General features: G+C 36.9%; 13 protein-coding genes and 2 long non-coding RNA genes across 20 annotated transcripts; 7 read left to right on the top strand and 8 right to left on the bottom strand.

The window, feature by feature from the left end:
* The first annotated feature begins 14,267 nt into the window (after window positions 1-14,267).
* Window positions 14,268-16,841, top strand: LOC103449508 (protein SPEAR1). Its single transcript, XM_008388834.4, has 5 exons — window positions 14,268-14,799; window positions 14,915-15,025; window positions 15,855-15,934; window positions 16,060-16,138; window positions 16,473-16,841. Exons 1-5 carry the CDS (start codon window positions 14,575-14,577, stop codon window positions 16,587-16,589), a joined length of 612 nt encoding a protein of 203 aa, XP_008387056.2. The 5' UTR covers window positions 14,268-14,574; the 3' UTR covers window positions 16,590-16,841.
* Window positions 16,842-20,299: 3,458 nt separating this feature from the next.
* On the top strand, window positions 20,300-23,457 carry LOC103426643 (aldehyde oxidase GLOX1-like). The gene is made up of 4 exons (XM_008364725.4): window positions 20,300-21,025; window positions 21,281-21,441; window positions 21,598-22,169; window positions 22,750-23,457. The coding sequence occupies exons 1-4, from the start codon at window positions 20,387-20,389 to the stop codon at window positions 23,343-23,345; spliced, it is 1,968 nt and encodes a 655-aa protein (XP_008362947.2). The 5' UTR covers window positions 20,300-20,386; the 3' UTR covers window positions 23,346-23,457.
* A 1,865-nt stretch (window positions 23,458-25,322) lies between these two features.
* On the top strand, window positions 25,323-26,921 carry LOC103406778 (probable xyloglucan endotransglucosylase/hydrolase protein 26). Its single transcript, XM_008345769.4, has 4 exons — window positions 25,323-25,568; window positions 25,700-25,800; window positions 25,961-26,154; window positions 26,281-26,921. Exons 1-4 carry the CDS (start codon window positions 25,409-25,411, stop codon window positions 26,687-26,689), a joined length of 864 nt encoding a protein of 287 aa, XP_008343991.2. The 5' UTR covers window positions 25,323-25,408; the 3' UTR covers window positions 26,690-26,921.
* Window positions 26,922-27,083: 162 nt separating this feature from the next.
* Window positions 27,084-27,833, bottom strand: LOC103406779 (uncharacterized). The gene has a single exon (XM_008345770.4). The coding sequence runs from the start codon at window positions 27,710-27,712 to the stop codon at window positions 27,296-27,298; it is 417 nt and encodes a 138-aa protein (XP_008343992.2). The 5' UTR covers window positions 27,713-27,833; the 3' UTR covers window positions 27,084-27,295.
* Window positions 27,834-28,998: 1,165 nt separating this feature from the next.
* LOC103406780 (casein kinase 1-like protein 3) lies at window positions 28,999-32,787 on the top strand. Of its 3 annotated transcripts, none has more exons than XM_008345771.4 (15): window positions 28,999-29,237; window positions 29,318-29,358; window positions 29,565-29,634; window positions 29,760-29,908; window positions 30,183-30,278; window positions 30,364-30,434; window positions 30,577-30,638; window positions 30,716-30,779; window positions 30,933-31,017; window positions 31,091-31,217; window positions 31,425-31,492; window positions 31,595-31,652; window positions 31,856-32,001; window positions 32,144-32,328; window positions 32,451-32,787. In XM_008345771.4, exons 1-14 carry the CDS (start codon window positions 29,162-29,164, stop codon window positions 32,318-32,320), a joined length of 1,290 nt encoding a protein of 429 aa, XP_008343993.2. In that variant the 5' UTR covers window positions 28,999-29,161; the 3' UTR covers window positions 32,321-32,328; window positions 32,451-32,787. The 3 variants fall into 3 exon arrangements, with proteins under 3 accessions (XP_008343993.2, XP_070662607.1, XP_028966047.1); XM_070806506.1 differs by having other exon boundaries at window positions 29,012-29,237; window positions 32,457-32,787; XM_029110214.2 differs by having other exon boundaries at window positions 29,014-29,237; window positions 31,862-32,001.
* A 1,051-nt stretch (window positions 32,788-33,838) lies between these two features.
* Window positions 33,839-36,378, bottom strand: LOC103449535 (probable RNA methyltransferase At5g51130). Its single transcript, XM_070810384.1, has 7 exons — window positions 36,143-36,378; window positions 35,331-35,459; window positions 34,956-35,020; window positions 34,633-34,720; window positions 34,327-34,392; window positions 34,186-34,254; window positions 33,839-34,089 (listed from the first exon to the last, which is right to left on the bottom strand). The coding sequence occupies exons 1-7, from the start codon at window positions 36,266-36,268 to the stop codon at window positions 34,000-34,002; spliced, it is 633 nt and encodes a 210-aa protein (XP_070666485.1). The 5' UTR covers window positions 36,269-36,378; the 3' UTR covers window positions 33,839-33,999.
* A 159-nt stretch (window positions 36,379-36,537) lies between these two features.
* On the top strand, window positions 36,538-39,669 carry LOC108174603 (uncharacterized). The gene is made up of 2 exons (XR_003777012.2): window positions 36,538-36,721; window positions 39,414-39,669. It is a non-coding gene; the product is annotated as an uncharacterized lncRNA (long non-coding RNA).
* A 1,510-nt stretch (window positions 39,670-41,179) lies between these two features.
* On the bottom strand, window positions 41,180-44,067 carry LOC103449527 (probable lactoylglutathione lyase, chloroplastic). Its single transcript, XM_008388856.4, has 9 exons — window positions 43,727-44,067; window positions 43,216-43,420; window positions 42,972-43,096; window positions 42,807-42,871; window positions 42,429-42,641; window positions 42,259-42,306; window positions 41,911-42,018; window positions 41,572-41,712; window positions 41,180-41,458 (listed from the first exon to the last, which is right to left on the bottom strand). The coding sequence occupies exons 1-9, from the start codon at window positions 43,863-43,865 to the stop codon at window positions 41,417-41,419; spliced, it is 1,086 nt and encodes a 361-aa protein (XP_008387078.1). The 5' UTR covers window positions 43,866-44,067; the 3' UTR covers window positions 41,180-41,416.
* A 4,463-nt stretch (window positions 44,068-48,530) lies between these two features.
* On the top strand, window positions 48,531-55,703 carry LOC103449519 (protein phosphatase 2C and cyclic nucleotide-binding/kinase domain-containing protein-like). The gene is made up of 15 exons (XM_008388846.4): window positions 48,531-50,284; window positions 50,502-50,633; window positions 50,737-50,967; window positions 51,067-51,192; window positions 51,708-51,770; window positions 51,864-51,946; window positions 52,095-52,326; window positions 52,401-52,717; window positions 52,900-52,987; window positions 53,096-53,162; window positions 53,417-53,694; window positions 53,819-53,884; window positions 54,008-54,129; window positions 54,699-54,855; window positions 54,946-55,703. Exons 1-15 carry the CDS (start codon window positions 49,250-49,252, stop codon window positions 55,189-55,191), a joined length of 3,243 nt encoding a protein of 1,080 aa, XP_008387068.2. The 5' UTR covers window positions 48,531-49,249; the 3' UTR covers window positions 55,192-55,703.
* A 4,140-nt stretch (window positions 55,704-59,843) lies between these two features.
* LOC103452818 (E3 ubiquitin-protein ligase ATL42-like) lies at window positions 59,844-61,576 on the bottom strand. Its single transcript, XM_008392358.4, has one exon. It carries the CDS (start codon window positions 61,347-61,349, stop codon window positions 60,000-60,002), a length of 1,350 nt encoding a protein of 449 aa, XP_008390580.3. The 5' UTR covers window positions 61,350-61,576; the 3' UTR covers window positions 59,844-59,999.
* Window positions 61,577-61,983: 407 nt separating this feature from the next.
* LOC103449544 (E3 ubiquitin-protein ligase ATL42) lies at window positions 61,984-63,616 on the bottom strand. Its single transcript, XM_070814121.1, has one exon. The coding sequence runs from the start codon at window positions 63,416-63,418 to the stop codon at window positions 62,120-62,122; it is 1,299 nt and encodes a 432-aa protein (XP_070670222.1). The 5' UTR covers window positions 63,419-63,616; the 3' UTR covers window positions 61,984-62,119.
* A 1,877-nt stretch (window positions 63,617-65,493) lies between these two features.
* On the bottom strand, window positions 65,494-68,914 carry LOC103452826 (ninja-family protein mc410-like). The gene is made up of 3 exons (XM_029110229.2): window positions 68,746-68,914; window positions 66,572-67,717; window positions 65,494-66,226 (listed from the first exon to the last, which is right to left on the bottom strand). Exons 1-3 carry the CDS (start codon window positions 68,870-68,872, stop codon window positions 65,727-65,729), a joined length of 1,773 nt encoding a protein of 590 aa, XP_028966062.1. The 5' UTR covers window positions 68,873-68,914; the 3' UTR covers window positions 65,494-65,726.
* A 10,303-nt stretch (window positions 68,915-79,217) lies between these two features.
* On the bottom strand, window positions 79,218-80,700 carry LOC114822623 (KRR1 small subunit processome component-like). Its single transcript, XM_070810388.1, has 5 exons — window positions 80,605-80,700; window positions 80,312-80,401; window positions 79,909-79,965; window positions 79,767-79,805; window positions 79,218-79,673 (listed from the first exon to the last, which is right to left on the bottom strand). Exons 1-5 carry the CDS (start codon window positions 80,698-80,700, stop codon window positions 79,524-79,526), a joined length of 432 nt encoding a protein of 143 aa, XP_070666489.1. The 3' UTR covers window positions 79,218-79,523.
* An 8,779-nt stretch (window positions 80,701-89,479) lies between these two features.
* LOC103426723 (uncharacterized) lies at window positions 89,480-92,896 on the bottom strand. 3 transcript variants are annotated; one of them, XM_070810496.1, is made up of 14 exons: window positions 92,557-92,896; window positions 92,382-92,452; window positions 92,157-92,300; window positions 91,943-92,032; window positions 91,771-91,827; window positions 91,576-91,614; window positions 91,270-91,417; window positions 91,006-91,149; window positions 90,780-90,856; window positions 90,420-90,539; window positions 90,162-90,251; window positions 90,023-90,079; window positions 89,857-89,895; window positions 89,480-89,767 (listed from the first exon to the last, which is right to left on the bottom strand). In XM_070810496.1, the coding sequence occupies exons 1-14, from the start codon at window positions 92,621-92,623 to the stop codon at window positions 89,579-89,581; spliced, it is 1,332 nt and encodes a 443-aa protein (XP_070666597.1). In that variant the 5' UTR covers window positions 92,624-92,896; the 3' UTR covers window positions 89,480-89,578. The 3 variants fall into 3 exon arrangements, with proteins under 3 accessions (XP_070666597.1, XP_070666606.1, XP_070666595.1); XM_070810505.1 differs by having other exon boundaries at window positions 90,420-90,527; window positions 91,006-91,152; XM_070810494.1 differs by having other exon boundaries at window positions 91,006-91,152.
* Window positions 92,897-101,659: 8,763 nt separating this feature from the next.
* On the top strand, window positions 101,660-114,772 carry LOC103406783 (uncharacterized). Of its 2 annotated transcripts, XR_011576322.1 has the most exons (6): window positions 101,660-101,796; window positions 101,880-101,941; window positions 102,063-102,102; window positions 111,517-111,597; window positions 114,384-114,466; window positions 114,563-114,772. It is a non-coding gene; the product is annotated as an uncharacterized lncRNA (long non-coding RNA). The 2 variants fall into 2 exon arrangements; XR_003777026.2 differs by lacking the exon at window positions 101,660-101,796 and having other exon boundaries at window positions 101,801-101,941.
* The last annotated feature ends 1,813 nt before the right edge of the window (window positions 114,773-116,585 follow it).

A 116,585-nucleotide genomic window follows, 5' to 3' on the forward strand; every position in this document is an offset into this window, starting at 1 on the left:
TAAAAAGGTTTCCACAAGTGTATAAGGGGAAAATATATATGGTACAATATCATGGGGTTTAGGCTTGTCTATATTTATATGCAACTTTCCTTGTTTATCAGTGGGTTGGATCGGGTTTAGATTCGAGTTTCAACTTAATTTGAAATTTCAGTATCATGTAATAATTTTTCACCATACGAGAAAACATTAGTGCATTTTTTTAGCATAAGTTGATTGTTTTTAACTTGAACACATTTAAAATCAAATCATTTGAGAAATATAAATAGATTGGACCGCGTTTATATTCGAGTTTTCATACAGAAGCTTAATGCTAGGCTCAATAAATTTGAAATATATGATAGGTTGGATCCGGTTTATATTTGAGTTTAAGTTTGAGTTTTCATGAGTGTATTCTAGAATGGCCCAATAACTTTTTGTGATAAGGGAGAATATTTCTTGCATGTTTTGAGCATATATACTGATTATATAGATTGATTGTTTCGAACTTGAAGATGTTTAATCCCAAATCATATTGGAAGATACAGGAAGGGAAAGAATTCCAATTATAATGAGAAATTCCCTCCAAATATAAACACAATCAAAGCACACCAAACAATGATCATATTGTACAGTGAATTATTAGAATTTAAATTATTGAAGATTAGGGTAATCACGATTCACAATTATCTATTATTAAATGAAAACAAGATCATAATTCAGAAATGATATCCAAGATAGATCATAAGGCCATCTCCAACCGATGGCTGGCCAGAGGGCTCGTTTTAGCCCTCTGGCCCTCCAAGATTCTCCAAGATATTAATATTTTAATGAACAGTACAGGGCCATATTTGCCTCCGTCTCCAACCGAGGGCCAGAGGGCCAGAGGGCTCGTTTTAGCCCTGTCACAAAAAACCGTCTTCAACCGAGAGCCAAAGGGCCATAGGGCCAAACATAATTTATTATTTAAAAGCTACAACTTAATTTTATTTAAAAATCATGTTGGTTAATGTTATTTAATGTTGTTTCATATTGTTTAATGTTGTTTCATGTTACTTAATTTAATTTAATGTTGTATAATGGCTTAGGAAGTTATAGGAAAAAAATAGAATTTAAAAAAAATATGAAACAAATTTTGTGAATAGAAGTTATAGGAAAAAAATGGAATTTAAAAAAAAATATGAAACAAATTTTGTAAAATAGAAGTTATATGAAAAAAATATGAACCAAATTTTGTAAAATATAAGTTATAGGAAAAAAATAGAATTAAAAAAATTGAAACAAATTTTGTAAAATAGAAGTTATAGGAAGTTATAGAAAAAAAAAAGAAAAAAAAAGGTTTAAATTCATAAAAAAAAAAAAGGTTTACAACGGCTAGTGGCGCTAGCCGTTGGAAGTTTAAATTCAAATTGTTATTTCTGTCGGTTATAACCAACATAAATGAGAAACATTAAAAAAAAAATAGCCAGCCCGGGGCTGGCTGGCTGGCCGAAAGCAGCCAGCCTTCTAGCCCTCCAGCCCTCTCCGATCCCGTGGGGCCCTCCCAGATTCCCGAGCCCTCTGGCCTAGCCTTCGGTTGGAGACGGTTTTAGGGCTATTTTCGGTCCTCTGGCCCTCTGGACCCTTCGGTTGGAAATGGCCTAAGAGCACTGAGTATGTTGGTTTTGTGATTATGGAGGAGACAATGAGGACAATTGCATTAATATTATGTTTCATTTCCAAGTCATGAGTAGGACCTTTATAGGATTTCCTACAAGACTTGCATATTTATAAGAGATTCTTCAATGTACCGAGAATACGGTTATGTATATTAAATATTATAATATAATTGATTGAATTTTTTTTTCTTTCAAATTTCTAGCCAAATGTATTATGACACTTGATGTACCAAATCGTGTTCTCGGCACCCTGAAATAATTCTTCATATCTAAAAAGAGGTGAGAGGCCAAGTGTTGAATTCTCTAGCATCTCCACGTGGGTTGGGAGCTCTTTGTAGTTCCCAAGGTCCCCATGTCCCGGCTGTGCCCTATAAATTTATAATTAACCCTAATTATACAAGTACTTTAGACCCTTCTTGTACTTTTGTGTTGCATAAAAAATATAAGAGGATCTCCGGCCCAAGTTTAAACATTGATTCATGGGGTATTTTATAAGGACAAGGATTGTCTGCTATTTTACTTCTGGTGTCTTTCCGTGTTAATTTATTTTATGTGGTCACAGTTAAGTCACATTAATATTTTATATTATTTTTTTATATAGATAATAAGACAAAAATAAATAGTAATATAAAATATTGACATAGTTTAACCGTAATCACACAAACAGGAGGACATGAGAGGGCAGACAATCCTTGTCCATTTTATAATTCAATTAGCTCACCATTTGGCTACAAAATTATTGCTAGCCTATATAAGAGATCTAGGTATCTACAAGGTTTTCTTTAACTACTCAATCATGCATCTCCATACAAAAATTGGGTCACCAGCAAATCAAAGCAATATATAAAAGTACACCCCCTTCATAATCCACCAAAACCATAAGTTGTTACAATGGCATATATATAAGTAATTTTCGATCCATACATGCAATATCTTGGACCTATTCATGTTTAATTTATTTAGAAGTATGATTAGGGTTTTGTTTACTTTCTGTTTTTTCTTTGCGGTGTAACAATAGCGATTTATTACAATAACAAGAAAATGTATAAATTTCAAAGAGAATATATAAGTCTCTCTAAACCAAAAGGACTTGAAAACCAAAAAAAAAGTCTAAAGGGGTGATAAACACGAGAAGTAGCAGATAAACCCAGCCGAAAAGGAACACAACTAATCATTAGGAGGAGACTAAAATATCTTTATAAATTTTTCTAGTCTGTAAAAAAATATGTTATCGCAGTAAAATCACCAACTAATTCCTTTTATGGCGGAGAAAAAAAAAACAAAAGGAGCACAACTAAACTCTATTGATGAGATCATTTGTTCTTTTCAGAAAATAAAAAGTGATTTCATATATTAAAATATTTTACAAGAGTTGTTATTTTGCTTTGAAAATCTTTATTATGGTCAACGGCTAAATACTTATAAAAGATTAAGTATGGCATGAGAGTAGTAGCAGCAAAGCTAGTGTGACATTGGATCAAACTTTTATCAAGATCATTGATGATTCTTTTCAATTTTTAACTGATCCAACAAAAGTTTATGTAGAGACAGAGAGTTTAATTTTGTATAGAATATTATCAATCCCACACATACACACGTACGCGCACCAACCCGACCCATAATCCCTTGTCACTTACTTTTCTCGAGTAATGCTAAGGATGTTATTTATTAAATTAAATTTATAAATTCTATGATGTATTATTAATAATTAAATTATTATTTAAATTTTAATTAACGTATTTATTTTTTATTAATAAAATATCACATATTTTACCAATTTAAATTGATTAACATACTTAATTTTCCTAACATTGTCCTTCCCAACATCCTTAACCAGTTGAGAAGTTATGGTGCAAACTCCCCATGTGCTGTATTGGAATACTATTTAATTCTGGGAAACCTATGAATGAATATAGGAATGGTGGATGGTGGACTTGGCGAGATTTTACAACGTACTGTAACATATTTTTACTTTAAAAATAAAATATATCAATTCAGTCGTTTATTTATTATTTTAAGTACACGTAAAATCTCTCGTAGAATTGACATTTCAATTTTCAATCCCTAAAGATACAAAGAGAAATGCTAATGAAATTTTCTCATAATATGATTCTCTATAATTCTATATATTTCATAATTTAACGTTAATTTTCATGCTAACATCATAATACAATGTGCTAAAAATATAAAATAATAAAAAATCTATAAAAAAAATTAACTTTTAAAATAATCTTCTTAGCATTCTCATACACAAAACAAACACAGCGTTTTCCAAAGATCGTTTCACCTCTCCTTTTCTTTCTTTTTCTTTTGCTTTGCAAATCGTGCGGAGTAATCCACTATGTAAGTTTGCATGTGCCTTCAAATCTACAGTAGATATCATATATTCCCTTCATCTCTCTCCACTTACCTTTGTCTTTCTTTTTTTTTCTTACTATTATATTACTGTACTAACTCCATCACTCATCAAATCAAATCCAATTAACATATATATTCCCCCATTTACCCTTACTACTATTAAAATCCTTTTATTCTCCTGGTAAAAAGTTGTTTATGCCTTTTCTTTTTGGGTTTTCTAACCCAAATTAGGTTAAAAGCACTTTGAAAAAAAAATAGGTTAAAAGCACCGCAAAATTATAGCCAATTTAGGGTTTTTTTTTTTTTTCATTCATTACAACCAGAGTTATTCCTTTTGTTTTATCATATAAATTTTATAATGTGTTTTTATCATATAAATTTTACTTTTTGCGAATAATGTGTTTTATCATATAAATTGATAGTGTCGTCCTCCATTAGCTCTCGCCCTTCTCATAGCATGTTGATATCATATAAATTTTATATTAATTTTTTATAAAAATAATAAGACAAAATGTAATAGGAATATAAAATGTTGACATGGCTTAACCGTGACCACACAAACAGGAGGAGGGGATGTGGATAGTATGGAAATGGGAGGGCAGAGAACCCACCTCCAAGTAAGAATTGTGGACGTCAGTGCCTGATGACAACGTTACACATTAATAGGGCCCTCGGAAATCACACCATCTTCAAATTGATGATAAATTTTTAGTTGTGAGGGAACACAAGTGGTACACCATGTGTTTTTATGTAAGTGGTAAGAAATTTTATTTTCTAAGTTATTAACTTTGTAACACACATATCCCATCATTTATATAGCGACACGTGGTGTACCACCCCGTGTGATGGTCACATTGAAAAATCTCTCCAAATTGATATAGGAAAATACCAAATAAATTTAATTGTGTAATACTAGAGAGATAAAATTTGTAGATAAAATTAAAAAAAAACTAAAGTACATGGAAGTTGATGATTGGTTTACTACTTATACGTTGATAAACATGATTATTCTTATCGGTGACACATTATTTAATTTGCAAATTTAGTTTTCAAATTTGATCTCCCTAGTATTACCCAATTAAATTATGTGACCTTTGTAGATATAATTGTTTTTAATCATATGATTCACGACATGTATAATTTACTCATGCAGTTGACTGTCATAATGTAGATTGCAGGCAGTCTACTTAGTAATGCTCATGTGTTTATTATAATAATGTTTCTAATTAGAGATGCATTTTGTACCGAAAATGATTTTCACACCTCCAAATCTCCTCGTCTTCAAATTAATATTATAATAATATTAACATAACTTAACTATAACCGTTCAAATAATAAGAGATTGGAAGAAAAAGAGATTTGGAAGGAAAATAATCCTGCTTCATTTTACACAGTTGGTAGCTTCAAGCATCGGTTAACGAATATAATTTAAAGAGTAATGCTAGAGAGACTCAATTTGTAGATTAAATTTTATAAATTAAATGACATGAAAGTTAGTGATTAAATTATTACTTAAATCGTTGATAAACGTACTTATTTTTTATTTGTGACACCTCATTTAGTTTGTTAATTTAGTTTACAAATTTAGTCACCCTAGCATTCCTCTAATTTAAATAAATGGATATGGTGTGAAATCGTTGCATGCACACCACAAAAATGACGTTTTGGATTTCAACGTGTTCTTAATTTTTTTTCATTTATCTTTCGGTCTCAAGGGAAAATTTTATAGGACGGCAATAAGGCCGGCAATGCTGTATGGCACAGAATGTTGGGCGGTGAAACATCAACACGTACACAAAATGGGTGTAGCGGAGATGAGGATGCTTCGTTGGATGTGTGGGCACACGAGAAAGGATAAGATTAGGAATGAGGATATCCGGGGTAAAGTAGGAGTAGCCGAAATTGAAGGAAAGATGAGAGAAAATCGGTTACGGTGGTTTGGACATGTGCAAAGAAGGCCTACTGACGCTCCGATTAGAAGATGCGACTATGGGACAGAGGTTCAGGGCCGAAGGGGTAGATGAAGACCTAGGAAAACTTTGGAAGAGACTCTAAGAAAAGACTTAGAGTACTTGGATCTAACGAAGGACATGACACAGGATCGAGCACAATGGCGTTCTAAGATTCATATAGCCGATCCCACTCAGTGACTTGGATTTTCCAAGTCTCCAACCAAGAAGTTTTCCTCACTCGGGAAATTAAGGGAACACTACCCCAACCTACATGCTCCACTCAGAAAGCTTCAACATACAAGCTTCAACAAAAGAAAATTCAAAGAACTTAGCGAAGAAGGCTTTGGTGTATTTAACACAATACGTTGAAATGAAGGAAAGCTTATTTATTGATATCCCCGATAAGCTACAAATATGTACATATACATGAGTCAAAATAAACACACAAGAGGGAGCCTTCACAAAGGTTGCTTAGGAGAAGTCTCAGCAGTCGGTAGAGCCCCAGAAAGAGAAGGCACCGGAGGGGGATCATTTGGAGCCTCAGTACTGGACAGAACCCTAGAAGGAGGAGGCATCAGAGGTTGATCATTTGGAGCTTCATTACGCGGTACAGCCCCAGAAGACGAAGGCAATAAATGCCTTTGGAACAAACCCACAAATCTCTGATGATCAAGTAAAACCTGACCATCAGTTTCCTTCATCTGGTCAAGCTTCCTCTTCATGTTTGTAGCATAGTCATGTGCGAGCCGGTGCAACTGTTTATTCTCATGCTTGAGCCCTCTAATATCCTGTTTGAGACTCATCACTTCAGCCGCCAATGATTCAACTTGGCGGGTTCGAGCAAATAGGCGTTGTGCCATATTAGACACAGAACCTGCACACTGAACACTGAGAGCCAGCGAATCCTTAACAGCTAACTCATCAGACCGTTTGGACAGTAGTCTGTTATCTTTGGGAGTGAGAAGGTTCCTGGCCACCACCGCAGCGGTCATATCATTCTTCATCACGGAATCCCCAACGGTAAGAGGACCAGTTGGGGAGACGAAGGATGGGCGCCATATGTTGTCTGGAGAAGGCGGGGCTGCCTCTTCAACAAGGTTCAAGTCAAAACGACGGTCGGAGGGGCCAGACATTTTCAAAGGTGTTGAAGAGAGAAGAGGTCGGACAAATCAAGATCTTAGAAGTGCAAGAATGAAGCTTCTACTGGTGGAGATTCAAGTGTGCTTTGGAACTTAATGCCAGCCCCTATAAAAATCTGCACTCGACGGAGCTTCAGAAATCAAAGAGGCGCCTGCTCAGAAATCGAAGAGGCGTTTGCTTTCTCAAAAGTTGGGCTGCTTAGAGATCACGAGGGTTGATCTCAGAAATCGAAGAGCCGTTTGCTTTCTCAAAAGTTGGGCTGCTCAAAGACCACGAAGGCCGATCTCAGAAATCGAAGAGGCGCTCGCTTTCTCAAAAGCTGGGCTCCCTAGAGACCACGAGGGCCGATCTCAGAAATCGAAGAGGCACCTACTTTTCCAGCCTTGTCAGCACCTGTCACACGCACACTCAGCTTTGCGGAAATTATGGGCATTCTGTCAAAGACTTCTGGGGAAGTAGAAAACACATGAATCTTACTGTTCAATCACCCACTTCCCACACGCAACAATAGCTCATGGGTACCACAGATAACTTTGCCAAAGTTCTCTGCCAAAGTTGAGCACGTGAAGCTTGCAGCTCCCACTACATCGCTCTGACCAAGAAGGGTAAAAGAATAGCAAAGAAACAGCACTAACAAAGTTTAGACCCATAAATTTTGAAGGTCTAGCTACCATATTATTACCCACAAGGGTAAAGGAACAGTACCACTGCTGGATAATTGGAAAGTCCATGTATGTCAACCTCTGTGCTTCGTGGCAAGGTAGACTAGCAAACATGCCCAACCTTTACTCACATTCGAGAAAACACTCCCAATAAGATTGCTTGCTCCAAAATCGAAGAGGCACCGTCCTCCGAATCTAAAGAGCCAGACTCCCAACATGACTACTTTCTTAAAAATCGAAGAGAGGGTAAAGGAACAGTACCATTGCTGGATAATTGGAAAGTCCCTGTGTGTCAACCTCTGTGCTTCGTGGCAAGGTAGACTAGCAAACATGCCCAACCTTTACTCACATTCGAGAAAACACTCCCAACAAGATTGCTTGCTCCAAAATCGAAGAGGCACCGCCCTTCGAATCTCGAGAGCCACTCTCCCAACATGATTACTTTCTCAAAAATCGAAGAGACACTGCTCCCCGAATCTCGAGAGCCAGACCCCCAGCATGATTGCTTTCTCAAAAATCGGTGAGGCACCGTTCTCCGAATCAATCGAAGAGGCGCTCGCTTTCTCAAAAGCTGGGCTGCTCAGAGACCACGAGGGCCGATCTCAGAAATCAAAGAGGCACCTACTTTTCTAGCCTTGTCAGCACCTGTCACACGCACACTCAGCTTTGCAGAAATTATGGGCATTCTGTCGAAGACTTCTGGTGAAGTAGAAAGCACATGAATCTTACTGTTCAATCACCCACTTCCCACACGCAACAATAACTCATGGGTACCACAGATCACTTTGCCAAAGTTCTCTGCCAAAGTTGAGCACGTGAAGCTTGCAGCTCCCACTACATCGCTCTGACCAAGAAAGGTAAAAGAATAGCAAAGAAACAGCACTAACAAAGTTTAGACACATAAATTTTGAAGGTCTAGCTACCATATTATTACCCACAAGGGTAAAGGAACAGTACCACTGCTGGATAATTGGAAAGTCCCTGTGTGTCAACCTCTGTGCTTCGTGGCAAGGTAGACTAGCAAACATGCCCAACCTTTACTCACATTCGAGAAAACAGTCCCAACAAGATTGCTTGCTCCAAAATCGAAGAGGCACCGTCCTCCGAATCTCGAGAGCCAGACTCCCAACATGACTACTTTCTCAAAATCGAAGAGAGGGTAAAGGAACAGTACCATTGCTGGATAATTGGAAAGTCCCTATGTGTCAACCTTTGTGCTTCGTGGCAAGGTAGACTAGCAAACATGTCCAACCTTTACTCACATTCGAGACAACACTCCCAACAAGATTGCTTGCTCCAAAATCGAAGAGGCACCGCCCTCCGAATCTCGAGAGCCAGACTCCCAACATGATTACTTCCTCAAAAATCGAAGAGACACTGCTCTCCGAATCTCGAGAGTCAGACCCCCAACATGATTGCTTTCTCAAAAATCGAAGAGGCATCGTTCTCCGAATCTCGAGAGCCAGATACCACAGACCACTTTTTCAAAGTGCTCTGACAGAGTTAAAACATGTGAAACTGGCAGCTCCCACTACCGTGCTATGACCAAGCAGGGTAAAGGAATAGCATTACTACTTGTTGTTAGGGAGACTCCTATATATGTCGACCTCCATCCCCAACGGACAGGCAGACCTGCAAAAATGCTCAACCCTTCATCATATCTGAGAGGGCACTCCCAACAAAGCCTTTCGAAATATTCAGCTTTCTTTCCCCCCGATAATACCTCTGCAAACAAGCTATACTAGAGCAAGAATATCTCATATCATCAGGGTTAAAAGCAAGAGTATCCCATATCATGCTTTTTCCCTGTTTTTTCTTTTGGCCTTGTTTTTACCTGCAAGACAAGGAGAAAGAGAGCAATCAGTCAGCACTTGGAATCAAGCTTCCAGCCAGGAACTGACTGCCTGGAACCCCTTACTTGATTACTTACCTGGCATTGCTCTCGAGTACTCATCTTCAACATCTTATGTTTCCAGGGAAGATTCCGCATCTGCTTGAGGAACAGATAGGGCAAGTGCGAAGGATACAAGGAAGCATGTGGAGACAAGCGTAACAGCACACGTGCCGATACATCCATTACTCTGTCAAAAGCAAAAGTATCCCATATCAGCAGGGTGGAACGTACTCTAGATTTGATGGACTTGTTTTGACCCTCAAATTCTTCAGTCGGCCTTATACTCTGGAGGAAACCAGAAAACCCTCCAGCTCAGTTCAAGAATAAGCCTGTGGAAAGTTACTTCTTCAAAAGCAAAAGTATCTCATATCATCTCTTCTCATTTTTCTTCTCTTTATCCTTCATGCTGCTGCAAGATGGGGAGAAGGTGAACAATCAGTCGGAGCTCTGATTGCTTACCTTGTCTGTCACCTCTTTCAGCAGACCCCCTAGCTCGGCGACTTGGGGGACTCCTACTACATGGTTTGTATCGCGCTTGACCAAGCCTGAAACTACAAGTAAGCTTCAAGTGAAATTGATACATTACCTTGTGCATCTCCACCAGTTAAAGATACCACCCCTGGATGGAGGAAGAGTACTTCCAGAGAAGATGCCACATCTACCTATGAGACAGATAAAGCAAGTCAAGACGACACCACACTCCGATACTTAGAAGTTTCGTGATTACGAGATCATTCTCCCACAATATTTCCTAATGTCATTTGTACTAAATCATTCACTCGTACTCACTAAAGGAGAGCTTGAACCTATGTACTTGTGTAAACCCTTCACAATTAATGAGAACTCTTCTATTCCGTGGACGTAGCCAATCTGGGTGAACCACGTACATCTTGTGTTTGATTTCCTATCTCTATCCATTTATATACTTATCCACACTAATGACCGGAGCAATCTAGCGAAGATCACAAAAAGCGACCGTTTTCGTTACCTATGATCTATCTTGCAAGAGAACGGAGAATTAGATGGAGATCTCAACCATAGAATACGAGCTGGATGGAAAGAGTGCATCCGGCGTGTTGTGTGACCGTCGTAGGCCACTGAAGCTCAAGGGAAAATTTTATAAGACGGCAATAAGGCCAGCGATGTTGTATGGCAGAGAATGTTGGGTGGTGAAGCATCAACACGTAAACAAAATGGGTGTAGCGGAGATGAGGATGCTTCGTGGGATGTGTGGGCACACGAGAAAGGATTAAGATTGGGAATGAGGAAATCCGAGGTACAGTAGGAGTAGCCGAAATTGTAGGAAAGATGAGAGAAAATCGGCTCTGGTGATTTGGACATGTGCAAAGAAGGCCGACTGACGCTCCGGTTCGAAGATGTGACTACGGGACAGAGGTTCAGGGCCGAAGGGGTAGAGGAAGACCTAGGAAAACTTTGGAAGAGACTCTAAGAAAAGACTTAGAGTACTTGGATCTAACGGAGGACATGACACAAAACCGAGCGCAATGGCGTTCTAGGATTCATATAGCCGACCCCACTTAGTGGGAAAAGGCTTTGTTGTTGTTGTTGTATCTTTCGGTCTCGATTAAGTATCGGCTTCTTTGTTTCAAAACCAAATATGAACGCTTTCCATAATTCCACTCCAGCATGTTTTGGGCTCCATTATTTGACACATGGATAAAGCTTGACTTAGATTGCCGTCACAAAGCCATCCGCTGATCCTAAAAAAAAAAAAAAAAAAAAAAAAGAAATTGAACTTCTCCCCAACTTAAATCAATACCACTTGTTAAAAATTCAAAATTCTCTACAATCTCATAATTCTTAAATACAAACTCAATTATTTTGTTCTTTTTCATAAGAAAGTATTTATAATAGTACGGTGGAGCAATAATAGAAAATAGATCAAACAAACCTTAGTCGAGAAGGACTAGGGGAAACCTAGACCTTTAATAAAAAAAAACATAAAACAAAACCTCTAAGTAAATATAACCTTTAATTTTTTTTTATTTTCCAACACCCGTCTCAAACTCAAGATCATGGATTTAGAGGAGGAGTTTTTAGCCAAATTAACTCCAATCATGCTCTCTATCTACATTCTAAGATAGATTCATCTGGGAGTATGATTGGAAAACAATCTAGCTAAATATTGACTCATAGCCATTACTACTCTCTAAAGTCGGGAGTATGATTGGAAAACAATTTTTTAAAGAGCCCATAGAATAACGTCTTAGCTAATTTTTTTCTATATAATACAGAGCATTATTAGAAATAATTTTATGTCTTCAACGAGTCAAAGCCGTAATGATCCAATTATGATTAATGACATACATGTTTTTCTTATATACAATATTATATAATTACACTAAAAGTGAGGATCAAATTATATAAAACTCACTGTTGATAAAATTTGAACCTAAAACTTCTAACTTATAAGTTGCATGATATGGGTTTTTTTTTTTTTTTTTTAACAAACGATATTATCTTCATTAAAAGAGAGAGGTAGGCTTAATTTCACAATAGGTTAACGATAATGTGGTTCAAATTCGCCTAGCGAAAATCGAACCTAAAACCTCTTACTTACAAGTGAAAGGGAATACTACTAAACCGTTATACTAAGTAGTAGCTGCATAACATGTTTAATTAATGAGGTTTTTGGTAATTGCATGAGTTCACACGTCTGTTTAAGAAAATGGAGCGGACTAGGATTATTTCCCCTCTTCTTTTCATCCTCTTCCATCATCTCCTCTCACATTCTCTATTTTGTCTTTCTTTTTCTATAAAAAATTAATATAAGATGTTAACGTGATTTAACCGTGACCTTTCAAATAAAAGGGGAAGAAAGGGGAGAGAAAAAAAGAGGATATAGAATCATACTCCAAATGGAGTAGCCTCTCTTTCTCCCACACAACAACACATAAAATGTGACCCACAGATCATGCGTGGAACAGCTCAATTAGATTTGGTCCCTTAAACCATTCACATATATATATGTTTCCTAAAAAAAAAAAAACATATATATATATATATATATATATATATATCTAATGGAAATTCTCACTGGTCAATTCTCCATATTTAACCATTCTTTTTGAGAAACTACTTAAATTTGAGAATTTTAACAATATATATATATATATTATTTTTTTTACATTGATCTCTCTTAATTATCTTATATGGAAAAGATTAAGGTGAAATTTAATTAATTAAATACATAAGATCGATCCACAGGTACAGCAAGTTAGCTGCTTGAGAAGCCAATATTTTTTATTATTATTTAATCCTCATCACTAATAGACAATCCCTATGAAGCTGCAAAAAAGATTTCTAGAATCTAAAATTAAATGTGATTTTTTTTTTTTGGAAGACAAATTAAATGTGATTTGGTCTAGCTTCCATAATGTGTCATATAATATATATTTAAAATCCTTCTCCTTTCTTAATAAGTTGCTTAAAGAAATCTTAAGTTGTTAACAGCTGGGGCTTTTAGGGCACCCGTAAGCTGACATACAATTTTATCATGGAACTGGAAACCACAAGCAAATGTGGAACCCACCCTATGTTTAAACCTGCACAATCAGCAGAAATGATATGCTAATGGCGGATTGTTTGATGAATAAATTCAAATGATGAGTTGAAAATTTTACTTAAAATTATTCGTTGTCGATTTTTAGGATTTTGTGTTTATGGTCAGAATTGATTCATATTATAAATCATTACGTAAAATCACTTATGTTAAAAAATCAATTAAAACTAAAGTTGTTTAGTCATCGAACTATATAAAAATAGATGAACGAGATTGATAAAAGTATTACCAATTGTATTGGTATTTGCTATAATAAATTTACTAAATAACTTTAGTTTTAATTTATTTTTGCAGAGATGGTCTTTATAGAGGACTCATAAATCATAAACACAAAACGTTGTAATTCAAACACGAATAATTTAAAATAGGATTTTCTACTCATATTTAAGTAGCCAATTATTGTTATAATGGTTTGATTGATAGAATCCTCGTTTTTAACTCATTGCGTTATGAATATCCATAACCTTTTATTTTCAATACATTTCAAAATAATAATATCTCTTGTAATAAAATCAGAAAAGATATCCAAAAAAAATCAGAAGAAGTAATATTTCTTTTTTGCATTCATTTGATCAAATAAAAGAATTTTTTTTGAATTTCCACTATCTTTTATTACCAATTACATATACCGCATTTCCACATATCCTAAAGATGTTACTGTAAAAAATTATCTAATAAATATGACAGCCACCATAAATAACTGTAGGATAATTATTATAAATTGTTCGGGAAGCAAAATGTTCATTGTTAATTAACTTAATTTATCATAAAAAAACTAAATGTTTATAATAAAATTTGCAGACAGCATAAACTAGTGCCATATGCAACTCATTTGCAGCGCGTGGTGGGGTAGTTTCTTGTTTGATTGATGCACAATATTTTAACACTTCAAATCATATAGACAATCGCTTTCAAGTAGTAGTCTATAAAGTCCACATCTAAAGGAAAAGAAAATATTTGATAAATGGAATACAATATTGTAGGACAATTATATAAAAAATATGGAAAATATTAAAGTAATGAAATTATATGAGTTATGAAATTACTGGAAAAAAGAGAAGAAGCATAAAATCTAAGTATATAAACATAAGAATCTACACATAATCTGATCCAGCGATGCAATAATTACTGGCTTTGCAAGCCAGCTTAAGGGTCACTGGAGATCTCTGATTTTTCAGAGTAGCTTGCCACAAAGTTTGGGATTTGCAAAACCAATCTTCTCTTTCTCTCTCTACTTGCTATATATATCTCTCTCTCTGTCTGAAATTGATAGTCTGATACATTCGCACATACATAGCAACAACAACATACATAGCGCGAGGAAGAAATCGAAATTAAGAAGATCGATCAGATGGGGAGCACTTATTTTGGGGAGCCAAACATGGGAGGAGGTGGTGGTGGTTCTTCTTCTTCTTCTTCTTCAAGGAAAGGAAAGAAGAGTAATTCAGACAAGCCAAAACAACCCCAGAGAGGCCTTGGAGTGGCTCAATTGGAGAAGATCAGATTACACGGTCAAATGGGTTCCACTACTTATCACCCTTCCCTCCACTCTCCATACTACACTAGTTTCAACAACGTACGTACGCATATACTTTCTCTCCATCTTTGAGTAATTCGTAATTGGGTTCATTTGCAGAGACAGAATTTTAAGTCTCATGGGGTTTTAATGTAAATTCATTATAATCTTGCAGGAGGACACCAGAGTGCAAACAGCTTATTCGTCCCTACCATCATCATCTTTCTCTTCTTCACCATCCTCCACATCTTCCCCACTCTCTTATGGCTTCCACCCCAACATCATGGTGCGTTTTGTGTAAATTCCCACAATTTTCGTTAATCGTAATTTCGTTTCCAGTTAATTTGTTGATGGGTCACCATGCACATACATTTATGTTGATCAATGATTGTGAAATCATGTCCAACTTCATCTATGTCATGATCATCACCACCCACAACAAATGCTTACAATTCAAACAGTTTTACCCAATTGGAGCAATTGTTTTCTTCCCCCTTTTCGGAGGTGAACGATAACGGTTTATTAGAAACGATAGTGGTTTTATTAGAACAATAGTGGTTTTCCCTCTTAAAATGATAGACTTTTCTTACATATAGGAAGTTACTTAATTTTATTCGTTATTTGGCTCCAAACCCTAGTTAGTCGCAGGGCATATGTTGCAATTAATCCAGTTTCTATAGTCAAACCTCATTACCTCTGAAAAACCACACTCTTGATTAGCCTTGATCAGAAGCTTCTGAGAGGCACTTCCTGCAAAAACAAAAACAAGTCTGGACTTCATTGGAGCCAACTTCTGAGTTTCAATTGCCGATGTGTGAATTTCCACGTGTGAACCACTAAATGAGGTTACATGTAAGGGGGCGTGTTGGCAGTCCCACATCGGTGGGGGAAGTCAACAAGGGTGGCTTTAAATATGATTACCCTATTCTAAGTAATACCGAAGTTTTTGTGGTAAAACCTCACACCTGATAGATTGGGTAAAGTTGTGAATAGTATTAGTGTCGTTAGAGTGAGGCTCTCTTCGATCTAAAAAAAATTTCAACAAGTAGTACTTCTGATAAATCTTATGGAGTTTCTAATTAATTAAATTCCTTAAAATTTCCCTGGTATTGCAGATGGGCGGTCTTGTTGAATATGAAAGAGCAAACATGATATATGGTGGTGATCATAATTCCCAACTTAGTACAACAGCAGGGTGCGTATGCTTAGTCTCTCTCTCTCTCTCTCTCATTCTTTGTGACTTCTGTGAACTGTTTTTTCTTTTCCTGAATTTTTTTTTGTTTCTAACCCTTACGTGAAATTTCAAGTTCTTAAAACCAGATGGGACGTCATCTTAGACACCAAACATTTTGTGCAACCGAGCATGACCGGAGACCTTCTAAATCCACCTCCAGTAGAGGTACTTATAATTACATGCTTTCTCACCTATCAAATGTGGATCTACTTTGACACATTAATTCCGATAATATGAAACAAAATTAATAGGTGATAGATCTGCACACCCATTTTTTTAACATGCACAATTGCACATCCCTGTCGATTTAGCATTTTGCTTGATTAAATCAAAAGAGAATCAATGAACAAAAATAAATAGAGCTGTGCAAAAAGAGAAAAATTAGATGCGAAAATCATTTCTCAATTGGTAAACTATCATTATATTTATTTCACATTTCTATATATATGCACTGGTGATCCAAGTTTGAATTGATTTGGTGATCTTATTATATCTGTAGGACTCTCAGCACAGGAAGAGCGGAAAACATAGAAGTAGCTCCATGGGCTCAAGCAGTCACAACTCTGAATCAAGTGACACCCAAGATCTAGATTTGGAGCTCAGACTCTCACTTTAGTTTGCTCGAGTCTGTATGGGTTCATAACTACATACGTACGTACGTATTACTCGCAATTTCAAGCTGATCATCAAAACATGTGGCGCTTCAAATTGAGCATAGGCAACAAATTAATTAGTATTCATTGTCATGTGGAAGAACTCATGTAATGCAAGTTTATTGACTATGTCTGTATAATACAGTGATGAATTTTTCTTCTTGAACCGTTGAATTAATATTGCCTAAGAAAAGAAGGAACAACATTAGTACTAATTTTTTCCTTGATACATGGTACAACTTTCTTGATTTCTTGGTTTGGTTTCTATTCTCTCCAAGTCCAATTGATCAATAGTAACTAGTAAGTTTTTGTACGAAGGTTAAAAAGCGAATCAATTAAGAAAGAAAACGTGTTAAGGATAAGATTAACTGCTATTGAGTCAACGAATTCTAAATTTGTTCAGTAAAAGTGAGATCTAGTAATTAGTTTGACATCCGAATATAATCATTTTTTAGAAAGAAAAAAAACACTATTTTTCTTCCACATATTATGCTTATTCATGTCCATTGATTTCAAAAGCCAGAAATAAACATGATGCAATAGTGTGAAAAACACTTTCCATTATTTACACATATGCAGTGAAAAAAAAAAGAGAGCATGACGTATGTTATTTCAGAAAATATGAGTAGAGAATCTTGTATACTCGACATAGATCATACAATTATTTTCATAATACTCAATGGTTTCTTTATTATGATTGTCGATTCACATTAAGAAAAGTGTGATCAACCCATTACATATATATTCCATTTGCTTATGGAAAGTAAATAAAACTGTTGCCTTCTTAGCTTTCTTCAGATCATGTACCAAAATATAGAAATCAACTCGATGATTACAGATGCAATGTCGGAAGTAAGTTGCAGAATCTTGATTTGGTTTCGAATTCATGCAAAACATGCATATAAGGCGAACAGCTGGCAGCAATTAAGATCAAGATCTAGCTGTTTATGGATGAATAATAACATGCATCAAGTCTTCATATTGTTCGTTTTCAACCAAAAAATGAAAAAACATTTGGATTCCCATGGCTCACAGGTTGAGAGTGTTTTTCTCATGAAAAAACTTGAAAAGTACCGTTTAAGGTTCCGGAGTCCGGTCTTGCTTTTAAATTTAGGGTCCTCCCTGCAAAGCTGGAAAGGATATAGCAGAAGTGCAGGTCAAAACAATACCTAATCGAATGTCTAACTTGCCAATCGACGCCCTTTTTCAACAGTGTGTATTGTTCAGTATTCTTAGTTTTGAATGGATAATCTGTCAGAGGTTTATTTGTCGGCAAACTTGACGCGTTGCCCTGATTTCGTACAAAAGCAATAATTGAATAACAAAGTGGGATCTGGATTAGATAACGTTGTCTACTTTTATGCGGTTCCGGTTTGAGCTTAGGTGTCAAAGACTCAATCGTTCGATCAGTTAAGGGTAAAGAATGAAGAGCCAAGATTGTGCCAGATGTCAGCAGATTATACAACTGGTTTTGTAAGTCAGTTAAGAGTTAGTTAAAGAAGGAAAATAGAGGCCTAAGGATGTAGAGTTTGCTAGAAGGTGTTTGTTGAACAGGATCCTCTCTCTGGATTTTTTTTATAATAATTAAGAAGGTTGGTGAATTATATTCGTTTATCGTATATCTTGCGATCATTTTTTGTCAAATATTATTTATATTTATTTTTAAATAAAAATATTTAAAATGATTTCTGACCGTACGATGTATGATGAACAGATACAATTCACGAATCTTCAAAATCCTCGCAAAGAGGATCCATTGAGATTGAGGATACGGACTCTTTGCTGTGTGAGATATACATCAGTAACGATCTTAATAATTCATTATTCTCTTTCCAATAAAACTAGCAATCAGCACATATCCTCTGCGCGTGCAACTAAGTAGTCATTTTATTTTGCTACGACTTGTTGTGATTAGGGATTGTCATTGAAAAAAAACAAAAGGAAAAGAACAAAAGGAAAAGACAAAAAAAAAAAGAGAGCAATGAATTGATCCTTGCTTCTCCCTCTTTTCCGAACTAGTTCTTTCCCCTTTTCTTTTTATCTCCTTCTATCTTCTCTTCACATTTTTTTATTTTGTCTTTCTCTTGTTATAACAGATTAATATAAGATGTTAATGTAACTTAATTATAATCGTTCAAATAGAAATGAAGGAGAGAAAAGGAAAAAAAAAAAGGAGAGAATCCCCCTCCCTCTTCTCCGTCTTCCCACGTCCATTCGCACTGTATCAAACAACCGCTCCACCTTACTCTTCTTTCCGTAAGCCTATTATTCTATTTTTTGTCTGATTGGAGGTTGTTTGCTTCTGGTTTTTTAATTTAATTTTGAATTTTAAATAGGGTATGTTACTATTACTTGGCTATAATAAAAATAATAAAATTTGTGTTTGTGTAATTACTAAATTGCTCATAATTTTTATTTATGTTCAGTTTTAATTAGAAAATTATAATGATAATTTCCTAAAATTTTGGTTGACAACCAGATTCTATTAATATGTAGTTTAGATTCAATTCTCTTCCTATGACATGTTTAACATGGTGTCAAAATAGGTTAACTCACCTATATAGTTCAATGTACACATGTACTTTGCGTTATTCTTGGTTTGTGGTTTTTTTTTTTTTTGGGTTTTCTCCCCTTTTCATTTTGTGGAACTTTTTTTAGAAAAATATTTTAGTCTGACATATTATTCGATGCACAGATTAATTCGACACATCACTAAATACTCGATTAATTTAGTCAGTATTATTCGATGACTATTTATCCTATTCGACTGAAATAGTTAATATAGTCTGAATTGCTAAACGAGGCTTAAACAAAAATATGATACACGAAGTCAAGAAACAAAGTTCATCATTAATTTATAATGTTCGAGGAAATGTGTATGTATATAAATATGTGCAACATTCATTGCCAAATTTATCATTTGTGGAGGGGTCTCCGGTTAAACGTCACTGTTTTCGATTAAAAAAAAAAGAAAAAGAAAATTGCTGTCAACTTATTTGGATACTATATATTTTAAATCCAGCTACTAATTAAGTGTGGCATCGTTTTCTATAAAAAAAATTAAAAAAAAAAAAACCATTTTTTGTTGTACGGTTGAAATTTATATAATGAATATCGTTATTTAAAAAAAAGTTTGTACATAACATCAAAGGCAACTAATATGATTCGAAAATTTTCACTCAGTACTACGGTCTGGTGATATTTCTTTTCACTTGAAAATTAGAGGTCTTAGGTTCGAATCTCATAAATGACGAATTTGATACCAAATTAAGTTGCCCATTGTGTGGCTTAGCCAAACATCCCCCTCCCCTCCTTAATGTAAAAATATATAGATGTACTAAAAAAAAAAAATTCGGAAATTAATTTACGATGGGATTAAGGGGTAATTACCAAAATTTAATTGTCACCACAAAAATAGCAATTGCTTCTCTTGATCGATGGAACTGCAATAAATGGCCATTAGTTTACTTTACACCCCTACAACGAACTGGTGCCTTTGAATTAACATTCAAAATTAAGGGACGATACAAATTGAGGAAATGGTGATAACCGATAAAAATGATTAGTAGCCACGATTAGGGGTGCCTGCAAACAAGGATTAACAACCACATTGCTATTTTTGCAAAAGGTCTTAACCGATTGGTGGCGATATATACTTACAAATTATAAAAGGAGAGATGGAAGGTTAAGCTGGGAATGAAAACAGAGAAGCACAAAGCAAGGAAATTGAAGAGCTATTGGAGAAATTTTGAGTTCTTCAATGGCTGCCTTGCATTACAAGCTTCTCATTTTTCTCCCTCTCCTCTTTGTAATTAATGGGATTGACGCAGAACCTCATTTTACTCATTTGCCTCATTTCCCTCAATTCCCTTCCTTCCACCCCTTGGGTTTCGATGAACGAGATGGCAATGGCCGCATAATTGAGGGCGCGGATTTTACTTCAGCTGAAGGCTTTGATCCAAGGCCTGATAGGCCAGAGCCCCATCATGGTCCTACTGCCGGTAGGGCAGAGCCCGCTGTTGATCTTAAACACAGCAGGCTAGACTTCCACAGTAATAAGAAGCGTGCCGTGCGTCCCAAGCTTGACCTGCCGGGATTTCCCGGTGTTCCTCAGCCTGGCAAGCCAGCAGCAGATGTACCTTCACATGACTTCCCAACCCTATTCACTGGGGCGTGGCAAGTTGTTCAATTGGACTCAGGCGTATCGGCCATGCATTTGAATTTGCTCCCCAACAACAAGATCCTGATGTACGATGCCACTGCCTTCCGTATTTCCAACCTCAAATTGCCTAACGGACAATGCATACCCTTCACGAATGACAAGGGCGAGCAGTTAACAGATTGTTGGTCTCATGCAGTTGAATATGATGTTCAAACCAATGCAGTCAGGCCGCTAAAGGTTCGGATCACATGCACATTGCACTCGTTCAAGTTATGCATATATTACAACATGAATAAAGTTTTTTTTATCAGACTTATATTGGTGTCGTATAAAGGCTTACGTTTTGTTGATTGTGAATCTCGACCATACATAAGCATTTATGTTGCTATACAGTCCATGCTCGTAACGCTCAAAAATAAGGTTTTGAGTTTTTCATTTTTACGAATCTATTTCCAAGTACGGGCTACAATGACGGTGGTGATATATAAACAGGTCCTTACAGACCCATGGTGTTCATCAGGAGGGCTGACCGCCGATGGTAGGTTTATAAGCACCGGTGGTTGGTTGGATGGAACTAGAAGTGTTAGATACTTCGATGCATGCCCCACATGTGACTTTAGGGATCTCCCCGACGCCTTGGCAGAACCAAGATGGTAGTATACATTATTGGACAATCCTATTAGTTTCTCGCGCACCAAGAATGGGTTTAGGGTTTCCACTAAAACACCTCGAAACATTAGTTTAAGTTAAATACTTTCAAACAAACGATTGTTTAGTGTTAATTAAGATTTTTGTTGTTTAAATCATAGGTATTCAACACAAGTTACCCTGCCTGACGGTAGATTCATTATAGTCGGTGGCCGCAAGGCATACAGCTTTGAGTACGTTCCACGGGAAGGACAAGTCAACAAGCAAGCCATCTTCTTTCCAATGCTCGACGAAACCACCGACCTAGACGAAAACAACCTCTATCCTTTCGTCCACCTTTCGACAGATGGCAACCTTTTCATCCTCGCCAACCGCCGCTCTGTCCTGCTCAACCCTCAGACCAACAAAGTAATCAAAGAGTTCCGTGTGTTGGGTGGTGGATCGCGAAACTACCCGGCATCAGGGATGTCAGCCCTGCTGCCGATAGACCTGAGTGTCCCCAACCCTCAGCTCGTCCCTGCCGAGGTCATTGTTTGCGGTGGTGCTAAGCCCGAGGCTTATGCCCTTGCAGGCAAGCAGAAGTTCATTCCCGCGTTGCAAGATTGTGCCAGGCTTCGGATTACAGACGCTAACCCTAAGTGGGTTAAGGAAAAAATGCCCTCTCGCCGTGTCATGGGAGATCTACTTATCCTCCCAACCGGAGACCTCTTGCTTATTAACGGTGCCCAACTAGGTATGCTTGCCTCAATCTCGTAAAGGTTTTTCTGAACTTTATTTTCCCTGGGGTTTTTAGATTTTCATCTTTTGGTAATTAAAAAGGTTTTCTTGATTAAGTTCGGATGTTAAATTAGAGTTTGATTTACGTCATTTGATTAGCGGTAAGTTATTATGATAATGATGGCTTGCTTGGAATTACTTCGGTAGAAAACATTTACGCTGATTGTCTTGGTGCTCCAAACGAAAAGAGGAAAACACTCATCTATAAGCACTTTTGTTAAAAATATTTTTGTTAGAATCACTTTTAAACTAAAGCTTAAGTGTTTCTAATGCAATTGGGGGAGTGCTTCTCTGACGTAAAGGTCCTTTCATTTTTCCAGAAGTAGTTTCATAACTTAAAAAAAACCCTAAACATACATGCAATCCTTATAACAATTTACTTGTACCCTACGAACCGTAATGAAAATCTAATCTAAAACTAAGGACCAAATTCTAAATTTCTAATATATCAAGTAACATAAGTCTGTCAAAAGAACAATAACAATAAGTGGTGCAAAATAAACACAGCAATTTGTAAACCTAATTTATTCCAACAGGTGTGTCAGCTTGGACTATGGCAGAGCAACCCAACTTCACTCCTGTGCTTTACAGTCCCAACAAGAAACCAGGAAACCGATTCAAGAACCTGCAACCGACTCTGATTGCAAGAATGTACCACTCAACCTCCGCACTCCTCCCTAATGGCAAAATCCTTGTAGCAGGCAGCAACACCAACCCAGGGTACCAGTTCCAGGCCAAGTACCCAACTGAGATGAGAGTCGAGCACTTCTCGCCGCCTTACCTGGACCCGGCATTGGCTATCCACCGCCCGGCCATCATGGACAAGAACTCCGACATCAAGTTGAAGTACGGCAAGCCATTCAACGTCCAGTTTCAGCTCCAAGACAACCCCGTGGCCATTGCAGACATCAAGGTGACAATGTACGCGCCGCCTTTCACGACTCACGGGTTCTCGATGAACCAGAGGTTGGTTATTTTGGGAAAGAATGACTTGAAGAACGTGGCACGGGGTGTTTACAAGCTTCAAGTGGTGGCGCCACGTTCGAGCGTGTTCGCTCCGCCAGGGTACTACCTGCTTTTTGTGGCCTATCGCGGTGTGCCTAGCGTGGGAATTTGGGTGCAGATTCTGTAATTAATTAGGGCTGGCTTAATTTCCTAGCTTCATGATCGCCTGCTTCACTCATGTTTAAATCAAAATTATTTAATTATTTTGATTATACCATGATATCTTTCTCTTTTCTTAATTTGCTTTGTCATATTAACTTTGATCGATGTACGTCAAAAACAAAACATCAAACCTTGAAGTACATAAAGAAATTACCAAACACTATTTATCAAAGTTAAAGTCCAAGTTTATTAAGTTTGCTAAGCAAATATTGATGCTGTGATTGGTGTTCAAATTTATAACGAAATTACCAAACACTATTTATCAAAGTTAAAGTCCAAAGTCTATTAAGCTTGTGGGCTAACTTTTGGATGACTCTTCAACCACAAAAAAAAAAAAACTTTCGGATGACTCGATACCATTATGCTTATCCAAACAAAAATTTTAGTTAACTAGAATCGAGTTGTTGATTAGTGTAACATTCTCACCATTTTGAAATTTCATTCGAGTTCAAATCACAATTTTCATTAAATATTACCTTTCCAAAGAGAAAAATATTCAAAGAAAAATGAAAAACAAAAAGTGATTTCAAATATTTTCTCAAATTTCTTCGTACCCTTTTGATCACCAAAACAAAAATGGTAAGTTTTATTTGCTCGCAGCCCGTGGTTACTCGTGAATATTACTTGTGACTGTCTGTTTATATATTAAGGTTAAACGGGTACATATAACCCCAATCTATTATTAGGATACTCTTAATCATTAATTTTAAAGGGTCGGTTACCGCAAACACTAGTATTTATGATTATTTTGCTCATGATTAATAACTAAAATATAGATTATCTTTAATTTATAACCGAAAAGAAAAAGCAGTTGATGCTTGACAAAATATGTTTGAGAGGATGAACATGACAATTAAAATGCTAGAAGAAGTTTCACGCGAATCATCTTTCTTCTGTCGCTCACAGCAGGCGCCAAGCCGTGCAGGCTCAACCAGGCAAAAGGGAACTATTTGATCGAATTCTTTGAACAAACCTTAGAAGCACCAAATATATAAATAGTTGAGAACTTTGTATGAAACCTCTCTGCAGGGCTGCACGTCCGGCCAAGCAAATTATGAACTCGTCATTTCCCAGCTGGCCAGCCCAGCAGTCCCCACTACTAGCATTAGTCCCACGCACGATTTTCTCCTAAATTCCTAATCGCACTGCGTCCCAGCTAATGACACCCATTCTCTCCTACTCTTACAACATCTATGACATTTGCACCGTGACCCCACGAAAACATTGGAAATGAACAAATAATTAGAAGTCAAACGTATTAATCAATAATTTTAGTGTTTATCGTCATTTCGTTTTTAGTTTTATGTTTATTTTTTGCATTATAGATATATGAGAAATATATGAGAGAAACGAAATCGACGTTGGAAAATTATGTCGTGTGGTCACAAAATGAAAATGAAAAATGCCAACGAGGGTTGGCTCGGTTATATTCCTGCCTTGTGTGTCGCTCCACCTAGGTTCGAGTCTCACTGCCAACAGTTTTTGTTAGTGCGCAATCTGTAAATTCTTACGTAAATTTAATTCATACCCTTGGCAGCTGGTAGTTGGGTGCCAAGCGTGAGTTTTTCGTGCTTGAGCTTATGGGTATGCTATGACGTTGGTATTGAGAATAACCAATCTCCCACTTAACTTTTTGTTGCCCAAAAAAAAAAGAAAACTCACTTTTAAGATTTTGTTTTTCAGTTATTCATCTTTGTTTCTTCCCCTCCTCTATATTCAAGTTTGGATCCCCCTCCCCTAGTTTAAATTTATTAGAATATCGCTTGAATAGAAATAAATTAAAAATGTATTTGCAATATAATTGGTAAGTTTTGACTTATGAGGAGCATGCTTCAACGTTTTCTTCTACAATTAGAATGTCAAGAACTATGACGTAGTCGTAGGAGGGCATATTTTGCACACTGCAAAACAAAAAGTTATATAAAGGCATCTAGAATCCAAAGCAAGACGCATCGATCGACCCCAATTTCAACAAGTAAATTGGTGTCCTAGAAAAAAGAGGCAAATCTAGTTGGGACTGAAGTTGAAATGGCAGTTTTGCAAGCATTCCTGGTAGCTCTATGCATCACCGTGTTCCATCAAAATGTAGCTGATGCAACTGCTGCAAAGAGCATGTACCTCACCTGGGGTACCCAACACGCTGCGATTCAAGGCGAGAATCTTAACCTCGTGCTTGATCAAACTTCAGGTTAGAACAACTTACTCCTTAGATTTCTCGTGCTCTACGTGCTTAGATCAAAGAAAACGAAGCAAATAAATGCGTAACGATCAAGTTATCTCCTCTAACCAGACTACATTAATACTGCCTTTGCTTTGCAGGGTCTGCTGCTATGTCAAAGAGAAATTTCTTATTCGGAAGCATCGAGATGCTGATAAAGTTGGTACCTGGGAATTCCGCCGGGACAGTAACAGCCTACTATGTAAGTTAATTACTAACTGAAGCAAGATAGATAGCTCATAAAAACACCGAAAAAAAACCAGAGCGAGATAATCTCTTTTCGTTGACAATGAATCCCCAATTCCAGGGACCTACAGAATAAACTAACGTGTGCTAATTTGTTCATACTCGAATTTGTGCAGCTATCGTCAACAGGAACCAAACACGATGAGATAGATTTTGAATTCCTAGGGAACGTTTCTGGACAACCTTACATTGTCCACACAAACATTTATACACAAGGAAATGGAAGCAAAGAGCAGCAATTTTACCTCTGGTTTGACCCGACCGCTGATTTCCACAACTACACCATACATTGGAACCCTACTGAAGTTGTGTAAGTTAACTAACGACCGAGGCGCCTTTGCTTTCAATCTCAACAGGGTGAAAAGAAATCATCCTTGGTTCTATGAGTCATGGAACCAAACAATTTCTAAACTTCAATTCACTTTTATGATTTCAGGTGGTATGTCGATAGTTTGCCCATTCGTGTTTTCCGAAACTACGAGAACCAGGGGATTGCTTACCCCAATAAGCAAGGGATGAGGGTTTACTCCAGCTTATGGAATGCTGATAACTGGGCAACTAGAGGTGGGCTAGAGAAGATAAATTGGACCGGTGCGCCCTTCACAGCCGGATTCAAACACTTCAGGGCAAGAGCCTGCAAGTGGAATGGAGCTGCCAGCATTAGTGTATGTGCCGCCACTTCCCGGGCTAACTGGTGGACTTCCCCTATATACAGCCAGCTGAGCAACAGTAAGCTCGGCCAGCTGCAATGGGTCAGGAATAACTACATGATCTATGACTACTGCAAAGACAATAAACGATTCAATGGAAACATGCCACCTGAATGTTCTAAACAACAATTCTGATTTGAGGCTAGGCAATCAAGCTACAGAAAGAAACCCGAATCCGGTTTCAACCAGACGACTGATTCTGCAGCCTTAATTGGCTTTCCTCTTCCAGTTCACAAATGACAAATAAAATTTCCTCGCGGTTTTTATCTGTTTCGATTTTTCAATTATGTTGTATTCTGCTGTTTTGTATCATTCTTTTACTTGTATTCCAGTTACATGGATCTATAAAGTTACAAACTTTCAGAGAAAAAAAAGTATCAATTAAACGACAAAGTTCCTGTTGATTTTCCATTCTTTTCTCAGCAGCCAAACACTCAAACATCAATAACCAAACAAATCAAGCTAACTATGCCCCTTGGAACTCGATTTTAATCAAACAAATCAAGCTTGCTATGCAACACAAGTAATCTAACGGATATTTAACAGAATAAATTTCACATTCTCTTACTTTTCAGTTCCTCAGATCAATAAATTTCAGAGAAAAGACAAGTATTAATAAAATGACAAAAATTTCCACTTGATTTTCCCTCATTTTCTCAGCAGCCAAACACTCAAACATTCTGTAATCGAACAAAACAAGCTAATCTATGCATAAAGTTTATGCAAAATTTGAAAATCCAATTAATTGATACAAAGCCAAATGCCTAAAACAATCAAAGCCGTACCGAACATAGCGAGGCCGAGGTGGGTCTGCTCCCCCAAGAGCAAGCCAAACACGGCGGTGGCGGCAAACGTTGTCGCATTAGTGACGGGGACGGCGAGGGAGATCGGAGTGTGGCTGAGTATGGCGAAGAAAGTAGCGGAGGCGGAGAGGTTGACGAAGAAGGGGACTGTGTACTGCCAAATTGCGAGGAGCTTGAGCCAGCTCGTGAGGGAGGCGAGAAGCTTGTGGTGGATTGGGCCGGGCTGGGCACGGGCCTGGGCTGAGGAGGAGGATTTGAGGGCTTGGTCCCAGAGGAGGGCGCCGCGGCGCATTAGGGCGTTGGTGGCCCCCCAAACGAGGCCCACTCCGATCATCTTCTCGACGTCTCCGATCATCGGCGTTGATCTGATCTCTCTGTGAGTCTCTGCTCTGTGTTGCAGCTACTTGAGTCGACCCGTATGGTCCGGTGGTGGGAAATCAACAAAAACTACAACTAAATGCAACAAAACGATGCCGCATTGGACGATTCGTTATTTCGGTTGTGTAATAACTTATACGGGTGACTGTTTTGGGTGGTGCCGTTCACCCAATTTTTTTTAGGTCCCACAAACTCTTAATAGGTTTTTTTTTCTTTCAATTTATTCGATTCGAAAATCAGAGAATAAAAAGATGAGTAAGAAGTAAAAATGAATGAGTGAATAGCACCACTCTCTTTATTTTCGAAAATGTGAATTAGACTACTGATCAAAACAATTTATTACCTGATTGCCTCAAACTTCAGGTGTATTTTTTTGTTCACCACTTTTTAATAGTGATAGTATTTGTAGGGTTATTACTTTTAAATTAATTTAAATTTTAAAATTTGTATTTATCCAATACATAAATTTTAAAATTTAAATTCGTACAACCAGATAAATACGATTGGAGACATTGCCGTCAATTGAAATTCGTCGCCAAAAATATTCCCTCAAACATCGAATCCCCAAACCTAAATTGAAGGGTAGCATTGTAAACCAGCATGTTGTGGTCCACGTGACCAAATCTAGTTGGCAATAAAACAAGACCGCGACGGCGGCAAATCAAGATCCTCTGCAAACGCTTCCATATTTTTCCTACAACACCAACGCTTCTTCCCCAATCAGAAAAAAGGTACAACCTATCAGAGCGCGCATCTAGAAAGGAATCTACAAACGACGGCAGAGGAATTTACCTGCCCGGGAATCACGTGGCCACACTCCCAGATTTACCCGCCATCTACCAATTTATTTACCGAACTGACACGGACGCATTTCGCAGTAAAACTACGAGTTGACGACAATACCCTTAGTCAAAAACCAAAATCTCCAAAACTCTCTGTCCGAAGGGTTAGGTTTGTGTTTGTCAAGTTGAATGAAATTACGTTGTTTATACTGTAACCTCGTATATTACTTACTTCGCATAAAAGTGTTTTCCGTTGAAATACTTTTAGTTTGAAAATTTTATTTCATATTTTCGGCTCTAAAAATATAAATGTTTCTATTAGATTTTAATAAAAGTTATCATTTGAAAAAAAAGAGAAAAAAAAGAAAACATCTCTGTCCAATTCCGACACAAATCTCTACAAAGTCAACAAGTCAACGGCCCTCCACCAACCCAAAGTTCCGAAACTACCCTTCTACTTTCGTTCTTTATCCATGCCATAACAAGTCAACAACTCGCCTGTGTGGCTTCAGTTGTTCAGTTCCAACGTATAAAAATCCAAATTTCGAAAACTAAATTTTTTTCTTCTCGATTTCTCGGGTTTCCGATTCGGATTCAAAATCCGAAAGTCTATGAGTTGAGTGACCCGATCCGGGAATTCGGACATGGAGCGGGTCATCGGCGGCAAGTACAAGCTCGGCCGCAAGATCGGCAGCGGATCGTTCGGCGAAATCTTCCTAGGTGAGTGTCGTGTTGAATCTGAGCCGTTGATCGTAGAAACAGTGGCTGAATCCTTTGAATTGTTTGAATTTCGTTTGCAGCTACTCACACCGAGACGTTCGAGATCGTCGCCGTTAAGATTGTAAGCTCCTAATTATCTCTCTCCGTTTTTTTTTCTCTCGATTTTCAGTTGAAATTACTGATTTTTTAATTTAATTTATGTTTATGCACTTCAATTGTCATCAAATTTGAAGTCTTTGCCTACTTAATTAGCGAAGAAGCATTTTTTTTAGCTTAATTACTAGTTAATTCAAGTAATTAAGTTGATTTAATCTCTGGTCAATGCAGGAGAACAGCCAAACGAAGCATCCACAGCTGCTTTACGAGGCGAAATTATATAAAATCCTTCAAGGAGGAAGTACGTGCTGTATACGTATACGTATACGAATACGTATATTTTATATTAGTACTTATTGGTTTAGTGTTTCTGTGAGCAACCGAGCGTTACTGTTTTGATTAATTTGAGTGTATGTAATTGTTCAGGCGGTATTCCGAACATAAAATGGTCGGGAATCAACGGCGAGGACAATGTGCTGGTTCTCGATTTGCTGGGACCGAGTCTTGAGGATTTGTTTGTGTATTGTGGGAGAAAGTTTTCGCTCAAGACCGTCTTAATGCTTGCTGATCAAATGGTAATACATTGTGACGGGGTTTAACTGAAGCTTACGCAGCGCAGCTCATGCGTTATATTACATGTTCGCGTATAGTTAATCTACTTTACTACCTTACTCTTTTCAGATCATTTTCGTTATGAAAGTTACAATTTTTCGTGATGAATTTTCTTCCCTTTGTGAAAGTTGAAAATTTTTCGAAGAAAAAGTTCATTACTTTTATTGAGTTTCACTATTGTAATTTGCATTCTTCATGTCACTGAATGATACAATGTTTATGTGCGCTCGTATCAAGATTACGAGGATAGAGTTTGTGCACTCGAAAGGTTTTCTGCACAGAGATATAAAACCTGATAATTTCCTCATGGGTCTTGGTCGAAAAGCAAATCAGGTGATGCATCTTCGTTGTCTTTATATCATTTAAGATGTATTTCGAGTTTATATTGCCATCAATCTGTTTTCACTTATCTTATTAGGTTTACATAATTGATTTTGGTCTTGCGAAAAGATATCGAGAAGCGACAACCAATCGTCACATCCCATACAGGTATTTCCAGTTTCATATCAAGACGATCTCTCATTTTCTTCTCTGTGTGCTGAGACGCTCGAGGAACAATTGAAATATAACATGCAACCTTTTTAGTATTATATTGCTTTATATTACTATTTTTAACACTTGCCTAATACAGGGAGAATAAGAACTTAACAGGAACCGCACGTTATGCAAGCTGCAATACTCATCTTGGAATTGGTAAGCTGCTCGGTGTTAAAATCTTGTAATCTGTTGGCATAAATACTCATTAACCTTATTTATTGTTTTGTTCTTAGAGCAGAGTCGGCGGGATGATTTGGAGTCTCTTGGATATGTTCTTCTGTATTTTCTCAGAGGGAGGTACTTATTCTGTTTCCACCCATTTTTTGCTTTTAATTTGTAGAAAGGAATTGAAAAACTTATACAGTAGGAGAACCCAATGATATATTGTTCATGCCATATTATGTTTCGACCCCCCTTGTCCCCTGACGATTTTACTTTTCCTGCTTATAGCCTTCCGTGGCAGGGTTTAAAAGCTGCCACAAAAAAGCAAAAATATGATAAAATTTGTGAGAAGAAGTTATCAACCCCTATTGAGGTTTGTGTCAACTACTCTGTGCACTTTGAAATTTTTATCTGGTGTCAACTGGTCTGACTGCTGTTTTCTAAAGGTTCTATGCAAATCTCACCCGGTGGAGTTCGCGTCATATTTCCATTACTGCCATTCACTGACATTTGATCAGCGACCTGATTATGGTTTCTTGAAACGCCTATTCCGTGATTTGTTTTCTCGTGAAGGTATTGGTGTTCAAACTTTCCTGTTTTTTTCATCTGTTGTAAATTAAGTTCTTCACGTTGCATAGGTCCTCTTAGCTTGAAGTCAATGTGCTTTCATATGTTTGATTTCCCAAATTTTCCCTTACCTAAAATTCCCATATGATAAATTATGTCATATACTATTTTGATGCGGATTCGGTATTCTGGATGTTTGTCTCCAAATGGCAGGGTATGAATTTGATTACGTATTTGATTGGACCATCATTAAGTACCAGCAAACACAAAAGAATGATTCTGTAAGTGCAATTGCTGTTCAGTATTTTCAGATTTTTTATTTGTATGACTCTGAGAACATTGGATTACTGCTGTGCTTCTAATTTGAAGTCCCACATGTTCAGCCGGTTCCTGGAGGAAGCAACAGTCATGCAATGCCAGTGCGTGTAGATAATCATCAAGGTTAGATCTTCGTGATGGACTTTTGCATATCTTAAATAACTGACTTTTCTAGTACAGCAGAGCGAGCATTTTCCTTGAGTGAAAACTTTTGCATATCTTAAATAACTGACTTCTCTAGTCACAATATATGGGAGATATCAGGTTAAATTACTTTACGATATCAGTTGCTTTAAAGAAATTACATTTTCCTTGTTGATTGTCAGTGGCAGGAGGTGCTAGTGCTCCATATCCAGCTGAGGTCACAGATCGAATTAGATCAAGCAATCCCACTGGTTCTGGTGTCCGCATGCAATTTAAATCTCCAACAACGGGCAGGAATTTAAGTTATGACAACCCTCTTGAAAAGAATGTAAGTCATATTACTGTCCAATAACTACTGAGATAAAAAGATACTTTGTCTTCTCACTCCTTTTATGAAGTATCATTACTCTGTTACATTGTTCAAAATTTAGTTTCGAATATAACTCACAGATAAAAATTTCCCTTTTTAGATTGCGAATGAAGCAAACCCTCCTCCGTCTACTTCATTTTCCGGCACCTCAAGAAGGAACCACACAAAACGTCTTTTGCCCGCTGAAGCTACAAACACTGGTCATGGACATGGCAATAAAGTAGGTCCTTCGAGTAGCTGGATTCAATCACTGCAGCGCATCTCTTCAGCCAAATGACCTTTATGGTAATTCATTTTATTCATACATGGGGTCATCATTTGGTTGGCTGCTTTTGTAATTGCGGCTAATGCTCTCATCTATCTTCTTAAGCATTATTGTTGACCGGGTGCTTTCCGCTGTGTTTTAGCAACAGGTTTGCTCTATAACATTCGAGCACATCTTTGAAGCTGCAGATGGACGGTGATTTAATTGTCAAATATGCAATGTGTCTATTCAGGAAGATATTACGGACGCATCTTCGTAGACATTGAGTTAGTTCCTTGGTTTGTGCTAGTTTTTTCCATAAGGCGACTAAAAATGCGTTGGTTACAAGATACAGAAAACCCAAAGCTTGGATTCTGTGCTGTACATAGTTCTCATAAGTGACACAGCCGTGTCTTGTATTTAAGTTTTTATCGTAACACAAATGATGTGTGATGCTATTTTTTTTCATTGTTGTTATATAATACGTAGTCTCCATGCCATTTGATGTTTATTTACAGTGTTTCTTTATTTTAAGATTCCTAAAATTCGTCTGCAATAAATTTGCTTTTCGAATGAAGCAGCTTCAGGAGCTGATTGGTTTATGATAGACCTGTTTTTTACTTTTTGTGTGTGTAACTAAGTTATTGGAACCAAACATTTCTATTTGACATTTTCACATGTTTTCGGCTATATTTTTGAAACTTTGTGAGAAGTTGAAAAAATGCAGAAAACAGGTGAGAGGCACTTATGTTATATAAAGGTCTTTTGGCAGGTATGACAGATTTCTTCCCCAAATTACTCGAATTCCTATTCCGCTTCTTGGATGTCCATGGTAAGGTACGCATCTCTCTCTCTCTCTCTCTCTCTCTCTCTCTCTCTCTCTCTGCTAATCATTTAATTGATCTCAGTCACACACAGACATACAACGTTTTAAACGATCATACATGTGCTTGAACTATAGATCGTATTGGACTGCCCAGGATTGTTCAATATTTTCGTCTTTAAACAAAATCGTTGATCTTTGCAATTTAACTTTCCCTTGCTTGAGTATAAACTAATGGCCGTTGTGTGACATTGGAGTGGAGTCTGTTTTTCTTTTATATATTTACTTAAGGCAATGGAGGCTTATTTGTTAAAGTGGTATTCGTTTGTTGGGTTTCAGGGACATCCGTTGAACTAGAAGAGTGCATATATGGCGATGTTGGTGCTGGTGGTCAAGTACCTCATCTACGGGGGATTCTAGCGTACACCCGAGGACATATCTCCCCTTTCCTATACAAATTATGTATAGGAAGCGGGAGGTCCATGACAGCCAAGAATCGCCTATCATACACCATGGATCTCCTCATCATTCGTTTCTAACGGGTACTATGATTGTTTGCTCCTTATTCAACCATTCCCAGTCTCAGTTTCCTTATAAACTTCAAATTTAAGCTGTAAATCTGGTTCTGTAATGCATTTCGACATCAAAAGTTCACGCGTGGGAGTGGTTGACGAACCTTTCCGCCATCGTGAAACAGTACGTAAAGAGGAGTAAAACATAAAATTTTCTTCAAAATTGGTAACCCGCTTATGCATTATAATGTATATGTACAAAATATTGGAAGCAGATGCAAAATTGGGACAGAACATGTTCCATCTATTGGCACATAAACAACGGCTTCTCAGACGGAACAACCAGCCCTACTTCCGGAGCTGCATTACCGGGTACGTCATTTGTGGAACACTAAAATTGGTCTGTTGAATCCGGTTTTGCTGCCCGACACGCTTGAAGCGATGTCCTCCACCTTTCTGAATCCTATCTGTGATCATATTGAGTATCAGATATTCCCAGATCTTAACCGATTGTTAGCAAAAATATCATCTGGATTCGAACTATATAAGACGATTGAACATACTTTATCCAGAAGCAAGTCTTGAAAATCTTTCGGATAGAACATAAGATTTCTATAATTTTCTTTAGTTGTCTGCACAACGGAACAAGTAAAGCAATGAAACCTAAAACTCGAAAAGTCACAAATGCCATAAAAGACGATTACCTCAGAAACTCGATAATTCTTTTCGTAGGACGTCCAAGGTTGAGGTTCCAACACAAAAATTCCGCCCTGCTCACACGAAGAAAAATTCGTCATGCTTTTCTCCGCAAGGTTATCATGTTACTAGGGGACGTTATAAATCAAGATTATCTTAAAACTAAAATTCCATGTTTAGTTGACAGAAGGCGAGAATTACTAGGGGACGTTATAAATCAAGATTATCTTAAACTAAAATTCCATGTTTAGTTGACAGAAGGCGAGAAAAGAAAAACGAAACAAGCATGGCATATCAATGGTTATGAGAATTACCAGACGAAGTAGACTCCAAACCCTTGTAAATAATGTAATCAATCCATCGTCACCCCAATTCAGATGAATCCATTTCGACACGCTCAAACTGTATTCAAGAACAACACATTAAGGAATGTAATGTTATACTAGCAAATGCGACGTTATGACTGCGTATAGAAAAGCACGCGTCAAGACGCAAATTTTGCATAAAATAAAAGGAAAACTAATGAAAATGACTTGAAAACTATGAGTTTTAACGACAAGGACAAAATAAAGGTTAAAATGAATAATACCAGAATTGACTTTTTAGTGTAAAAATATGGTTTTTTGTTAAAATGAACAGTATCGGAAGATTTTCGTTAAAGTTCCCTAAAATAAACAGATAGAAACCCAATGCTAATGTGAGCTATCAGATATGGGAATCACATTCACTAGAGCTCAATGTTACAGGCATAAACAAAAAACCGGGGTGACCAGGGGAATCACATCCACCAGTTGTCTCATGAGAGGTACTTGTTCTGGGAGTACTACTCTTCAATGGTCGATGGATAGACAATACCTCGTTACTTCTTAGATGTAGAAAAATCTGAAATTTCAGAACTCCATGGCGATCTATACTCTACGTTATTCTTATTTGGTCAACCCGTTTGGTAAACAGAGACGATACAGTATAATCAACAAACTCGTAAAACATAAATTTCAAATACGATTTAAACTGAGAGAAAAGTACCAATTTGAATGGTCATGATTCCAGAATTGCAGCCAATGTCAAGACAATCCTTTCCTTCGAACCATTCCTTCTTGAAAACCTTCAATCTAGCATCTTCCTCCATTTCTTGACCAATCTAAAACACAATATAAAGGCACTAAGATTCCACATTCTTATCGAGAAAACAAATATCCATTGTCATTCAAAAGTGCACAAGTCACAAACAAGTTTATCTCACAAACATACAAAAAAAAAGAAATCATTCATCCAAATTCTCTTCATCTAAATCAAAGGTAATACCATCTTCTTCATTGCCAAGTCTCCATTAAAAAAAAGGCCCAGTCGGACCATGTCCAGGCGAGTTTAAGCCAACTTCCGCTGGGCAAAGGTGTTTTCATCATCGCCTCGCCTCCAAAGCCGCCTAGCCGCGTTTTTTAAAACACTATTCATGGGTGAAATTTAGCTTAAGAAATTTTCAAACCATAAATCCAAACAGTATCCATAATATCAATCCGACTACTTAGAAGCTTCACAAATGCACTGCATTGATAATCCAGAACACCAATTCCCACATAAACTCGAACGAAATACCAAAATTTTAATCAAATTTGACAAAACACCTTAAACTCAATTATACATAAACCCCACTTCAATATCCGCTTCAAACAACCAAATAAACAAAAAACCCAGAAAATCCCAAACAAAAAATCGAACCTTTAGTTGTCTTTAAACTTGTTTAAGTTTTCCCTGACAACCCATCAGAGCAATAACAACATTCAAAAGTTAAAAATTGTGGGGGAAGGAGGGGATTCGACTTACCCGATAGCCGTAGTAGCTTTTGTAGTTTCCGTAGGGGAAAATCTCTTTCCGTTTCTTATTACTGATCTGCCCATGTTGCTGTTCGCGCTCCTCTGCGCACTTCTTCTCTTTCTGTGAGCTGGACATGGCCAAAAAAGGAATTTCTTAGCAGAAGCGGAGTAAAGTTAGAGTCTTTCAGAGGTTCTTAGGTCGAAGGAAGGAGGGAGGGTGAGAGAGAGGGAATGGGGAATTTTAATTGGTTTTATATGAAGGTTTAGGGCCCGTTTGTTTGACAGGATTAGGGAGGACTGGACTGGACTAGACTACAGTCCCTTGTTTGGTCTGCACCAGGATTAGGTTTAATGGGATTAGGTCTGACTCGCTAGGATTAAACCCCTCACTAGGAGTTCTAAGCGAAGCACCCCGATCACCCTCGGACTTGTAAGACCTCCTGCGCTCCTGCGCTCCTGCGAGAGAGAACCTCGCTCAACCTCGATCCTCAACGTGCTCCCTCCTTGCCCTGCTCCCTCATCGTCGTCCTCCTCATCATCATCTCTGCGTCTTACTCGCCCTCAACTCCATCCTGCTCGCCCTCATCTGGTAAACTTCGAATCCGACATTATATTTTTTTTTGCAGATCGTGATATTACTGGGCTTTATTTGATTTAGGTGTTTTGAGTTTGAGAAATTTTGAATTATAGACCTCTGCACTTGAACAAATTAGGTTTTTGATTTTTAGGGTCAAATTGAGATTAGAATTTGGGGTTTTCACATTTTATGCCATTTTGAGTACCAAAATGATGATAATCATCACGAAATTGCTGCTGTAAACTTTGAACGCCACTGTTACTTTTTGGGTATGTTTCTGTCCTACTTTTACCCAGTTTGAATATGTATTCATAGTTGTCAGATTAAAACGTATATGTGGTTTTTGGGAAGTGATGAGTAAAATGGCTAGAATTTTAGGAAGCTTTGCGCTTCTGGTTTTCATCGGATAGAGGGAACACGAAGAGGGAGAGGAAAAGAGAAAATATTAAGTTTAATTGTAATTTTAAATTTGTTTTTATAGTGTTAGTGGAGGAACCCATCTGTAGTATTTTAAGAGAAGATGATAAGATGTAAACTGCTGGACATCCTTAGCATTTCCCATGTTCTTTATTAATTTGAGAGTGATCCTGTGAATAATTTTGGCTTTTAGATTTGTTTGAATCTTTTTCTGATTCAACTTGCAGGTTTAGTATCATTTTACAGCTTTCTACAACTCTTTGTTCTTTCTCTCTTCCTTTATGGTTAGACAGCATCGAATATCTATCAGTAATCATGTCCAGACTGACTGCGTTCATACAACTTGTGCTGTTTAACTAATGAATATAATTTCGGAACTAATATGCCATGCCTAGATGATTGATGTGAGTATCTTAGATGAATCATCCATGATTGATGTGAGTATCTTAGATGAATCTATCCACCTTGGGAACTTGCAAGAGTTGAGTTCAAGATGTCCGGATGCTTTTTCGTATATAACCAAGGTCTAAAACACAGCCTTAACCTTATTCTTAAGAGGAGGTTTGTTTTTTGTATGTCACTAAGTTAACTGCATAAATCCAAATCTCAAGACCAAAACAAATCATAGGGTTACAGGATTTCTTCCAAATTAATGCCAACATATTGTTCAGCAACGGGGAGATTCTGGGGCCTTGCTTGACCAGCCACATTAGATAAATCTCAATACAATCTATGCATGCATGCTTAGTTGTAACCAGATTCTTACCAGGCCACTGATGGCGTAATTTCATTTGAAGATTACAATAAATGATATAAGATTTAAGGAATTCACAAAAGTCATGTGAAAATAAAAGGTGCTGGATTTCCCTTTGAAGGATATGAAATTACTTGATGTTAGAATTGAGGTTTTACAGTTAGTCAGAGGTTTACGATCAGATCTGTATAATGTGTTTTAGCATCCTTTTGTTGTTTGGCAAGCAATTCACGTGCGTAGTTTCCGGTGTTTGTTTCATATTTAGAAGCTTGTTTGAGTTCGATGTCTCTATTTTTTTGTCAAAGAGTTCGATGTCTGTATATCATGTAGAAAAGTGATTCCTTTTTTCTTTTGGATGTCTGACCTTGTAAACTTCCGAATCTATTTTTCCGTATTCTTCTTATTGTTCTTCTATCCCTATCTAAAGCTTTATCCCCAAACTGTTTCTTCATTTGGACAGACCTATGTAACTGTTGGTAATAGATTTCTAATTTGTCTTTAGAATTGCATCCTAAGCGGTGGTTACAAGTTACGACTTCCCTGATTGACTTCATATGAACAAAGTCATGCGGAGTTTAACAATTTTTCGTATTGTATAATGCTTCACGTGGATGTATTAGTATACCGTCATGCTTTGGTATCATTCTCTAGTGTCATATTCTAACTAAAAGTAAATGATGTGGCCAATTGCATACTAGACATACCTCGGAATTGCTGGAATGACCTCCTTGCAGCTTACAGGGGATGTGGAGGGAGAGTCCATGTTAGATACGTTGTTAGTGATATGCATGCAGACTTCATCCAGACTGAATGTGACTGCTTAACCTCGGTTGCTTCCACCCTTCCACTTACACTTAGGTCAATGTGATTTCTCCCACTTACCATCGAATCGAATTGAAATTTTAATGCTTTATGCATGGATACTAGACAAAGGCATAAACAGTGGCACTGATGGATTTGCTATGCTCTTCACTTGAAATTGGTGTGCGTGATCTTCTAGCAATAACTTATGAACAATTGGTATTTGTGAATAATTTTTGAATTGCAGATGCTTGTCATTTACTGATAGATAATCAAAAGAAGGGTGACATTTGACAGTCTATTTCCAATTTGGATGTCTAATTATCCATCACGTAACTGTCAAGGGGCACTTGGCTGATAACTTTCACAGTCCAAAGATGGTCTGCGCTGAAATGTCAGCTGCTTAGCCTCTCTCTCCATCTGCTTCATTATGTTGTCCTCTTTGCCTGCATGTTTAACGTACAAGCAGAGTACAAACAAGGGACTTTTAGAAAAGTTAACCCTTTCTTTAGCACATTAAGGCCTTGTTTAATTTGGTGGCATATTGGTTTGATGTCCGTGTGTGTGTGTCTATTCTGCACATTTGTTTGATGTCCGTGTGTGTGTATTCTGCACATTTGGTTAAACAGAGGTTTACGGTTATCTACTTGGTTTATAACCATGATATTACATTGTGAATGTTTTGTACTGTGTGGGGTTGATGCTGAAATATTCTGTGATTGTTGGTTGCAGAGAAGAGGAGCATAAACGGAAGGCTAAGGCTACTGGATTTTGTAAATTATGGAGATCTACTTTGGAATGCTATACTATAGTTCACTGGCATTTTGTAAAATATCCTGGATGAAAGTTTAGTGAATGATGTTTTAAGAGTCAATCAATGGCAAAGATTGACTTGTCACAATTATCTTCTTATGTACTTGTATTTGTTGAAGTTGCATGTATTGGGCACTATTCTTTTTCTTATTTTGGGTGATAGAGTTTAAATCAAGTTACATTTGCAAATTAAACTCAACTATTTATAAATAGTATGTCCCAACTATAGTATGTCCCAATTCTATTAGCAGGTAATAGAAACAAAACAATTGTCCTCTTTTTTTAAGATTCATAATATACATGGCAAAAATATGCTCCAATTAACCCATATCATGAGATTTGTAGCATTACTCTATTACACAATGGCAAAAATTTGTAGTCCTACTCTAAGCAAACACAAATCTGGTGAACAATACTGTTTTTATTATCCTGTTTCTTAGTCCGACACTACACCAAACGCTTCACTAAGTTAGTCCAGCTTAGTCTAGTCTAAGCCAGTCCAGCTTAGTCCCTGCAGCTAGTCCAGTCCGAGACAATCCGGCGCAACAAACGCACCCTTAGGGTTTTATATGAACACCTTGATTTAATTTTAGATTTTTATCGGGAAACAAACGGAAAATAATAACGGTAATTTAAAATCCCCACGCAACGCTACTTCTTCTATTTGGGTATTATACGCGCCAAACTTTGGCTGTAGTGTATGGAAAGGATGATCTTCATATCCCTTCCATCTAATCCCCTTGTCAAATAATCCCGGCTTTTGAAATTTGATTCAACGATTAAAAACAGAAGCTCATTCTAAAAGTTATAATAATTTCAGCCGATGGATCAAATTTCAATAACCTGTATTGTTTGACGAAGATGATTAGGTGGAAGGGATCTAGAGATGAACTCTTTCCCTCAAAATTGACCTCTTTCTAAACTATTTGTCAACTTATATTTTTTTGCAGAATTCATGTGCTAACAATATATAACATTGTGCAAATATTATAAAATATTATGTAAAAAAAGTGAGATGGCAGAGAGTCAAACTTTTGAGAGAATCTCCTTAGCATTTCTCTATTTTAAGTTGGACCAGCTTATTTTTACGTGCAAGGAATATGAATTTGAATTATTTTGATTCAGTTCACCTTTTTAACTATTCCCTTCTTTTACTTACGAGTAATGAATAAGAAAACTGTAAGCTTTCTTTCTTTTAAAATCCGTAATCAAATACCTCAAAATCAAGAATTAGATCGGCAAAGAAAAACTAACTGACCTGACTTCCTTTCCTTACGTCTCCTATTTTTAAGCTCTCCAATTCCTTTCTCTTCCTTTTTCTGTGATCCATGATTGCAACAAATTTCACACCAAAAGAAATACACGCCCTACTCACTTCCCACCAACCCAAATTCCAACAAAATTAGGGTTTATGTTGTCACTACTCACTTCTCACCAACCCGGGTCCAAGGAAAGACCGAAAGTGGCCATACCATACACAGCCATATTCATCTCCTAGTAAATATGCTTAATCTCAGACCGCCGGGAAAGGTCTCCGGCGAGCAAAAACCAAGAGGAACATTATGCATATAAGCCTGTGAAACTAAAACAACTGCTTGAGCAGAATCTGAATCGACCAGAAGTTTTGAGAGGATAACTTCCCACAGCAACGGTGACAGGTGAATTACCAAAAAATAATAACGATATCTCAAACCAACAATACCACTGCAAAACTAATTGTTGTTTTCCTTTTTCTTACAATGTCTGCAACCCTAATCGTGAGATCAATATTTGTTACAAAGGTTATTCAAAGCTAATTATAATTTTATCTACAAAACGGGATTCAATACGTACGTTCAGGAGAACCAGCTTCATAGAATCATCTTGGCCCGAGATTTCAGTTTCAGTATCACAAGCATGGGTACGTGTAAGCCACCTTTAACTCACTCCAATTCCTTGAGGAAATCAACATTATCCACGAAAACCTGCAAGATGAAGATGAGAGATGAGACCTTGTAATCATGGGGTAATAAGCCGCCAACCAACTTTCGGTTGTCAGGGTGCATTTATACGTAAAGCTTAAGGGTATGAGCCATACCGACTTCCATCCGTCAGGATCCAAGCAAGCAGTGATCTTTGTGTTGAGACCAGGTAATGGCCCAGGTTCCCGGGTAATCTTGCCCCCACAGAGTTTAATTGCTTCGGCAGTTTTATAGACATCATCTGTGCCTATTGCTATCTGTTGAGAGAAAAAAGAAACCATTCCCACAAAATTAGTCAGAAGAAAAGTTGGCAGAAAATACATCATTTTCATGTGGTATTCTCACAGTAACACAATAAATCGCGAGAAATTATGCATGCGTGCATAAGAAAACCATTTTACAACAGAAGAAGGGATGTTAGCAAAAGAAGAGGTGGGGAGAGGTCCGGTGTCTACCTGAGCATAAGCATTTCCTTTATCATATTCGGTGACCCCATAATTGTATGTCAACTCCAGAATGGCACTTTTGTCTTCGGGGCCATAACCCATAATTGCTATAGTATACTGGAAGTAATGAGCACAATTATGTCAATACGGTATAGTGACGTAGAAGACAAAAGCTATAGCATTTTTGTGTTATTAGAGTATACTTGAAGTAATAAGTATGGGAGAAATGAGCACAAGGTTATGTTATTCCTGGAAGTAGTGACAATTGTGACAACATGAGAAGCAAAAATCTCTGAAAAAAGCACAAATCTCTAAAAATACTGAAAAACCACAAATCTCTGAAAAAAGCAAAGCTACCTTGTATTCCGGATTATCTCTTTTGCGAAGGAGCTCCATGCCAAAAGCCTAGATGAATGGAAAGGAAACAAGAATTGAGAACCAAAAGCAAATGAGTTCGAAAACAAATTAGCAATGAACAGTAAACACATGAAAGGCAAACAGCATATTTCTGTCCAAACAACTCTTACCTTCTCATAAAAAGTTACAGATCGGTCAAGATCACCCACACGAAGCATAACTTGACACAAGGGCTCTGGGGTAGGCCCTCTTTCCAAAAGTTCAAACTTATAACCATCAGGATCTTCAACAAATGCGATTACTGTTTTGCCCCCTTTGACTGGACCAGGTTCGCGAGTTACCTTGCCACCCTTAGCTTTTACAAGCTCCACAGTCTTGGCAACCTAACCACAAAAACATACGTAAGGTCGAAGAAGATGTCCTTTAAGAACAGACAATCCCCAACAGTCAACAAAACTAGTAACAACAGGAATATAACAAATTGCCATAAAATTTTGCCGCATCAGGCATGCTTAAAGAACAAAATTTAACAAAAAATAATGACTTACATCCTCAACAGCAATACCAAAATGACCAAATGCAGTTCCAATATCATACTTGTCAACTCCATAATCTGGAAGTGCCATCAAGTGAAAAGTGCTTATGGAAGTAGTTCAAAGCACGTAATGCTTTCATTTGGAAAAAAATTGATGAAAACTAGTTGGATGCCTTACTGTAAGTGAGTTCAATAACAAAGTGGGAATCCTCTGGCCCGTACCCAAGAAAAGCATTGGTATATCTTTCCTCGGGTATGTCACGTTTTCGCAACAATTTCATTCCCAAGCACTCTGTGTAGAATCTGCGGGGCACAACACAATTCTATGTGTGAACTCTGCGCTGTCTCATTATAATCATAGGAAAACAGGACATAATATATCAAATCAACAGGATGGTTCAAGTTGCATTGAGCAGACATACTTTATGGTCCTGTCCAAATCTCCAACGCGGTAAACAACATGGAGCATCCTCCGCTTGTCCTGTTTGACCCACTCAAGGACATTTTCGGGGGAAGCTGTCGTGCTAGCTTGTGCGGCATTTCCAGCAGCAGCTACCCCCGTGGTTTTACCATCTCCTCTCAACAGCTTAGAAGCTTTCAGACCGAAAGACGGCGACTGAGGCACAGCTGGTATACAATTCAAAATCATCAAGCAGGTCGAAATGATCACAAAACCTTATCAAATCACATTGTCAATGCCGTAACTTGATTATCAAGAACAAATACAGCCTCAACAATCAAATCCTAAACTTTCTATAAAATTTCCAATCAAGTGCTTCCACACTAATCAAATTACGCATATATACAACCAAATTAAGATCCCCACAACCCCAATTCAACCAAAAATCGACGAATTCAGATCAAAAGACAGCAAATTTAGGATTTAACACAAAAGGGTAAGGAGAAAAAGGCAGACTTCGTATATATATTTACCACTAGCGAGTTGGACGCAAGCGAGTCGCCTTGAAGGAGTGAAGGAAGCGAGGGAAAGGCCCAGGCGAGAAGCTCCGGCGAACCTCAACGTCGAGAGCGAAGGTCTGATTGAAGACGCCATGGGAATTATCCCCACCATCTCTCTCTCTCCTCTCTCTCTCTCTCTCTCTCTCCTCTGGGAGCTTGAAGAATTATTATTTTTTGGGGAAAAACAGGAGAGAGAATAAAGAAATGGGAAGGCCTGGAGGTGTGGTGACTGGTGGAGTGGAGTGAAGTGAGAGGAGAAGCATTGCCGCTTCGTATTCCGATTCGATTGCGATTTTTTGGAGATCCAACGGTCGTGGACGAGGTTGGCTCTGATATGATATGCGTCCCCCCTGTGGGGTAGGGTGGAGCTACTTCTGGTTTGTTTTCAAGTTGGGCCCAGCCCAAGGCCCATTAATAGCCTCATTTCTGCGGAAACGCACCCGATTGGTTTGGTAGTGTTTGGGCACGTGAAAGCCCAAGGCCCAATAATTTTCCAAGTGAATTTGTTAACATGTATACGAAGCCTGATTAATCTTATTGGGCTATATCTATTTGTGGGTTTGTGTTTCAAAGCCGAGACCCCAAGATGCATGAGTAGAAACTGAATACCATATTTATCACGACATTAGAGCACATGTCTTGACTCAACTAATACACATGACAACATTTACTTAAAAATGATTTTGTTTATTACCTTACAAGAATACTTTTTTGTTTTTTCTTTTTTTTGCCTCTAGATATGCACCTTTAAGGTAATATATAGTTAAAAGATGGATGTACGTTGGTAAAAACATTTGTTTTTACACTCTGAGGTGTTGTATACGATTTCATTTCTCAGTAGCTTAAATGAATTCGTGTAGATCCTGTTAACAAACTTTTTAGGCCTAGTATGGTCCACCAGCCTATATCACCGATATTGTTCTAACTTAACCATTTATTGCTAGGTATTAGATTTTATCACAAAAAACTTCGATGACGTCGTTAGGCATAGAAACTCTTGCATAGTAAACTCCCTCTCGTTGTACCGAAATGAAGATCTGATTTAAACTACCACGTACAAATTTTGTGTATTATTTTGTCATGTCTGATGGAGATCCTATCCTCCAACCCCTAAAATTATAAGAAATTTTAACGAAAAGCTCATGGTACTGTTCACTTTAATGAAAAACCACATTTTTACACTAACAAGTCAATCGTAGTAATATTTACTTTACCCTTTATTTTGCCCTTATTGTTAAAACTCAAAATTTTCAAACCATTTTCATTAATTTTCCTAAAATTATATTGTTTGTGAAAAACAAGTGAGGTACGTCCCATGCAATATGCATGAGTTATGACCGACCAATGAGCAAGAACCACGTACATGCATATATCGTATAACATATACGTACATGCAGATGTTGATCTAAGTAGCTAGGTCATGGCGGTGGCCATAAATTTAAGTTGGGGGTGGCAAGGGTTTGTCCAAAGCTGATGTGATACATGCAGCAAGTCGGTACTCATGAGGATTGACATCTATTCTGGAGTTTTATGTTCGAAGCTCGTGAATCGAAAGGATCAAGGCGTTTGAATTTGAATTTTACGATCACTATTAGCTCATTCTACTCATTCACTTCATAAAAATTTAAATAACCCAAATCACTTTCTCTCTTTTAAATGTTCCACATCTCTCGATCCAGAGGCGCCCCTGAGGGTGTGCAAAAGGTGCCACCGCACAGGACCTCCGATTCAGAAAGGCCCTCAAATTTTCTTTACATGTAAACAGATAAATATTATATATTTAAATACGCAAGATAATAATAATTGTCATACTAGCGCTAGTGGTGTAAACCTTTGATCTTCTTATATATGGCTTGGGTTCAAGTCATTGTGGAACTGTTTTACTATTTTTAAGTTTTGCAAATTTATTAAAATAACTAAGAAAATACAGTATTAAAAAAACGAAGGGCTAAGAAAATACAGTATTAAAAAAACGAAGGGCCTCATCTAAATCTTACACAAAGCTCTTAAATTTTCAGGATCAGCACTGTCTCGATCGATAGACTCTGGACACAAAAATCTATAGTGAATCCCATTCCCTCTCATGAGTCACGGCTCTGATCTCCACCACCGCACGGAACGGTAGATCACTCATCTGATCTCCACCACCATTGAAATTGACACTGACTCGCAATTTAGTCACAAGACTCACAGCCCCCTACCCAAACTATGTCATAAAGTCTCCATCCCACAAATTAGACATGTCTAGTATTATCAAAATTCTTTATATCAGGTATGACTTTTAGCATACATCGATATCTAAATTATCTAATCAACTTTTTAATATGTCGATACGTGTCGTAATTGACATGTTATTTAGAAATGTCATCTGTGCATGCTTAATAATACGTTGATCATTTACGTTTTTACTTTGCTTTGTTAGAAAGTTTCGAATGCTGATGGTTGCGTGTTCCTTCATTAATCAACCTCCTCTCACCGCTAGCGGCTTACCAATATGTGCTTATAGTAAAGCGTAAACCATGTTTAGGGAAGAACTACCGATTATCATCTATTTAATCTAAGAGTAAATTGTAGCAATGGTTCATCAATTAAAAATTTATTACCACTGATCTCTCAACTTATCAAAATGTGTAGCTATAGTCATTTTCATCAATTTCTTCAAAATTTTGTCAAAATAAGTTAAATTGGAATAACCATTTATATAATTAGGATCCATCAACTCATCAAAGTGTGTAATTATGATCATTTTCGTCAACTACGTCAAAATTTTTGTCAAAACGAGTTATGTTGGAATGATCATTGCTACAATTAGGTTAAAGTTAAGGGACAATTTCTCCAGTTGAATTAAAGTTGAGGGACCAAAGATAATAGATTTTTAGTTGAGGGACCATAACTACACGTTTTGATGAGTTGAAAGACCAATAGTAATGAATTTTTAGTTGAAAATAACTATAACTATTTGTTATCACGTTTTGATAGCTACAATTTACTCTTAATCTAATTGAAAATCATGATGACAACTTTATTACTAAACCCTATTTAATTGCTGAGTGTTCACTCATTCATTTGTACTTGTCCATTTCTTTATGATTTTTCTTCCCACATAAAGTAAAGTAAAAGAACATTAAGAGGCCACACCATCCACAGCCGCACATTTACCCTTTTTCTGGTTGCTCCACCATTTTCCCACGCCCACAGGAATGCGATCATGATCCATGTTCTCGTCTTAAAAAGTATACCCTAAAAAGCAGAAGCAGCGTCACACGCTTTCTTGTTTTTATAATGTGCACGTAACTTACAAGCTCACCACAGAAACATTTACATGGTTTACTTAGAACGTATCATGAAGAATCACGGTGTAAGTAAAGCAAAGAATTTGGTTCTTATCACTTGATTGCAAGCAAAGTCTAAAAAGGGAAGAAATCGCAAATCTCGTGTTGTCAAGTTGGTTGAGGTAACGTGTCATCTTATGCACAAGTTCGTATTTTTAGTAATATAGATCAGATTATAGCTAGTATCACTTGACTAAAGAAAGATCGTACCATTTGTTTGCTTGTTTTTGTCTAAGCATGAGGTATCCCACACCCGACAATGTATAGGACTAATTTTTAGTGGGACTCGAAAAGGCTAAAGATATTTCCGCCCACCTTTGGTCACATTTAAACTACACACGAATTTTCAATTTTTTTCAAAAAGAAATTAGTTGGAGGCTTAGCTACGACAGTCCACTATTCTGAAGTCCGAAAAAAAAAAATCAAGGTTAATTCAAGGGGGCATGCATATCTTTTCGAAGTGAAGGGCCACTAGGGAAAGTTTATGTGATTACGAGTGAACGTGGGAGGCTTTCTCATTCAAAGTATGGAAGATGGTCATATGCACACATACCTTGGTAAAAGCATAATTCAATTATTGCGTGAAAAAAGAAACCAAAGTGTGACAAGGGACGCATTCTACAAAGTCGTTTTCATTTCCCATATAACCACTAAATTTTTAGTTTACGAAAAATGGTAGGAAGACCATTTTACAAATCATATTTTGTAAGAGTGGCACCGAAAGTTGATGGTTGAATTTATTGTTTAAATAATAAAAAAAGTAATAAAGCAAACAATTGTCGTATCATGTGATCTACAAAATATAATTTAAGTAGATGATCTCTCAACAACATCCTTAATCTATATATGCCAGAAATCCTAGAGAATGGTCGCATCATTTTTCATCTATCATTTTAATTATATATAGAAAAGAATTTTTATGAATTATTACGAGAAAAAAAATATTACTAATCTTTTTACAAAACAACACTAAGTTACAAAGATAAGATTTGAAAAATGTTACACACTGTCGTGACCAGTAAGTTGCATTGTCGGAATTATGATTAAAGTTGAAAATTTTCATTTTTTCATGATTGAACGCCATTTGGCGCACACTCTCGTGATTGGACACCATTTGACAACATTTACTAACATAATTATTAACGGTCAATCTAACAGAAGTATGAATATAAAAGAAAAGCGCAACTTTATATATGAAACTAAAATAGAAAAAACTTGATGAATAAAAGTTTGAAAAATGATGTACTTTAAGATATTGAAGTGAGAATTACTATAAATTTACTTTTCCAAACAAACGTACCATAAAAACATGAAAGTGAAGAACACTTCCCGTCACGGAGCGTGGAAATAGCATCGTCCACAAAAACACATGCAGTGACATTTGCATAGGCCAACACTGACACGTGACACCGGTCTAATCCGCAACCCGCACCCCACCACTCCCTGTCCCCACGCGCCTTCCCCTTCCCTCTTCCCCGATCCCAAACTCTTCCCCAAAGCAAAAGCAAAGTACCTGCTGAGTGAGTCACTCAAGCAAACAGATTTCTGGGCTTCCTCTGCAGAACCCAACTCTCTGTTTTCCAATATTTCACATTCAGAAGTGCTTTTCCAGAAGTGCGTTTAGTTGCTTCTATTATTGTATTTTACTGTAACGGTTGTTGTGAGAGGCACAGTAGATCAAGAACGTCGCTTTCCAATTTGCTGGACAATATCTAACAGTTTGAATATCTCATAAAGGTTTTGGAAATTAATACTTTTTGGGGGGTCGGTTTCCTTTCATTCTCTGAAAGTGTAGTTTTCTGGGCAGCTGTGGAAGATAAGGCTGGAGAAAAATCCAACAAAATCTCATTTATTTTGCTCAAAGAAGCAGAGGAAGCAGAGTCATTGCGCTCGTTCGAACTCGAATGCTCGAAACTGATGAATTTTCAGCTAAATTTGGCAACTGGGTTCGATTCAATTTGCAGTTTTGAATGATGGGTTGTATAGTGATTGAGCTCGTTCAAACTCGAAGCTGATGAATTTTCTGGTAAAATCGGCATTTGGGTTCCTTTCGATTTGCTTTTTCGAGTGATGGGTTGCAGAGTGATTGAGCTCGTTCGAACTTGAAACTGATGAATTTTCAGGTAAATTTGGCATCTGGGTTCGATTCAATTTGTGTTTTTGAATGATGGGTTGTGTGTATTCGAGAGTTTGCATTGGAGAGGTTTGTTCTCCGAGAGTTCCGAAATTGAAAGAGAATCAGGATGTGAGGAGCACTGAGATCCCAGTGTTCTCTCCTACTTCCTCCAATGGAGAAGTAGGTGAGCTTCAAGACCAGTTCAACCAGTCTGACTTAACTGGGGATGCTGAGGTGGGTATCACTAGGCTCCGTAGGGTTTCATCACAGTTTCTGCCTCCCAATGGATCAAGAACTGTGAAGGTTCCTTCGGGAAACTTCGAAATGCGGTATTCTTTTTTGTCTCAGAGAGGTTATTACCCTGATGCTCTTGATAAGGCTAACCAAGATAGCTTTTGCATCCACACGCCATTCGGGACAAATCCGGATGACCATTTCTTTGGGGTCTTTGATGGTCATGGAGAATTCGGAGCTGAGTGTTCGCAGTTTGTGAAAAGAAAGTTGTGTGAGAATTTGCTTAGGAATAATAAGTTTCAAGTGGATGCTGTCGAGGCGTGCCATTCTGCGTTTATTGCAACCAATTCTCAGTTGCACGCTGATAGTTTGGATGATAGCATGAGCGGGACAACTGCAATTACGGTTTTGGTTCGAGGTAGGACAATATGCATTGCAAATTCGGGTGATTCAAGGGCCGTTATGGCAGAGAGGAAAGGGGATGACATCGTGGCTGTGGATCTTTCAATTGATCAAACCCCATTTAGAGTGGACGAGCTCGAAAGGGTTAAGCTTTGTGGTGCAAGAGTTCTTACGTTGGATCAGATTGAAGGGCTGAAGAATCCAGATGTGCAGTGTTGGGGAACCGAAGAAGGCGATGATGGTGATCCACCTAGATTGTGGGTGCCAAACGGAATGTATCCTGGAACAGCTTTTACGAGGAGTATTGGTGATTCGACTGCTGAGACAATTGGGGTTGTTGCCAACCCTGAAATCGTGGTTTTAGAGCTTACACAGAATAATCCTTTCTTTGTTCTTGCTAGTGATGGAGTTTTTGAGTTCCTTTCTAGCCAAGCTGTGGTGGATATGGTAAGGTATCCTGCTTTCTCTTTGTTGCAATTCAAGTGTGGAATCTGTTAGACTTATTTATCTCTGATTATTGAATGCTTATAAGTTCGTTGCCACTGATTATGATTGTTTGTTTGCTTTCTTATTGTTGGGCATGATGAGTTTAGTTTGGTTGAGTATTTCTTCATGGTTTTTTCTATTTTTTCCACTTCTCTTGATTCTGTTACTATATTTACAGGTTGCAAAATTTAAAGATCCCCGTGATGCTTGTGCTGCAATTGTAGCTGAATCATATAAACTCTGGCTGCAGTATGAAACTCGTACAGATGATATTACAGTGATCGTTGTGCATGTAAATGGGCTGACTGATGTAAGAGGACTTGCTGTCCAAACAATGACCTTTTTTGTGCATTGTCTTCATGTGAATATGATATGCTGAAATGTAGTCAACTAATAATGTCTTTTTATTATAGACGTCCATCCGTCAATCAGTAAGCCCTGCTGCTGCTTTACGACCAACTGTTCCTCAAGTTGTAGAGGTTACAGGATGTGAATCTCCTTCACCCACTGGGTGGAACTCTAGCAACCAGCGCACCAGACATGATTTGTCAAGGGCACGCCTTCGTGTGATTGAGAGTTCTCTAGAAAATGGGCAAATTTGGGTTCCTCCACCGCCATCCCACAGAAAGACTTGGGAGGAAGAAGTATGCTTTCTGTTCGTCGTGATTTGTATGAAAGAGCAGAAATTATGCCAATTTCTTTATCGCGAGTTCTTACTCTGAAAATTTGCTTTTGGTAAATAGGCACACATTCAGCGGGGTTTGCACGACCATTTCCTCTTCAGAAAGCTTACTGATTCTCAGTGTCAGGTGTTATTGGATTGCATGGAAAGGGTTGAGTTCCAGCCTGGAGATGTTGTTGTTAGACAGGTTCGTTTTCTTTAATTTTTCCTTTTTCTTGTTTATAGCGATAGCCTTTCATTGCTCTTGCGCATAATTGTAGTGCTTTTGGCAGAGTCATGAGTGGCAGACATGGACTTATCACATCACCAATCTGAAAAGAATTAATATATGTAAAATGCCTATCAATTCGGGTGTAGTTCAAATTTACTTGGAATGCTTTTACAACTGCAGGATTCAGGATCGTGAACTTCTACAGAAAGAAGAAAATAGTATATACAAACTCATGCTTACCCCTATGGCCAAGAAATTTATGTAACTAAAACAGACATATTTACAATTTATGTAACTAATTTACCGGGACCTCCTGCCTAGTAAATGAGTGGTCCATAGGGTTGCAATATTAGTTTAATTTTTGAAGTTACATTCACAATGCGGATCCATTGCCAAAAACAGCCTACAGACTCCATGTACAAAATATAGAGAAGTTAAATGTTACGATTTTGTGTGGTTATATTACATGTAACAATTATTGTATTTTGTAGGGTGGTGAAGGTGACTGCTTTTATGTTGTTGGCAGTGGAGAATTTGAGGTGTTGGCAACCCAGGTTTTAAATATATCCTTTTTCTACTTGAAATTCATTTGGGTAATTTTCATGAGGCCCCACAGCTTTTTTGTTGACTGGATATGATCATGGCAGGAAGAAAAGAATGGAGAGGTTCCAAGGGTTCTGCAGCGCTATACAGCTGATAAGCTGTCATCCTTTGGGGAACTAGCGCTAATGTGAGTTAATTATTTCTACCTTTTTTATCTGTTGGTTTAGGAAATGGCTGTTTAGGCTTTCCTTCGTCTGTCTGATTCCTCTTGTAATAGTGCATCATATGTTTTTCTAATTTCTATTTAATTGATTCTGGGATATATGGTACTACAGGCATAACAAACCACTACAGGCCTCCGTTCGAGCTGTGACCAGTGGAACTCTTTGGGCTTTGAAAAGAGAAGACTTCCGTGGAATTTTAACATCAGAGTTTTCTAATTTGTCATATTTGAAGTTGCTTCGATCAGTGGATCTTCTATCGAGGCTGACAATCTTACAGCTGAGCCATATCGCCGATTCTCTGTCTGAAGTTTCCTTTTCAGAAGGCCAGACAATAGTCAGTAAGGTACTTTATTTTTGTTAAGAATATCATTTACTCTTTATTCCTATATTTGATGTGTATTTCACATGTATATGCAGAGTGAAGACCTAGTTGGATTATACATTATCCAGAAGGGAAAAGTGAGGATTACTTTTGATGCAATTTCAGCTAGTAGTTCAGTTGTCCGGAGTCTCAAGTCTGACTATCAAAAAGAAGATGATTATCCTCAGAGCAGTAAAGAACTCTCAGTGGAGAAGACGGAGGGAAGCTGCTTTGGTGAATGGGCACTTCTTGGAGAACATATTGATTTGTTTAGAGCAGTTGCTGTGGGAGATGTCACCTGTGCTGTTTTAACGAAGGAAAATTTTGATTCAGCCGTTGGCCCTTTGACAAAGATTTCTCAGGATGATCAGAAGTATGTTACTCTGGAAGTCTCAGTTCATAAATTTTACTAATCTACCTTTTTGAAGTCCATGCTTAACACTGGAACTCTCTAATGGCAAATGACAGTTTCTTAAAGTTTTTTTTTTTTTTATAAGACAGGATATCTCATGACTGTTGCATATTTCTGATGCTGTTGGTTGATGTCATTTGTAGGTCAAGGGATTATTCTTCAGAAGTTCCAAAGGAATCTGCCAAGAATATTGATATGTCTGCTCTTACTGAAGTCCAGTTGTCTGATCTAGTATGGAATTGAGTGTCCTGCTTGTTTATATGTTTCTGAGTTTCTAAGGATAAATGCTTAATTGAGTTATTGTGTCATTCGTTGATGCTATATATTTTTCCATTTTAGGAATGGAGAACAATTTTGTATAGCACTGACTGCAGTGAAATTGGAGTTGTTCGTTTAAGAGATTCAGGTTGGTTGTTTGTGTTTTAGGGTTCGTTTCATTTTTTGGTTTTATTTTGTTAGATTGGGCTTCTACATGATGCAGGATTTATGTTGAAGCAATAAATGATGTATCATTTGTTAGACAAAGAAGTCAATAACGTATACTGCATCGAATGGGGGAGACCAATTAGTAGATGCAACATTTTGAGAAGAATTTATTTTTGTTTAAAACAGTACATAAGCTGACAGGAATTCTTCTTGTTAAATCTGATTGCCTATCAGAAAAATTGCTCAGTTTGAAAAGGTTTTCAAAGCAAATGGTCAGAAGGATGGGAAAGGAAGCGCAAGTGTTAAAAGAGAAGGATCTAATCAAGAGTATGAGCTCTTCAGCGTGTGTGCCACAGTTTCTGTGCACATGTGTTGATCAGACACATGCTGGCATACTGTTTAATACTTGCCTTGCTTGTCCGTTGGCTTCGATACTTCACACTCCCCTTGATGAACCGTCTGCCAAATTTTGTGCAGCCTCTCTAGTTGCTGGGTTGGCAGATCTCCACAAGGTCCATCGTCTGGAAATAGCTTATTCCACCATTTTGTTTTAACTCCTAGTGCCGTGACTGTTTAAGTAACATCTTTCTTTCTCAACATCTCTCATTTTATTTTTCTTTGTAATTTGACTTTCAGAATGACGTTCTCTACAGAGGGTTGTCTCATGATGTTTTAATGTTGGACCAAACAGGATATTTACAGGTTTGTAATGTTTTGTTTTTCATACCAAATCGTGTTCATTCATAGTATCTGGATTGACGCTGGAATAATTGAAGAGGGGGAAGATGAAATATGCTTAATTACTAAAATTTTGCTATATTGTAGCTAGTGGACTTCAAGTTTGGGAAGAAGTTATCCGGCGAAAGAACATATACAATTTGTGGCATGGTGGACTTTTTAGCTCCAGAGGTAGTCCAGGGAAAAGGCCATGGTTTTCCATCTGACTGGTAATAAGGCGATACATTCTTTGTTTATCCTAAACTAGATATTCTATACATCACTAAAAATTTATGTAGCTTTTCATGAAAATATGAAATAAATTCTATAAGAAGTAAATTATTCAGGATTAGACAGTATGGAGGCTTAGAGAATTTGCAAGAAATTAGAGGAAAATGCTTGACAGAAATATTCATACAACAACAACAACAAAGCCTTATCCCACTAAGTGTTGATATAAAATTCTCGACAGAAATATTCATAAAATTACAAAATCAGTATTAGGATTAATGGTATAGTGAGAATATATGCTAGAGGACTTTGAGTGTATTTGCGAGAAGATGTGATTCTACTAGGAAATCCGGTGAGATTTGCAAGTATCTAGATTTGTTTAAGATCTCTGGGAAAAGTTTTAAGATGGAAACAGATCCCTTCTTTTGTTGGTAACGGCGGAATTATTGAAGTTTTAGGCATTGAGATCGAAGTTGTATATATATTTCATATTGTTTTATTTTATGGTTGCCTTGACCATATCTTTCTGAGACCTCCTGCAGTCCTGAACTTGTTTGCAAATTTGCAGGTGGGCATTAGGAGTGTTGATATACTTCATGCTACGGGGTGAAATGCCATTCGGCTCATGGAGACAAAGTGAGCTTGATACATTTGCAAAGATCGCAAAGGGACAACTAACTCTACCGCAAACTTTTAGTCCTGAAGTTGTCGATCTCATCACTAAGGTATTGTAGGAATCTTTTTACTCTCTCTCTCTCTCTCTCTCTCTCTCTTAAGGAATTTTCACATGCTTCTATTTATAATAATATGTTCAGTTACTCGAGGTTGATGAAAACACCAGACTAGGAAGCCAAGGTTATGAATCTGTCAAAAGGCATCCCTGGTTTGATGGCACTGATTGGGAAGGGATCAAAGACCGTAGTTTGCCCGTTCCTCATGAGATCACCTCTCGTATAACTCAACATTTGGGAAGTCACTCCGAGGACTGTTCTGTTCCTCTAGCTTCTCCATCTCGAAATGGAGAAGAACTCGAAACTCCTGAATGGTTTGACGACTGGTAGAAGGATAAAAAATACACGAATTCCCACATTTGTAAAAAATTTCCAGGTGGGGGTTCGTCTCTGCTGTGAGATTTGACTCAGAGGACGTACAAAACCCATGGAGGAAATGCAGAAGTTACAATCCTGAGATTCACCTTGCCTGTGGTCCCGTTATATTTTACGTGATTACATAGTAGCTGCATTAGAAGAGTATATATCTTCTGGGATCACAGGCCGCTGCTGATAGCCATTTGACTAGTTCATGGAGAGGCCGGTTCATGAATTTTCTGTTCCTTTCATTCTCTTTTTCTTTTCGGCGAATTTCTCCCCTCTGTAAATACGTATATGTGTAGATGAATGAGGGGTCATTCCTTGATGAATTTATACGTTTCCAGTTGTACTTCTACGGCTCGCGAGTCTCCTAGTATTCATTGTTCGTATCGATTACTGTTGGAATTCGCTTGTATCATTTTCTTATGTGTTGCAGATACATGGATCTCTGAGTAATGGAAAACCTTACTGATTGATCTCCAGCAAGTTTTATTAAATCTTGTTCTCATTTTCTCTGATGCTTTGATTGTTCAAATACTCATATAGCTTGTCGATTTCAAGGGCCAAGGCTTAAAAATGTTTGGTTGTTCGGCCATAGGGTCGGGACATAGGGTCGGGACACCATCGCGGACTTGGGTAGTGTTGTGTGCGGGGCCGAACATGTTCTTCAACTCTTGACCATGAACTTGCTTCACTTGTTGCAAGTGCCACTTGGAGCTCCAAATGGAACCACAAAAACTCTTGGGGTTCTCCGATGTATCTCGGTATTCCGGATGTTTTAATCGTTAATTTTTTAGTTTTGTTTTTAAAATAAAGATATAATGGTTAAAACAACTGAAATATCAGGTATGTTAGAGCATCCTAAAGAACTGACGGAACCAACCTTACCACCTTTAAATGTGGGTCTGCAACTTTCATCAACATAATGTGTTTACTTTGTCAAACTAATTCGCTGGTGTTCTTTCTGATCTCTACGTATTTCACCGCTCTATCGGAAATTCTCTCTGCTCTTGCGTACTCCAATTTGGTAGTTTTCACCACATGTTCAGAGTTGAGCTTGAAATTCAACTGAGGACTTAAAAAGTCACCTACATACACTTTACGCCCAATTATTGCGGGTAAGGCTGGCTTTTGTATGAAGTACTTGCGTTTATGCGGGTTCAATGGTTCATGCTAGAAATTATCTTGGAGGGTGACAATTTATTTATTTTATTTCATGAAGAATCTAGTGGAAGTATTTCTTGAAGAAGTACATTGTCCACAAAGCATCGAAAACTGCTTTTAGAATCAAGAATCGCTTTTAATTATTTTTGCCAAATATTGCTAAAGCATTTTAGTTAAAAAAAAAACGCTCTTAAGCATTCTAGAAGGATCTTCAAACAGAGAGAAGAGAGCACCTATTGGATCCTATTCCAATTAAGAAAGTATAGGAGTACTATCACAAATGGGGTCATCATATATTTATATAGTGCAGGAAATTTTTTTTTTTTTTTTAAATGAATAATTGATTACAAGTTACGTTGTCTTGAATTAGACAATAGCAAAATTAAATTAAAAGAAAAATTACACATAAAGTATACTTTTAATACTTAATTGTATATTTAGACAACACTTTTTAAATATTTCAAAAAGAGACAAAAATTAATACACGTAGAAGATGACCTCATATATTTTCTTGTATGGAGTGTAAGTTACAAAAATACCCTTTATATCTAATAACCCTTTCTTTTAAAATTTAAAAACATAGAAATCAATATGTAGATAAACCGACTGTCATTCGAAAAGCAAAATGGATAATTATTGAGATATCATAAACCCACGAAGAGTGAAACTGTGCTTGTGTTTTGGCTATTCATGCCCCTCGAAAAGGAATTGTTGAGGGAGGTTTTTTTATCATTTTCTATCAGGAGCTATATCTCCTTTTGTTACGAGTTCAAGTTATTTTTATTAGTTTTTATATTTACAATAATGAGATGGTACTTGAAGTGATTAACGTCAAACCCACATTTAATTTCTAATCATATTCGTGGCAACCCATATTTGACATATGGGAGCCAACCAAGGCTTCAAGCATTTCAGTGTGCCACCCTTGTTGGCAGCGTTGCCCGGGTTTTGCCACGGACTTCTTCCCCTTCGTGGCTTGTTTCATCCCTTGTGGTTGTGATTGGAGAGGAGTTTGTCGGTTGGCCGTGGGAAGGCTGGCTTCTCGTGGTGGTTCACTGTAGCAGAGGCGGTGGACGTGGAAGACTAGGGTTTCTTTTGATCTTTTGGGCTCTGTTGTTTAACTTTGTTGGCCCGTTTGTGCTTGTACTTAGTTTTCTATGGGCTTTGGTTTGGGCCCACTTTTGCTTTGTGTTAATCTTGTATCTGGGCTCTTTGTGTGTACTATGTTGGTTGTTGCCTTGGAATGCTATTTCCAGTTTTCCAAAAAAAAAAAAAAAGGTGGCAAAATGTTCGTCACCCACCTCTCCTCATGTTCGGTTGGAGGTTTTTTTATTGAATGGCGGCTCTAGTCAAATATCAATTTTGAATCGAATTCTTTAATTGTGTATAAGTATTGTGAATCTGAGTTTTGTGTAATGAAATGAGATATATTTTATGAAAAATATGATGAATCTTGCACTGTTTTAAAAGTTTTAGCTTACCGGTGTAGTTTGTTTAGCCCTTAATACGCATATTGTGGAAGAAAATCGATATTACTTAATAATCACCAACATGTGCATAGATTGAATACAACTAAGATCAAATTAAGATGTGTAGAAATAAAACAAACCAAGCTAGTACTAAAAACAAAGACCAACTTATCCAAGGACCAACTAGGCAACAAAGTAAACTTAATAAGCACTAATTATGCAAGCATCAATCCACTAGATAAACTTTAGCCTCCAGGTTCAGGATCCAGAGTCCAAACCACCAAGGCAAACGTATAAACTTCAGCATCTTTATTGCTCCGAATGAAATTATAAAAATTAAAAAAAAAATATATCAAAGATGTACAAGGAAGCATCAGAACTCTGCTAATTGACATTATTACTTAGATTCTAAAAATGGTCAAGAACGGGTTGAACTGATTCTGCAAAAATGATCGATGACTGATTGAAATGATTATGCAAAAATAGTCGAAGATGTTTTGCAAAAATGGTCTATGACTGGTTGAATTTATTTTGCAAAAATGATGGAGAACGGATTGAACTGATTCTGCAAAAATGGTCGATGACAAGTTGAATTGATTATGCAAAAATGATCGAAAACTGATTGAACTGATTCTGCAAAAATGGTCGAAAACGGGTTGAACTGATTATGCAAAAATGGTTGATGATGAGTTGAACTGATTCTAGTAATAAATTATACAAACTGATTCTACATATAGTTTCAAAACTGATTCTGTAGAAACAATTGACGATGGGTTGAGCTTATGACACATTAATTTTGTTGGAGTTATGAGGGTTGAGCTCTATTAATAACCCTAAAGCTTTATGGGTATAATTGATATTTTAAAACATTGTTTCCATTTTTTTGGGCTGGGTTTTAGTTGTTTTTATATTTTTGTATCTCCTTGACATGTTTAAAAACTAGTGGAGTTCTTTTGAAATATAGTGAAAGTTTTTGTCTCTATATATAAAGCTCTCTAAATTAAAATCTTGTTTAGAAGTGCTTTTAAAATAGGTGAAAATGCTTTTGGTGATTTTTTTTTAAAACCAATCTTTAGTAATATGTAAGTGAATTTTGGAATAATTGTGTTTTTGATATCCAAAAATATTTTATATAAAAACGTTTTCAATCATTTTAAAAAACACTTCAAAACGAAACCTAATTGAATAACTAAGAGGGATCAAGCCGACGACAACTTGTGAGGACAAAAACAAAAAATTAAGATTAATAGATAATTAAGATAAACATGCAAAGTTGATTAGTGGCTGCTTTCCTTCAGGACAAATGAAGCAGACTGCTCCTGACATCATTACCACAACCGTGACGGGTAATTTTGTTGACTTCATAAAAAATAATGATAACATTTCAGGATTCTAAATTTCATGAGAAGACAACAAGTGACTGATTAAAGTTGAATTTTTCCAACCAAATAGATCAAAATGATCCGTCCGATGTCTTCAAAGAGCATCTTCTTAAATCTTTTCATCAAAGTCGTTTTCAGATGTGATCATCATTAGACACGATTAACCATGACGTTTTAAGTTTAAGGACTAATTAGATTAATTTACTTGGCTTAAAAATGTGGGAGCTGTAATTTTATAATTTTTTTTAAGTCAACTACAAATAAATTGATGTTGGCTTGGTGTAAATTTAGGAGGATTTAGAAAGAGACTCTAAGAAAAGACAAGGAGTGTTTAAAGCTAACGAAAGACTTAGCGCAAAACTGAGTGCAATGACGTTCTATGATTTATACAGCAAACTCCACTTAGTGAAATAAGACTTTATCATTGTTGTTGTTGGTTTGTGTAAATTTAGGTGGCTAACAATTTCATCATTATTTCATCAAAGAGTTTGAAATGTAAAAAGAGATTTCAATCATTAATTGTTGAAACTGAGGGAAATAGCATGATTTTTGTTCTTGGAACAAGGGTGGTTTTTTTGAGAAAAACAAGTTCGAAGCCCCCACCATGTAGATTAGAGTAGTTTGTGATATCGCCTTGTCAAAGTAAACAAAAAAATTGGATTCAAGAAGTAGGTGCTTGAAATTTGATAGCAATTATATTGAAGTTGTGAATAAAGAACCTAAAATCTATGGAAACTGAAAGTATGAATTGATACCAAAATCATCATACATCCAAGGGCCGTGGACACCTTTTCTCTCTATTGGCAAACGACTGGACTGTTCTTCGGGCAATCGGCATCCAAAGCCGCCTCATTCTTTCCTCTTTCGCATTGTTTTCGAGCAGTGAAGGATCTCTAGTCCTGTTCGTGGAGCCCAAGTTCCCAAATCTCGAAAGAGCAGTGATTTCGGACATTGATCTTTTCTCTCCTAGATTCGTAGAACTCGATGCATGAGCTGAAGTTGCTGTACTATCTGATGTAGAGGGAACAATTGAGTTTGTAGCCGAACTGTTTTTGTTCATTGTGCTAACTTTGTTCTCAAACAATCTTTTCATCTCCATCTCCTCCCTGATCTTCATAATCTCCTCATTTCCCGTTGCTTTCGCGGTCAAAAACTGCTCATCGTTTATTCTTGTGGGAGAGAATCTGTTGCTTGACACCGTGTTGAGCATCTCCGAATTCAAGAACATAAGATCAGATGGACTCAGATTGCTCCATCTGTTGTTAAACTCGAGAGCAGAAAAAATAATTTTGTGTTTGTGCTTGTGCAGGATTTTGTCATCCTCTTTTGTCACATCACTACAAGCAGCTTCTTCCTTGATTAACAATTCATCTTCCTTCTCGACCACCCTTTTGCTTTTTCGAAAGCTGCGTCCTACGCTGAATCTCGAAGAACTGTGGCGATCTTCCTCTCTCTGAACAAAGAGATCTATGCTCGAGTCATGTCGATTCTCTGATTGGTTATTCGACAAGACCCTCATGCTATCCGAGAAGGTATCGAATGTGAGATCCTCAGAGCTAACCCTGTGCCGGCAGAGAGGACAGCTTGAGTGCTTTTCCAGCCAGTGATCAATGCAGCTGATGTGAAAAGCATGTTTGCATTTGGGAAGCAATCTGAGAATCTCAATATCTTCAAATTTCGATAGGCAGACTGCGCATTCGAGACCTTCCTTTGACCCTTTGAGAGAAGAGAATCTGAAAAAGGGAAGTGCCTCAATCACTGTCTTGTCAATCCCAGAGAACCGAGAGCTACTACTGATAAGTCCTGTTTCCAGGAGACTGTTTTGTCGAACAGGAACTCTTCTATAGCAGTATTTGGCATACACTAGGAGCGCAAAAGTTATCGAAAACATGATAGATAGAACACCGATAACCATATGAACACCTGATTGATATTTATTTCCTTCATCAGAAGACACATCTGGGGCTTGTGATTCAACATGGAAGACCACACAGTTGAGAAGCAAAACAAACAAGCATGAATGAAACATTGGAAGATCAAAATCTTGAAAACCCGAGATTTTAATCATCTTTTCGAAGCATTCTGCAAACAAAAAAAGGAACCATATAGACATATATGTTTGTGGGTGAAATTGAAGTTTAAGGGAAATATCAATCTGGTTTGTGATAGTTCAGTTTTCTTGGTTTCTTCTTTGGCAGTTCTTGTGTGTCCTAATTTGATTATTATTTTCATATTGCAGTATATTAGGGTTTAGACAAATACACTATAAATACAAACACCAGCTGCCACATGACATCAGTCATGTTAATACAAACCATTAAGCTAATGCAGTCATTAGCTCGACGGGTGAAGTTACACAAATTGAAATTTTCGTTACGAGCTTTAGAGAATTTTTGTGATGGAAAAGGAGGAATATGCCTGCTAGGAAAAAGAAAACATTAACATATCATGTTAAGATAAGCTAATGCAGTCGTTAGCACGCAGGGTGAAAACCGGTTAAAGAGATTGAAATTTTTGTTACGAGCTTTCGCAGGTAACTTGTCACCTCTATGTTTCGGCTCAGTTTTGTATGTGATTTATTTGTCTTCTAAAAATTTTGGTAATGTCTTGCAGTTATCCAAATTCCTTTCTTGGCAAAGAAGCAATATGTTCCCGAAGCAAAAGCAAACGACAACATATAATTTCATTGATTCAAGAAGTTGATATTTGTATAAGATTTCTATTGACATCTATAGAAGCTACCTGTGTCCTTAAAAATTTAGAACGATGTATTGTTACAAAGGAATCGAAAAATAAAACAGCGTTGAAAGTGCGTGTATTACTCTAAAACTTCGAAGCAAACTACCTAAATCCTATGAAACCTAAATCTTCTGTTGATTCAAATTATACATCTAAAGGCCGTTGAGGCTGTGGAGACCTTTTCTCTCTGTTGGCAAACCAGTGGACTGTTCTTCTGGCAATCGGCAACCAAAGCCGCCTCATTCTTTCCTCCTTTGCATTGTTTTCAAGCAGAGAAAGCTCTCTAGTCCTGTTCTTAGAACCCAAATTCCCAAATCTCGAAAGACCAGTGATTTCGGACATGGATCTTTTCTCGCCTTGATTCACAGAACTTGAGGCATGAGCTGACGTCTCTATGCTAACTGAAGCAGAAGGAACCAAAGCTGAACTATGTTCACTCATTGTACTAAATTTGTCCTCAAACAATCTCTTCATCTCCATCTCCTCCCTAATCTTCACAATCTCCTGATTTCCTGTTGCTTTCGTGGGCGAAAACTGCTCATCATTTAAATCTCTGAAAGAGAACCTATCGCTTGACATCGTGTTAAGCATCTCAGAATTCAAGAACAGGAGGTCAGCGGAACTCACATTGCTCCATCTGTTCTTAAACTCAAGATCCGAAACAACAATTTTGTGCTTGTGCTTGTGCAGGACTTTCTGACCTTCCTCTGTCACATCAGCAACTTCTTGGATCAACAGTTCGTCATCAATCACATTTTCAACTTTTCGAAAGCTGCTTCCTACACTGAATCTTGAAGAACCGCTGTGATCCTCCTCTCTCTGAACAAAGAGCTCTATGTTCGAGTCCTGGCGGCGCTCTGATTGATTAATCCACCTCATGCTGTTTGAGTAGGTAATGGAAGTTAAGTCCTCAGAACTAACCCTGTGCCTGCAGAGAGGACAGCTTGAGTGCTTTTCAAGCCAGTAATCAATGCAGCTGATGTGAAAAGCATGTTTGCATTTGGGAAGCAGCCTGAGGATTTCAATATCTTCGAATTTCGACAGGCAGACTGCGCATTCGAGGCCTTCTTTCGACCCTTTCAGTGAAGAAAATTTGAAAAAGGGAAGGGCCTCAATCACTGTCTTGTCAATACCGGAAAATCGAGCGCTTGCGGTGACAAGTCCTGTTGACCGGAGATGGTTGTTTCCTACCACATAAGCGCTTCTGTGGCAGAATTTCACATATACAAGGAGGACAAAAGTCAGTAAAAAGAAGATTGCTAGAACTCCAATCACCAAAGCAACACTTGGTTGAAAATTTAGTTGTTCATCAGTAGAATATTCTATGCCTGTAGGTTGTGCTTCTACATGGAACACCAGAAAACTCAGAAGCAAAAAACCAATCAAACTTGAATGAAACTTTGGAAATTTGAAATTTTGAGACTGACCCAAAATTCTAATCATCTTTGGAAGCTAAAAGGAACTATAAATATACATATATATATATGTATGTATGTGTATGTGAATATATATAGATATATGGTTGTCGAGGAGTTGAGGTTTCGGGGAAAAGGGTGGAAATGTCTGTTCCAGGAAGGGTATATATCAATCTGGTTTTGTGATGTGTCAGTTTTCTGTGTTACTTCTTGGGTTGTTCATGTCTGTCTAATTTGATAAAACCATTTTTATAGTATTGGAGTTTATTAATTATTAATTATTAAGATAATTGAGAGTTGAGCATGTAAACAAATTTGCTTCTTATGTCAGGCTACATTATTATATAAGCACCACCTGCAACATGACATCAATTATGTTAAGATAAATCATAAACTAATTTGTTGCATATACACGACGGGTTAAACTCCGACCAAAGGAAAAAAATGTTAGCCTCACCCCGTTTACACAAACGTTTATAATGTATAAGCGATTAGCGATTGAATATTGTTGCTCACAATTTATCATTAGTTTACAATTATTCATGCTCATGTGGACGACTCATGCTAACATATAACTCGGTTAGTAAGGTGAAATTTTGTTACGAGGTTTTCACATGTAATTTGTCCCCTCCATTGGATTACTTTGTCTTCTCAAAGGCTTAGTAATGAGACTACTAATTTATGATTTGACTAATTTTAAAGAGTTTATTAGGGTTTTTAGCTGGAGGATGAAAGTCAAAATTGTTGGTTGCGTATGGTGCATGCAAATTAGCTGAGAAAGTCAAAGGGTTGAGTGTTTGAATCGAGCTTAGGTGACCTCATTGCATAGAGCATCAATTAGGGATGAAACTAACTCAGATAATGCTTTTTGTGTTTTCTAACTACAACCTTGAACTGGTCTGAATTTGATATTGAGTTGACATTTCAGGATAAACAAACATAGCGTGCAGGAAGAGAAAACAGAAGTGAAAACCACAGTTCAAAAAAAAAAAAAATGTTGAGACTAGTTTGGTTCTTTATTCGACAAAATTGATAATGGAATTCTTTACTATTTTGCATCACATAATTACACTTTGACGAATGTGTTTAGTTTTCGATTAATTACGAAGAAGAAGGGCAAACATCCTGTAAAAAATTTACAATTAAGTTTTCTGATTTAAGCATGCAGATAAATTAATGAATTTAATAAACTAAAGCCAAGTATTTGCTATCATGTGGTGATCTTCACTTTCTCGTTTTCTTCATTTGCACTTTTGTGTGTTTTTGTTTCAAAATTTTGTTTCTCTTTTGAATAATATAATTTAAGGGAAAACTAATGAAAATGGTTTAAAAACTTTAAGTTTTAACAATAAGGATAAAATAAAGGGTAAAGTGAATAATATCAGGATTGACTTTTTAGTGTAAAAATATGGTTTTTCGTTAAAATGAACCGTACTGGGAGCTTTTCGTTAAAGTTCTCATAATTTAAAGGCTATGAAGAAAAATAGGAATGCCGAGAGATGGAATGTATGCTCTGATTGTGGGATATTGTTGGTTGAGAAGAGGGGACCTCTTCAAGGTTGTTGACAGGCAAGTCCTTAGGATAATTCCACCGAAACTGAGGGCTTTATATAGGACCGTATCCTCTTTAGAACACAGAGAAAGTTACAACTCTTCTGAGGCCCCTGAAAAAAAGTCCAAGCAATCCGCCAAAAAATAAAAGGTGCGGAAATCATTTTCCTTCTCTAATAAACAAGAGAAATGCTTTGTCGTTACCCGTAATTAAAAAATTCTTTATATTTTATTTCTGAAAAACACAATTTTTCAGAGAATCATTTTTCGTTACACAGAAGCAACAAATCCGCCAGTGTTTCCATCATGTTACATGGAGGATGGTGAGTGAACAGCCAAATCCAAGAGTTAAATGATACAAATTAGCAGCTCAACCCTAACCAAAGTATTGACTCTTAATCCATGAATTCTCCATTTGTAAAGTGTTTGTAGATTGCTAATCCGAAACTAATAAGAATCATTGATCAACTAATCATCTTTGCAGGTTTACGTATACAAGTTTTCGGTTTTTGTATTTTCCGGTAGTATACGTATATATATCACAAAATAGAGTAGAAGTGAAATACTTGGCCTTCATATCACAAATAGAATAATGATGGAATATTATTACATACACCTGCAATTCCTGATTGCAGCAGTTGAGAGAAAACTGAGAGGAACTGAAGAAGGTTATTACTACACAAGCACAAAGACGGAGTAAAGCGTTCAAAAACATCGCCGGGATTTCCAGACCGCGTATAAATATTTATTACTCTGGTTAAACGTACAGCGAACATGGCACAGAATCAGGTCTGAGCTGAGGCAGCGGGATTCCCATTTGGAAATGTTGCCAAACCAGTGCCGCTTTCTGGATCAGAAGGCTCTTCGCTCGCATGACGAACAAACTCTTCAGGGGACATGTGCAAGCCATGGCAAGCACAAACTATTCTGATTTGGTTTGCGCTGTATCGGTAAGTTACACCAGAAATTGTCTTACCATTGGGGCCTTGACCTTTGGTAGAAACCCATGGTAGATTCGGGGAGGAACCAGATCCCTCAAATTTTATGTCTGCAGCAATACCTGGCTTTATAGATGAAAAATCAAGAGATAAGTCCTCTGCCGTTGGGCGGTCAGGTACCTCTTTCATCCTGAGGTTCGCGCTGCTTATTTTTGTGTCTTCTTCTGCCTGAGAAGATGCGTCCTCTTCAGTGACATTCTTTTTGCTATCACCTCTCGCCCGTTCTAACATCCTCCCATCATATTGTGCAATATCAGATGAATTATATGAAGCGACATGCATCATAGCTGCATCAACACAAGGAGGATAAGAATCTGTTCTCAACCATCTGGACTTAAATCATAGTGAACAGATCACATTCAACCGGAGAAAAAAAAAAGTATCACTAATATTATTTTCTTTTGGTCAAGTATCACTAATAATATCAGTATAATTTTTGACAAAAGAACGCCTCCAGAGTGCTATTCATGTATGGAAATGGAAAATATCTATCAATAAGATATAACATATCCAACATAAAGAGATTTGTCCAATACGTTTTATAAAACAGATGAGTACACCACAACCGTAAGGTGTTTCCATCCTCTCTAGTCCAACGTGCACAAAGAAGTTCCAATCCATATTATAGTTACCTGAGTTAGGAGGATTTCTGCCAGCATAGGCAGGATGGAATTGTTGAGCATGAGGAATCGCACCCCAGGCATTATCTTTATCAAACATTGGGAGCTGGACAGGTGAATAGCCAAACATAACTGGCAAGTTTTTAGGATTCACAGGTTGAGTCCCTGTTCGCTCACCAGTAACCGTAGGCATCGCCTGCATCTTCCCATGCATTGGATGTCCTGATGTGGTGGTCGCACCAACTGAATTAGATTCCTTTGTCGGGAGAGAATAAGGCATGTTCATCATCTTTACTGATTGCACTGAGAATGGACTCCCATACGCCATATTCCCAAGCTTGTATTCATTTTCTGATGAGATATTAAACCCCTCCAGTCCATTTAGGTCCACAACCTTGGAATCAGCAAACCTGCGAACTTCCTTCTGAGCATCAGAAGAGTCACCAGATCCAACAAATCGCTTGGCACCCTCAACATGTTGAGAATTTGGCACTGAGGATGAACCCTCCACTTCAGAATCTGCCACGTCTTCATTTTCAGCAGTTGAGCCATCTTCTGTAACGGAAATGTGTGATGCTTTTGTCTTGTCATGCATATCAGAGTAATGAGCTTCTCTCTCATGCTTCTTTTGATGGTTCATCTCGTCAAACAAATTCTTGCGTTTATTAGCAGCCTCAGTCTGTTTCTCCTCCTCTGTTTCATCAGACTTGTTATTGTTTGCACCCCAGACTCCTCTCCCGTTCAAGTTCATTGATGCATCAGCATCAACACTGGCCTTGGAAAGGTCATTGAAGAAGTTTTCTTTAGGTTTCACTGAATCACTTCTTTGAGAGCTACTACTAGATTCTTGTTTTTGAGCCCCACCATGAAGAAAGTCCTTAAAATGATCCACTAGTTTGTTGCTTCTATCACCTTCTTCTGCTCTAGCATTTGGGGAAGCACCATTTTTACCCTTGGCTTTGGCAGATGATCCACCAAAAGAGAGACCCAAACTAAGTTCAAGTCCATTATCATCCTCCATTTTTTTTTTTTTTTTGGACTGAGAATAACTGTCAATAGAAATCGAGCATAACCCTTTCCGATCCTCTATTCTATTCAGAAGATATCCCCAACCACACTGACACCAACACAAAGAACAATCATTCCAAAAAGTGATTCCTGCACAAAAGCAATTTGACAGAGATGAGAGTCATGAGACCACATCATGGTATGCATTGCAAAGAATAGAACAAAAAGTAAACATATGAAACGATCAAAGCAAGCTAAGTATCAACATATAACTAAACGTAGCTTGGTTAGGCTAAACTCTTAAGCATTAACAGCAATTATAACATTGGGGGCAATTCGATCATCTGGTATAGTGGGACTACCACTGAAAGAATGGCGGAAATCATTAGGGAGGTTCCCAATATCAGTCGTATGCGAGCCATAATCAACCATTACAGATATTTGGACAACAATTTAGGAAATCAGTGTATTTCAAAGAGAAGCAATCTCACACTTGCAATGACACTTCTTATTAGTAGAGCTCAACTACAAAAGCACTCAGCAAGTTATGCCGTGAACAACCGAGAATCAAATACATCTACTCTAAAATATAAACAAAAATTCGGAGGGATGTGCACCATTAATTCGATCCAATATCTTAGAGTCTATCTAGTAATAAGTACTAATATAACTACGTAATGAAAAAAAAAAAAAAAAATTTCAATCTCAAATTGTTTGCTGATCTTAAAAACAAAATCCAAGCAACTGAACCTAATTAATACACAGCTCGGCTGAGCCAAAGATTTCAATTTACTGGACACAAAAGCAAAAAGTCACAGAATTTTATTAAGATTTATTTTCCTACGTTTTCTCGGCTACCAAACAATGGAACCCAGATCTGCTCCTCACCCAGATTACCAATGAACGCCTATTTTTCAACTAGATATAGGAAATTTTCCCACGAAACCGAAAGCTAGGAACTTTGAACAATGAAATTAAAGTTCAATTAAATCAATTTACGATCGGATGAGATGGAAAATTAGCTAATTGATGCGATTCGATCCTTTTCTGGACCGATTTCCCAAATATTTCCCGAAAAAAAAAAGGATTAATTAACGATTTAATCAAGCAATTGGAAACTTTAGCATAAAAAAACGAAAATACAATGAGGAACACAAAATAGGGAGAGAAATAGAGACCTTGATTCGAAGAGAAATGATGAAGCCCTAAATCGAGCTGCTTGGTGCAGAGAAGAGTGAGGGGGCGGAGAGAGAAGTAAAATTTGGTACAAAATGTAATGGGGAAGAAGAAGATGTTCAAAAACATCTGTTATTTTTTTTTTTTCGTTTGCATTTTATTAAATTTTTTAGCGCACGTGAATACTATGAAAGTTATTTTATGTAATTTTGATTGACACAATAATTTTATTTTATGTCTTCCTAGTTTTTGTGTTGGCCTTGGGATTATTTTGATTTGCACTAATAAAAAAAATCTTACGCTCTGGATAAGAAAATTTTGAATTACTAAGAAGTTCTAAAATGAAAAAATTTTAGAATAAAGGAATTTTAATTTTAGAATTTTAGAATTTTCTTATTTTGGTGACCTAAAAAGACAATGAAATTTGACTACAATTTTTTTTTTTGTTTTTAAACACTCACACGGGAATTCTAAATTCTTATTTTTATGAATCCAAACAACAAAATTATTACATGTCAATTTATAAGTTTTGACTTTTGTCAAAATTCAAAGTTTATTTCCCTGACCAAACATAATGTAAATTGTGCAAGTGGTGTATTGTTGTGGTGGTTATGATTAATTTCCTCGACTCACTGTGTCCAAAATTTTAAACTTTCTTTCCTTGCTATAGTTTATAATTACTATAGTATTGCTTATACTATATCTCACTTATTTGGAGACTGAATAATGGATTGGTTGATAAGGTGCAGGAGAAATAAATTTGGAATGGAGATAAAATAAAATGCAAAATTAAAGTTATTCATTTTTTTTTTCAGGTAAGAGTCGCGATTTAGGATGTCTAGACAGATCTAAACACCTTTTCTCTAATGTTGAAGATATCCAAAAACTTTCTAATTTCCAGCTTGGTCTAATCATTTGTACGCCCTAACTGTTCCTATCTAAGGGTACATATAGCTTCACATTTTGTTAGGAACATGTTTAATTCCTTCCTTCTAGTTGTTTAATTAAATTTCAAAAATATTATTGGGATGCAGGCACTTCAAGAATTGACGGGCTGTTTTGTTGTTGTTCATGCAAGTGTTAGTGTTCTTTTTTTTTTAATTTTATTTAAAAATGTTTGTATTGTACATCTTTTTAGTCTAAAACATATGGTTGTATCGTCCTGACCTTAACAGAATCTTCATTTCATCTAATCTCTCTTAAATGAGTCTTAATTAATTTGCTTGTAAATGATTAGGATGATGCTGCCTTTGCCAAAGGGCTCATTTAATGGAAGAGTAAAGTGTAGCAATGGTCTCTCAACTTTAATCAAATTGGAGCAATGGTCTCTCAACTAAAAATTTATTATCATTAGTCTCTCAACTCTCCAAAATGAGTAGCTATGATTATTTTCGTCAATTTCGTCAGAATTTTGTCAAAATAAGTTATGTTGGAAGGACCATTGCTACAATTGGGGTCCCTCAACTCATCAAAACATGTAGTTATGGTCATTTTGCGTCAATTTCATTAGAATTTTTTCAAAATGAATTATGTTGGAAAGACCATTGCTACAATTGGATTAAAGTTGATGAACTATTTCTCCAATTGGGTTAAAGTTGATGGATCATTTCTCCAATTGGATTAAAATTGAGAGACCAATGGTAATATATTTTTGGTTGAGGAACTATAGCTGCACGTTTTAATAAGTTGAGAAATCAATGGTAATAGATTTTTAGTTGAGTGATCATTGCTCCAATTAAATTAAAGTTAAAATGATCGTTACTACAAAAGGACGGTTTGCATGGTTGGCGTGCGATGAATGGCATTCGAGATTTGCATATATGATTTGTTGAGATCTGGATGGGGTTTCTTTTCAATTAGAATTTCCAGACGTTATGAATGGTGCTTGACTTGCAAGCTAAGCCAATCGTCACTCACTAACCAACCAAGTAACAAACCTGTACTCCCAGCAGCACAACATAGTCATATATTTTCTGTGTAAGTGAGAATCGTGACTTAGGTGGATGCCTAAGTAAGTTTAGGTGCAATTTCTTAATTTTCAAATGCCTAGAGATAAATCGGGATGTTGGCCACCGCCTAGGGCCTAGATGGGTCCTAAGCAACGCTAAGTGGGAATTTTTAGAACAGTGCTACTATCATATCAGATTACAGAGCTATGGTTTCTATTTTTTTGGGTTAATTAACACCCACAAGGATTAATAGAATTTTGGTTCTGTACCAGCTGATCATCTTGGTGGAAACTTTTCCTGCCTACCCCAGCAATATTGTGATAATACGTTGTGACCCCCGATGCCTTGCTTATGATGTTCATCACCATCCAAGAGTGAGTATGGATTATGCAAAACCAAGAGTACGGATTATGCAGATGTGGGCAAATGGTGGACAATTTTGTTAGGGTTTTAACCAAAATTTTTGTTAGGGTTCCTGTTCTTTTTTTAGAGTTGCCTTTGTGTTTTCATTTCATAATAACCAAGGTATAAAATATCGATGATATCGGAAATATCGGTAGTCCAAAAACAAAGAAATATCGGGATATTATCGATATCGATAAAAATTGAATAAAAATGACGGAAATTGTAAGAAAAACTTGGAAATTTTTATTGAAACTTTGCAGGATGTTTATTTAGTCAATTATCTATTAGTTTATCACAAAAATTGGAAGGAAATGCATTGCATAATGAATTTAACTGATTTAAGTTGATTATATAGCGAGCTGTCAAATATTGTGAGTGTAGAAAATATGTAGTAATTAATGAAAAAAGTTTAAATACGCCATAATCATTTATATATAATGAATTAATACAATATTTTACACTTTATACATTGCATGGTAAGATACATGAATGACTTAGTACCACATAGAGTTCCTACGAGGTTCAAAATTTTCACTATCTTCATCATCTCTATGTGTAAAGTAAGTGTATTGTGAAGAGTAATCATCAAATGATAAATCCCCAAAATAGTTTTACATGTAATTATTAACATGTCACTCATATGGATCCGAGATTGGGTTGACTTTGTCTATAAGCAAAATCATTTGAAGATTGAGTCTCGGATTCTTTCCATGAGTCGCTCGATTTCATCCCAACAGGAATGAGATATGAATGGTAGAAAAACGGTTGGTTATGAGTATTACCATAGTTACTACTCCACCATTACTTTTTGTCTTGTCAATGTTTTTTTCACACACACACACGGTTTTGACAGTAAGAAACCACTCCACCATTGCTTTTTGTCTTGTCAATGTCTTTTTCACACACACACACATACCTTTTTCTCTCGGATAAGATAACACACACACACGCAACACACTTTTTTCTCACACACACCTTCTTTTTCTCACACACAGTCTCTCGATCCTTCTCCATCCTTCTCCCTCAGTCTCTCCTTGTTTCTTCTCCGGTTCTCCCCCCATCTCTTCTCTGCAACTTACCTTCCCAGAACAAACAAACACACACACATATACACCCCACCGTGACCTCCACCACAGTGGCGCACACTCCGCCGAGCACCATCACCACATGTGGACCGTTCCTCCTCCCTTTCTCACCTCCCGGCGGTGGCGAGCACCATCAAGCAAGGGGAGGTCTTGTTTAGGCCGTACAAGGCTGAGGATCCATCAAATCCGAGCTGGTTTTGGGATCCGAAGAAAGGGATTGCTCATTTTCAGGGTCTGAGCGTGAATTGCAGAGAGAGGATTGCTCATTTTCAGAGTCTGAGCGTGGGTCTGAGCGTGGATTGCTCATTTTCGGCTGCCGTTGCGACGACGACAATGGATACTTGGCGACATTATCGCTAATATCGCTACTATCGCGATATTATCGATATTAGCGATATTATTACAATAATTAAGTGTAAACGTGTGAAAATATCGCTATGTAAAAAAAAACGATATTATCGGCGATATTTCGCCGATAATATCAATTTTTAAGACCTTGATAATAACTAATGAGAACTAGTAGTGTGTAAAATGTAAGTTTAGATAATTGAGTTGGGTTTTCACAAGCGAGGTAGGGTTTTATTTTATTTTATTTTATTTTCCCCAAAACAAGCGAGGTAGTTTAGGAACTAATGTTTTGGATACAATTAATTAGATAATATGTACATAAATGAAATAGAATGTGGGTACATAGAATAAGTTGAGTGTAGAGATAGATAATAAGTACATAAATGAAATAGAATGTGGGTACATATAATAAGTTGGGGGTAGAGATACAAAATATGAATTCAAATAATTTTTTTTTTTACAATAATTTATTTACACTAAGGATGTTGGGTAATACATCCATTACCAATATTTGAATCTAAGATATCTCATAGTCTTATTTCAAATGATGAAAAATATCACTAGTACTAAATGGCTAGACAAAAACAATAATAATCCACAAATTCTTAGTTTTCATTTTATCATTTAATTTTCATTTAATTTTAACCTTGAAGAAAAGCTGTAATCTTTTTTAGCAAATTTTTTGTAGCTCGGTTAGTTAAATTTTTTTAACCTTGTTCTCAAGATCACACGCATATAATAATAACTAAACTTTTTACACGCACTATCCCACGCACATGAGTGTTTTTTTATAGTCATGTGCGCTACGCATGACTTTCAAATTTCTCCTCTTCTTTTTTCAGTTTACAATAAACATTGGTACTTCCCCCTCCTTTACGAAAGCCAGATCAAAGAAAAAATCCATAAAATAACAAGCACCCACAAGAGTTAAACAAGATCTCTACCATGCTGCTTAGGTGCCTCCTGGCGAAAAGAGTTCGATGCTCAGGTGCCTCCCCTGATGAATAGAGTTCGAAGCGATTGATGTCGGAGAAGAGAAATTTTTCATTATGACCGGAACACGGATGATAGATTACGTGTTTATATATAAGTGATGAAAAATTTTACTTTTTAAATTATTAACTTTTTACTACACATATCTCACCATTTGCATAGTGATTATGTGTTTTCGTGGTTCTCGATCGATCAAATGATCAATTCTCAATCTGTTCTTCTGAAAAGTTCAATTAATATCCTTCTTGATATCGTTCAAATGTTCGATCGTTGATCTGTTCTTGTTAACTCTTCCAAAACTAGAAAGCCTGATTCTTTTCTCCTTTCTGGGTCATTATCAAGGCGGCGACAAGGCAACAGCTTGACGAAGTGAGACTTTGTTCTTCTGCTTCCAAAAGAATAATGGTTATCTTCCATCAAGTTAGCGACAATGCAGCAACTTTTGAATGCGAATGCTGACGAAGTAAGCCTCTGTGTACTTTCTTGATTGTTTCTTTTTCTGTAAAAAATCACTTTGCAATGTCAATGGTGCATTTTATGCATACGAAATAAAGAATAATGGTTATTATACAAGTAAAAAAGAAACATTTTCATATTGTTTAAAGATTTGTAGTGATCAAATCTTGAAGAAATTTTACTTTACAATTTTAGTTTTGAATTCAGTAAACTCTGAGTTCAAAACAATTAATTGAGAAAGATACTGCTCGATGTCACTTGCATCAGCTGGTCCGCTCCCTCTTGAATCTCTAGGTTCTTCTCATTTCTAGTATTGCAAACATATGCGGGATCCACGAATCTATTACCTCTGAAATTGGGATTGAATGCTTAGACTGCTCATATAAGTGGCTGTCCAAAATATAAATGTTGTTATTCTTAGCAACTGAACATACAGTTGTATTTGGATCATATTCTAAAATAGAGAGAAACGTTACCTCATGTAAGCCGCTATAACTTCTTGTTCAAGTTGCCGCATTTAAATTAAATTCAAAATACTGCTTTTTTCGAGGAACACAATCCTTGAGTGACCAAATGCTTGATCTTCCGCGGCGAAATAGACAAGCGAACAAACGAAATAGACAAGCGAACCATGATGGTTCACTTGTCTTTTTCGCCGCGGAAGATCAAGCATTTGGTCACTCAAGGATTGTGTTCCTTGAAAAAAGCAGTATTTTGGATTTAATTGAAATGCGGCAACTTGAACAAGAAGTTATAGCAGCTTACCTGAGGTAACGTTTCTCTCTGTTTTAGAATATGATCCAAATACAACTCTTTCAGTAAATCTGTATGTTCAGTCGCTAAGAATAACAACACTTATATTTTGGACAGCCACTTATATGATGAGTAGTATAAGCATTCAACCCCAATTTCAAGGGTAAGATTCATGGATCCCGCATATGTTTGCAATACTAGGAATGAGAAGAACCCAAAGATTCAAGAGTGAGCGGACCAGCTAATGCAAGTGACATCGAGTAGTATCATTCACATGCTAATTGTTTTGAACTCAAAGTTTACTGAATTCAAAACTAAAACTGTGAAGTAAAATTTCTTAAAGATTTAATCACTACAAATCTTTAAACACGGTAAGAAAGATATGAAATTGTTTCTTTTTTACTTGTATACGAAGATAACCATGATTCTTTATTTCGTATACTTAAAATGCACATTGACATTGCAAAGTGGTTTTTTACAGAAAAAGAAACAATCAAGAAAGTACACAGACTTACTTCATCAGCATTCGCATTCAGAAGCTGCATTGTCGCTAACTTGATGGAAGATAACCATTATTCATGGATATGAGGCCTTTATGCACAAAACAGTGCAGAGATAAATTTTTTAGGCCAACTGAGTGTTCACCTTTGCTTTTTGCGGATCTGGGAATAGCATCCATGTTTTGCTCTGAGAATGGAGGATTTGGGTATGAATGTTCCTACACGGATCAAACACACGCATGAGTTCCTCCATTGTCATTTTTGAAATCCAACAGTAACGAAGACTTTGGGAAGGCGGGGTAGATTTTACCTTGAAATTTCTGCTGTACGTATGGTCTTGCTGTGTGATGGACCATTTTTCTGATGTTTGAACAGAAATGTAGCTACGGAGGCGCAGCTAGGGTTCTGAGAGAAAAGAGAGAGAGGGCTGAGAAAATGTGAGAGATAGAGTCATTTCAGTTTTTATAGAGTGTTGAGGCGTTGAGAGAAATGAGAAACCTATCGTTTTCTCTAGAGAGAGAGGGACTTGGGGTTTCTAAAAACACACCTTCAGAAATGGGAAAAATGGGGTTTATTTACACGGTTACGGTTAAACCATGTCAACATCTTATATTATTATTTTTTTATAGAAAAAGAAAGACAAAATAGAGAATGTGAGAGGGGGGGATGCAAGGGGATGTAAAAAAAAGGGGAGAAAATCCTAGTCCTTAAAATGGCGAGGTAGAGAATCGTTGGCTTTGGGCTCGATACTGACAAAGACTGAGGATTGATAGGCAACTTTTCCTCTCTTTTTCCCTCTTCTTCATTTCCCTCCTATTTGAACGGTTACGATTAAACCACGTCAACATCTTATATTATTTTTTTTATAAAAAAATAAAATAAAATAAAAAATGTGAGAAGAATGAATGAAAGGGGATGAAAAGAGAAAGGGAGAGAATCCTAAGCCTTCAAATTAGCATGCCAGCAGCTGCATGCTGCTATTCAACCATCTCATGGAAATCCAATGTTCATCTTGGACCCTTGCTTTGCGGGCTGGATTCAAACCCAAAAGGTAATCAATTGGCCACGTGTATAATCTCGTCACGGCCCAAAGTTTGTCAAGCAAGGATGGCGTGTAACCCCAGCCCAGGTGTGTCATGCTAAAATATTTTGCTTTTTTTATGTTCTATTTTCTTTTCTTTTGTGTTTTCTTTATTTTATATTTTCCTACTGTTAATTTTATCGTTTTTTTAGCGTCCGTTAGGTTTATGTCTTCTTTTTTGTTATTTTATTTGATGTCCTGGAGGTAGGAGAGGGGCAGGATTTGCGGTGGTTTTAAAAAACGACGACGACGGTAGTCGGATGATATAGGGCGCGTCTAATAATATATTTCAATTTTGCAGAAATTATCGGTTTTTGACAATTATTAATGGGTAAAGATATATGATTCGTTTGGATGTACTTTTAAAATGATTGAAAATACTATTAGAGAAAGTATTTTGGATTTTAAAAGCACTTTAAGTGATTTCTTCAAGAAACACCAGTTATGCGCTTCTTCTAGGAAACACTTTAAGTGTTTTTTTCAAGATTTACTTGCATCTTTACTAATGATTGGTTCTAAAAATATTTTCATCAAAAACGTTTTCAGTCATTTCAAAGCACATGCAAATAAGTTCACAGTGTATGTCATGAATTCGCTTAATCATCGGCTGCTAGAGAAAGATCATAATCGTCCGACACCCGCACTATTGGTGTATACAAATATACTTGTTGGAATTCTGGACGGCAGTCATGAAATCCATGAAACCTTGAACCGTGGGGATGATGGGGTGAAATCGTCGAATGATCAGAACCACACCACAGACCCATGGTGGATCAGTGGCTTTGATACCAATTAATAGAATTTTTAGCCTGTAAAGGAAAATACTGAAAGAGAAAAGCTAGGCAAGAGAAACACAAGAAGAGAAGGTGCAGGGAAAGGGAAATATCCATGGTGGTATTTGCTTCATGTGTTTCATATTGTTTCTGTTTACACCTAAAATGTGTCATTCGGGCTAAATATGGCAAATATGACATTTGGAGGATGATGAGACAAAACATTGAACTTAGAGAGATATTTGGATGCAAGTGAGATAGTTTAAACATTATAATATTGTTTTTGCCCTTTTGTTTTGGTGGTGGAGGTTTGTCAAGAGCTTTCTTTAATTAAAACAATTGCATGCTTTCAAGTGGATTGGAAAGGCACACAGACATTCTTTCAAGAGAACATGTGAAAGAAGCCACCTTATTTTAAATGTTAGTTTATTGCAAGTGGTGGAGACATGTGGTAGAGATACAAACTTGCTTATTTTAATATTATTTCACAATGCAAGCTGTATAGGAGTTTCTTTCGGGCAAGTTCATTGTTCTTAGCAGAGGGGGCTCTTTCAGATCTCTATATAAAGAAGCAGATGCATAAGGATTATTGACACTCAACCAATCAAACAAACAAATACACAAACTCTGCTCAAGCCAGATTTGCATACGAAGCTGTAGTTAGCCCCCAACCTCAATCATTTTCAGGATCAGCCCTCACAAAAGCCATTTTTTGTCTAGTTTAATAGCTCTGCTGCTCACCAGTAGTATCAATCTCATTTGTAGTCTTTATGTACAACTCATTTCCAGTCATTTAATCTACAAGCAATATGCAATATTAGTCATTCACTTTCCCTTGCCATTTACATATTGTTCCATCTATCCATATAAGAAAAGTCCTTATCTTTAAGGCAAATAAAGAACTTTAATTTGAACTACTCCCACTCAATGGCACAATCTCTTGATTTGAAGTCAAACTTAGGCGCAACCTCAATTATTCAAAACTCGTCTACAAGCGGCATCTAGTAGTGGCATGCCCGCACCCACCAATCTCATGTTTGAGTAAATTCCCGGTATGCCCGCAAGGCCCATGGCGAATTTAGGTACCGTTTGGTACGTGGGACGGGACGGAACGGAACGGGACGGGCCATTCCGTCCCACGTTTGGTGCGCCTAAAAACTGTGGAACGGGTTGTCCCATGGGACGAAATTTGGCTGATTTTTCGTTCCACCTCTTCCCCCTAGAACGACCCGTTCCACATCCGTGGAACACAAATTTGTAACATTTTATGACAAAATTTCTCCTTATATTTTTCAATATTTACATCATCCGTTCCATCCTGTTCCGTCCCGTCCCGTCCCGTCTTGTTCTGTCTCGTCTGCGTACCAAACGGAACGAACAGTTTCGTGTGTTATACATTTCTATCATTTGTTTCATGACTTCCTTGTAAATATGTAGAAAGTGTTTTCTGTGTTAGTCCATGAGTTACATAAAACACATGTTCCATGACTTTAACATTTCATGGGACTGGTTTAGTGATTTTTTATTATTTATTGGAATCTAAATATTTTTAAGTTAAAATATTCATTAAAAATAAATTAGGATAATATACATAAATTTATTTTTAAAAAAGTTACAAAAAAAATATGCCTAAATTCATTCTTTAATAATTTTGCATTAGAGGAGAAAAAATACTTTTGGATTTTTTTGTTTAACAAACGATATTATCTACACAAGAGAGATGATGGGGTTTTGGCTTAACCTCATAATAGGCTAGTAATAATATGGTTCAGACTCGCATTTGGCGAGAATCAAACCTAGGACCTCTCACTTAGTACTACGGTCTAGTGATATTCATTTTCACTTGTAAGTGAGATATGATCTTACTTCTATCATGATTGTAATTGGGTACACCCCCCATGGGCGGGCTTAATCCTTGATATCCTCCGTGAGGATTCCCCCCGCCTGACTGACTTGTTTTTCATAATTAGATTCAACTATCGTTTCATTAAAAAAAGAAAAAGAAAAAAAGGACCATTTGAGAGCAAGCTAACAAATTCCTCTCGTCTCAAAGTGCAGCAGCTGCTGCCAAAAAACTTCCTTCCAAATGTTGGAGTTGGTCTCCATCTTCCCAAAAAACCAAAAACTGGTCTTTGCAGCCAAATGTAAAATTGCATTTAATTTATGATTGATCGATCAAATACAACCCTAATGCCATATAATGTTGCAGGTGTGCACACACATAAAATACTAAAGCAAGGAAAATTTCTATTATTCATATTCAAACTTAGGACGTTTTCCAACATCTGAGATAGTATTACTAGACCTTGATAAAACTGCATTAAGATATTATCCTTGATCCTTCAATTACAATTTTTTGTGTGACGTTTTGATAGATTGAACTGATTTGGACCTCAAGAGTCCATATACGTATATCACCTCAGAAACAAGAAAGATATTACCATAATAAAGCCCCAGCGCCCCGAGTTCTAATCTTATTGATAATGTCGACAGCAGGAATTTTACAAACGATGCACTCTTCCACAATCATCCTGACTAGCTTTAGTCCTTCAAACAAGCCCGTAGCTATAACAGTATCGGTGTTCCACTAATCATTTACCAAAAAAAGGTCATTAAGTAGAAAAATAAATGTCCAGTGCGATGCGACCATCAAAATAAAAAAGAAAACATCAACACTTACGTTAACGATGACAAAACATCCTGTTAGTTCTTCAAGTGGCTGCATCCCAGATATACATGGTAAAAAAAAATCAGAAAACAGTTAGCAGAAAGAATTAAACTATTTTGAGCACATGCTTTAAATTCAAGTCGCTTATAGGCACCTTTATGTAGATATCATCTGGGCCAAGGAGAAGTTCCTTCCGTTCATCACATTCCCTCTGCAATCAATAGTAGTATATTTGGAAAGAACAAGCCGAAAAGTGTGAGTATTTGCATATCACCAACTTATTAGAAAAAAGTCTTGGGTCTGACTAGGCTCATTGTATTCTCACAACATTAGTTCATGTTTCTTTAAGCCTACATAAACTTCAAACCTTTCTAACATGAAACAAAAGTTTCAACTAATCAACATATTAAAATGCAGAAACTGATAGCTCCGGCAACACAATTAAAAAGAATGATTCAAACACATAAACAACAAGAGTTTAGTAGCGTATATTTCTTGCATGGTAAAATCATAAAAATGTCCAGGGTAATTATACTGGAAGGGATTTTAAGCAATACCTCATCGATCCCAAATTTTGCGATTAGCCCGTCATCTTCATATCCAATCTTGATGATCTCATATTGCCTTGCATTCAGCAGTTTTATTGCCTGGAATCAAAATGTTGTGTACTCAAATCAGAAAAAGAAATTTAAAAAATGCAAAAATTAATCATTTGTATGCAGTCTCAACAAAGGAAAATTTCAGTGCAAGATTAAAGGGGTTGTTTGAGACTCTTTCTTTGTATTATGTCTACTATAACCATGTCAAAATATGTATTCAAAATCTACGTGTTTCATGAAGAAGCACCTACCAGGTTGTTTTCCTGCAAATTAGAGGCATGTTTGGAAATATTTTTAAAATGATTGGAAGTGCTTTTAGTAAAAGTGTTTTTAACTTTCAAAAGCATTTTATCTTGGAAGAAACACCATTTACGTGTTTTTTTGCAGGAAACACTTCAAATACTTTTCTAGGATGTATTGCATATTTACTAAGGGTTGGTTCCAAAAATACTTTCATCAAAAGCGTTTTCAATCATTTTAAAAACACTTCACTGTAAGCATTTTAAGTTCTTCCACTAGTTACGGAGAAGAAGCACTTTTACTTGTTAGAGAACACTTTTAAAACTTTTAACCCTTTTATATATTTGATTATATAAATAATTGATATATTTGATTTGATATATTTGATTATATAAATAATTGATATATTTATGCAATATAAATAATTGATTATACATTTGATTTGATATATTTGATTATATAAATAATTGATATATTTATGCAATATATTTCACAGTTATCTCCACAGCTATTCAACTCCTCTTCAATTGGCTTGGAGTTGTCGCGCTTTTGGGGGATGTTGTTCTCGTCGACTTAGGCGGTCTAGGCGGGCACCTCAGCATGTCTAGGCGTCCTTTCTTAATTTTCAAATGCCTAGGCATTAATCGGGGCGGTGACCAGCCGTCTAACGCCTAGACGGTGCTAGGCGGGGATTTTTAGAACAGTGCCTGGAGGTGGGAGAGAAGTAGGATTCGCGGCGGTTTTCAAAAACGAGGACGACGGTAGACGATGATATAGGGCGCGTCTAATAATATATTTCAATTTGCAGAAATCATTGGTTTTTGACAAATTATTAATAAGAGTAAAGATACAGTGTATGTCATGAATTCGCTTAATCATCGGCTGCTAGAGGAAGATCATAATCGTCCGACACCCGCACTATTGGTGTATACAAATATATTTGTTGGAATTCTGGACAGTGGTCATGAAATCCATGCAACTTATGATGGGGTGAAATCATCGAATCATCAGAACCACACCACAGACCCATGGTGGATCTGTGGCTTTGATAACAATTAATAGAATTTTTAGGCAGGAAAGGAAAATACTGAGAGAAAAGCTAGGAAAGAGAAATACAAGAAGAGAAGGTGCAGGGAAAGGGAAATATCCATGGTGGTATTTGCTTCATGTGTTTCATATTGTTTCTTGTGTTATACATTTCTATCATGTATTTTATGACTTCCTTGTACATATGTAGAAAGTGTTTTTATGTTAGTCCATGAGTTACATAAAACACATGTTCTATGGGGCCGGTTTAGTGATTTTTCATTATTTATTAGAATCTAAATATTTTTAAATTAAAATATTCATTAAAAATAGGGTTTTTGTCACAAATGGTCCCTGAAATTGACACACCCCATCAAGGTGATCCCTGAAATTGAAAATCAATCAATGTAGTCCTTGAAAATGAATGTCGCAAATCAATGTGGACATTCCGTCATAATTCCGTTAAAATTTCTGTTAAGTGTTGACGTGGCACTTAAATGGGTCCCACAACTTTATTAAAATATTATTTTGTGAATTAAAAAGATTTAAATATTAAAAAACAATTTTTAGTTTTTATAATTAAAAACTTGAAACATAAAAAATAAGAAAAAGGAGATGATTGAACACTGTTCATCATCTTCTTCCCATCCCAACCTCCCACTACAGCCCCTACCCCACACCCCCCTCCCACTCTCTGGGTAGAGTGCCGCCGTCAGAATTGTGGCCGAGTTCCTAGGTCAGTTGAAAGATCCTGGCCGCACACATGGTGGCCATTGGATTTTCCCACCCCGTTCCTCCACCTTCGTGTGGCGAACCTTCGACGGCCTCCTAGCCGGTTTCCCCGTCAAAGAAACGGGTACCGGAACAATCCCATGGACAAAGTTCAAGAATCTCAGGAAATTTTCAAGAACCTAGAAATCTAACTCATTTTCTTCACCTAAACTCCATTTTCTTCACAAAAATCTATCTCAAAAATCTGTCGGAACCAATAATCTAAAAAAATATCAAAAACCCAGATGAAAAAACACTAAATCAAGCTAAAAACGAGGAAATTTCAAGAAATTAAGAACAAGAAATGTCAAGAATTTAAAACTTAAAAACTTAAAAAAAATTATTATCACGGGAAGAAGATGATGAACAGTGTTCAATCATCTTTTTTTTTCTTTTTATTATTTAAATATATTTATTTTATTTTTTATATTTAAATATTTTTAATTCACAAAATAATATTTTATTAAATTTGTGGGACCCATTTAAGTGCCACATCAGCATTTAACATAATTTGACGGAAGCACCACATTGATTTGCGACACTCATTTTCAGGGACTACATTGATTGATTTTCAATTTCAGGGACCACCTTGATGGGGTGGGTCAATTTCAGGGATCATTTGTGACAAAAACCTTTAAAAATAAATTAGGATAAAAAAAAAAGTCGTACCCAGTGCACAAGGCTCCCGCTTTACGCAGGGTCTGGGAGAGGTGAATGTCGGCTAGCCTTACCCCCATTTTATGGAAAGGCTGCTCCCAAGTCTCGAACCTGAAACCTACCGCTCATGGGCGAAGACACTTGCCATCGCACCAAGTGCGACCTCTTTAAAAATAAATTAGGATAATCTACATAAATTTATTTGTAAAAACGTTTTTTTTTTAAAAAAAAAAGCCTAAATTCATTTGTAATAATCTTGCATTGGAGGAGAAAAAAATACTTTTGGGGTTTTTTTTTTTTTTTTTTGTGAACAAATGATATTATCTACACTAAGGGAGAGAGGATGACCTTAGCCTTACAATGGGTTAGCAATAATATGGTTCAAACTTGCATTTAAACAAACCTAAGACCTCTCACTTACAAATGAAGAGGAATACCACTAGAATGTAATACTAAGTGACATACTTTTATGTTAAAACCTAAGTTTCTTGCCACTTAGTAGTATAGTCTGCGGCCAAAAAACTTCCTTCCAAATATTGGAGTTGGTCTCCATATTCCCAAAAAACCAAAAACTGGTCCTTGCAGCCAAATGTAAAATTGCATTTAATTTATTATTGATCGATCAAATACAACCCTAATGCCATATAATGTTGCAGGCTCACACACATAAAATACCAAAGCAAGTAAAATTTCCATTATTCATTATTTTCTTCTTATCAGGAGGGTAGGGGGATTCAAACTTTGAATGTGATATAATAATTGTCAAAGAGAATAATGCAGGGGCAAAATTTTTAATTTTATAAAGTATGCAGAGATATACTTATTGTTTGAAAATTTCATTAAATGAGTACTGTTCACTATTCTTTGAAAAACAAAAGCCTTTTTTAGAAGCATGATCGACTCTGCTTCTACTTTTCTAATAACATTGACAACAATTTTTAAATTTTATTTATATATTTACCAAGCACATTTGTTGTGTTGCTCCAAATTTTTAATCAGCTACTTTTTTTAGAAGCACCATAATCTCAAACCAACTCTAAGTGGCTAGACAAACACAATGTTAATCCACACCTTCTTATTTTGCATTTTATCATTTATTTGTGCCATTTGTTTTATGATAGCCCTGTAGTGTAAGATTTTCATTTAATTTTAATCTTGAACAAAAGCTGTAATTTTATTTTTTTTTACAATTTTTTTGGGCTTTTCGGTTAAGAACTTTTACCTTTACCCTCAAGACCACGAAAAAAAAATAATTTATATATATAATATAAATACTAAAAAACGTGTTGGCGTCAAGGTTTGAACCCCTGACCTAGAGATTGGGGATAGCTGTTTCCAGACAACTTGACTATGGGCTTGTGTTGTTATAATTGTACCCGAAATATATTTATAGGTTTTTAATATGTAATGCTTTTATAAAATTTCTTAAGTTTACAAACCCTAGCCGTCACTCTCTCTTCCATTTCAGTTTTCGCCTTTTCTCATACTCTCTCTCTCTCCCCTCCGCTACTTTCTTCCTATCTCTCTGCTTCCTCAGTCTCTCTCTCTCTCTCTCTCTCTCTCTCTCTCTCTCTCTCTCTCTCTCTTCCAAATCATAATTTTCCCTCGCCCCCTTTCGAATCGGAAGCAGAGGAGGATGGCAGAGGGAGTTCGAATCGGTTCAATCTCTTCCTTATTTTAACTATTAATTTAAAAAAAAAGATTTATTTTTTTGGTTTGGTTGTGTTTAATTTGGTTGATTTAAATTTGGTTGTGTTTTATTTTTTTCGTTTGGTTGTGTTTATTTTTTTCGTTTGGTTGATTTTAATTTGGTTTTGTTTTTGTGTTGTGTTGTTGGTTGATTTTAATTTGGTAAATTAGGAGTTTTCTGTTTGTGGTTTATGAAATAGTTTTTCTACTGTTGGATTTTTCTCCATAACCCGCAACAGCCCTCCCTTCACCAAAGATCCCCAATCTCTCTTATTTATTTGTCGATTTATAGGTTTTTATGCTGCACCTGTTTTGCTTTTCTTGATTGTACATGGTAGTAGAAGGGTGAAATGGTAGATGTCAGCTGTAATGCATAATTCAAATTTCTTGAATGTAATTTGATTCACTTGGAAATTAAGAAATGCAAGGATTGTTGTTTAATTGCTGATAAGCAGCTTAAATCTCATATGTTTCCCGATGGTGCACTTAAATTTCTTGATTGGTTTAGATGTAATTTGCCAATAACCAATTGTATATGTTTGTTTTAAGGTATCTTATTAAGTGCATTTGAGGATTGATTGAAGAATGTATTCAATTTTTTCGGCAATTCAGAATTCTTTTTGCTATTGAAGAAGACGAAGAACGGGAGGATAAAAAAAATTAAAAAAAAATAAAAAACCCGAACCGGGCCGAAATCGAACCGAAAAAAACCAAACAAAAAAAAATCGAAAAAAAATTGAACCGAACCGAAATTTCGGTTCAGTTTCGGTTTTGGCAAAAAACCGAACTGTTAAGAACCGAACCCAGCCCTAACTAATTGTCCTTTTACATATCTCATTATGTGTAACCAAGGCTCTAAAAGATGCTAGGCGCTAGTCAGGCGTCAGCTGGGGTCTAGGCGAATTTTTAATTTTTATAGAACATATAAATTTAAACGTCTACTTATACTTAAAAAAAACATATAATTTTATTGGGATACGTAAATTACAAAATAGAATAATATATAAATTATAAAGTATTAAAACATATTGAAAACATGGAGTAGAATTATATATAAATTATAAAGTATTGAAACATATTGAAAACAAGAAGAACAATGTATAATGAGTGTTCAATCAAGTATTTAACAAGTCTCATACAATTTATTGAAAAAAGAAAATACAAATTAAAGTTATTTATTTTCTGTCTAAGTGAGAGTTGAGACCTAGGGAGTGCCTAGACAGGTCTAGGCCTCCTTTCTTTAATGCTGAAGATATGCAAAAACTTTCTAATTTTCAGCTTGGTATAATCTTGTGTGCATGCAGGAACTATTTCCTGAACTGAAGGCATTTCTTGTAGGCCCTAACTGTTCCTATCTAAAGGTACATATAGCTTCACGTTTTGTTAGGAACATGTTTAATTCCTTCCTTCTACTTGTTTAATTAAATTTCATAAATATAATCGGGAATTTGGGATGCAGGCCCTTCAAGAATTGACGAGCTGTTTCGTTGTTGTTCATGTAAGTGTTATTGTTCCTTTTTTAATTTTATATTAAGATGTCTGTATTCTACATCCTTTTAGTCTAAACCATATGGTCATATCGACCTGATCTTAACAGAACCTCCATTTGATCTAATTGTGATTGTTGCAAATCACCCCCCTACTAAATGAGTCTTAATTTGCTTGTAAATGATCAGGACGACGTTGTCTTTGCTAAGGGCTCATTTAATGGACTAAGGATAGTCAGGATGGTTATGGAAGACTGCTTTGTTTATAAAGTTTCTGCTGAATCCCTTATCGCCAGGGTTACAAAGGAGGGTTTGCATGGTTGGAGTGCGATGAATGGTATTCGAGATTTGCATATATGATTTTTTGAGATCTGGATGGAGTTTCTTTTCAATGAGAATTCTAGACGTTATGAATATTTGGCTAAGTATACTACTGAGACATTACAACATTCTTCTTGATTGCCTGCATTGCACAATTGACAAGCTATATACTTGACTTGCAAGCTAAGCCACTAACTAACCAAGTAACAACCCTGTACTCTCAGCTAATCAATTCACAATAGCTAATTTGGCAGGCATGTCACCCATTATTCCAACATTTATAAAATTTCTACGATAAATTACAAGAATTACACTAGTATCATATCAGATTACAGAGTAAAGGTTTCCAGTGTATTTGGTTAATTAACACCCACAAGGCGTAAGATTTTTGGTTCTGTGTCAGTCTACCAGACCATTTTGGTGTGGAAACTTTTCCCGCCTACACCAGCAATATTGTGATCATACGTTGTCACCCGGATTCCTTGTTTACAATGTTCATCACCATTCAAGGAATATGGTTATGCAAAACCTTTATAATTGCGTATGGATTATGCTGATGTGGGCAAAAGGTGGATCAAAATTTTGTTAGGGTTTTCTAGTAGCAACCAAAAATTAACTTTGTTAGGGTTCTGTACTTTATTAGAGTCGCCTTTAATTTTTGCATTTCTTAATAACTAGTTGAGTGTAAAAAGAAGTTTAGATAATTGAGTTGGGTTTTCACAAGCGAGGGTGGTTTTTAGGAACTAATGTTGGATACAAAGATATAATAAATACATAAATCAAATAGAATGTAAACCACTTTATTGCTAGCCCATTGTAAGTGAGATTCTTATGTTCGATTCTCGCTAAAGACGAATTTGAACCACATTATTACTAGCCCATCGTGAGGCTTAGCCCACTCCCTAGTCCCTTAGTGTAGATAAATATCGTTTGTTAAAAAAAAATCAAATAGAATGTGACTGTAGAGATGCAAAACATGGGTTCGAATAAAATTATGATATTTTTACATTGAGGGGGTTAGGGAATATATTGGTTGCCACTTGCCATTCCCGAGATTCAAATCTAAGACCTCTCACTTACAAGTAAAGAGAAATACCATTAGACTGAAATACTAAGAGCTAGTTTGATATTGTTGTGCTTTTTAAAAAAAAATTGTTTCTGTTGTGCTTCAAGAATAAACAATTGTAAAATATTTCTGTTGTGCTTCAAGAATAAACAATTGTAAAATAAAGTTGTTAAGTGTTTGATAAACTTTTTTTTTGTGCTTATAACAAAAAAAAAACAGTGTCTGAGTGTTTGATAAACTTTTATATAAAATTAATGTGGATATGTTAAATGACTAAAATGATATGTTATTGAATGTGATATAATAATTGCCAAAGAGAATAATGCAGATTGCAGGGGCACAAATTTGAATTATATAAAGTATGCAGAGGTATACTTATGGTTTGAAAATTTCATTAAATGGGCACTGTTCATTATTCTTTGAAAAAAAAAAACTTTTTTAGAAGCATGAAAGACTCTGCTTCTACTTTTCTATTGTCATTGACAACAATGTTTAGAATTTTTTTTTTTGTTTTACCAAACACATTTGTTGTGTTGCTCCAAATTTTTAATTAGCTGCTTTTTTTAGAAGCACCATAATCTCAAACCAACTCTAAGCGGCTAGACAAACACAATGTTAATCCACACCTTATTTTGCATTTTATCATTTATTTGTGCCATTTGTTTTATGATAGCCTTTTAGTGTAAGATTTTCATTTAATTTTAATCTTGAACTAAAGCTGTTTTTTTTTTTTTTTTTTTTTTTTACAAATTTTTTGTGGCTTTTCTGTTAAGAACTTTTGCCTTTGACCACGCTTTGAAATTCGAGTGTTTTTTCCTAGTCATGAGCACTAGGAGGGACTTACAAGTTTTTAATAACTTGGGTTAGACGCAACTTATAAATTTATATTTTATTTCGATATTTTTATACGGTTCTTTAGATTTAAATCCTTGCAACTCTTAAACTCTAGATAAAAACCCACATATATTATAACTTCTAAATAAAACTCAAATTTTAAATATGATGTCATGTTGGATAAAAGATGTCCATGAATTTGTGTTTATTTACAAAATCATGCCACCAAATCTCTTATACGTTTCTTTTAGACATTTAATTTGTTTAATATATTTTTAATTTTGTGTGAACTCCTCCAATCCAAAACCTAATTAGATCAAATATATACGGACATATATTCTACATTTATGTATACTAATACCATAAAAAGAAGTAGGTAAATTATTTTTGTTACAAATTTAAAAAGTAGGCACATTAATTTTCATGTAATTAAACAATAGGTAAATTATTTTCATAAAATTAAACAATAGATATTGTTTTCAAAAAATTAATTTTCATAGTAGGTAAACTATTTTCATGTAATTATACTGTAGGTATAAAATTAAACAATAGATATTGTTTTCATAAAATTAATTTTCATGGGTGAATTATTTTCATAAAATTAAACAATAGATATTGTTGAAAATAAACACTAAATTAGGTATATTCAAATTGAAATTTATTGTCAAAACTCAAAAATTTCCAAATCAATTCCTCCATCTAGAACCATATTTCATGGCTACAAGACCTTGCCAAATTCAATGCACGTGATCAATTAAAACAAAATTACAAGAACTTTCCATACTTGCTTAGATGGGGTATTAGGGATCCAAAAATTATAAAAACAGACACACAAACTTAATTTGGTAAGTTGCTTAGTTGGATCCTAATCATTGGGTTTTATTCGGATAAATATTATATGATGGGCTAGAGGCTAGAAAAAATGAGTTTGGAGGGGGAAAGTTAAATTTTCAGTAAATTTAATCTACGACACATATGCCCCAATGATAGAGATCAATGATATCTACATATAATATAAATGCAAATGTGTAATATTAATATATGTGGTTTATTTTCCACATTTCATTTGTTAAAGGTATGAATCAAAAGCTCCAAAAAATGTAATGTAATTTTGACATCACCCAATAATCCTTCCTAGAACCCAAAACTTTCTGCTACTTTAACAAAGCGCAGAGTACCATAATAAGCCCTTGCACCTCGAGTTCTAATCTTGTCAATAAGGTGTCCAGCATGGACTTTGTAATATATGCAGTCTTCAACAACTATCCTGACTAGCCTTAATCCTTCGAATGAGCCCGTAGCAACAACTGTTTCGGTCTTCCACTAATCATTTACATGATTAAGAATCATTGAACAGAAAAAGGTAGTGTCTAATGTAGCAACCAAAATTACAAAGAAAGATTAACACTTACATTAACGACGATAAAACAACCTGTCAGTTCTCTAAGTGCCTGCATCCCAATCATATATGGTAAACAAACAGCTCGGAGAAAGAATTAACCAACTATTCATTTTCGTAGGGTATATCTTTTTCGTTTTAAGACTCAAGGTTCAAAATCTTAAGTAACTTTTATTCACCTTTATGTAGATATCATCGGGGCCTATGAGAAGTTCCTTCCATTCACCAGGTTCCACCTGCACGCAATTGCAGAGATTTACATAGCTGCCTAAGCTCACTCTATTCCCACAACATTAGTTGTTCAAAAATTTATTAAACCTTATTGATTCCAAATTTTGAGATTAACCCGTAATCTTGATTCCCAAACTTGATGATCTCATACTGCCTTGCATTCAACAATTCTATTGCCTGAAATAAATAAATAAATTGTTACTCAAATCAGAAAAAAAAATACAAAATAGACATCACAGAGGAGAAAAGGAATTTCATTGGCAAAACAAAAAAAATAAATTATCTGACAGAATAGATGACAGGTTACATGCAAGAAAACAATAAAATTAAAGATGTCTTATGTACCTGAGGTGTCCGATCACTTGGCAAAAGGTCAAGAACAACCCTAGCCTTATCAAAAATATCTTGGTCCACATCCCATTTCGCTCTTGAGATTATCATAAAACTCTCAACCTTAGGGGCCAACTTGTTTTTTGTATAAGACACAAACCAAAGAAGATAAGTAAGAAGCCAAGGTGGCCAAAATGTCCATAACCTTAACCCTAATAGCCAAAACATTTGGCAATGAAACTTCTTTGAAATTTATGCTAAAGTCTCTAACTCTCTAGGGTAGATAATTTGAAACAAATTGACAGGGCATTAACAAGGGCATCTAATCTAGAGTAGATGTACATAGTCTCTGGAAGAGTTGTAATAATGAAATACCAGATGGAGTTCGCATGAAATACCATGCTCTTCTAAGAAAGATTTCACCTTCGGCCAAGCTTCTAGCACATACTTTTCTGCATATAACAGTGAAGGTTTATTTGAAATCAGTTATCTCAAACTGTATGATTGTAATTTATGAGTAACAATTTAAAACACACAACCAAATCCAAATTGCTCCATTCAAACGGATAACAAATTAATAATAAGAGGACAGGAAGGTCACCTTTGTCTTTGGGAAAATTCGTACGGTAATAGATGTTATCTCCACAACTGTTCGACTCCTCTTCAATTGGCTTGGAGTTATCGCGCTTTTGGGGGATGCCGTTCTCGTCGACCTCCAATGGTCCATGCTGCTTGTTTTGAAACCCTACTAGAAATCAATTAGGTAAATTAATAATGATACGATCGAATATAGAAAATAATGAGAAGAAAAAGAAAGGTATGCAGTTACAAATCACAACAATTCAGATATGCGAATCTTGAATACCATTCATCACCCTGGCACAATGAACACCCGCCTCTTTAACCCTATTGATAAGGTACTCGGCAGCAACACGATAAACAAAGCAGTCTTCCACAATCATCCTGACTATCCTTAGACCATTAAATGAACCCGTAGCCAGAACATCGTGTCCCTGTTAATTTAATAGAATTTAAAACTAATTACATTAAAAATAAAAAAATAAAAAAAAATAAAACTCACTTCATCTCGTGGTTCTGTTTAAGATGTACAAAACCAGAAAGAGGTATACAAGTCAAACATTAATAGGAAGGGAAAAGGAATAATACTTACACAAACAACGATAGAACAACCCGTCAATTCTTGTAGATCCTGCACGCCAGTTATATTGTAAAACATTGCTAGAAGAAAATTAAATACGTCCATAACAAAACGTGAGATATATTTTTGCCTTTTGATATCTCTATTTGTGTCTTTTTGTGAACGGGGACAGTAAACATGGTTTCAAATTTAAATCCCTCTATGCACCTTTAGAAAGCAGCCCCCGGGACCCTGAAAAATTGACCTCAATCCCCAGTAATGGCCCTGCATTCAATTATTAGACCAATATGATCAAAAGTGAGTTTTTCCATATAATATTGAGAGTTTATCACTTATAAGAAAAATTTGCAGGCACGTACGAAATGTAAGCCATACACACCTCTGGGATTGCATATTTTGAGCAAAGCCCGCCCACTTGATACCCAATTTTGATTATGTCATATTGAGGATTATAGAGAAATTCTAGTGCCTGCAATAAAACAAGTTAGGAAATTTATACAGAATAGGATCAATTTCCTTCATATGCTGTTTCCGGAAAAGAGGAGAAAAAGCATTGAAAAATTAACTTCAAATCAATTGAACTCATATCTTACAGATAGCAAAGGATCTGCCGACCGAAACTTGGCTACTTTCGAAATATTATCTTCGAAAAAAAGGTTAATAACAACGTTAGCCTTGATGAAAATGTCTTCGTGCACATGCCTTCGGAGTGCCGATAATGTCATGAAACCCTCATCCTGACCATTTATTTGAATTAACACTCATCAATCCTGAGTGGATTGCGCAAAGAATATAAGTTATTATTTATTAGGACATACCAGATCTAGTGTGCATGAAATATCATAAAATTGTAGAGCATGTTTCAGCATGGGCTGAGCTTCTAGCAGGTCTTCTTGCGCACATAGTCATGGAAAGGTTCATATGTCAAAGTATTTGTTTTAATAAAAGGTAAGGATAACAATTAACAATAATAAGAACAAGAGAGTACGTTACCCTTGTTTAAGTAACTATACTTTGTAAAGAAGAAATCGGACGAGGGGAAATCCTTCTCGATTTCCATTAATTCCTGTGCTGATTTTTTTTCCCAAGTAGTGAGAGACCAGACGAATTGAAGATTTTAATGGAAAGTTGCCAAAGGTAATGGTTAGGAGAAGGTATTTTTGCGGGAAATGTTTGGGGAAGAAGAGGAAAATTCAGGAGCTTTTAGGATTTTAACGCTGCAAAATTAGAGGAGAAATAAGGTTAGGGTTCTAAACTTTAAGAGGTGTAGTCAAACTAGAATTTGAGGAGATTTTAAAGGAGGAGGATTCTCTCCCCTCCTAATCTCTTCTCACTTACATCTCCTCCTACTTGAACGGTTACGGTTAGGTCACATCAACATCTTATATTGATTTTTTTATAGAGATAATAAGATAAAAAAATAAAGTATGAGAGGGATTAGAATACGATGGGAGAGAATCCTTCCGATTTTAAAAGACTGTGCATGTTCACCACACATTTTAAATCTTGCCATGTGTCTAACCAAGGTCAACTTTTATATTTTATGTTTCTTTTTTAATGTTGAAAACATTTCGAAGACAAAACCCGAAAAAAGTCAAGAGTCACTAATTACTATCTATTGTTCATAAGAAAAAAAATTCAACAAATTAGGGAAGGGATTACCCACCAAGTCCCGAATGTTGTCCTGGAGGTAGGAGAGAGGCAGGATTCGCGGCGGTTTTCGGAAACGACGACCACGGTAGACGATGATATAGGGCGCGTCTAATAATATATTTCAATTTTGCAGAAATCATTGGTTTTTGACAATTATTAATAGGAGCAAATATATAGTGTATGTCATGAATTCGCTTAATCATCGGCTGCTACAGAAAGACTGGAAAGATGTTATCGATACGTAAGTTGGTCTATAATAGCAAGTTATCCAAAGTTTGTGATTAAATATCGTTCATTATAAGCTAAGTCTGTTTTAGTGTTGTAGTGGGATTCAAGGATATAATAAGCAAACTGGTAGACAAAATAAAGTACTGGAGTGGAGAATCCTACAGGTATCTTAGAGTTTAGGGTATAATATCATTCGATTAGTTGATTACACTATCACTAAGAATGTAATACACAATCACCTATTTTGGACCTTGGTGCACAAATGCAGGGCACTCCTCAATAAAAAGGTGGGGTAGAATGTGGCTATTTTCTGATGTTATACATGAAAGAGATAATTGAAGATACAAGCCCTGTCGTTTCACACTAAGGTACTATCTTTTGGTGCTAATTTGCATTTATTTACTAAAAAATTGATTTCATGAGTATGAATTAGATGTTGAATTTGTATAATTAGTTGTTTTTGTTTGGTTTGCTTGAGAATAGGGTTGGAATAGAACTTACTTCTTATACTTATTTCAGTTTGCCAACACTGAGAAGGTATACACCCCAAAAGATATTGACTCAGTACGATGTGAATGGGCAACTTTCTTCTGCAGCAAGTTACCTCAAGATACAAGTTCTGAATTCTTATGATATGAGATCAAGAAATGTTCTGTGCAATTCTTTCTGAGATTTTGATGTAGGATTATGTCTACTAGTTTGTAAGCGAGGATTTGAAAAAAGAGTACCAACTAATATGGCATATATGCATGATGACTATCTATTTAATGTATGATCGATCAATGAGGTTGAAAAACGATGAAAGCATATGATACCTCCATTTTAGGGTTAATATACATGTATGATGTTAATATGCCTACGTTATAGGGCAAACACAAAAAACTTTAATATTTTTAGAAAATAAAATTGATTTTGTTGCAGTCATATTTAGAATAGGAATGTGATTGTGTAAATCCTAGAGAATATGTGAATGTATCTTATATTCTTGTTAGGAGTAGATTACCTATTAAATGTTGTAATCCTAAAGGGAAATGTTTTACCTATCTAACTACTATAAATAAAGGGCACAATGGGGTGAATCAAACACACCTCACAATTAAATCAATCTCTCTAACCATAGCCGCCCCCCCCCCCCTCTCTCTCTCTAAACCCTAGATCGTTCAATCCAATAGGCCTACAACATATTTGTATAAATGGAGGTGGATTACATTATAGGAGTGTGATATTCACACACTCCATTTTACTTCTCACACACCTTTTTAATTTTCAGCCGTCAGATCAGATGAATTGAAGAAGATCAATTGACAGAAATTATCAAGGGTTGTGTGAGAAGTAAAATGGGGTGTGTGGATAGCACACCCCTACATTATAAAGCAAAAACACAAAAAACGTTAATATTTTTAGAAAATAAAAGATTGATTTGTATAAATGGAGGTGGATTACATTATAGAGCAAAGACAAAAAGAACTTACGAAAGAGGTAGATTAAGAAAAATGTGGTACTGAAAAATATATTTAATCTACGCCACATATGCCCCAATGATAGCGACAAACAATATCTACTTATAAGTGCATATGTGATATTAATGTGGTTTTTTTCTCCCACGTTTCATTTTGTTAAATGGGTACAAATCAAAAGCTCCAAAAAAACGTAATATAATTTTGACATCTCCCAATAATCATTCCTAGAACCCAAAACTTTTTGCTCCGTTGACAAAGCGCAACGTATCATAATAAAGCCCTCGCACCTCGAGTTCCAATCTTGTCGATAAGGTGTGCAGAATGGATTTTGTAATAGATGCAGTCTTCCACAACTATCCTGACTAGCCTTAATCCTTAGATTAAGCCCGTAGCAACAACTGTTTCGGTCTTCCACTAATCATTTACATGAAAAGAAAAATTAAGGATCGTTAAACAGAAAATGATGTAGGCACTACAATAAGTATGGTCCCTATATTAAATATAGATGTTGGTGGCTTCTCGTCTATCAAAGTCATGCTTTTGTCTATTTTAATTATAGGTTGCATTATAACAATAATATGTTATTAATTGCCTATCCTACCAATGTAAGTTACCTTCCTATTTAAAGGGCTCCATATGTAAGATTAAGAAGTCAATTTAGTGAATTATAATCAATCTAAGAAGAGAGTGATTTTCTCCTCCTTAAAATCAAGTGTGAAACTTGGTCGTGTTGAGTGATTCCACGATTAGTGACGTGACTAATTCTGTTGCCCCTGTTTGAGTGATTCCCAGGTTACTTCCCCTTGTCTTTCTGAGCCCCTTGGTCTTTTCTACATCAAGTGGCATCAAAGCAGGTTTTCCGCTGCAATTGAAGACTATGGCTGTGATTTACAATTTATTTAAAGAGCATACTATCGAAGAAATCAGTTTTGTCAATTGGAATTCCCCACCAATTTATGATGAGTATGTTGATGATGATAACGACCTCAAAGAGATTTTTTTCGATGGGTGTTCTCTACTAATTTATAGCAAGATGAAGATTACAAGGTTATTTTAATTATATTTTATTTTAAAGATTCAAAACCTATTATTATTTTATTTTATTTATTTTTAATATTTAAGAGTTGTGTTTTATTTGAAGAGTCATAATCCTTTCTAAAAGGGTATGAGAAGTTCTTTAAATAAGAAACCTCAAACAGAAAACAAAATACGCTAAACATTTCTGTCTCCCTCAATTCTCACATCTCTCTCAGTCTATTTACATTCATACTTCATAATTCTTGGGCAATTGATCACTACTTGACAATCCCGTCTGCCGTTGGCGTGCATATCAGATCAGACATCCTGTGAGGTTTTGGGTTGTATCTTGGAGTTGTAGGCACCGCCATAACCTGCACGTAGGGAGGCGTCTACGACTTTAGAGCAGCGACATCGCGTCTCTCTTTGGTTCACAGGCCAGATATTCTTATTCCTTTTCTTAATGTAAATTTCATAAGTCTGATAGTGATTATACATTTGATTTGATATATTTGATTATATAAATAATTGATATATTTATGCAATATATTTCACAGTTATCTCCACAGCTATTCAACTCCTCTTCAATTGGCTTGGAGTTGTCGCGCTTTTGGGGGATGTTGTTCTCGTCGACTTAGGCGGTCTAGGCGGGCACCTCAGCATGTCTAGGCGTCCTTTCTTAATTTTCAAATGCCTAGGCATTAATCGGGGCGGTGACCAGCCGTCTAACGCCTAGACGGTGCTAGGCGGGGATTTTTAGAACAGTGCCTGGAGGTGGGAGAGAAGTAGGATTCGCGGCGGTTTTCAAAAACGAGGACGACGGTAGACGATGATATAGGGCGCGTCTAATAATATATTTCAATTTGCAGAAATCATTGGTTTTTGACAAATTATTAATAAGAGTAAAGATACAGTGTATGTCATGAATTCGCTTAATCATCGGCTGCTAGAGGAAGATCATAATCGTCCGACACCCGCACTATTGGTGTATACAAATATATTTGTTGGAATTCTGGACAGTGGTCATGAAATCCATGCAACTTATGATGGGGTGAAATCATCGAATCATCAGAACCACACCACAGACCCATGGTGGATCTGTGGCTTTGATAACAATTAATAGAATTTTTAGGCAGGAAAGGAAAATACTGAGAGAAAAGCTAGGAAAGAGAAATACAAGAAGAGAAGGTGCAGGGAAAGGGAAATATCCATGGTGGTATTTGCTTCATGTGTTTCATATTGTTTCTTGTGTTATACATTTCTATCATGTATTTTATGACTTCCTTGTACATATGTAGAAAGTGTTTTTATGTTAGTCCATGAGTTACATAAAACACATGTTCTATGGGGCCGGTTTAGTGATTTTTCATTATTTATTAGAATCTAAATATTTTTAAATTAAAATATTCATTAAAAATAGGGTTTTTGTCACAAATGGTCCCTGAAATTGACACACCCCATCAAGGTGATCCCTGAAATTGAAAATCAATCAATGTAGTCCTTGAAAATGAATGTCGCAAATCAATGTGGACATTCCGTCATAATTCCGTTAAAATTTCTGTTAAGTGTTGACGTGGCACTTAAATGGGTCCCACAACTTTATTAAAATATTATTTTGTGAATTAAAAAGATTTAAATATTAAAAAACAATTTTTAGTTTTTATAATTAAAAACTTGAAACATAAAAAATAAGAAAAAGGAGATGATTGAACACTGTTCATCATCTTCTTCCCATCCCAACCTCCCACTACAGCCCCTACCCCACACCCCCCTCCCACTCTCTGGGTAGAGTGCCGCCGTCAGAATTGTGGCCGAGTTCCTAGGTCAGTTGAAAGATCCTGGCCGCACACATGGTGGCCATTGGATTTTCCCACCCCGTTCCTCCACCTTCGTGTGGCGAACCTTCGACGGCCTCCTAGCCGGTTTCCCCGTCAAAGAAACGGGTACCGGAACAATCCCATGGACAAAGTTCAAGAATCTCAGGAAATTTTCAAGAACCTAGAAATCTAACTCATTTTCTTCACCTAAACTCCATTTTCTTCACAAAAATCTATCTCAAAAATCTGTCGGAACCAATAATCTAAAAAAATATCAAAAACCCAGATGAAAAAACACTAAATCAAGCTAAAAACGAGGAAATTTCAAGAAATTAAGAACAAGAAATGTCAAGAATTTAAAACTTAAAAACTTAAAAAAAATTATTATCACGGGAAGAAGATGATGAACAGTGTTCAATCATCTTTTTTTTTCTTTTTATTATTTAAATATATTTATTTTATTTTTTATATTTAAATATTTTTAATTCACAAAATAATATTTTATTAAATTTGTGGGACCCATTTAAGTGCCACATCAGCATTTAACATAATTTGACGGAAGCACCACATTGATTTGCGACACTCATTTTCAGGGACTACATTGATTGATTTTCAATTTCAGGGACCACCTTGATGGGGTGGGTCAATTTCAGGGATCATTTGTGACAAAAACCTTTAAAAATAAATTAGGATAAAAAAAAAAGTCGTACCCAGTGCACAAGGCTCCCGCTTTACGCAGGGTCTGGGAGAGGTGAATGTCGGCTAGCCTTACCCCCATTTTATGGAAAGGCTGCTCCCAAGTCTCGAACCTGAAACCTACCGCTCATGGGCGAAGACACTTGCCATCGCACCAAGTGCGACCTCTTTAAAAATAAATTAGGATAATCTACATAAATTTATTTGTAAAAACGTTTTTTTTTTTAAAAAAAAAGCCTAAATTCATTTGTAATAATCTTGCATTGGAGGAGAAAAAAAATACTTTTGGGGTTTTTTTTTTTTTTTTTTGTGAACAAATGATATTATCTACACTAAGGGAGAGAGGATGACCTTAGCCTTACAATGGGTTAGCAATAATATGGTTCAAACTTGCATTTAAACAAACCTAAGACCTCTCACTTACAAATGAAGAGGAATACCACTAGAATGTAATACTAAGTGACATACTTTTATGTTAAAACCTAAGTTTCTTGCCACTTAGTAGTATAGTCTGCGGCCAAAAAACTTCCTTCCAAATATTGGAGTTGGTCTCCATATTCCCAAAAAACCAAAAACTGGTCCTTGCAGCCAAATGTAAAATTGCATTTAATTTATTATTGATCGATCAAATACAACCCTAATGCCATATAATGTTGCAGGCTCACACACATAAAATACCAAAGCAAGTAAAATTTCCATTATTCATTATTTTCTTCTTATCAGGAGGGTAGGGGGATTCAAACTTTGAATGTGATATAATAATTGTCAAAGAGAATAATGCAGGGGCAAAATTTTTAATTTTATAAAGTATGCAGAGATATACTTATTGTTTGAAAATTTCATTAAATGAGTACTGTTCACTATTCTTTGAAAAACAAAAGCCTTTTTTAGAAGCATGATCGACTCTGCTTCTACTTTTCTAATAACATTGACAACAATTTTTAAATTTTATTTATATATTTACCAAGCACATTTGTTGTGTTGCTCCAAATTTTTAATCAGCTACTTTTTTTAGAAGCACCATAATCTCAAACCAACTCTAAGTGGCTAGACAAACACAATGTTAATCCACACCTTCTTATTTTGCATTTTATCATTTATTTGTGCCATTTGTTTTATGATAGCCCTGTAGTGTAAGATTTTCATTTAATTTTAATCTTGAACAAAAGCTGTAATTTTATTTTTTTTTACAATTTTTTTGGGCTTTTCGGTTAAGAACTTTTACCTTTACCCTCAAGACCACTAATATTGCTTGCATATGATAATAACTAGCAGGCGTGAGAGCGTTTTTTCCTAGTCATGAGCCCTACGCGGGACTTACAAGTTTTTAATAACTTGGGTTAGACGCAACTTATAAATTTATATTTTATTTTTGGTATTTTTATTTACCAAGGTACTTTTGTTAGACAAAGTTAGAAATACTAATCAAATCTGCTTTATTACATTGTGATCAAGTAGAGGGCAAATTTTTTATTGTGACGGGAACACGGATGATACATCATGTGTTTTTATGTAAAGTGGTGAGAAATTTTACTTTTTAAGTTATTAACTTTTTGATACACATATCCCATCATTTGTATAGTGACACGTGGTATACCACTTCGTGTGCCGGTCACAGTGAAAAATCTCTCCAAGTAGAGAGAGAGTTTCCTCACAAACAAAAACCCTCATCAGATGAACCAAAGCTAACACACCACCATAAACTAAGGGTTATCATTTGGAACATACAGAATTTCTGCATTCCTCTGTCTCTTGCCCCTCTCTATCTTCATATGTCGCTTTTAACTTCCTCAGGTTCCATAACCTTTAAATTGTCAAAGTCGTAACATAACTGGCCTGCATCTTGAGCGGTCGAAAGAACTTTAAGCCCTGTACTCGTCTCTTTTAGTCGCCAAACAATCAATTGCCTTGAGCGGTCTAAATCCCTTGGGCTGATTCATGCGCTCGTTACATATCACTGAGATAGTGCTCGGTCTACTAAATCTCTTGGGCTGATTCATGGGTCTAGTACCTTGATCTTTCAGCACTTGTGGCTTTTCTCTTTGTAAAACAATTACTTTTCATCACGAAAGAACAATTTACAAAACTTTCAAGCTCTCTCTCTCTCTCTCTAATTCTCTATGCACTCTTTTCTGCATTTCTTCAATTCTCACATGGTATCCTCGCCAAGAAACAATCCCGCGCTTCCGCAATCTCCTTGAAAATTTCTCTTTCTCTTCTCAATCCTATAGTTTGTACAACTTCTGAGATAAAATTGGGCAAGTACAATCATCCGATTCCCAAGAAAATTGGAGTTCTTGATCATGAAGATCCACTGTTTGATAAAATGCAGCAGTGAAGAGATTTTTCTCTTCCCACGGTATCAAATCGGCCGGCCTCACCTTCAACAACAGCTGCACCGGTCTAACCTGTGATCAATGTTTTCTACGTAGTTCTACACACTAACTACCTCATTTTTAAGGTAGTGCACGAATACTTTTGCTTTTTTGTTGCAACTTAATTTATTTAAGGAGTTTATTTAATTCGCAATGTTGTCTTGAAGAATCACGCGCACATATATAGTTACTCTAGTATTACATGCATAGAGCTTGTTTATCCCAAGAGCGTCTGTAAGAAAACACCTTTTTCGGTGTTTTCATTCTTGGTGTTTGAAGCTAGACAGTCCATTTCTTTTCCCTCTTTTCCATTGTTCTATCCATGGCAGCTCCGCCATGGGATGTGGCAGAACATTTCAAGATGGCGACATGCATCAACTTCTTAATGAGATAAAGGATAGAGTAATTGATGAGCCGTCAGACCAAGAATTAATCTTGTACTTCTTGAATAGGTGGATAAACGGTCAACCTCAGCCTTCTTAGTTAGTAGCCCAGATAGATGTCGATGAATTTCGTAGTAGGGGCGGGCATAAAAACCACCAAACCGCAAAACTGCATCGAATTGTATGAAAAGAAAACCGAAAATAACCGTGTTGATCGAAAAAGTCAACTTTGAGTCAAAAACCGAACCAAACTATTTCAAACCGGTTTGGTTCCGGTTTCAAATGAACGGGAGCCGGCCGGAATCAAACAGAACCGTTTTATTATTAATTAATTAATTAATTAATTATATATATACACACATGTCATGATATAATAGGTTAGGTTGAAAATTAGTTTCACCAAATTGCAAAGCAGTGAATCCCACCCTCATATTCACTCACGGCCTCATCAGTCATCGCCCATTTCACACTTCTAGATTTCCATTCCTGTAGGCTTCTTCACTCTGCTGAGTCGCCGCCCACCTCACTCGCGGCTCTTTGCGACGACCCTCGTCATCCCTCCTCTGCGACAGCTTCGTCCTCCGTCATCCGTCCTCCGTCCTTGGTATTTTCTCTATCTTTTCTCATATTCTCTCTACACCCCTTCGTCAAGTCTCTGAAGCATTCGCTTCTTTGCTTGCTGCGGAGGACCTCTTGCTTCACTCACCTTCCCCACTTCAGTCGCCACCGCATCGCATCCGAATTATCAGGTTCGATCATTTTCTCACTTTCCCCAATCGATTGTGTGAATTTCTTGAAACTTTGTTTTCTGATTGGTGAATGGTGATTGATTGCGCTGTCGATTCATGTGCTCCCATGGCTTCCATGCAGAGTGATATCTTAGCTTCTCGCGAAAGGATCTTCGAGAACGGTATGGCTCATTGAGCTTTTGTTTTTCAAGGTTTGGGTTTTTTATTGCTTCTTTTTTTTTTTGAAGCTTTCATGACCCCGTGTAATATTGGCATATGCTTCCTCAGAACTATAATTACTTTGATTTTGAAAAGAATTTATTTTATTTCTTTGGTTTGGGTTGTAAGAAGTGCTAACATCTGGGGAGTGGGAGGGCAGGAACACGATTTTCTTAAGAAATCTGGTTTGGGACTTGGAGTAGACATGGAACTGGAAAATAGAAAGGTTGTAGGGGTTGTGTATCAGCATTTCTGGTCAATCAACTAGAAGAAAGCCTTTAGGTTGCACTTTCAATTGGATGTGTGCAGATGTTTGATTATGATTTTTCATTGCTTCTTTTTTCTGTGCTTATCGAACGAACACTTGGGTTTCATAGGATTTACGTTTATGGGTTTGGACCTTGGTTTTTGTTTTTCTCTTGTGGTTCATATCTTGTATTTTATTTTTTACGAGTTCTATTTGGTAATAAGTTCTTGTTTCCTACTAAAAGAACAAAAGATTATGTATTTCTCATCTCCACATTGGAGATGGGCACCTCTCTCGACATTGTTCTTTCATAAGACATAGTCTTGGTTTTGAGGATGTTTGGTATTTTCAGGCTTGCCCTTGAGATTATTATCTTTTGTTGGAATATAATGCTCTGTTCTTGGGGAGTAACAAGAAAGCTGTGGCTCTCTGGAGGTTCATGATATTGGCTCTTACATGGAGTCATGGATTGTATGGTTGAACTGAAATAAGTAATGTTATTTTTTTCTATTATAATGCAAATTGAGGAAGCTGAGAACTAAAAGTACCCCCACAACAGAAATAATATAAAATGAAAAGTAGTATAATGTAATTGTCTAATTGGAGTCATTTTGATTGAATGGATGTCCTCCCTGTACAGGGGCATTGAGGCATATACATTACTTAGCCCATTCGCAAATAGACGATTGAGACCTAATTTATTGTTCTCATTTCATCTTAGGAAACTCCGCCTATGTCTTACATGGCCGGTCCCAAGCCCGGATAAAGGAGGAGGGGGAGGGCGTCAGGTAGTCGACAGCCGGCACTCCATGATCACGTCGAATCCTTATGAAAATGAATCCAGAACAAAATCGCGCTAAAGCTAGGGCGTCACCCGTAAGTGGCGCGCTGTGTGGCCTGAGCACAGTGATAAGTGAGCAAGGGTCGCTGTATCTCCATCGGCACCCGGATGCAGTGTTAAATGAGCAAGGGGGCCATAGAAACTTCTTTTCGAACGACTCCACTCAAAGTTGTTTGGGAGCATATGCTCCTATCAACTTTACCCGGGACACACAAAAGAAGTACTTTGATCCTATTAGACGGGGGAGGGTGAAGAAGCTAGGACAGAAGGGTAGAGTTCAAGGGAGCAAAATGCGTTTAGGAACGTGGAATATAGGAACCTTAACGGGAAAATCTATGGAAGTAGTGGAAGTTATGGTGAGGAGAAGGATAAATATTATGTGCCTACAAGAAACTAAGTGGGTTGGTAGTAAGGCAAAGGATCTAGAAAACTCAGGGTTTAAACTTTGGTATTCGGGCACAAATAGAACGAGAAACGGTGTTGGCATCATCGTGGACAAGATCTTGGTACAAGATGTTGTAGATGTCAAGAGGGTAGGAGATAGAATCATGGCAATCAAGATTGTAATAGGACAAGAACTTATCAATGTGATTAGTGCGTACGCACCTCAAGTAGGGTTGGATACGAGTTCGAAGGAGAAATTTTGGGAAGATCTTGGAGACTTGGTGCAAGGAATTGCTCAGACGGAGAAGTTATTTATAGGAGGAGATTTAAATGGACACGTGGGCAGGGAGACAGGCAACTATGGAGGTTTTCATGGTGGCCATGGTTTTGGGGAGAGAAACGAGGATGGGGAAGCTATCTTGGATTTTGCAATGGCATATGATCTCTTCTTAGCCAACACCTTCTTTAAGAAGAGAGAAGAACATGTGATCACCTACAAGAGTGGGTCGTCAAAAACACAAATAGATTTTCTTCTAATGAGGAAAGGGGATCGTATAACTTGTAAGGATTGCAAAGTTATACCAGGAGAGAGCGTGGCTAATCAACATCGCTTGTTGGTGATGGATGTACATATCAAAAGAGTAAGACAAAAGAACAAGACTTGGAAGTGCCCAAGGACTAGATGGTGGAATCTAAAAGAAGAAAAACAAGCCATTTTCAAAGAGAAGGTAATCACCCAATGTGTGTGGGATAGAGAGGGGGAAGCTAGCCAAATGTGGGATTCCATGGCTAGTTGTATCCGAAAAGTAGCAAAAGAGGTATTAGGAGAGTCCAAGGGCTTTGCCCCACACCAAAAGGAATCTTGGTGGTGGAATGAGGAGGTACAAACAAAGGTGAAGGCTAAGAAGGAATGTTGTAAAGCCTTATATAAGGAGAGGACCGATGAAAATGGTGAAAGGTATAGAAAAGCGAAGCAAGAGGCGAAGAAAGCTGTCAGAGAAGCTAAGTTAGCGGCTTACGACGATATGTATAAACGACTAGATACCAAAGAAGGAGAGTTGGATATCTATAAACTATCTAGAGCAAGGGAAAAGAAGACAATGGACCTAAACCAAGTGAGGTGCATCAAGGATGAGGATGGAAAGGTTCTTGCTACAGAGAACGCGGTTAAAGACAGATGGAGAGGTTATTTTCATAATCTTTTCAATGAAAGACATGAAATGAGTGCTTCTTTATGGGAGTTGAGTAACTCCGAAGAGTGTAGAAACTACTCTTTTTATCGTCGAATCCGGAAGGAAGAAGTGGTTGTAGCTTTGAAGAAGATGAAGCATAAAAAAAGCAATAGGCCCAGACGATATACCAATCGAAGTGTGGAAACTTTTGGGAGAGACAGGTATAACATGGCTCACTGACCTTTTCAATAGGATTTTGAAAACGAAGAAGATGCCAAATGAGTGGCGAACGAGCACTTTGGTGCCTATCTACAAGAATAAGGGCGACGTACAAAATTGCATGAACTATAGGGGTATTAAGCTAATGAGTCATACAATGAAGCTCTGGGAGAGAGTCATTGAGCATAGATTGAGGCAAGAGACACGGGTTTCGGACAACCAATTCGGGTTCATGCCAGGGCGCTCAACCATGGAGGCAATCTATCTCTTACGAAGATTGATGGAAAGATATAGAGATGAGAAAAAGGATTTACACATGGTCTTTATAGATTTGGAAAAAGCGTATGATAGGGTCCCAAGAGACATTCTTTGGAGGATTTTAGAGAAGAAAGGAGTACGAGTAGCATATATCCAAGCTATAAAGGATATGTATGAAGGAGCAAAGACTGCCGTAAGAACTCATGAAGGACAAACCGAAAGCTTTCCCATAACTGTAGGATTACATCAAGGCTCATCCTTAAGTCCTTACCTTTTTGCGTTGGTAATGGATGAGTTAACAGGACATATTCAAGATGATATTCCTTGGTGTATGCTTTTCGCAGACGATATAGTGTTGATAGATGAAACTCAGGAAGGGGTAAATGCAAAGCTTAACCTTTGGAAAGAAGTGTTGGAATCTAAAGGTCTTCGCCTAAGCCGATCAAAGACAGAATATATGGAGTGCAAGTTCAGTGCAAATGGAGGCCAAAACGAGTTAGGGGTGAGGATCGGAGATCAAGAAATACCAAAGAGCGACCGTTTTCGTTACCTAGGATCTATCTTGCAAAAGAACGGAGAATTAGATGGAGATCTCAACCATAGAATACAAGCTGGATGGATGAAGTGGAAGAGTGCATCCGGCGTGTTATGTGACCGCCGTATGCCACTGAAGCTCAAGGGAAAATTTTATAGGACGGCAATAAGGCCGGCGATGCTGTATGGCACAGAATGTTGGGCGGTGAAACATCAACACGTACACAAAATGGGTGTAGCGGAGATGCGGATGCTTCGTTGGATGTGTGGGCACACGAGAAAGGATAAGATTAGGAATGAGGATATCCGGGGTAAAGTAGGAGTAGCCGAAATTGAAGGAAAGATGAGAGAAAATCGGTTACGGTGGTTTGGACATGTGCAAAGAAGGCATACTGACGCTCCGATTAGAAGATGCGACTATGGGACAGAGGTTCAGGGCCGAAGGGGTAGAGGAAGACCTAGGAAAACTTTGGAAGAGACTCTAAGAAAAGACTTAGAGTACTTGGATCTAACGAAGGACATGACACAGGATCGAGCACAATGGCGTTCTAAGATTCATATAGCCGATCCCACTCAGTGACTTGGATTTTCCAAGTCTCCAACCGAGAAGTTTTCCTCACTCGGAAAATTAAGGGAACACTACCCCAACCTACATGCTCTACTCAGAAAGCTTCAACATACAAGCTTCAACAAAAGAAAATTCAAAGAACTTAGCGAATAAGGTTTTGGTGTATCTAACACAATACGTTGAAATGAAGGAAATCTTATTTATTGATATCCCCGATAAGCTACAAATATGTACATATACATGAGTCAAAATAAACACACAAGAGGGAGCCTTCACAAAGGTTGCTTAGGAGAAGTCTCAGCAGTCGGTAGAGCCCCAGAAAGAGAAGGCACCGGAGGGGGATCATTTGGAGCCTCAGTACTGGACAGAACCCTAGAAGGAGGAGGCATCAGAGGTTGATCATTTGGAGCTTCATTACGCGGTACAGCCCCAGAAGACAAAGGCAATAAATGCCTTTGGAACAAACCCACAAATCTCTGATGATCAAGTAAAACCTGACCATCAGTTTCCTTCATCTGGTCAAGCTTCCTCTTCATGTTTGTAGCATAGTCATGTGCGAGCCGGTGCAACTGTTTATTCTCATGCTTGAGCCCTCTAATCTCCTGTTTGAGACTCATCACTTCAGCCGCCAATGATTCAACTTGGCGGGTTCGAGCAAATAGGCGTTGGGCCATATTAGACACAGAACATGCACACTGAACACTGAGAGCCAGCGAATCCTTAACAGCTAACTCATCAGACCGTTTGGAAAGTAGTCTGTTATCTTTGGGAGTGAGAAGGTTCCTGGCCACCACCGCAGCGGTCATATCATTCTTCATCACGGAATCCCCAACGGTAAGAGGACCAGTAGGGGAGACGAAGGATGGGCGCCATATGTTGTCTGGAGAAGGCGGGGCTGCCTCTTCAACAAGGTTCAAGTCAAAACGACGGTCGGAGGGGCCAGACATTTTCAAAGGTGTTGAAGAGAGAAGAGGTCGGACAAATCAAGATCTTAGAAGTGCAAGAATGAAGCTTCTACTGGTGGAGATTCAAGTGTGCTTTGGAACTTAATGCCAGCCCCTATAAAAATCTGCACTCGACGGAGCTTCAGAAATCGAAGAGGCGCCTGCTCAGAAATCGAAGAGGCGTTTGCTTTCTCAAAAGTTGGGCTGCTCAAAGACCTCGAAGGCTGATCTCAGAAATCGAAGAGGCGCCCGCTTTCTCAAAAGCTGGGCTCCCCAGAGACCACGAGAGCCGATCTCAGAAATCGAAGAGGCACCTACTTTTCCAGCCTTGTCAGCACCTGTCACACGCACACTCAGCTTTGCGGAAATTATGGGCATTCTGTCGAAGACTTCTGGGGAAGTAGAAAACACATGAATCTTACTGTTCAATCACCCACTTCCCACACGCAACAATAGCTCATGGGTACCACAGAAAACTTTGCCAAAGTTCTCTGCCAAAGTTGAGCACTTGCAGCTCCCACTACATCGCTCTGACCAAGAAGGGTAAAAGAATAGCAAAGAAACAGCACTAACAAAGTTTAGACCCATAAATTTTGAAGGTCTAGCTACCATATTATTACCCACAAGGGTAAAGGAACAGTACCACTGCTGGATAATTGGAAAGTCCCTGTGTGTCAACCTCTGTGCTTCGTGGCAAGGTAGACTAGCAAACATGCCCAACCTTTACTCACATTCGAGAAAACACTCCCAACAAGATTGCTTGCTCCAAAATCAAAGAGGCACCGTCCTCCGAATCTCGAGAGCCAGACTCCCAACATGACTACTTTCTTAAAAATCGAAGAGAGGGTAAAGGAACAGTACCATTGCTGGATAATTGGAAAGTCCCTGTGTGTCAACCTCTGTGCTTCGTGGCAAGGTAGACTAGCAAACATGCCCAACCTTTACTCACATTCGAGAAAACACTCCCAACAAGATTGCTTGCTCCAAAATCGAAGAGGCACCGCCCTCCGAATCTCGAGAGCCAGACTCCCAACATGATTACTTTCTCAAAAATCGAAGAGACACTGCTCCCCGAATCTTCGAAAGCCAGACCCCCAGCATGATTGCTTTCTCAAAAATCGATGAGGCATCGTTCTCCGAATCAATCGAAGAGGCGCTCGCTTTCTCAAAAGCTGGACTGCTCAGAGACCACGAGGGCCGATCTCAGAAATCGAAGAGGCACCTACTTTTCTAGCCTTGTCAGCACCTGTCACACGCACACTCAGCTTTGCAGAAATTATGGGCATTCTGTCGAAGACTTCTGGTGAAGTAGAAAGCACATGAATCTTACTGTTCAATCACCCACTTCCCACACACAACAATAGCTCATGGGTACCACAGATAACTTTGCCAAAGTTCTCTGCCAAAGTTGAGCACGTGAAGCTTGCAGCTCCCACTACATCGCTCTGACCAAGAAAGGTAAAAGAATAGCAAAGAAACAGCACTAACAAAGTTTAGACACATAAATTTTGAAGGTCTAGCTACCATATTATTACCCACAAGGGTAAAGGAACAGTACCACTGCTGGATAATTGGAAAGTCCCTGTTTGTCAACCTCTGTGCTTCGTGGCAAGGTAGACTAGCAAACATGTCCAACCTTTACTCACATTCGAGAAAACACTCCCAACAAGATTGCTTGCTCCAAAATCGAAGAGGCACCGTCCTCCGAATCTCGAGAGCCAGACTCCCAACATGACTACTTTCTCAAAATCGAAGAGAGGGTAAAGGAACAGTACCATTGCTGGATAATTGGAAAGTCCCTGTGTGTCAACCTTTGTGCTTCGTGGCAAGGTAAACTAGCAAACATGCCCAACCTTTACTCACATTCGAGACAACACTCCCAACAAGATTGCTTGCTCCAAAATCGAAGAGGCACCGCCCTCCGAATCTCTAGAGCCAGACTCCCAACATGATTACTTTCTCAAAAATCGAAGAGACACTGCTCTCCGAATCTCGAGAGCCAGACCCCTAGCATGATTGCTTTCGCAAAAATCGAAAAGGCATCGTTCTCCGAATCTCGAGAGCCAGATACCACAGACCACTTTTTCAAAGTGCTCTGACAGAGTTAAAACATGTGAAACTGGCAGCTCCCACTACCGTGCTATGACCAAGCAGGGTAAAGGAATAGCATTACTACTTGTTAGGGAGACTCCTATATATGTCGACCTCCATCCCCAACGGACAGGCAGACCTGCAAAAATGCTCAACCCTTCATCATATCTGAGAGGGCACTCCCAACGAAGCCTTTCGAAATATTCAGCTTTCTTTTCCCCCGATAATACCTCTGCAAACAAGCTATACTAGAGCAAGAATATCTCATATCATCAGGGTTAAAAGCAAGAGTATCCCATATCATGCTTTTTTCCTGTCTTTTCCTTTGGCCTTGTTTTTACCTGCAAGACAAGGAGAAAGAGAGCAATCAGTCAGCACTTGGAATCAAGCTTCCAGCCAGGAACTGACTGCCTGGAACCCCTTACCTGATTACTTACCTGACATTGCTCTCGAGTACTCATCTTCAACATCTTATGTTTCCAGGGAAGATTCCGCATCTACTTGAGGAACAGATAGGGCAAGTGCGAAGGATACAAGGAAGCATGTGGAGACAAGCGTAACAGCACACGTGCCGATACATCCATTACTCTGTCAAAAGCAAAAGTATCCCATATCAGCAGGGTGGAACGTACTCTAGATTTGATGGACTTGTTTTGACCCTCAAATTCTTCAGTCGGCCTTATACTCTGGAGGAAACCAGAAAACCCTCAAGCTCAGTTCAAGAATAAGCCTGTGGAAAGTTACTTCTTCAAAAGCAAAAGTATCTCATATCATCTCTTCTCATTTTTCTTCTCTTTATCCTTCATGCTGCTGCAAGATGGGGAGAAGGTGAACAATCAGTCGGAGCTCTGATTGCTTACCTTGTCTGTCACCTCTTTCAGCAGACCCCCTAGCTCGGCGACTTGGGGGACTCCTACTACATGGTTTGTATCGCGCTTGACCAAGCCTGAAACTACAAGTAAGCTTCAAGTGAAATTGATACATTACCTTGTGCATCTCCACCAGTTAAAGATACCACCCCTGGATGGAGGAAGAGTACTTCCAGAGAAGATGCCACATCTACCTATGAGACAGATAAGGCAAGTCAAGACGACACCACACTCCGATACTTAGAAGTTTCGTGATTACGAGATCATTCTCCCACAATATTTCCTAATGTCATTTGTACTAAATCATTCACTTGTACTCACTAAAGGAGAGTTTGAACCTATGTACTTGTGTAAAGCCTTCACAATTAATGAGAACTCTTCTATTCCGTGGACGTAGCCAATCTGGGTGAACCACGTACATCTTGTGTTTGCTTTCCTATCTCTATCCATTTATATACTTATCCACACTAATGACCGGAGCAATCTAGCGAATATCACAAAAAGCGACAGTTTTCGCTACCTAGGATCTATATTGCAAGAGAACGGAGAATTAGATGGAGATCTCAACCATAGAATACGAGCTGGATGGATGAAGTGTAAGAATGCATCCGGCGTGTTGTGTGACCGTCGTAGGCGACTGAAGCTCAAGGGAAAATTTTATAGGACGGCAATAAGGCCAGCGATGTTGTATGGCACAAAATGTTGGGCGGTGAAGCATCAACACGTACACAAAATGGGTGTAGCGGAGATGAGGATGCTTCGTGGAATGTGTGGGCACACGAGAAAGGATAAGATTGGGAATGAGGATATCCGAGGTAAAGTAGGAGTAGCCGAAATTGTAGGAAATATGAGAGAAAATCGGCTCCGGTGATTTGGACATGTGCAAAGAAGGCCGAATGACGCTCCGGTTCGAAGATGTGACTACGGGACAGAGGTTCAGGGCCGAAGGGGTAGAGGAAGACCTAGGAAAACTTTGGAAGAGACTCTAAGAAAAGACTTAGAGTACTTGGATCTAACGGAGGACATGACACAAAACCGAGCGCAATGGCGTTCTAGGATTCATATAGCCGACCCCACTTAGTGGGAAAAGGCTTTGTTGTTGTTGTTGTTGTTGTATTTCATCTTAGGAGGGCGTATCATGCATATCATGCTTAAACCTTCTGTCCTTTTAAATAAAGATTTTGTGTCCACTTTCAATTTGAAGCGTACAGATGTTTAAATAATTATATTCTATTGTTTCCCATTTGAAGCTTTTCGTGAAATTTTGGAGCGGAGGGCATCTGCACACTCTTGTCTTCTACTGTTTGATTAATTATCTTCTACAGTTCCAGGTTAGTTGAACTTAATTATACTTGACTAATTATCTTGTCTCATATTTAGCATATTTAGTAGTCTAGAGATGTATTTGAATGCATGATGATTTGGTGTTCAAATAATTTAGTATTCGGAACCGTAAACCAGCAAGAATTGAATCGAAACCGGTGTAGACCGAACCGTAAGGTTCTAGTAATAAATTTAAGCGGAACCGCACCGAATCGAACCGTTGATATTTTCCGGTTCTGGTTTAGGGGTGGAACCGCACTGTGCCCACCCTTATTTCGCAGTCTAACCCTAGAACAACTTTGCAGTAATGATTTGTGCTTAATTCTTGTTTTCCAAGATTTTCTCTGTTCTATATATATTCTTTTATTTTTTATTTTTTATGAATTGTATATATTTTTATTATGTATAAATGTCCATTTTTTGGTTAAATGTGATAGATGATCTACAACAACTATATTTGTATACGGCAATAGAGAGGGGTCCGGCGGTCAGGATCTTCCGGATCGACGAATCTACATTGGATAGGATCCCTTGGATAAAAACAGAATTCTCGGATGGTGGATCTCTAAGATATCTAAAGAAAACATATTAGAAATAAGCACCGATGATCCTGAACTTCAAATTTCAATTGGATACAAGAAGCCTTATGTATATATTACCATATAGGCAATAAACGAAGGGATGCCGTAGGAACAAACTAGCATATGATTGAGCATACTACAGAACCAGATCATTCAAACTCAAAGGGCTTAGAAATTGTAAGTTATTCGATAACTTGTTTAGTACGTATACTAAAACCAATATGATATCTCTACTCCTAACACTTTCAATTACTATGTGTACTGCAACTGTACAATTGGTCGCTAAAAAAGATATATCTTGTTAAGAAAAAGTCTACTAGGCAACGTCTTGGTTCTAATAATGTGCACGCTGATAAAGTAAGTTTTTAGAGATTTTATATACACTCACACTACTGTAGTTTCTAGCGTCTTTATTTTTTTTATTTTTCGTTATGACGTTTGGCCAATCTCTTTATTTTCTACATAGTTTTGTTTTGTTTTGGTTTTGGTTTGGTTTTTTTTTCTTCTTCTGTCGAAACCATTTGCAATGTCAATAGTGCACATTAGGCCTACGAAATAAAGAATAAAGAATCACTTGCTATATAGCATGGTTAATTTCTTATTTACAATGTTGTTTATTTTTAGCCTAAGAATATGTTAGAATATGATCCAAACCTTACGACGTTTTTTCAATGGTCTTATTTTTTATGCTTAATTATATTCATCTTATGATTTTCGTTTTAGTTGTTGGGACAATGTTATTTATATTCAATGTCCCAACAATTAAAACGAAAATCGTAAGATAATATGATTAAGCATCGAAAATAAGACCATTGAAAAAACGTCATAAGGTTTGGAGCAAATTCTAACATATACTTATGATAAAAATAAAAAACATTGTAAATAAGAAATTAACCATGCTATATAGCAAGTGATTCTTTATTCTTCATTTCGTATGCCTAAAATGCACTATTGACATTGCAAAGTGGTTTTGACAGAAGAAAAAAACAAACCAAACCAAAACTATGTAGAAAATAATTAAGAGATTGGTCAAACGTCATTTCGAAAAAATAAATAAAGACACTAGAAACTACAGTATTGCGAGTGTGTATAAAATCTCTAAAAACTTACGTCATCAGCGTGCACATTATTAGAACCACGACGTTGCCTAGTAGACTTTTTCTTGCCAAGATATATCTTTTTTAGCAACCAATTGTACAACTGCAGTACACATAGTAATTAAAAGTGTTAGGAGTAGAGATATCATATTGGTTTTAGTATACGTGCTAAACAAGTTATCGAATAACTTACAATTCCTGAGCCCTTTGAGTTTGAATGATCTGGTTCTGTACTATGCTCAATCATATGCTAATATGTTCCTACGACATCCTTTCGCTTATTGCCTATATGGTATACATAAGGCTTCTTGTATCCAATTTAAATTTGAAGTTCAGGATCATCCGTACTTATTCCTAATATGTTTTCTTTAGAGATCCACCATTCAAGAATTTCCTTTCTATCCAAGGGATCCTGTCCAATGTAGACTCGTCAATCCGAAAGATCATGACCGCCGGGCCCCCACTCCATTGCTGTATACAAATATAGTTGTTGTAGATCATCTATCACATTTAACCAAAAAATGGAGATTTATACAGAATAAAAAATGTATACCTTTCATAAAGATAAAAAGGAAAAAATATATAGAATAGAGAAAATCTTGGAAAACAAGAATTAAGCACAAATCATTGGGGGTTAGGCTACGAAATTCATCGACAACTAACTGAGAAGGCTGAGGTTGACCGTTTATCTACCTATTCAAGAAGTAGAAGATTAATTCTTGGTCTGACGGCTCATCAGTTACTCTATCCCTTATCTCATTAAGAAGCTGATGCATGTCTCCATCTCGAACTAAATGTTCTGTCACATCCCGTGGCGGAGCTGCCATGGATGGAACAATGGAAAAGAGGGAAAAGAAATAGACTATCTAGCTTCAAACACCGAACAAAGGTGTTTTCTTACGGACGCTCTTGGATAAACAAGCTCCATGCATGTAATACTAGAGTAACTATATATATGTGTGTCACTCTTCAAGGCAACATTGCGAATTAAATAAACTCCTTAAATAAATTAAGTTGCAACAAAAAAGCAAAAGTATTCGTGCACTACCTTAAAAATGAGGTAGTTAGTGTGTAGTACTACGTAGAAAACATTGATCACAGGTTACACCGGTGCAGCTGTTGTTGAAGGTCAGGCCGGCCGACGTGACTCACATGCGTTGGCGGGCCCTACTTCTATTAGAGAAATTTACAAACAGGTGGTAAGTGTACCGTTTTTGTTTTGCCATGAAATTATCCTTTTCTCCTATGTGATCTCTATTTTGTATTCTTTTTAACAATTTTTTTTATTATTTCAGGCAATAGATTTGTTGAATACAAGGCAGTATGAGATCTTCAAGTTCGGGAATCAAGATTAGGGGCCTATCTCAAAATTTGGAATCAAGAAGTTTTCATGAATTTTTGAACCACTAATGTTGTGAGAATAGAGTGAGCTTAGTCAGCTATGTAAATCTCTACAATCACATGCAGGTGGAACCTGTTGAATTGAAGGAACTTCTCAAAGGCCCCCCGATGGTATCTACATAAAGGTGAATACAAGTGACTTAAATTTTAAACCCTGAGTCTTGAAACGAAATGGAAAACCCTGAGAAAATGAATAGTTGGTTTTTCTCCTAGAGGGCGAGCCTTGGCGCACTGAAATGTTGCTCCTTCGTGACCGAAAGGTTTCGGGTTCAAGTCGTGGAAACAACTTTTTTGCAAAGTAAGGGTATGAGTGCGTACGATAGATGTTCCTCTTGACGCTCACAAAGCGATGAGCCTTGTTGGCTTAGGGTCGCCCTTTTTATTTAGTTAATTCTTTCTCCTAGCTGTTTGTTGACCATATATGATTGGGATGTAGGCACTTACAGAACTGACAGACTCTTTTATCGTCGTTAATGTAAGTGTTAATCTTTCTTGGTAATTTTGGTTGCTACATTAGACACCACCCTTTGTCTATTTAATGATTCTTAATTTTCGTGTAAATGATTAGTGGAAGACCGAAACAGTTGTTGCTACGGGGGCTCATTCGAAGGATTAAGGCTAGTATAGTTGTGGAAAGACTGTATCTATTACAAAATCCATGCTGAACACCTTATTGACAAGATTAGAACTCGAGGTGCAAGGGCTTATTATGGTACCTTGCGCTTTGTTAAGGGAACAGAAAGTTTTGGGTTCTAGGAATGACTGTTCGGTGATGTCAAAAATTACATTACATTATATTTTTTTTGGATATTTTGATTTGTACCCATTTAACAAAATAAAATGTGACAGAAAACCACATATTACACATACGCACTTATGTTTAGATATCGTTGGTCTTTACTGCTTTCGATTTTTTGGTGGTATGGAGTAAAAAGCCAGCATTAGAGTTGAATTCAAGATGCCATACACAATATTTTGGTGATAAAATTTAACATGTTATCTCACATGACTTTCTTTTCATCTGAGTTATTTCATTTCCTATTTCACAGTTCAATTTCTGTTATTCAATTATTCTTGAAAACACGTAATGTATGCCTAAAAATACCACACATCCAAGTCATGCGTTTTATACAAAGAACGATTTGTAATTCTGCAGGACATGGTACAATAAAATAAAAAGGAAAATTAATGAAAAATGCTTGAAAACTTTGAGTTTTAACGATAAGAACAAAATAAGGGGTAAAGTGAATAGTACCAAGTTTGACTATTTAGTGTAAAAATGTGGTTTTTCGTTAAAGTGAACAGTATCGCAAGCTCCCAAAATAAAAATTGTAATGCTTGTTCGAATTGATAAGGTAGGGCAAGCAAATACAACTCTGATCGCATGTTTGTGTAAGTGACAAACAAGACTTTCAAAATTCTATATAATTAAGTACTTACAATTTGATTTAAACACTTCAATTTCGGTGAGATACTAGTGCAAACTAAATATTTTCTAAATATAATTTAAGTACCATCAAACAAAGCTCAGATTTGTTCATCCTGCAAACTAAAGATTTTCTAAATATAATTTACGCATTGTGATGGACTCGCTTACTAATTAGTCGCGACACATTGGATTCAATTCCAAACTTTATGGTATATATATTTGTGAATAAACTAATAAAATAAAAAGCAATTTATGCAAATTTCGTACACTCCACCAACATCGTTGTAGGCTTGTAGCAACAAAATTGAAAAAAAAAAAAAAAAAAAAAAACCAATGAACTGCGATTAAATACTGAACGTTATGCCCAAAATCTGATAATCCTAAATGGACATGTTATGCCAGAAATCAGAAATATTGAGAAAAACCATAAATCTAATCTCATTAACCCCTTTTATGAGGTCCACAATCTCAATTACTCCTCAATCTTC

This window comes from Malus domestica, chromosome 02 (assembly GCF_042453785.1).
Source record: "Malus domestica chromosome 02, GDT2T_hap1".
In the NCBI taxonomy this organism is placed as follows: domain Eukaryota; kingdom Viridiplantae; phylum Streptophyta; class Magnoliopsida; order Rosales; family Rosaceae; genus Malus; species Malus domestica.

Excerpts from the sequence above, each read along its gene's own strand:
- LOC103449508 (XM_008388834.4), top strand. The coding sequence starts at position 14,575 with ATGGGGAGCACTTATTTTGGGGAGCCAAACATGGGAGGAGGTGGTGGT. Across the intron at positions 14,800-14,914 it reads ACTACACTAGTTTCAACAAC|GAGGACACCAGAGTGCAAAC; the intron begins GTACGTACGCAT and ends ATAATCTTGCAG. Across the intron at positions 16,139-16,472 it reads TAAATCCACCTCCAGTAGAG|GACTCTCAGCACAGGAAGAG; the intron begins GTACTTATAATT and ends TTATATCTGTAG.
- LOC103426643 (XM_008364725.4), top strand. The coding sequence starts at position 20,387 with ATGGCTGCCTTGCATTACAAGCTTCTCATTTTTCTCCCTCTCCTCTTT. Across the intron at positions 21,442-21,597 it reads GCCTTGGCAGAACCAAGATG|GTATTCAACACAAGTTACCC; the intron begins GTAGTATACATT and ends TTTAAATCATAG. Across the intron at positions 22,170-22,749 it reads TATTAACGGTGCCCAACTAG|GTGTGTCAGCTTGGACTATG; the intron begins GTATGCTTGCCT and ends TTATTCCAACAG.
- LOC103406778 (XM_008345769.4), top strand. The coding sequence starts at position 25,409 with ATGGCAGTTTTGCAAGCATTCCTGGTAGCTCTATGCATCACCGTGTTC. Across the intron at positions 25,569-25,699 it reads CGTGCTTGATCAAACTTCAG|GGTCTGCTGCTATGTCAAAG; the intron begins GTTAGAACAACT and ends TTTGCTTTGCAG. Across the intron at positions 26,155-26,280 it reads TGGAACCCTACTGAAGTTGT|GTGGTATGTCGATAGTTTGC; the intron begins GTAAGTTAACTA and ends TTATGATTTCAG.
- LOC103406779 (XM_008345770.4), bottom strand. The coding sequence starts at position 27,712 with ATGATCGGAGACGTCGAGAAGATGATCGGAGTGGGCCTCGTTTGGGGG.
- LOC103406780 (XM_008345771.4), top strand. The coding sequence starts at position 29,162 with ATGGAGCGGGTCATCGGCGGCAAGTACAAGCTCGGCCGCAAGATCGGC. Across the intron at positions 29,635-29,759 it reads TAAAATCCTTCAAGGAGGAA|GCGGTATTCCGAACATAAAA; the intron begins GTACGTGCTGTA and ends GTAATTGTTCAG. Across the intron at positions 30,435-30,576 it reads AATCGTCACATCCCATACAG|GGAGAATAAGAACTTAACAG; the intron begins GTATTTCCAGTT and ends TGCCTAATACAG.
- LOC103449535 (XM_070810384.1), bottom strand. The coding sequence starts at position 36,268 with ATGTCCAGCTCACAGAAAGAGAAGAAGTGCGCAGAGGAGCGCGAACAG. Across the intron at positions 35,021-35,330 it reads AAATTGGTACTTTTCTCTCA|CTCACATTAGCATTGGGTTT; the intron begins GTTTAAATCGTA and ends CATATCTGATAG. Across the intron at positions 34,090-34,185 it reads AAGACTTGCTTCTGGATAAA|ATAGGATTCAGAAAGGTGGA; the intron begins GTATGTTCAATC and ends ATATGATCACAG.
- LOC103449527 (XM_008388856.4), bottom strand. The coding sequence starts at position 43,865 with ATGGTGGGGATAATTCCCATGGCGTCTTCAATCAGACCTTCGCTCTCG. Across the intron at positions 42,642-42,806 it reads TTGGTATTGCTGTTGAGGAT|GTTGCCAAGACTGTGGAGCT; the intron begins GTAAGTCATTAT and ends TTTTGTGGTTAG. Across the intron at positions 41,713-41,910 it reads AAGGAAATGCTTATGCTCAG|ATAGCAATAGGCACAGATGA; the intron begins GTAGACACCGGA and ends TTCTCTCAACAG.
- LOC103449519 (XM_008388846.4), top strand. The coding sequence starts at position 49,250 with ATGATGGGTTGTGTGTATTCGAGAGTTTGCATTGGAGAGGTTTGTTCT. Across the intron at positions 51,193-51,707 it reads GAGATGTTGTTGTTAGACAG|GGTGGTGAAGGTGACTGCTT; the intron begins GTTCGTTTTCTT and ends TGTATTTTGTAG. Across the intron at positions 52,718-52,899 it reads ATTTCTCAGGATGATCAGAA|GTCAAGGGATTATTCTTCAG; the intron begins GTATGTTACTCT and ends TGTCATTTGTAG.
- LOC103452818 (XM_008392358.4), bottom strand. The coding sequence starts at position 61,349 with ATGTCTATATGGTTCCTTTTTTTGTTTGCAGAATGCTTCGAAAAGATG.
- LOC103449544 (XM_070814121.1), bottom strand. The coding sequence starts at position 63,418 with ATGATTAGAATTTTGGGTCAGTCTCAAAATTTCAAATTTCCAAAGTTT.
- LOC103452826 (XM_029110229.2), bottom strand. The coding sequence starts at position 68,872 with ATGTTTTTGAACATCTTCTTCTTCCCCATTACATTTTGTACCAAATTT. Across the intron at positions 67,718-68,745 it reads TCATTTCTCTTCGAATCAAG|GAATCACTTTTTGGAATGAT; the intron begins GTCTCTATTTCT and ends GCTTTTGTGCAG. Across the intron at positions 66,227-66,571 it reads CAGAAATCCTCCTAACTCAG|CTATGATGCATGTCGCTTCA; the intron begins GTAACTATAATA and ends GTGTTGATGCAG.
- LOC114822623 (XM_070810388.1), bottom strand. The coding sequence starts at position 80,700 with ATGCTTTTGAAAGTTAAAAACACTTTTACTAAAAGCACTTCCAATCAT. Across the intron at positions 80,402-80,604 it reads ATTTGCAGGAAAACAACCTG|GCAATAAAACTGCTGAATGC; the intron begins GTAGGTGCTTCT and ends TTTTGATTCCAG. Across the intron at positions 79,966-80,311 it reads CAAAATTTGGGATCGATGAG|AGGGAATGTGATGAACGGAA; the intron begins GTATTGCTTAAA and ends TATTGATTGCAG.
- LOC103426723 (XM_070810494.1), bottom strand. The coding sequence starts at position 92,623 with ATGGAAATCGAGAAGGATTTCCCCTCGTCCGATTTCTTCTTTACAAAG. Across the intron at positions 91,418-91,575 it reads GTTGTTCTATCGTTGTTTGT|GGACACGATGTTCTGGCTAC; the intron begins GTAAGTATTATT and ends TTAAATTAACAG. Across the intron at positions 89,768-89,856 it reads GTTGTTTTATCGTCGTTAAT|TGGAAGACCGAAACAGTTGT; the intron begins GTAAGTGTTAAT and ends GTAAATGATTAG.